Source organism: Heterocephalus glaber, unplaced genomic scaffold (assembly GCF_053883595.1).
Source record: "Heterocephalus glaber isolate CG9 unplaced genomic scaffold, H.glaber_assembly_v1.0 deba00001343, whole genome shotgun sequence".
NCBI lineage: Eukaryota > Metazoa > Chordata > Mammalia > Rodentia > Bathyergidae > Heterocephalus > Heterocephalus glaber.
Window position 1 is genome coordinate 1 of NW_028258263.1, and position 104,190 is coordinate 104,190.

Sequence of the window (104,190 nt, forward strand, 5' to 3'; positions counted from 1 at the left end):
GGACTGCTGAGCTAAATCCCCAGCCCTCTTACACTTTTTCATCAGTTATTTTGGCGTGCTTATCACTATGTAGTGTTGTTTTGTATAGGTATGTAATATTTCATATCCAGGGGAAATGTGACATTTACTTCATAAATTATGGTAAGAGGTATATCAGACGAAATCATATAAAATTTACATCTTATTTTCAGCTTAAAATATATAATATATATTCATTTCCAGTGTTTCATGTTGAGCAAATGTCATCTTTTGTGATGCTGAGAATTGTTATGTGTAACTGTATGCTTAATTATGTACAATCTAGTTTCCCAGTTTTGCTTCCCCTAAAGTGGAGTGAGAGTTGAAAGGTACTTTTAAAAAACTGATTCTGGGCTCTTTCTGTGATGTTCCCTAACATCTTGCAATTGTGTCACCTTTATCTAATGTAACATCTTTTTTTTTTTTTTTTTGGTACCGGGGATCAAAATCGGGTCCTTGTGCTTGCCGCTTGGGCAGCAGGCAGCAAAACCACTGAGCTAAATCCCCGGCCCTAGTGTACCACCTTTGAAAGGAATAACTTTTGAGTCATTCTACTTAGTTTACATTCAACTCTGGACTGCAGTCCATAGACTTAATGTAATTCATTTGTGTAAGAATAAAAAGTGGACTGGCCTAAACAGGTTTGGGAATAACAACTGACTTGTTTAGCATGTAATTCAGTTATACTGGGATCAGAAGTGTTTGATTATGGCTGGATGGAGTGGCCTATGCCTGTAATTCCAGCCTTTTGGGAGGCTGAGGCAGGAAGATTCCAGGTTCAGACCCAGCCTGAATAACTGAATGACTTGGCATGACCTTATCTCAAAATAAATAATTTTTAAAAGATTTGGAATGTAGCTCAGTGCTGAGGTGCTGGGTTCAGTTCCCAGCACTGAAAAAATTAAAAGTTCTTAATTGTAACAAAAATAGTTGAGAGTGGCTAGAATGCCATATCCACATTTATATTTAGTAAAGGGCTAAAACTATATTGGCTACGGTAGGACAGGTAAATGGAGATAGCTCAGTTAAGGGAGCTATTGTAGTTAATGTCTAACGTTGGGTATGCTAAAATAAGAGTATACATTTTATTCCCCCATTCAAAGAGAAATCACATTTTCTAATAGAATTTATTTTACTTTCCTTATAAAAGTAAAAGGTATACTTTGGATTTGTTACTATTTGTATCTCATTTATGTCATGCATTTAAGGAAAATCTTACAGAATTTTTCCATCATTTTTTATACATTTGATATATTCAAGTTTGAAAAGAGAAGCTTAGTTAGATATCAAGTTGGAAAAGCAGGAATTGTTTGGAAGCATTAAGCTATTATTCTTCATTCTAGGGACAATTTTAAATAAATATTTTGAACTTTAAAGCTCAATATTTACTTTGATGTGTGGTAGATTATAGTGTTTTGATATATATTTATCCAGTCTACTATTTTCAAAGTTTTTCTCTTGGGGCAAGGATTTAGCTCGGTGGTTCTGCTGCCTGCTTTGCAAGTGCAAGGTCCCAAGTTCGATCCCCGGTACCAAAAAACAAAACAAAAACAAAACAAAACAAACAAAAACAACAACGTTTTTCTCTTAAGATAAATCATTATTCATCGGGATAGAATAGTGGATGGAAATATAGTTTATGATCTTGAAGTGTCTTTCCACGGGTTCTTCCCTGCTCCCCTTCTTTTGCATATGTCAGGTACATATTAATTGTAGTAACTGACTCTTTGAAAATAATGTTGATGATTGATGTCAACAGGGGAGGGAAGTAAATATTATCTTTATCGTCTCCCAAGTAGCAGTATCCCTAGAGTACCATGGTCGTCTCTGTGGATTTAAATATAGTTATCCTATCTTGAAATATTGGCTGTAGTAATAATTCATGCCTTATTTGAAGAAAAGTGTTTTTTTGGTACCGGGTATCGAACTTGGGACCTTGCGCTTGTGAGGCAGGTGCCAGAACCACTGAGCTAAATCGCCAGCCCAAAGAAAAGTTTTAATAAACATTTTTGTTGCATCTGCGGGGTAGAGAGCACTATGTTACTTCATTGTAGATTTTTTGTGTGTGATAGTTACATTTGTATGCAGAACTTTCAGTTTGTTATATAGTTATAAGGAATGGGTAGAAAAGTGGGACTGTTTGAATACTTTGGAAGGAAAGATGGACAAGTGACTAGTGGGAATATATTAAAAACATTTATTTCTAGTAAAAAAAGAAAATCAGCCCGATTGTTTGGGTCACCTGCAGTTCAATTTGATGAAATCGAACTGACAAGGGACGTGGGAGACAGCGTTGAGGAGCTCAGGCCAGAGAGGGGGCGCGTGCCAGGGAAGGAGGAGGTGGGAACTTGCTCGTGGGAGGGGACGCACTCTGCCGTTGGGGTCCCCTCCCCCCTAACGGTGGCCCATAACGGTGGCGATGAGCAGGCAGGCAAGGCGTGAGGCTGCGCCCGGAAGTGACCCACAGCCTCCAAACAGGGTCTGGGAGGACATGGTAAAGGGCAGGAGTAAGAAGTGCAGAGAGGCGGAGTCGGGAGCCGCTCTTGACCTCCGCGCCTGGGTAGCCCTAGCTAGAGAAGCAGCCGCGCGAGCGTGGACGAGGCCTCCGGGAACCTGGCCGGCCTCGCGGGGGGCGTCAGGCTGGGCCTCTCAAGGGGGCGGGAGGGCGCCAGGCCTGCAGGGGCCGCTGCAGCCTGGACAGAGATGGGGTGGACTGGACCCAGTGAGCAGGCGGGAGCGCGCGGGGCCTGCAGGGGTTGCAGCCTGGACGGAGATGGGGCAGATGGGGACCCACGCTGAAGGGGCTTAGGCTGTGTCCAGGATCCGGGGCTCAGCGCTCAGCCCTGTGCCTGCAAAAGTTACCTTAGTGCTAACAGCCAGCTTCAGACTTTGTAAAAATGACTGGCTGCCTCTCGTGGACTGACATTAGGTTGCCCTGCGTTTAGAACAGACAGTATGCCCCTGGGGATTGATACCGGTTTACTTCCATCTTGCTGGAGAGTTTTAATATCTAAAATTGTAGGCTTTTAAAAATGTAAGCACTGGAAGGTTTTTCCTTCTCCATTTATAGCCCTTGTTTTCTGTAGCTTGACAGAAAATTGAAATGCTGCTGTCTTAGTGACACCAACGGTGAGTGAAGCCCTTGTTCAGGCGGCTCCTGATAGGAACGGGGATGTGGTTGGATGTCTCTCCGTGCAAGTTATTGCCACTACTTTCCACCCTTTGTTGTCTGGCTGGGGGGTTTGGTGGGAGAACCTGTCTGAAACGTGGTATGGAGATTTTAACAGCTGTGTTAAAATGACCACAGACACATCCGCAGCCAGAATCATCAGGACTTGGAAACTATTTCCCCAAATCCAAGCTCCAACCCGCTGGGGTCTGTCCCCCAGAAGACACCTGATGAGAGTTGCAGTGATGACTGACCGTGGCAGTGTTTCTGGAGCTCAGAAGAGGGAAATTGTACTTCAGGTTGGAAATGGGAAAGGAGATCAGCAAAGACTTTCAGGAAAAGGTAGGATTAGAACTGTAACAAGTAGTGCTAAGCTTTGGATGTGTGCGGCTGGTGCTGGAACTGCAGGGTGGTAGTCACCAGGGTCCCTCAGCAAGAGAATAGTCTGGCTGGAAGAGAGTTTCTGAAAGAGGAGGAAGTGGGAAGCAGGTTGGAAGATTGTTTGGCACCAGTCCTGGAGAGCCTGATTATGGTTGGGAGCAGGGCATTCATTCTGTAGGAAGGCACGAGTTGGTTCTTCTCTTTTAAAAATCATATGAGCCACTTTAAGTACAGTAGCATTTAGTACACTGAGTGATTTTTAAGCAGGAGAGCGACTTGATCAGAAGTGTAGTTCACAGTGAACACGACAGCAGTGCCTAGATGGATTGGACATTGACCGAGAAAGGAGAAGCATGGTTGTCAAAGCACTACTAGACTCCGGGCTGCGGTGGTGTAAAGGAGGGTTGCAACGGTAGGGATGGATAGGAGAGGACAGAGGTGAGAGTTGATGGAGAAAGACTGCAAAGACTAGATAGATGGCAAGATCCAAAAGATGGGAAGGGGAGAGAAAGGAAGAGAAAGGTCATCCAGGAATAAAGATTATGGATTGGAAAATTATCTTTGTAAAAGTGGAAGTGAAACTTGAAGATGTGGTGAGATTTTCAAGGGATATCATCATGGAGAGAAAAGGGCCGTAGGTAAATGTACTTTGGGAAAACTTTTAAATTTGAAGAGATAAAAGGAATTAAAAATCAGGTTAATGGTGTAATATGTGAGTATTTAGAAAAATAAAACCAGGAGAGTTGGTATGACAGAAGATTAGAAAAATACGAGTATCTGATCAAATACTGCAAAAAGATAGAAAAGCTTAAAAATTGAGGGAGGCCATTGATTTTGATAATGGAAACGTTGGTCAAGTAAGAGAATTATGGAAGCTTATAAGAAAAGTAGGTGGAAGTAGGAGGGGTAGGGGAAAGGAAAGAAGGGAATGGAATTAATATGAGAAAATGAACAAATAGAAACAAAGTCTTTGTAAATAGGGAGGGATGGAGGGGTTGAAGGGAGGGCAGGCAAGGGGAAAAAATAAGAACCAAGAGAGTATGTAAAGGTGCATATCTGCAATGATGAATGTCATTATATTGTACGCCTAAAATGTCCCAATAAAAGGATAAAAAAATGGAAGTAGGCCAAGAACCTTGTCACTGAATGGGAAGAGGGGGAAGGGCCGTTGGCTCATGGGAAGAGTTTTAGCTTCTAGGAGAAGGAAAGACTGAAGGGAAAGGTTCAGGGGAGGGAGTGAGATGGAGGATCCAAGAAAGGGAAGACTTGAAGGAGCAAAGTCTGGAATATTTGGCATGGGAACATGAAGGGCACAACTTGTGAAGCTAACTGTGGAAGGAGAAGAGCTGCTCTCTCTTCTGAGGTGGTGAATACAAGAGCAAGAATTATATAGAGAAGTGTTAGGGGGAATGTAAAAGTAGCTCTAAAAGAAGTTAAGAGAGCTTGTTCTCACTGGTTTTGTTTTAGTAAGGTAAGAAACTGGTTCACCTTCTTTGGTGAGCTGCTGGAAATGGGAGCAGGTTAGCTGGTGAGGAGCTGGAGGTGGGAGCAGGGATTCAGGGTGAGGAGCCTGAGATGGGGAAAGGGTGGAGAGTGTGGAGCTCAGAGTGGGAAAAAGGAATCCAGAGCAGTTGCTTCAGCACAGACGTTCTTGTGATAATTACTTTATGCATTTGGAATATTAGCATAATTTCTCTCTCTCTCTCTCTCTCTCTCTCTCTCTCTCTCTCTCTCTCTCTCTCTCTCTCATGAGTGGTTGTGAGAGTCAGAACAATTTTGAGGATCATTGAGAAGCTGGATGGATTTGTTAGCATGTTGATCTTTTCCATTGAAGTACCATATGTAAGAAGTTTGCCAGTATATATAATTTTCAAACAATACTGTGTACTAGCGTGGTTGAGCAACACAGTTTCTGGTACTGTATTTGTTACAGTTAATGAAGCCTTAGCAGAGACACATCTTTTTGGAGTTCAGTGAAGTTTTAACTTCAATTTCAGAGTGGTTCCAAGTGTAGTAGATAGAAAGTGTCATCCTGGGGCTGAGAACACTTGCCTGGCAGGCAGCAAGCCCTGAGGTCCCAGCACCACCACAAATAAAATATGTTTTTCTTTGAAGATCCAGTGAGTAAACCATTTAAGTTTGCAAGCCACATGCTCACTCTTCATCTTTTTAACATTTATTTTCACAATCTTTAAGAACAGTAGAGATCTTTTTTAGTTTCCAGCCAGTGAAATAACGGTCTGTGTACTATGGTTTGCCCATCCTAATATGAAATGAGTATATCTTTTCAGAAGTGTTTGAAAGGCGCCCAGGGTCAAAAGTTATATGGGGATAGATTTGGAGATGCCTGTCTGGGAATTTCAGCATTGCAATTTTTAATTGAATTTGAATTGATTTTGTTAGTGAAGGGAAATAATGTTTGAAATTTTTAAGATTAAAGTTGATGGTTTTAAAATGACTTGGGACAACCTGAAGAAATACTGTTACAAAGTCTTGGGAGGAGGCAGAAATTCTTGAATAGTTAAATAATTCATTTCTGCATGACAGTGAGGAGAGGATACTTGGAAAATTATCAAAATCAATACTTTCAAAACTAGAAATAAACCCAAAGCTTACAACAACCCAGTGAACATTAATTGAAGAAAAGAAACAGAACCTCCATAAGAACAGTGGTGTGTTTTTTTTGTTCTTTGATTGGTGCATTTTAGGTATACAATATGTTTACATTTATCATCAGGTGCTTGTACCCGTATATGATGTATCTTCCTTCTGATTTTTTTCCCCATTGCCTGTGCACTCTTCATCCCCTCCACCCTTCCGTATTTACATAAATTTTGTTTCCATTTTTTTTCTTTTCTCATACTTTTTCCTTTCCCTTCTTCCCTTTCCCCTTCCCCTCCCACCACCCCTACACCTTTGGACCTTTTTCTATTTCAAATTATCAATTATTCATTTTAATCTTTGTTTATACTTTCAATTTCTCACACTAGAGAAATTATTTGATATTTACACATATGTGTCCTACTTATTTCACTTAGGCGTATGGCCCAAGATGCATCCATTTAGCTATAAATGTCTCTAGTTTCTCTTTCTTCATGGCTGAGTAGTACTCCATTTTATAAAAACAACCACATCTTTATCCAGTCTCCAGTTGATGTTCATTTGGGCTGTTTCCAAGTTTTAGCTATTACAAACTGTGCCGCTATAAACATGGGTGCACATACATCGCTGTGGTATGATTCTTTTAATTCTTTGGGGAAGATCCCCAGCAGGGGAATAGCTGGGTCAAATGGGACCTCTAGCCCTAGTTCTTTGAGGTATCTCCATACTGATTTCCACAGTGGTTGCACCAGTCTGCCCTCCCAGCAACATTGGAGAAGGGTTCCTTTCCACACCCTCGCCAGCATTTGTTATTGGTTGATTTCATGATAGCAGCCATTCTTTCTGGGGTGAGGTGGAATCTCAGCGTTGTTTTCATTTGCATCTCTCGAATGACCAGTGATGTTGAACATTATTTCATATGTTTATTTGCTATTTCTACTTCTTTTTCTGAGAAATATCTGTTCATTTCAGATGCCCATGTTTGGATTGGGTCTGTCTTTAAATTTGGGAGGTCTGATTTTTTAAAGTTCTTTATAGATTCTAGATAGTAGACATTTGTCTGAGGAACAGCAGGTGAAAATTTTTTCCCACATTGTGGATTGTCTCTTCACCCTGCTGGTGGTTTCTCTTGCTGTGCAGAAGCTTTTCAGTAGGAAAAGATACCACATGTTGATTGTTGGTGTTAGTTCATGGGCAACAGAGGTTTTGTTCATAAAATCTTTTCCTACACCAGTGTCTTCAAGGGTTCTACCTAACCTCTGTTCCAGCTGGTTCAGCATTTCTGTTTTAATATTTAGACCTTTAATCCATTTGGATTTCAGTTTAGTGCATGGTGAGAGATATAGGTCTAGTTTTAATCTTTGGCAAGTTGAAACCCAGTTTTTCCAGCACCATTTGTTAAAGAGACTATCTTTCCTCCAGTGAGGGTGTTTGGCTCCTTCGTTGAAGATGAAGTGGCTGAGTGTGTCTGGAGTTGTTTCTGCATCTTCTAATCTGTTCCACTGGTCCTCAGCTCTGTTTCTTTGCCAGTGCCATGCTGATTTTATCACGGTGGCTTTCTAGTATAGTTTCAAGTTGGGGGTTGTGATATCCCCTGCCATGTCTCTGTTGTCTAGAATTGCTTTTGCTATTTTAGGTCTCTTCTTGTTCCAAATGAATTTTTGGATTGTTTTCTCAAGGTCCCTGAAGTATGCTGCTGGAATTTCCATTGGGATTGCATTGAATCTATATAGCAGTTTTGGAAGTATGGACATTTTCACTATGTTGAGCCTTCCTACTCAGGAGCAAACGATGTCTTTCCATTTTCTGTTATCGTCTTCAATCTCTCTTTTCAGAGTGCTGTAGTTTTCAGAGAAGAGGTCTTTGATTTCTTTTGTTAGGTTGATTCCTAGGCATTTCAGTTTTTTGGATGCTATTGTGAAAGGAATTGTTTGCCCTATTTCTGTCTCAGTGAGTTTGTTGTTCATATAGAGGGAAGCTATTGTTTTTTGGGTGTTGACCTTGTATCCAGCTACACTACTGAATTTCGTTCTTAAGTCTAGAAGACTTTGGGTGGAATTCTTGGGCTCTTCTGTATAGAGTATCATGTCATCTGCAAATAATGACAGTTTGACTTCTACATTTCCTGTCTTTATTCTTTTCATTTCTTTCTCTTGTCTAATTGCTGTGGCTAATGTTTCCAAAACTATATTGAACAGGAGTGGTGATAGTAGACATCCTTGTCTTGTTCCTGATTTGAGTGTGAAGGATTTCAGTTTTTGACTGTTTAGTATGATATTGGCTGTTGGTTTTTCATAGATGACTTTTATCAGATTGAGGTGGAGACCATCTATTCCAATTTTTTGTAGGGTTTTTATCATAAATGCATGTTGGATTTTGTCAAATGCTTTTTCTGTGTCTATGGAGATAATCATATGGTTTTTGTCCTTGGCTCTATTGATATAGTGTATTACATTGATTGATTTGTGTATGTTGAACCATCCTTGCATCCCTGGGATGAATCCCACTTGATCAGGGTGTATGATCTTCTTGATGATCTTCTGCATTCTGTTTGCCAGTATCTTATTAAGGATTTTTGCATCTATATTCATTAGTGAGATTGGCTTATAGTTCTCTTTTTAGGTTGGGTCTTTCTCTGCTTTGGGACTCAAGGTGATGCTTGCTTCCAGGAATGAATTTGGGAGTATTGATTCCCTTTCAATTTCATTGAAGAGTTTAAACAGTAGTGGCAGTAGTCCCTCTCTAAATGTCTTGTAGAATTCAACATTGAAGCCATCAGGACCTGGGCTTTTCTTAGTTGATAAGTTTTTAATTACATTTTCAATTTCATTGGTTAATATTGAGTGTTTTAGAATTTTTAGGTCATCGTTTAATTTTGGTAATTCATACATGTCTAAGAATCTGTCAATTTCTTCTGTGTTTTCCATTTTATTGGCGTATAGGTTCTGGAAGTAGGTATTGATGATCCTCTGGATTTCTGCTGGGTCTGTTGTCATTTCACCCCTTTCATTCCTACTTGCATGGATTTGGGCTTTTCCATTTTCTGACAAGGTTGGCTAAAGGTTTGTCAATTTTGTTTATTCTTTTGAAGAACCAACTCTTGGCTTCATTGATTTTTTTGTATCGTTCTCTTAGTCTCCATTCCACTGATTTCTGCTCTGATCTTTATAATTTCCTCCCTTGTATGAGGGAGGGTTTGTCCTGCTCTTTTTCTAGAAACTTGAGGTTCAGCATAAGGTTGTTTCACTGGGTTCGCTCTGTTTTCTTCATGTGAGTATTCACTCCTATGAATTTCCCTTATAAGATTGCTTTCATTGTGTCCCATAGATTGCTATATGTTGGATTGGCATTGTCATTTAATTGTAGGCACTGTCTGATTTCTTCTTTAATTTCCTCTGTGACCTATTGGTTATTCAGAAGTGTGTTGTTCAGTTTCCATGTGTTTATGAAATTCTTTTGGTTTCTTTTGCTATTGATCTCCAATTTCATCACACTTTGGTCTGATAATATACAGGGGATAACTTCAGTTCCTTTGGACTTAAACATGTACTATGCGCAAGTATGTGGTCTATTTTGGAGAATGTCCCATGTGCAGCTGAAAAGAATGTGCAGATTCTGTAGGGTGGAACACTCTGTAAACATGTGCTAAGTTCATTTGTTGAAGAGTTCGATTGAGTTCTAGTATTTTGGTGTTTATTTTTTGTCTAGTTGATCTATCTATTTGTGAGGGTGGGGTACTGAGGTTCCCCACTACTCTTGTATTAGTGCTTATGTGATTTTTCATGTCCGTTAATATTTGTTTTATATAGTTGGGCGCAGTAGTGTTTGGTGCATAGATATTAATGATTGTCATCTCTTCCCCTTGGATTGTTACCTTTACAAGGATGTAGTGTCCTTCTTTGTCTCTCTTAATCAGTATTGGTTTGAAATCCACTTGATCTGCAGAGAGGATAACAACACCTGCTTTTTTTCAGGTTCCTGTCTCATGGAGTATTGTTTTCCACCCTTTAACTTTCAGTCTGTGAATTTCTTTTTGAATTAAGTGTGTTTCTTCTATGCAGCATATTGTTGGATCTTGCTTCTTGACTCATTCTGCCAGTCTATATATTTTGATTGATGAATTGAGACCATTTACATTGATGGTTATAACTGATATGTAGTGACATCATTGCCATGAGTTTTTCTTTTTGTTGGATTCTCCCCCTTTGTGTTTAATTTCTTGTTGTGCCTGATGGATTCATTCTGCTGGGCTTCTTGGGGTTGTGATCCTCATTGTCTTTTCCTAGGATATTGTCTAAAACTTTTGGAAGTGCTGGTTTGGTGTTCATGAAGTTCCTAAGGTGCTCTTTGTCATGAAAGTATCTTATTTCTCCATCCATTTTGAAAGATAGTTTTGCAGGGTACATCAATCTGGGTTGGAAGCTGTTTTCCTTTAGGGCTTGGAATATGTCACTCCAAGCTCTTCTTGCCTTGAGGGTTTGCATTGAGAATTCTGCTGTCATTCTGATGGGCTTTCCTTTATACGTGATTTGTTTCTCTTCTCTAACTGCTTGTAGAATTCTGTTCTGTTGAGTTTCTAAAATCTTAACTATTATTTGCTTATGTGTAGATTTTTTTGATCAAGGGTATTTGGAGTCCTATATGCCTCACTTATCTGTATGTCAAGTTCTTTTCCCCTTCTTGGGAAGTTTTTTGCCATCCCTTTTGTGAACAGTTTTTTTATGTCATCTGCACTCTCTCCATGTTTCTGGATTGACTCTGATCAGTCTTATGTTATTCTTCTTTGTATGGTCTAGCAGCTGCTGGATTGATTTCTTGTGGTCCCTTACTATTTTAAGAAAATTTTTCTTTTCCCGGTCACTAATTGCAATGTTATCTTCTGTATCTAAAATTCTGTCCTCACATTGGCTCATTCTGCTGCATAGACTTTCGGTGGAGTTTTTCATCTCCTGTAAATCTATTTGCATCTGTTTTATGGAGTCCATTTGTTTCCTATGTTGGCATTCCATCATGTTCCTGAGCTCCTCTATTTTCTTAGTCTGTGTCTACTCTAGATTTCTTAATCATGTCTTGCACTATGGCCACAATCTCTGCTGTTATCTGAGAAATTATTTCTGATTTAATTTTTTCCAGATCCTCTTCTGTTGCCAGTTCAGGGAGGCCATGTGGTTGAGTATCGCATTGTTCCATCTCGTTTTACGTGATCTGTAAGTCTGTTTTTGAGACTTGTTTATGTGTCTTCTCATTTCAGTGGGGAAACGGGTTGCTGCTCACCTCCTTGGTGCTGGGTGGGGCTCTGCTCCTTTGCCCTGGGTCCGGTGGTATGGCAGCCCAAAAAGCTCAGCTGCTCGGCTCTGGGGACCTCTTCTCCTTTGCACTGGGGGCAGCAGTACAGTAGGCCAAAAGGCTCACCTCCTCAGCTCTGGACAGGGCTCTACTCCTCTGCGCTGGGTGTGGTACAGCAGCCTGAAATGAAGACATTCGAAATCCTCTCGAAAATTGAATCTAACTGCATATAAAATGATTGTATACCATACTCATGTGGGATTTATCCCAGAATTGTAAGGGTGATTCAAAATATGCAAATTGATAAGCATATTAAATTACAGAATAAAATATTAAAACCTATAGGATAATCTTAATAGAAAAACTATTCAGCAAAGACCAATATCCCTTCATGATTAAAAACAATCAACAATTACATAGAGAAAGAATCTACTGATAAGAAGACTAAAGCAAAAAAAAAAATGACGACCTGTAGCTTATGTCATTCTGAATAGGAAAAAGCTGAAGTCATTTTTTTCTAAGACCAGAACCAAGTCAAGAATGTCCACATATAACATTCTTATTTAATATAGTATTGAAAGTCTTAGCTCGAGTAATAAAATAAGAAATAGGAGATCCAAGTAGGAAAGGAGGTCAAATTATTCTTGATTACAGATAGCATGATTTTATATGCAGAAAAATCTGAGACTTCACCAAAAACAAAAAACAAGAAACAACATAAGAACAACAAAAAAAACCCTGTTGAAAGTGATGAATAAAGTCAACATACCAAAATTAGTAGCTGTTTCCCTGTGGCACTGGGGATATACAATAATGAAATTGCTGAGAAAAAAGACAATAAAGCAATCCTATTCAAAGAACTATAGTAATAAAAACCTTGAGAATAAATTTAACTTAGGAAGTAAATGATTTCTGCAATGCAGATTATAAAACACTGATGAAGAAATTTAAAACAGAAAAAAATAGACATCTCAAGGTCATGGATTGGAAGAATTAATGTTGTTAAAATATGCATACCACCCAAAGGAATCTACAGATTGAATGCAGTTCTTATTAAAATACCCATGACATTCATCACAGAAAAGAAAAGCTTTGTACAATTTGAACACAAAAAGACCTTGAGTAGCTTAAGGAATCCTGAGCCAAAAGAACAAAGCTAGAGTCATTATAATTCCTGACCCCAAGAATACTACAAGATGATAGTAATCAAAACAGCATGATGCATAAAAACATGATGCATATGCCAATGGAGCAGAATAGAGAAACCAGAAATTAGTCCATATATTCACAGCCAAATGGCTTTTGACAAAGTCAGCAAGATCATATATTGGACAATGGAAAATCTCTTCAAAAAATGGTGCTGAGAATGCTGGATATCCATATGCAGAAGAAAGAAACTAAATTCCTCTCACCACATTCAAAATTAAAAAAAAAATAAAGACTTAAATGTGTAAGTTCTGAGACTTTCAATGTACTGAAAAAAATATAGAGCAAAATGTTCAGGACAGTGGTCTGGATAAAAAAAATTTTGATAGCTTCAAAAGTCCAGGCAACATAAGCAAAAATTGACAAATGGGATTACTTGAAACAAAACATTTCTGTGTAGCAAAGGAAACAATCAACATGTGAAGAGACAACCTACAGAATGAGAGAAACTATGTGCAAACTATTCATCCAACAAGGGATTAATTTCCAAAATATATAAAGGACTCAACTATACAGAAAACAAATCTGACTAAAAAATACACAAATTATCTGAACTCATGTTTCTCAAAAGAGGCTACATAAATGACCAGCAAGTATATGAAAAAGTGCTAAACATCACTAATAATCAGCTCTCCTCTGCCGAAGCCCTTTCACCATGCTGTTCTGCTTTGGACCCTCCCAAGTATGGACTAAAACCTTAAACTGTGAGCTAAAATAAACTACTACTTTCAGTTTTGGGTGTTGGGTATTTTGTCCTAGCAGTGAGGAAAGGAAGCAAGATGCCAAGATATGGAGTCAATCTATTTGTTTAACAGCTGAATGGATAAGGAAATTATGTATGTACTGATATCTTTATAGCTTTTGTATTTTGGATGATTTAGCTTGTAACTTAAGTAGTTACAATTAGAGAAATACTGATTGTGTTTGTTCCAGAGGATTAGTGATAGAAGGAAAGCATTTAGAATGCCTCTAATTTGCAGTACCTGGTATCAAACTTAAGACCTTGCACTTACAAGGCAGGTGCAATGACACTGAGCTAAATTCCCAGCTCCAGTGCCTCTAATTTGTAGAGTATTTTACATTTATAAGGTGTTTCTACATATATTGCCAAAATTGGACTTTGCTATAGTTCCTTGCATATTTAATAGATAAGGAAATAGAAGTCAAAATTGGTAAATAGGCAGCATTCACAGCCAAGACTTGAATTTAAGCTTTTAACTCCTATGTCAGTGTTCTTTTTAGTGTATCGTGGAAATAAAACTAAAAGAGACATGATCGCTTCTGTACCCTGAGTGTATATTGCAGTGGTGGTGAAGGTGGTGAACTGCAGTGGGCTGTTGAATGTGCAGTACGCATGACTGCCCTAAAAGCCATCTGCGTAGGGACTTGTAAGCTGCTTTCACTGAGACCATCAACAGGAAGCGTTACTTGGACTTTTTTTTTCCAAAATCACTACCAAGCTTTTGTCTTATGTGAGTTATTACAGATGGAACAGGAAAGATATAAGAGCTGGTAAAATGCTGCAAATGATTGTATTGAGTTACAGTGATAGAGTTGGGCTGCATGTTATTATTATAAAAAGTCTCTAATACTTGCATATAATATTTCTGGAAAGAAATATTTCCAATTCTATATTTATTCTATTTATTATATGGTAAAGATATGTTTGATCCACAGAAACTTTTTTTGCTGAATTCTCCAACTCAGGGTGAGTTTCTAACACATTAAGCTTTGAAGTTCTCAAATAATAATAATAATACTGACATTTAAATTATGACTGAGCTAAATCATTCTATTTTTCTTTCTTTTTTTTTCTTTTTTTTGGGGGACCGGGGATCGAACTCGGGTCTTTGCGGTTGCGCAGTAGGCGGTGAAACCACTGAGCTAAATCCCCAGCCAATCATTCTATTTTTCAATGGGCAAGTTGATTAAAAATATTATAGAAGAAATATTTATCCAAATGTCTATCATGCCACATACATGCATAGATAATGTGTGTTAGTTATTTTTCTGTCAAATGCTTTTGACAGACTGATAGACGGTCCTTTTAAGGACATCATTTAATTTGCAGATTACCAATTTTTTTAGTATAAAATGTCATAAATCCTAGTGGTTACTTTAGTCATTTGGACCATAATAGAACGTAACCTTTATTTGACTATATAGCAGGTATGCAAATGTTACACATCACAAATATATTTCATTAAATCAGTCCCATTTTCTGAATCACAGTTGATATTTAGGACAGGATAGTTGTGGATATTGTGGCATTTAAACCCATGTCTAATTTCAGGTCCTGGAATACTGAGAATTGGGGCAGGCATGAATGGCCATGACAGATTTACAGGTGTGCTGCAGGACGTGAGGGCCTATGAACGGAAACTGACCCTGGAAGAAATTTATGAGTTTCATGCTATGCCTGCGAAGGATGATTTACACCCCATTTCTGGATATCTGGAGTTGAGGCAGGGAGAAACCAACAAATCATTTATTGTTTCTGCAAGAGATGACAATGAAGAGGAAGGAGAAGAATTATTCATTCTTAAACTAGTCTCTGTGTATGGAGGAGCTCACATTTCTGAAGACAATAGTACAGCAAGATTAGTAATACAAAAGAGTGACAATGCCAATGGCCTGTTGGGTTTCACAGGAGCTTGTATACCAGAGGTAAGTAGTAAGCTTAGAGATTTAGGGTTAGGAATTCATTTCAAGTGGGTCTGTTTGAGACTGAGCTTTCTTTCATTTGGTAAGATTGCTCAGGCAACTACACTAAATCCAGAAGTGTGCTAGAGCCAGTGTTTGCAAATATGAATTACAGTCCCTGCTCTTACGAGGTCACAGTTTAAATAAGCTTAATGCATTGACAAGAATTAATAACAAGTCAGCAAATAAATCTTAACAGCATTAAAGTTAATGCACGTTAAAAGAATGCATAATTATATGCTACATGCGATTTAGTTTTGGCTACTGTTTTGGATACCATATAAGTAAGTGAAATAGTATGTCTGATAGCTTCTATAAATAATTATAAAAGCAACTTTCTTCCAATGTGATTTTTCATTTGTGAAACAAAGAGTTACAGCATTCTTCCATGCTGGGTGTAAATGCCTTTTTTATCAGACTTCTTGGCCAGTGTAATTCATTAGATTGTTTTACCGTGGTTATCAATTCTTTGTAAGTTTTCAAAGATTCGTAATCATCTTGATTTCCTATATGGTAACTTGAGATCTCATGAAACTACTTCACAGGTGTTGTGTGTGACAGCAACAGGTTGATGTTCATAAAAGGCTGCCAAGAAACAAGAGAGCCTTTTCCTTTGCAAGTTGACTCTGGTATGTTTAGAAGGGTGTATATGTAAGTTGAAATGATTAAGAAAAGGGGGAATGGATGTGATTGTAATGTTACATAGTATAAATATGAAAATATCACAATGAAATCCAATATTTTATGCAGTTTATATGCATTAATAAAAATGGGAAAAAAACAGGGATGAGTAGAACTTGGAAAAAAATATAGATCACTTTTTATTTATATATTTTTATTTTTAAAAATTTTTTTGGTACTGGGGATTGAACTCAGGTCCTTGCACTTGCGAGGCAGGCGGCAGAACCACTGAGCTAAATCCCTGACCCCCCAAAAATATATAGATCACTTACACTGGCACACCTGGCTTTGTGGAATGTCACGTTGCCCCTTTACCCCTGGCAACAATCATGAGAGATCCTCAAAGGGTAGTCTTTTTTACATCAGAAGTAAAGTATTCTACACCAGGGACAAAAATATTATGTAAACCTACAGCTTAGAAAGGAAGTATGCTTGCCTGTGGTGATAATGCTTTGAAGTGGATATTCAGCCATCAGAAACCTTTTACAGATTAATTTTATTTGCCTTCCAGATAATCCATAGTATAAGTGCAAAACATACTGTTACTCTCCATATCTGAGGTTTGGAAGCCCAGGAAATAACTAATCTAAACTGTGTTAAATGAAACAAGATTGAGCCAGATGCCTGGTTCAGATCTTGATGGTTATTAGTGGTAATGAATCTTAATTTTCTATTTGCTTCTAAGATACAAAGGGAAGGATTAGAATTTGAACTCATGTCTTGTGACTCCTAACCTGTTGTCTTTTTGTCTATATGTTCAATGTTATTATCTCTATTCTTGAAAAGACAGATAGCTTTTGTCTGGTGCAAGAACCACCATAGTGTCATGTCAGGTGAGATTCCCTTCAAACCTAGTCCCTACCTGTGGCTCTGACCCATCTGGGGTTGTTCTGTCTCTTGGTCAGTGTATGTCAGTCTGACTTGTCTTGTTGAAGTTCCAGTCTCAAGGCAGCAGCCTTCAGTAGCCTCTCCACCTACATCATATTTGGAGTCTCATATTTTCTCTACATCATATTTGGAGTCTCAGCTTCAAAGACATTGCTGCAGTGAAAATTTTATTTAAAGTAAAGAATCATCTTTTCCCAGCTTGTTACGCTTCATCCATCCATAGTTGTAATTTTTCTGTAGCATTGATCACATTCTCAAATTCTTTGTTATTTGTAAGTCTACTTATTTACTGGCTACCCCTCTGTCATAAAAATGTAAGAGCAATGCATGTACTGAGCTTTTATTTGTCCATTATTGTATATTTAGTACCAAGACAAAGTGGAATATGTATTTTAATATTAAATCATGAAAAGGCATGTAACAGTTCAGATACTAGACACATTTAGATTTAGTTAAACTACATAAACAACCAAACTGAAAAAAAAAGTACCTAGAAAACTTTTTAAACCTTCCTAAAATAAGGAATGGTTTTTTAGTATTTCTCTGGTTTTCTGGAGCAATATAGTTAAGTTTTCAATGGTTGCTCGCCTTGCACATTCCATTGGTAGAAAGTTGGTGATGCTGGTCTAGTCATTAGTTATGCAAACTTGTCTGTCCCTGTTGGTCCATTCCTGAACTGGAACCAGACCTGTTAACCCTTTCATTGCTTGTCTTAGTCACTTTCCTCATGGCTAGGACAAAGTGCCTGCCACCAGTAATGTAAGGGAGGGGTGGTTTACTTGGACTCATGTGTTTAGTCCATAGTCTCCCAGTTGCAAGGCAGGAGGGCATGACAGAGAGGCAGTGGAGGAAAAGCTGCTCATGTCATGGCAGCCAGAAAGCAGCAAGTCAGGGGCAGGATATACTCTTCTAGGCCATGCCCCCAGTGACCTGTCCTCAACCTGACCCCACTTTCTCACAGCAAGTCAGCTGGATGCCCCTGTAATCCAGTCACCTCCCAGATACATGAGGCTTTATCTTTGAGCTTTGATTACCAAGAAGATTACAGGATTTTCATTCTTGAAAATGTTGAGAATAGAAACATATAACTCCTACTTTTATCTTGATGTGATTTGAAGACAAGAGTCTTTAATATTTTTATTATCATTATTACCACCAGTATTTGATTGCTTACTGAAGTCATTCTCAACCAGTATTTATTGATTGCTTACTGAAGTCATTCTCAGGGGCCTGAGGATCCCTGGCATTTGCCAAGATTCTTTCACAGGGGCCACAAAGTCAAACCCTATATATATATATATATATTTTATTTTTTTTTTTCTACCAGGGATTGAACTCTGGTCATTGCACTTGCTTGCACAGCAGGTGGCGAAACCACTGAGCTAAGTCCCCAGCCCTCGTTAATGATATTAAGATGTTTTCTTTTCTCATTTTATTGACATTTTGTATTGCTAAGAAATGGTGGTCAAGCCTGCTGGCTTCTGTTGCCTTTGCAGGACACAAGGTCTAGGTGCACATTATTCACCACCACACACCCATTGCTTAGGAAGTGCTAATTTCACTTGCAAATGTATTTCATGGAGCAATAAAAATATTAGTTTTTTAAAAATATTGACCCACAAATTTCTCTCTTGATTATTCCCTGTCATGGAATGAGAGACACAAATAAAGTACTTCTGCTCTGTTCTCCGAACATCATAGGTATCTTTTTTTCTTTTTTTCTTTGATTTTTTTGAGGCAGGGTCACCCTTTGTAGTTCAGGCTGGCCCTGAACTCACTATGTAGTCCAGGGTGGCTTTGAACTTGCGGCAATCCTCCTGCCTTAGCCTCCCTAGTGCTGGGCATTACAGGCATGCACCACCACACTCAGCCATCATGGGTATCTTAAGGCAAGTACTTTGTACAGATTTTGAGTCATGAGTTAAAGTAGTTGCTGTTTCCATGGAATGCCACATTTACTTGAAAAAAATGACAAATTTTGTTTTTTTCAGACTAGAGTATATGGCAGACATTTTCATGAAAATGAATGGAGTAAGCCATTCATTAATTGAAAAACAACTGAGAGAACTTATGGAAAATAAAAATTATCTTTCAAATGAAAATTTGAATTTTGTAATCTGCCAAAGTGAGCTTGTCTGTTTCTCAATACTTAAAAGACTTCAGATAAGATGGACAGTGATTATTTTGTATGATGACATGTGTCAACATTTAGAAAAACTGTATAACTCAGTAAAACAATATTTTCCAAATAATCTTTGCATATTATTATGTCATGCTTGGGAAAAGATTGATTCAAAGTACAAGGTAGGCCAGTAGACTTTCTTTTTCTTAAATTCTTTTATTGATACACTTTAGGTATACAGTATGTTTACATTTATCATTGGGTGCTTGTACCTGTGTATATGATGTATCTTCTTCTTTTTTCCACATTACCTGTGCACCCTTCACCCCCTCCACCCTTCCCTATTTACATAGACTTCATTTCCATTTTTTTTCTTTTCTCATAATTTTTCCTTTCCCTTCTCTCCTTTCCCCTTCCCCTCCCACCACCCCTACCCCTTTGGACCTTTTCTTCCTGTTTCAAATTATCAATTATTCATTTTCATCATTTTAACTCTTACTTGCACTTTCAGTTTCTCACACCAGAGAAACTATTCGGTATTTACACGTGTGTCCAATTTATTTCACTTAAGAGTATGGCCTCAGTGTGCATCCATTTAGCTATAAATGTCTCTAATTTCCCATTCTTTATGGCTGAGTAAGCACTCCATTTTATAAAAAACCCCACATCTTCTTTATCCCAGTTTCCAGTTGATGGGCACTTGGGCTGTTTCCAAGCTTTAGCTATTACAGACTGTGCTGCTATAAATATGGATGCACATGTGTCACTGTGGTATGATTCTTTTAATTGTTTTTTTTTCAATTTTAAGAAATATTTTAATAAATGATAATAAAGATGGTAAAGAGATGACAAGTAATAAAAGTGACAAGCAAATAATGGAAATTTAGGAAAATATCTGAACTTTAGATAATTCTGGATATTGTTATCTATTCATTAGGAGTTGGCTGAAGATGCTTCACCTATAATGACTATCAAATTCAAGTCTATTATTCCTTCTGGGTAGTTTTGAAGATCATACAATTTCTTGGTTTTTGATTTCAGATTTCATGGAGCTTACCAGGATAAAAGAAGAGATTTTGTGGTGGCTAGCTAATTTATCCTATCTTTTTAAAAATTTTTTTTGTATTAAATTCTTTTATTGGTACATTGTAGGTATACAACACAATTACATTTCTCATTGGGAATTGTACCTTTACATAATGCATCTTGGTTCTTCTTTTTTCCCCATTCCTAGCCCTCCCTTCACGCCCTCCACCCTTCCCTGTTTACAAAGACTTTATTTCCATTTTTTTCCATTTCTCATCATTTTTTCCTTTCCCTTCTTTCCTTTCCCCTGCCCCTCCCACTACCCCTACCCCTTTGGACCTTTTCTTCCTATTTTACATTATCGATTATTCATTCTAATAATTGGTACATTTTAGGTATACAATATAATGACATTCATCATTGGAAATTTGCACCTTTACATAGTCTCTCTTGGTTCTTGTTTTTCACTTTTGCCCAGCCCTCCCTTCAATCCCTCCAGCCCTCCCTGTTTACAAAGATTTTGTTCCTATTTTTCCATGTTCTCATATTAATCCCATTCCCTTCTATCCTTTCCCCTAGCCCTCCCACTTCCTTCCTCTTTGCCCCTTTTCTTCCTAGTTCACATTACCTATTATACATTTAGTCCTTATTTACACTTTCAGTTTCTCACACCAGAGAAACTATTTGGTATTTACACATGTGTGTCCTATTGATTTCACTTAAGAGTATTGCCTCAATGTGCATCCACTTAGCTATAAATGTCTCTAATTTGTCATTTTTTATGGCTGAGTACTACTCCATTTTATTAAAAAACCACATTTTCTTTATCCAGTCTCCAGTTGATGGGCATTTGGGCTGTTTCCAAGTTTTAGCTATTACAAACTGCACTGCTATGAACATGGGTGCACATATATCACTGTGGTATGATTCTTTTAATTCTTTGGGGAAGATCCCCAGCAGTGGAATAGCGGGGTCAAATGGGACTTCCAGTCCTAGTTCTTTGAGATATCTCCATACTGATTTCCACAGTGGTTGCACCAGTCGACACTCCCACCAGCAGTGGAGCAGGGTTCCTCTTTCCCCACAGCCCCGCCAGCATTTGTTATTGGTTGATTTCATGGTAGCAGCCATTCTTTCTGGGGTGAGGTGAAATCTCAGTGTTGTTTTCATCTGCATCTCTCGAATGACCAGCGATGTTGAACATTTTTTCATGTCTTTATTTGCTATTTCTACTTCTTTATCTGAGAAATGTCTTTTAATTTCAGCTACCCATTTTTGGATTGAGTCTTGAAATTTGGGAGGTCTGATCTTTTTATGTTCTTTATAGATTCAAGATAGTAGACCTTTGTCTGAGGAAGAGCAAGTGAAGATTTTTTCCCACATTGTGGATTGTCTCTTCACACTGCTGGTGGTTTCTCTTGCTCTGCAGAAGCTTTTTAATAAGAAGACATCCCATTTGTTGATTGTTTGTGCTAGTTCACGGGCAACTGAGGTTTTGTTCATAAAATCTTTTCCTACAGCAATGTCTTCAAGGGTTCTACCTAACCTCTGTTCCACCTGGTTCAGAGTTTCTATTTTAATATTTAGATCTTTAATCCATTTTGATTTTAGTTTAGTGCATGGTGAGAGATACAGGTCTAGTTTTAATCTTTGGCAAGTTGAAGCCCAATTTTTAAAGCACCATTTATTAAAGAGGCTATCTTTCCTCCAGTGAGGGTGTTTGGCTCCTTTGTCAAAGATGAGATGGCTAAGTGTGTCTGGCATTGTTTCTGCATCTTCTAATCTGTTCCACTGGTCCTCAAGTCTGTTTCTTTGCCAGTACCATGCTGTTTTTCTTACAGTAGCTTTGTAGTATAGTTGCAGGTTGGGGATTGTGATTGTCTCTGTTACCTAGAATTTCTTTTGCTATTCTGGGTCTCTTCTTGCTCCAAATGAATTTTTGGATTGTTTTCTCAAGGTCTATGAAGTATGCTACTGGGATCTCAATTGGAATTGCATTAAATCTATATAGCAGTTTTGGAAGTATGGCCATTTTCACTATATTAATCCTTCCTACCCAGGAGCAGGGGATGTCTGTCCATTTTCTGATATCATCTTCAATCTCTCTTTCAGAGTGTCACAGTTTTCAAAGAAGAGGTCTTTGATTTTGTTCGTTAGGATGATTCCTAGGTATCTCAGTTTTTTGGATGCTATTGTGAAAGGAGTTATTTGCCCTATTTCTCTCTCAGTGAGTCTGTCATTGGTGTAGAGGAAAGCTATTGAGTTTTGTGTGTTGACCTTGTAACCAGCTACTTGACTGAATTTGGTTATTAAGTCTAGAAGACTTTTGGTGGAGTTCTTGGGGTCTTCTATATAGAGTATCATGTCATCTGCAAATAATGACAATTTGACTTCTTCTTTCCTATCTTTATTCCTTTTATTTCTTTCTCTTGTCTGATTGCCGTGGCCAATGTTTCCAGAACTATATTGAACAAGAGTGGTGATAGTGGACATCCTTGTCTTGTTCCTGATTTGAGTGTGAAGGATTTCAGTTTTTGACCATTTAGTATGATATTGGCTGTTGGTTTTTCATAGATGGCTTCTATCAGTTTGAGGTAGAGACCATCTATTCCAAATTTCTGTAGGGTTTTAATCATGAATGGGTGATGGGTTTTGTCAAATGCCTTTTCTGCGTCTATTGAGATGATCATATGTTTTCTGTCCTTGACTCTATTAATATAGTGTATTACATTGATTGATTTTCATATATTGAACCATCCCTGCATCCCTGGGATGAATCCCACTTGATCAGGGTGTATGATCTTCTTGATGATCTTCTGCATTCTGTTTGCCATTATCTTATTAAGGATTTTTGAATCTGTGTTCATTAGTGAGATTGGCCTATAGTTCTCTTTTTGGGTTGGGTCTTTTCCTGGCTTTGGAATCAAGGTGACGCTTGCTTCCAGGAATGAATTTGCTTCCCTTTCAATTTCCTTGATGAGTTTAAAGAGTACTGGCATTAGTTCTTCTTTAAATGTCTTGTAGAATTCGGCAGTAAAGCCATCAGAGCCTGATCTTTTCTTTGTTGGTAAATTTTTTATTACATTCTCAATTTCACTCATTTTAATTGGGGTGTTTAGAATTTCTATATCTTATTCGTTTAACTTTGGCAATTTTTATGTATGTAGGAATCTGTCCATTTCTTCTGTGTTTTCCATTTTATTAGAGTATAGGTTCTTGAAGTATTGATGATCCTCTGGATTTCTGCTGGGTCTGTTGTGACTTCCCCTTTTTCGTTCGTAATTGCAGGATTTGAGCCTTCTCTTGCCTTTTTTTGATAAGGTTGGCTAAAGGTTTATCAATTTTATTTATTCTTTTGAGAAACCAACTCTTTGATTCATTGATTTTGTGTATCGTTCTCTTAGTCTCCATTGCATTGATTTCTGCTCTGATCTTTATAATTTCCTCTCTTGTATGAGCTTTGGGTATGCTGTGCTCTTCTTTTTCTAGGAGCTTGAAGTTCTGCATTAGGTTATTTATTTGAGTTCTCTCTTTTCCTAATATGGTCATTCACTGCTATGAATTTCCTATGTAGAACTGCTTTCATTGTGTCCCATAGATTCCTGTATGTTGTACTGGCATTATCATTTACTTGTAGAAACTGTCTAATTTCTTCTTTAATTTCCTCTGAGACCCATTGGTTATTCAGGAGGGTGTTATTCAGTTTCCATGTGTTTGTGGGGGTTTTGCGGTTTCTTATGTTATTGATCTCCAATTTTATTGCACTATGGTCTGATAATATACAGGGGGTAACTTCAGTTCTTTTACATTTAGTTAGACATGTCCTGTGAGCTAGCATGTGGTCTATTTTGGAGAATGACCCATGTGCAGCCAAAAAGAATGTGTATTCTGATTTTCTGGGGTCGAACACTCTGTAAACATCTGTTAAGACCATTTGTTCATGAGTTTGGTTCATTTCTAGAATTTTGTTGTTAATTTTTTGTCTAGATGATCTGTCTATTTGTGACAGTGGGGTATTGAAGTTTCCCACTTCAATTGTATTAGTGCTTATTTGGTTTTTCATGTCCATTAACATTTGTTTTGTATAGTTGAGTGCATTTGTATTTGGTGCATACATATTTATGATTGTCATCTCTTCCTCTTGGATTGTTCCCTTCACAAGTATGTGGTGACCATCTTTGTCTCTCTTAATTGGTTTTGGTTTGAAATCTACTTTGTCTGCAAATAAGATCGCTACCCCTGCTTTTTTCTGGGTTCCTGTCTCGTTGAGAACTGTTTTCCATCCTTTTACTTTCAGTCTATAGATTTCTTTTTGAGTTAGGTGTGTTTCTTCTATACAGCATATTGTTGGATTTTGCTTCTTAATCCATTCTGCCAGTCTATTTCTTTTGATTGGTGAATTGAGGCCATTGACATTGATGGTTATAATTGACAGATATTAACTCATCCTTGTCATGATGTTTTACTTTTGTTCGCTCTTTTCTTATTTTTCCCCCTTTCCCTTTAGTTTCTTACCTGGTAGCTTCCCTCTGCTGGGCCACATGGAGTTGTGACCTTCATTGATTTTTTTTTGTTTAGAATTGCTTGGAGTCTTGGTTTGGTGTTCATGGAATTTCTTAAGTGTTCTTTGTTGTGAAAGTATCTAATTTCCCCATCAATTTTGAAAGATAATTTTGCAGGATACAACAGTCTAGGTTGGACGTTATTTTCTTTTAAGTCTTGAAATACTTTACTCCAGGCTCTCCTTGACTTGAGAGTTTGTGTTGAGAAGTCTGCTGTTATTCTAATGGGTTTTCCTTTGTAGGTGATTTGTTTCTTTTCTCTAACTGCTTATAAGATTTTGTTCTTCTGTTGGGTTTCTGGGATCTTGACTATTGTATGTCTAGGTGTAGATTGCTTTTGATCGTGGCTTGTTGGAGTTCTGTATGCCTCACTTATCTGTATGTCTGTTTCTCTACATCTGTCTGGGAAGTTTTCAACTATTACTTCTGTGGACAGTTTTTTTATGTCAATTGTAGTTTCTCCTGTTTTTTTGTGGACTCTTATCAATCTTATGTTATTCATCTTTGCATCATCTAGCAGCTGCTGGATTGATTTCTCATGGTCCATCACTATTTTTTTGGTATGGGGGATCGAGCTCAGGTCCTTGCACCTGTGCAGCAGGTGGTGAAACCACTGAGCTAAATCCCCGGCCTCCATTACTAGTTTGAAGAAGTCTGTGTTTTCATGGTCCTTAACTGCAATCTTGTCTTCTATATCTGATATTCTATCTTCAGATTCCCTTAATTTGCTGTACATGGTTTCAATGGAGTTTTTAATCTCCTGAATATCTGAATATGTTTCATGGATTCCATTTCTTTCTTATGTTGGGCAATCATGGTTTCCATTTCTTTCTTATGCTGGTCATTCATAGCTTCCAGCATGTTTCTGAGCTCATCTATTTTTTACCTGTTTCTGTTCTAGAGCCTCTAATCATGTCTTTCACTCTGCTCACCATCTCTGTAGTTATCTGGGAGATTATTTCTGCTTTGAATTTTTCTGGAGCCTCATTCATCTGTTTTGTTACTTCCTGTGCTATCAGTTCAGGGTGTCCAGGTGGTTCATTAGACTTTTCCACCTTGTTTCCCCCAGAATTTACCCTTGGTGGGATGGAAGTCTGAGTTTGTGCCTTGCTTAAATGTCTTCTCATTTTTGTTTTTGGTACTGTCCTTGGTTTAATTCCTGGATTGATACTTCGAAATTGCTTATTGTAAGTATCTTTGTTGCTTGTAATTAGAACCCCTATGGAATGATATCTTCTCATAGGAATTTTCCAGATACAGCTTGTCATTAAGCTTTGAGTCTCTAATGACTCTGAGGCTATCTCATTTTCATTATATCAGGAAGGATCACTGACTAGATCAATCACAAGACCTTAGCCCAAGTGATACAATCAGCAACACCATAGCATCAAATACATCTTAGAAAATGACAATTTGTGAAAGTTATGAATCGGTCACCTTTAACTGTGTGAATTAAATCAGAATCAAGGACCAACCCAACATATGTTTATAGTGGATAAACTCTTCAGTATAGCAACTTTACCCTTTGGGATGGGGAGTTAGGAGTTGGGGAGGGAGGGATAGATAGGTACAAGGATAGGGGAAGGTTAGCAGTGAGGCCAGAGGACACAGGTGAGAGAAGGAAAAAGAGAATAAAAGAAAAATAAAAAAGAAATCCGAATTAGAGCCATAACAGGAACACAAAGTGAGATGAAGAACAGTGTGGGACAGCAAGAGTGTGTGAGAGAGAGAGAAAGGAAAGAGAAAAGAAAGAAAAAAAAGAGAATAATAAAAATTTAAAAAGAGTAGAAAAAAAATTAAAAATAAGAGCAAAAAACCCCCCAGTAATGATAATTTTGAAAATGAAAAATGAAAATGAAAATGAATTGCCTCCTTCAGGGTGTCTCTGCTATCACAATAAACAACTTGGGCAGCAGTGTGCAGATACAAGTCAGTGAGTCTCAGCAAGCCAGTTGCAGACCCATGAGATTCAGGCAGATTTCTGGTGGCAAGTCCCAGGTTAAGCTCCCTGTCCTCCTATAGGGTTGAACTCTGTAAGGTTGTACTGCAGGTTCCAGCTGCCCTTCCCCTGAACATAGTCCAGGTTCCGATGGCAGGTGATGATCCCTCCAACTTACCCAGTATGGTGGTCTGGTGTCCCCTGTGTCTTTGTAGTGTGGAACCAGGTAGCGGTATAGCCAGGAGGCCAGAGGTGGTGGGGGCAGGTGTCCTGTAGGCGCCTGTGCTAAGCAGATTGCTGCCGTGGGCATGCCCAGTGGTGAGGGGTCCTCACCTTCTGGCTGGTCCCCACAGGTGTACTTGGCACAGGCTGGATCACGGCTCCCAGCGGCGACCCAGTACATTTTTTTTTTTTTTGGTACCAGGGATCAAACTCTGGACCTTCTGCTTGTGAGGCAGGCAGCAGAACCACTGAGCTAAATCCCCGCCCCCCCCACTAGATTTTAATGTAAGAAAATATCCTTATACATTACAATGTAATTCGGAAATTGGTGCTTGAAAAATTTTGGTATAATATAGCAAAAAAATATTCACATTGATCTGAAAAAACTATTAAAAGTCTACCTTTTCCAGTTTACATATTTATATAAGGTCAATTTTCTTTATACTTGAAAATAACAGAGAAAAAACAAACTGATTGCAAAAAGGGATATAAGAATCTGTTTTCTTTTAAGTGAAACATTAAAGAGACTTGTAAAAATACAAAAGTATCCTCTATCACTATATTTTACTTTGAAAAATCAGATATTTCTCACAAAAATATGTCCCTTATGTTAGCATGTAACTTAAGGGTTTTTATTGGTATTTAAAATGAATTACTGATATTTAACTTTTTTCAGTTTTCATTTGTAATCTGGTAAATATTCACTTACATAGGGAAAAAGCCTCTTTGGGAACTCAGCAATTTTATGAGTGCTCAGTGTACTGGAAATGAGAAGATCTGAGAACAGATGGTTGACTCTATGTCTGGAATTATCTTCAGAGGTTACATTTTATGGACATTTATATTTGCTTTATGTTAAGAAATAAAAACTACTGTCATTTCCTTCTTTTCCATTTTGTTGTTGAAGTGGCATTGGAAACTCAACATTTTTGTTCTGACCCTCTCAAAATTTCTGAAGGCAAGAAAGATCTTTTAAGTATTCCTCCCTGAGTTATGTTATGCTTTTACATTTTCTATAAATTTTTATGAAATAGTGTAACATTAAAGTTAAAATGATAGCATAGTTACATCTTAAGTCAATAATGAACATATGTAGAATATGAGGTAGTTTCCTACTTGGTGTATTGAGAGAGATGTTTATTTTTTGATATGTTTGGTCCTTACCAGTTACAAGGCAGGTACTTAATAAATTAAAATGGAAAGGGTGAACAAAGTCTGTGTACTTTTGAGCCCTGAGAAGACATGTCACATAGTGCTTTGGATTTCAGATGGGATAGAACTCACTGTATTTTCATGTTGCCTCCCCATATTTTATTATTCTGTGTATATACTTATAAATTAATGAGATTGCTTTTCTCAGTGATTCTAGAAATTCTTATTTTGCTTTTTATAACTAACAATAAAGTTATATTTAAAAACTCATGATTTAAAAGTCAATTTAGAGACAGTTTGGGAAGATCTTTGAGTGAAGATAAGATTATTACTTTAATTTAGACTGTGTCTGATTTTAAGTGCCTGCCATATGTTATTTGAATAGATTTCTTTACATATAAGTGATGCTGATATAATCTGATATCACATCATCACCCAAGCATGACATGAAATTAAAAATTAATTGGCTTTGTAATTGTTTAGCTTTCATCTTCTATTTCAACAGTGAGGGCTAATTTATGGCTCAGAATACTCAATTGTTTTTCTGGGTAAATAGATTTTTAAAACGATTCTTACTGCTTACCTTTATTACTCTTCTGCTGATCAAAAGATTTGGCAAATTCCTGATTCAAAAGAGGGAACAGAATTAATATTGACTCTAGTGGAAGACTGAGAGAATTTTTTGTAGATTGTTATGGATATTGTTAGAGAAGAAATAGCACTATTTTTAGCACTTACTATATTAGTAGCCACCATGTGCATCACTGCTTGTTTAAGGTCCACCCACAGCCAGGAGACCTTAGGCTCATGCCTTTAAGAAGAGGCTGTAAGCTCGCAGTGAATGGTGGGAGGACTCCATGAGCTCCAAGCCATACTCTGCACCATGCATTTGCTCAGTACCATCCTGCCAGTAGGAAAGAGCCAGTGCAGAACCCTAAGTAGAAATTAAATTGGAGGTTGTTGAGCCCCTTGGTCCTTTTGCTGCTTCCTCCTTTTCTCTCTTATGTCTTAAGATTGCAGGATCTCACATACAGAATGGTGATTTCTGCAGGACCGGAGGGATGAGTCCTAAGAAGCTGCCACTGTGCTGTGCCAGATTATGTGGCAGGAAACACTGCAGTTATAGAAAAGATGAGCAAGGACAACACTCCTCAAAAACAGTGATGCTCAAAAGGAAAGAGACCTAATGAAATAAAAATAGGATCCTACTCGTTAAATGTTTAATGCTTACATACTATGTGTGGCATATTACCTTGAAAATGGTATGAAGTTTACTTGTAAAAGTGAGCGTCAGGAGTGTTTCTGTTTGTGCATGACCATGAAGTGATGGAAGGAAGGTTATCTAAACACAGAGAAAGAACTGTCACACTAGGAATGGAGAAGTGTGGCTGTGGTAGTAACACGTGTTCATCTGAGGAAGCTGGTAGATAGTGGAGGTGTGTCAGTATTTCTGTGTAGCTTTCTTTGAAACAAGTGTTACAGCAGAACTGAATGTACCTGGTGCTTTTCTCTCCATCTGTAATACTGTCCTTCATTGTCTCAACAAGCTTTGAGTATCATTTGCATGACTACATATTTAAATACCCTTTGTATATGGCTTCAGATGCCAGAATTTATATTACATACTGACTTCCACATTTATGTTGTCCTGTCCTCTTTTCTAAAACTCTGCCCTCATTTTTCAGCTGTCACCTTGACATAGCTCTTTATGGATATTTTAATAGATATTTCAAACTGGATGTATTTGAAACTAAACTTTTCAATCTTTACCCAAAACCTGTGGCAAACCTGTGATAGAGGAGGAATCTCTCAAGCCTGCCTCACAGATGACTCGGCTTGATATGCTGGTGCTTTTGAAAGAACGTTGCTGCCTCGCTCCCACCCCATTCAGGGTGTCTCTAAAGGACAGAGAGAAGAGCCAGAACCAGCGCACTCAGCTTTTCATCAAGTATGGAGGGAGAAATGGCCCAAAGTTGAAAGGCACACGCATTTCTCAACAGTGCAGTTGTGTAGCCTGTTGGCCCAGGATTGGACCAGGCTTGGGAGAGTCAAAACCAGACTAGAACCAAGGATGTTTGGGGAAGAGTCATGTGAAAAGGCCCTAGGAGTAAGCACTAAGTTTGAGGAGGTCTTTCTCAAGAGCTTGTCGGCCGCCAGGAAGTCATGATGAGGCTTCTTTGCCTACTGGCCAGATTCTCCACGCCATTGACAGTGTGATGGCAGGGATGGGGGTTATGCTCCCGAGTGAGATCGTGAACTGTTGCTGCTGCTTGTCCAAACAGTAGGCCACAGAGACCAAAGCTGAGCACTTTCCAGTGAACATTTAGTAGTAGGTTGATCCCTACCCCATTTTTCATTCCAGAGGAGGCAGCAATTCATTCCTACTGGATTTAGTACAGACTTTAGCTACTGGACTTGTCTTCCTAGTACTTCTGCCTGCACCGTTATCTGAAAGCTTACAGAATGCCTGCTTTAACCACTTGGGAACCTGTAACATCAGGCTTCAAAGGACTCATATTACGCAAAGGAGGCATGACAGTGGGTGCAGTCTTGGGTTTCCTGGCCTCACCGTATGCCATCTTGCCTGAAGCAGCTTGTCTGATGCAACTGAGTGGCCTGTTTGAGGCCCAGCCAAGTTGCCAGCTCAGCCAGCTTCTTGTAGGGCTGCTGTGTTGTGGATGTGCATTCAGGGGCTGGTTTCTCTCTCTGTGTCTCTGACAACTGGCACTCCAGGCTCAAGTAGCAAGCAGTGGAAGTGAGACTGCCCCCTCTGAACTGGTGTCCTGCTTCGGTGCTTTAGACTCCAGTGACTTAGAAGTTTGGCTTCTGGCTGTGGGGCTGGGAATGGAACATGTGCCAGGAGACACACTCGAGGCTCCAATGAATTATTACCTGGTTGTTTTGGACTTGTCACATCAAGAGACCAGCAGGCAGGTGAAGAAGTTACAGTGTTGCCAAGGACAGCTTGATCCTGTTTGCCATAGAGGCACCAGGGTTACTGGTGCTCACGGAAACCCAGGGAGTTACAACTAGGATTCCCACTCTTTGACAACAGATTTTGACTGTGACCTGTTGGTAGATGAAGTTCCAATCTGTTTTCTCCAGCCCTAATATCTGTACCAAACAGGCTTTATAGAACTGAAGATGTTTATGATTCATATGGAAAAGAGACAATGACATTCTGTATAGTAACATTTTGTTTTTAGCTCTGTCCAGTTTTAGTCCTTTTTTCTCTAACTTACGTAGTTGCTAATATAAATATAAAATTGAGAGCCTGAGAATTTGATAGCTTAAAGCTCCCTTTTAAAAGATTGCTACTTTTTTGCTCCATATAATTTTAAATCATTATCTTAAATTGTTTAGATCAAAATATTACTCTTTTGAAAAAATACACATATTAATGTTTGTATACCTGTATGTGTATATGAAAAATATTAAGAATATATTAAGCATGACATAAAATACCTTTTTTTGAGCTGACACTGTCCTCGTGTTGACATTCTCAAGGCTTTCCACTTGGTACTTTTTATACCCCCAACAATACCACACCAACTACGCCGTATTGGTTCTATGTCCATGCCTGGAATGTTCTTCCTGATGTCATTTCATTCTCTACCCATTACCACCATTCCTATTTGGTCTGTCTGTGCTGAAATCATCATTAAGTTGCAAGTTTGTCATCCTCTTCCAACTTTCACTTATCCAGAGAAAGGATTATGCATTATTTTGAGAAAAAGAAGCAACAACATTTGTAACTATCAAATTTAGCACTTTAGCTGGCACACAGGAAGTATAATGAATGAACTATATGTACAATTAAAAGATTATGATTCTTTTTGCTTTATTTATCCCTGTGAACAATTAGAGAAAGAAGACAATTGATTGTAAATTTGGTTTCTTAGCAGTCAAAATATGAGAGTGTGTTTGTGGCTGATTAATATCCTGAATCATCTCAAAACATAGAGCAACTTCTGTCACATAAAAATATTATGGTGTGTCCTTACCCACATTATCCACTGGATCTGGCACCATGTGACTTCTGGTTCTGCCCTAAATTCAAAATGAGCATGTAAGGGAAATGTTTTTGAATCTATTGAGAATGTAGACTTCCAGAACTGCTTCCGAAACTGGCAAGAATGATGGGTTAAATGTGTTCAAAGTGAGGAGGAGTGTTAGGAGGGAATCACTGGCAGTGTGACTCTAACTGTAATGCATTTTTTAAAAACTTTAAACATTCACCTATGGGAGACTCGGATGGGGATGTGGAGAACAACCCAAGCTCCTTAAACTTATTGTTAATATTATTGTTATTATTAGTGATAAAGTGAGGCAGGAAAAGGTGTCACCCTTTGAATCCCCTCTACTCCTTATACACGTACATACCTCTTGAAACCTTTCCCCAAGAATGTTTCTTTTATATAAATGGACTTCATTGAAATCTTTAAAAAAACTTTAAGCATTCATTGTATTTTTTGATTCCATTTATAGAGGCCTCCTACCCCCTTTTCAAGAGGTAGAAAGTTATAGAATTAAGTTTATAAATAATAGAAGAATTTCATGAAAGCATTGTGATTTTACCACTGACTTCAATAGGTATTTACTTATAATTAATTTATGTTCAATTTCAGATTGCAGAGGAGGGATCTACCATTTCGTGTGTGGTAGAGCGCACGAGAGGAGCCCTGGACTACGTGCATGTGTTTTACACCATCTCACAGATAGAATCTGATGGCATTAATTACCTTGTAGATGATTTTGCTAATGGCAGTGGCACTATCACCTTCCTTCCTTGGCAGAGATCTGAAGTGAACCCTACTTTCTTTGTTGCTTTGAACGCCTCCAGGAAGGGTTTCTGTGGTGTGTTTGTTCTTTAATGTCTTTGCAGCTTTTTGCCATTTAAGCAATTTGAAATATTAAGGAGACCAAGTATACATAATGGTATAAAATATTTTAGTTCACCATGCTGGAATATTCCTATCCATAATTTTTATATTAAAATGTAAATACCTTACAATAGCTTATCAGGAATACATAGCACATTTACTAAAAACTGGCAAATAATAAATGATCTAAGGAAAATTTTGAGGGTCTTACAAGTGAATTGAATGAAAAAATAAAGCTGAGGGGCAGTTTTAACTATGCTTAAAACTTAAAGAAATAAAGCTGGTGAAGAGTGATCAATTTGGGAGAAGAAAGGAATGAATTATATAGTTTATAGCGAAAAGCTCTCCAGCAGCATTCTGTAAATAAATCCATGATAAAGGTTTTACTAATCTTTGGTAAAAAAAGGACACCTAGTAAGTTTCTAAAACGCTAAAATTACTCAGTTTGTGGGCCAGTGATTTAGCTCAGTGGTTCTGCTGTCTGCCTTGCAAGTGCAAGGACCCGAGTTTGATCCCTGATACCAAAAAAAAAAAAAAAAAAAAAATGACTCAGTTTGCACAAGTATATTTTATTCTAGTGCTTTGTCTTTTCTTGTTTGTCCTTGAATTTAAAGTGCTCTTTATTAAATATGATAGTATGTGGTATATTTTTAATGTGCCTGCTTGACCAAACTATGAACTAGAAATATAACTGAGAACCCTTGCTTTATAACTTACATTAATATACAGTTTGGAAGAGATAATAGTAAATCAAATTTGGTTAGTAAAATGGTTATAAACATTTCAGTTGATAATTATTTAAAATATTAGCTTCTATAAGTTTTGAATGTCTTTTTCCCTCTAATTCAAAAATAATGATATTATTTGGTTATTATGTGTGCTTTTAATACTTTTTTGAGCACATTGGTCATGCTATATAGTACTTAAAATCATAATAGGACTAAAATGAACGTTACAAATAAAATTCATATTCTTCATCAGATCTACAAAGTCAAAATCTCTAGGAACATTTTTTAAGAGTAAGTCTTCGGGCTGAGGTCCAGTGGTCAGTATTTTGGAGACTGTGTGTAGGTTTAGTTTGTTTCCAGTTGCTACTCTTCTTTCTGGGAAGAATCAGGAAGTCACCCTTCTTTCCGCCCACCCCTCACTCGCCTTCATCTTCTACCTCCGCTTGGATCTCAAATCCATTCATTTTCCCTTATCTCTTTGGTTATTGGCTCAGAATTCCATCAGATGTAGTGAGTGATCCTCTTGCATGCTTTCTTGCTCTGTCCCCTCTGTTTGCATTCTGCCATGGTACCCTAAAACAGTTCTCATTTTGTCTGTCTCCTGCTTGTGATTCTTCAGGTTGTCCCTCCCCACTTTCTGTGGAATGAAGTCCTAATTCTTTATGAGAACATAAAAGATCCCTGTAACCTGACTCCTGATTATTCCCTTGCACTTTCCTCTGCTCCAGCCTTTGTGGCCTGATTACAGTTCCCTCCATGCCATATTCCTTCATGTACTTCTGCCTTTGGCCTATCTTGTGTTTTGCTTGGAGTACCATTCCCCATTATTATGTACACCTGTAATAGATCCCTTAGCAGGCCGGGGATTTAGCTCAGTGGTTCCACCACCAGCCTTGAAAGCACAAGTTCCCGAGTTTGATCCCTGGTACCAAAAACAAAAACAAAAACAGAACCCCTTAGGACTTATTCCAAACATGTCTATTCTAAAACCTTTGCCAAGTAGAGAAAGTTGTTTCTTCCTTGATGTACTTTGTACACAACTTTCTTACGACATTTTAACATTAATTTTTTGAATATTTGCCTGTATATATGTCTTCTACATAAATTGTAAGCGTCTCAGGGACTGGGGCCATGTCTAACTCCTGGACACTGTGTGTGACACACGTGTTTGATTAATAAAGGAAAGAGAAATTGTTTTTTCACTTTAAATTTTATAAAGCATTGCTGTGAGTCATGTCTACTTCTTTTCATAACTTTTTGGACTAATTGCTTCAGCCAGACTTCTAAAGCCCATTATAGAATCCACTTTCTCTAATATTGTTAGTAAGTCATATTTTTCTTAAAGAGGCAATGGACACACATATGTTGCTTTTTTCTTACCACCTGAATGTGCAATTCCTTAATTGGGAGCTCTCTATCCCGAGGTCAGTAATACTGGTATCTTTGGTACACAGAATATACATGATACTCATATAGGATATCAATATGTCATATATTGTTGAGAGCAATGCTACATAATTTTAGGGAAAAACCATTTGATTAGGCCTAGTTCTCCTGCCTACGGGCCAGCTATGGCATTTTGAGAAATAATTCCATTTTGGCCCCCGGTCACAACTGAGACCTCAATGATCTGGTGATGCTGTGATGCTCCAGGACAAGATTACACCAGCTGAAGACATCCTGGGAGGAACAAAATCTTCACCTACTCAGTTCCTCATTGTTCTTGGATTGTTACACTTTGTTTATCTGGATGTACTAAACTCTCTGCAAGTCATTTGTTACTTCTCCTGATGGGGGTTTCTTCTTTGTGGCCGAGAGCAGCACTGATCAGGCCCAAAGCTCAGCTTCTTCTCAAAGTCTCATTTTTCTACCTTTCCTGCATAATAAATTAATTCGCCTTGTGCTGCTGTGGCTCGCAGGAGACTAGGACTCACTGCAGAAGTTCTAGTAACGTCCCCTTTCCCTGTTCCCTACAATATATGATATTATAAATTATATTAATTTGTTTTACAAGAAAATCTTGTTTCTCAGCACCTGGCTTAGTCTGTTCAGATTGCCATAACAAAATACCTTAGGCTGAGGACTGTATAAACAACAGAATGCACTGCCTCTACCTGCTATAGAGCCTGGGAAGTCCAAGATGAAGATGCTGAAGATTAAGGGTCCAGTGCAGGCTCACCCTCTGCTGCATAGCTATGGCATCTTTTCACTGTGTTCTCCTGGGTGGAACTGGCACACAAGCTCCCCCAGGGCTCCTCTGTCAGTATGCTATTCCCATTACCCAGGGCTCCACCTTTAATATGTCATTATCTCTCAAAGGCTCCAGCTGATAATATTGTCACCTTGGAGGTTAGGTATTAGCAGATGAATTTTTAGAGAACACAAACATTCACATAATAGCAGTACCCATAATAGTTTAAGGAGTTAATTTCCTTAGATCACTTTTTCTCTATGTATGTATATGTACACGCACATATATATTCTTTAATGTGTAAATTTGTGTGGCAAAGTCATATTAAATAGTAATTTCAACTAAACGCCATCAATTAGCTTTTTATTTTCCTCTGGTAATTTCTGTATGCCTCATAGCATAATGCCTCTGGATTTTTACATCTATAGGTCCTGAATATATATGTTCTCGATGATGATATTCCTGAGCTTAATGGATATTTTCGGGTGACCCTGGTTTCTACAGTTCCGGGAGATGGGAAACTGGGTTCAACTCCCACCAGTGGCGCAAGCATAGATCCTGAGAAGGAAACCACAGATATCACCATCAAAGCTAGCGATCATCCCTACGGTAAGCCACCTGTTGTGAGGACGGGTCCCTCTCCTCGGTGCACTGGGTTTTAGACCTTCCTAAGAAGGGACTTTTTGCAAATGATTGAAGTAGAATGGAGACCGTCTCACTTCTAAGCCTCCATTTTGGGGAAGATTGCTTCTGAAAAAAGATACAAAGATCAATTTCTGAACATATATAATTTGGCAAGTTTTTTGCAGGATTATTTAAAATGAAAAAAGTACTTCCACTTATGGCTATCAGAATTCCTTCACTTGAAGATTCCTTTATGCATACAAGGCAAGATGAATGTTATTATGTAGCACAAATGTATACTAAAAAGCTAAAATGAATTACCTTATGCTGGCGTACTAATATCTAAGTAATTGAAGTACTTTGTAATTTATATTTTATTGGGCTTAAAGATGTGATCCCTGTCATTTACATTAATTTGTGCTTTATTCTTGAAAGTGATAATTTTCTCAATTGGGGAACTAAAATCATAGATGTCTGCTTGAGTAAATTCAGATTTTTTAAATTGAAAAGCATGTTTCTTGTGAAGGAATAAAGCAAGAACACTGTTAAAAAAAATGTATGGATAGGAAATCTGAAAAGCTCTCCATTCTGGTTTTTATAGTTAAATTTTTTTGAAAGTGTTGCAGATCCTTTAGGGTATCATTAATCCTGTTCTACAATAAGGATTGATTCTAAAGGATTAATTCCATAGATCCCACTTAAGTCTGAGTAAGTGTTTGAAAATAAATATTTTTAAAATGCAGTATTCCTTTAATTGATACCTCTTTAGGGGAAAAAAAGGCTTTCTTTGAGAAAAGACAAGGAAAATAACATTTTTACTTTTCCTCCTTTTTTTTTTTTTGGTACTAAGGCTCGAACTCGGGTCCTTGTGCTAGTGGGGCAGGTGGCGGAACCACTGAGCTAAATCCCCAGCAACATTTTTACTTCTAATATGAAAGCGTATACACATATTCCATATCAAGAGCATGTTAAGCAAATCTTTACTAAAATCTTTTTACACGAAAGCCTTCAGGGCTTTAGCCTGGTGATGAAAACTGGTGCAAGTCTGCTTGAGATGAGTAAGGAATCCTGCACAGAGCCTCAGGCCGGAGGATCCCAAGTTCAAGGGCCTGTATCAAAAAACACAAGCAAGCAGATTCCTGTAGGTGACCCAAGGTGCCCTGTCTCCCGTGCCCCAGGCTTGCTGCAGTTCTCCACAGAGCAGCCTCCCCAGCCAGAGGACGCCATGAGCTTGCCCGCCAGCAGCATGCAGCATGTCACCATGCAGGAGGAGGATGGAGAAGTCAAATTACTGGTCATCCGTGCACAGGGCCTCCTTGGGAGGGTGACTGCGCAATTCAGAACCGTGTCCTTGACAGCGTCCAGTCCCGAGGACTACCAGGTGGGTCCCTGTGCCCTTGGGAGCTGCATTTGTGCTGGTAAAGTGGGTGCAGCGCTTCTTATGGAGGATTGGAAGAGTCTCTCACTGAATCTAGACCCACTATTCAGGGAAAATAAGCACTGATGGTTTTTTGGCTTTTACATTTATGTGAATTAAGGTGCCTGATTGCATTGAAATCTGACGCTTAAATGGCTACCATTTTGCTTTTTTCTTATACTTTATACTTGCCACAGGCTTCTCTTATGTTGTTACAGGTTTTATATTAATGCTACAGATTTGGATTGCCTATATTTAAAGTTGAGTTTCTCAACTAACTCAAATTCTTTTACCTAGATCCATCAGACAAAGCCAAAATTGCAAAGAGGTGATCCATGTCTTTCCTATTTCAGTTATTTCTTCTTTAAGTGATAAGTAGCATGGATATTGAATGTGGCATTCAAAAGCAGGGGATTTAGAACTGGACAGAACTGGGGTTTGCCTGGACCTCAGAATGTGACCTGTTCCATACATGCCCGAATGTAGCAACACCAAGGGCCACTCCCTCTTCTCATTGGCTCTGGTACTCTTTGTGAGTGCTCCTGATTTTTTCTAGACAGTCCTTCCCAGGAAGAATTTTATATCCTTCAATATTTTTGTTTTCCTAAATAATCTTTTTCTTTGAATTTAATTTTATTCTTCCTGTTTTTCACTTTCTTTCTAGAAAGACCCACACAATCACACAATAGTGTAACATTAAATAATTTATACTCACTTTCCCTCTGAACCCCCAGAAACCTTGGATGGCCAAATTCAATTAATCTTAACTGTCTTCGCTAAATTGTCTTGGATCTCTCCTTTTGCAACCTTTTTCATAGACAAGTTATATATTTTTGACCTTGACATTTATTCTCTTTAAGATGATATATAACATATTCCATAAGACATCAGTTTGGTTTAATGTTGTGTTCTCTGTATTCTCTTAAAGCAATACTTTAGTCTTCCCATTGATAATCTTCAATTTCTAATTAAACCAAGTATCTCGAGCTTCCGGTTGTATTATCATTTTCTTTACTAAGTAAAACAAAACAGAAGATCCTCCTGGCCTCCCTTCACCGTTACTGACACATCCTGGTTGTTGTATGTCACCGCCTTGAACTGATGCCTTTGCTTATCTCTGACAGCCTGATGGCTTTTGCCATCAGCCTTCCTTTGATGCTTCACCTCTCTTTGCCTGCATTAGCATAAAAGCAAGATTTCTTAGGTGCCATATGTGAGAGTGTGTTAAGGGGAAGAAGGAGAGGAGTGAGGAGGAGTGTGTAAAGAAGTGGAAGTAATTGAATTGCAGATGTCACTGTTCTTAACCTTATTCTCATAGAAGTTCTCAGTGATCCGCAGCCTCAGGTTGCTTCCATCCCAGCTGGGTGGATGACATTGAATAGCTAGTTAGTTACTCAATGAGACTTTGGGGTGGGGAGTGCTCAGGGCCTGTGATCTGAGAGAGGTGGGTGTTGGAGCCCTAGGCTGGGTACTCAGGGAAAGCTTCCTGGCTTCAGGCTGAGCTCTGAAGTGGAAGGAGGGGAACAGTGCATAAAGGGGGGAAGAGAACTGCTTGAGACTGGTAAATGGCTGGAGAGGAGTCAGTGAAGGAAGGGCACCGGCTGTAGGAGGCCTGCAGGTGGCGAGGGTTTCCACAGCGTGGAAAGCAAAGTGTGGCAAGAGAGAAGCTCTGCGTGGACTGGATCACTCAAGGCCTTAGAGATCTTGCTGCACGTTTGGATCTTTTAACGAGAAGTGATTGAAAGGGGTTGCGTATTCACAAAAGGTCACGAGGCTGAATTGTGAGAACAGATTAGAATCTGATACGCAAAGACAAGTAAGCAGACAGACAGTGGTGCAAGGCAAGACGTGGTGGTGTCTTGAGCCAGGCTGGTGACAGTGGAGGTGAAAAGGGCTCTGTGGGCTCAAATATTTTTGAATTAGACGGCGGGATTTGAGGGTTATTTGGTGTGAAGGATAAGGCAGAAAAGGGCTACTAGAATGTGTCCCCAGGGCCTGGCACCTCACTGATCCACAAGTTAACTATGTGGGAAGGATTTGATAAGATATGGTTTGTAAGGAAAGATCATAAATTTGACATTGTGGTGGAACTTATAGGTAAAATTTCAAATAAGTATTAAGATTTAAGTCTATCAGAGGCTGGAGATGCAAATTTGAGGTGAGAACACACGCATAGTATGAAAGGCTCCCAGCTCCTGCTCAGGGAACCAAAGATGCCACACCGAGGGGACAAGCACCGCTGATCGGCCGTCCAGGCAGACCCCCGGGCCGGTAAACTCAGCCCCAGTCAAAAGTTAGAAGGACGAAGTTTAACGAAGGGAGACTCTCTACGTGGAAAGATGAAAAGTGGAAAGCAGAAGACAGAGAGATAGCTGCCCTGACAAGGAATCAGGGCAGGGGGTCTGGAAAGATGGGGGACCCAGGGCCTTTTGTTCCCAGCTACTTTTATAGGGGGTTGAACGGCCCTTCCCCTCCAGCTGGAACTCGCTGGAACTGGACTGGGTTCTGGGCACCTCTGCCTAGCGTCATTTCTTCTGGTGGTCTATGTGCAGCTTCTTCCCGGCTGTTTGCTTGGCCCTGGCCTACCTTTTAAGGCCTTGTCTTTGCAGTGGGTGCTGATTGGCAAGGTAGTGCCTTATTCTTATTCATGGTTAGCTCAGAGTTAGTAAGGGGTGGGTGGTATCTGTTGTACTCTATAATGACCCCAGAGTGAACAAAAAAGTGACTCTAGGGTGAGTACACACGTGTATAAGTGTGTATTAGTGCATAGTGTGTGTACACACTGCCTCCTGGCTTCCCCTGTGTTTTATTGGGAGGTGCAGCTTATTGTTTGTGCTCTTGGCTTTCTCTCTGTGTCCTGCCTGTCAGCTGTTTTTCTGATCTGTTGGTGCCTTTCTTTATCTCCTTTCTCTTCCCCTCCCCCTCCCTGTCTCCCCCCCCGCCCCACCCCCATCCTTGACTTGTTTCCCAGGGGAGCTTCTCTAGTAAAATTTGTTTTTAACTCCTTCTGGTTAGGATTAGCTAAAAGACCTAAGGAGGCCCCTATTTTATTTTCTTGTCTGCAGACCCCTGTCCCTACAAGGTGGTAGATACAGTGTCTAGAAAGAATCTGATGAGCAGTTTTTAGAGATTGGAAGGAAAGTGTTAAAATTGGCAATGCATAGTGAAAAGGATGAGGTAGCATGGTAGAAAGAAAAAGTGAGAGTGTATGATACCATGGAATACCAAAGAACATGTTCCAGAAGAACAGATAGCAATTGTGTAAAAGATGGCTGAGTTCAAATAAGAAAGTTTCCTGTGAAAGTTAAATGTCACTTCTGTTGTTAAAACTTGTAGGATTACTCCAGTGGCTACTAAAATCTGGGTAAAGTTAATTACTTCTCACTGAGCTGTGTACCTTTTATAAAAATTATTTCAATCATTTTAATCAATGGTTAACATTTTTTTCTGGAATGTTCTTCACAGAGTCAAAATTTTGTCTTGGCTGCTTTTGTATTGCAAGCATCAAAAATGTTTCCCTGCACATACAGCGTGTTTGACACCACTGAAAAGGCAAATAAATGAGGGAAAGTGAATTGGCACTTGGGTTCCTCCACTTAGATTTGGAATCATTAGTAGCTCCATGAGGTGAAGTAGAGCAGCTCACCCAAACTTGACACTAGAAAATTTTAAACAACTTGAAAGCATTCTCATACCTTCAGAGGAAAATGCTTATATGAAATAGTGGAGGAAAAGGAACCTTCAGACTGATTTGGAGTAACTCTTTGTTTTTCTTAAGTATGTGAACTTTTCTGAAGGGAGATCTATATTATGAATTCTAACCTCAAGTATAATAAAGGAAAGATTACTGCCAAATGGAATGATAGGTGTTATTGCTTAGACCCTCAGAATGAAAATGCCATCATTATTATGCCCTGAGTATTTAAATGTCTCAATTATATTGGGGCTGGAGATTTAGCTCAGCGGTTCCGGTGCCTGCCTTGCAAGCTCAAGGTCCCGAGTTCAATCCCCTGTACCAAAACAAAAAACAAAACAAACTTCTCCATTATATAATTTTAATAGCCCTAAATGTGGTTGGTTGGAGAATTCCGTGTATTGTACTGAAATAGCTCTTCAGGCATTTGTGGTTGTCACTTATTAAGATTTTTCTTTTGCCTTGACTACTGTTCTGATGAATAGGCAAATAAAGTTCAAATCCATCTATCTCCTTTATTTAGTTTAAGGCTGTGTAACTAGAATAGTGAGCACTATTCATATCCACTGAAGTGGTTTTAATTTTGTACAATATTTTACTTAAGTTCTTCTGTTTCAGTATTTATAACAATTTGGTAGATCACAAACATTCTCATTTTGCAATTTCAGATACTGAATAATTATAATCTAATGAATAAACCTTTCATTTATATTTCAGAGTGTTGCTGGCACATTAGAGTTTCAACCAGGAGAAAGATATAAATATGTTTTTGTCAACATCACTGATAATTCTATCCCTGAACTGGAAAAATCTTTTAAAGTTGAGTTGTTAAACTTGGAGGGAGGAGGTAAGTAAGACTGGTGATTCAGAAATACGCAGTATTTACCTGTCTGCCTACCATGATGACGGTAGATTCTGTTCATTAAAGAGTCCTTTTAATTAGAAAAAAGTACTGTTAACACAGTAATTATACAAATTTGTGGGATTCAGTGGACACTTCCTTACATGCATACATAGTGCTTTGATCATGTCCAGCCTCCCTTTTACCCTCTCTTTCCCCCTTCTTCCTCTCTCTCTCCCAGTCCCTTTTCCCTGCCCTCATAGGACCTCTTCCACTTTCAGGTCATCCTTTTCATTGTTTGTTTTTTGTTTCCACATATGAGAGATAATATGTGATGCTTGTCTATGCCTGGCTTATTTTGTTTAACACAATGTTCTCCAGGTCCATCATTTCAAATGACATGATTCCATCCTTTATTGTTGTGTAATATTCCATTCCATATAGATCGTATTTCCTTCATCCATTCATCTATTGTTGGGCACCGAGGCTGGCTCCCTATCTTGACTAGAAGTCAAGTTCGAGCATAGTGCCATAGTAAACATGGGTGTGCAGGTGTCTCTCTTTATACTAACTTCCTGTCCTTCAGATAAATACCCAGGAGTGATATAGTTAGGTCATATGATGGTTCTATCTTTAGTATTTTGGGAAACCTTCATATTGTTTTCCATAGTGGCTGTTCTAATTTACATTCCCACCCACAGTGTGTAATTCTTCTTTTTCTCTATTACCTCTCCAGCACTTATTAATACTATTTTTATAGTAGCAATCCTGGCTTACATATTTAGTGAGTGTATTACTAGATTTTGGAGAGTTTAGCCTGAAAGCTAGTATTTCCTTCAGGGTTATGGTAAACATGCTTTCTTGGTAAAAGGAATATTCCTATCTCTCTACATAAATTTTGAGTATTAGTTTTACAAATTTATATTCAACTCAATTTTCTGTGAGGTTTGGTGAATTTTCAGGAATATCTCCTTTTATTATATGAATATTGCCTATTGGGTTATTTCCCTTTTATTACCCATTGCTATTTTCCCAAAGTAAATGTGCTTTCAGAAGGAAATGATACAATTATCCGCAATCACTGAATTACAATTGTCATTTATACCAGGTATTCCTAAAACCACCTCTGTGTGTACCTCCTTTTTTTCTTTCAGCTGTTTATTTGCCCATGTTTGCAGTGCATGTTTGTTTTGCATCTGCTGTGTGCAGTTGGTGCATATCCATGACCCATCTTAATCCCTTTTTCCTCCCTCCCTCCACCACCCCTCCATTCTGTGGTCCCCTTCCCATTTGAGAAAGACCCATCTTCCTACGTCCTGTTGTCTGTCTTTTACTTTGCTCTTTAATCATGATTTGGGTTTCTCATGTAAGAGAAACCATGCGATATTGAAGCTTGTGTGTCTGATTTATTTCACTTAACATTATGGCCTCAAGGTGCATCCATTTTCCTACAGATGACTAAGGTTTATCCTTCTTTATGGCAGAGTAGTACTCCATTATGTGTAAACACATTTTCTTTATCCATTCATCTGAATTTTCACTGTAGATCCTTTAAAGATACATCAAGGTAACACAAGTAAAAACCAATCCTTTTAGGTAGTCTGTGTGAAATTATTATCACTAAAAGAGTTCAATAATACCTTATCCTCAATTTTAATATTTAGAAAGCTCTAATTATCAAAGATGTTTGGAGGTAAAACTCATGACATGGCATCTGTATTGAATGAAGTTATTTATATTTACCTTGTATAGATGAGCTATTTATATATGCCTCTTTGCAGAAGTACTGATGTGTTTGATTACCAAGTGTTTACTGGGAGTGTTTCAGAATCCAAGTGCCATGCCCTGTGTTACTTTTGTAATTATAGGAAATGGAAAGTTGGCATGGTATTCTTCAGGACAGTCCCTTTTGCTATAAAATTATTATATATTACTATCTATGTTATTTTGATTCACAAACAGTCATAGTATATAAGCCAGATAAAGAGAGGTTCAGTAGGACACATATATTAAAATTGTCTTTGTGTATGAAGTGGTCCTTTGGGTGAAGTCTGCAGATTTCCCTTTCCTGTGTGCCCACCTGGGAGAAGGCAAAGCAGACCAAGCTCGTGCTTGGGAGCGGGGGTTTGATTAAACAAGCGGTGTCACGGTTTGGTGAGCGCTCGGCACAGGAGATATGTGCTGGGTGACCTCACCAGCTGGTGGCGTGCAAAGACCCCGGCTCTGCTTGTCCCCTGGAGAGGAGCCCCACACCTTGAAATCATCATCCCATGACAGGACTTGCATTAGTCAAAAAGCTACTGTAAAATATTTGCAAAGCTGCCCTTTGTATCACAGCCAAAATTTCTTATTTAATAGAAAGCCGAAATGTTAACACCGACTTATTACGGAGCCCCAAATATCCGTGTTGCCCCTTTCTCTCCCACTGGAGCTTGTACCCAGGGCCTTGCTCATGCTATGTGGCACTTTACCACTCGACTGCGCACAGACTCTGAGCATCAAATATTCCTGAGATGATATGTGTGAACAAAGTGATACTTGTGATTTTATGGAGAAACTTTCCCCCATCTATAGAAAATGCATTGCTGTCTACTAAATGAGCATAAATACACATTTGCAAGTGAATTCTGGAGTTTCTTTTTAAGCAGTAGTGACAGAGTCAGTTTTTCTCGGTAAGTGGGCATTGGAAGAAAGGAAATGTTGCCAGTGGTCTCCACTCCCACACTCGTACCTAGACTCTGCCTCATTGTGGGACAACTTGGAGAGCTACAATCTCCTGACGATCCAGGGAACATTCCCTATCCCTTACTGTCTTGTCCTCAAAGCTGTTCTGATCTGCTGCTGGCCACAGCCTGAGGAGAGGTTTTGTGCTAGCCAAAGTATGGATAGTGGTAAACGTCACATCTCCTCCCCATGACTTCTAGGTAGTTTGGGAGCAGTACTGCAGAGTCACTGGAAATCTGCTTGTCTGTTAGGTCTTTCACGTGATTTTAGGTCCTGGGTGACTCAGTTGGGGATATCTGGAATATCTGGTCCTATGGAGGGGGAAAAACGGCAGGACAGGTGTTAAGCCAGTGCCTTAATCAGGGAGGGAAATGGGTAAAAGTGCATATGTACGGGTTGGCTTTGCTTTTCTTACCTGCTTTTCATAATTCTTATTACTGCCCTCCTTTCTTGTTTGCAAACATTTGGCCAAATAATGGTTGGAGTATAAGGATTGAGGGTGTTACTACTTTGCCTGTATTGTAGTCTTTATGTATTACCAAGGCATTTTATATTTTCACCATATTATTTTCCATTGTTTTATTTTTTCTTTACAACATTTCTATGAAAGGCAACACCATGTAGGTGAGAAAGATGAGGTAGCAGAAGTGTCTTACTGCAGGTCTTCCAGCTGGTGTGTCTCCCAATCAGGCCTAGTCTTGCTTATCCCAGTGTTGATGGCAAGGTTGAGAATGGTAAATGCTGTGGGGGTTTGACTATGTGGAGGGGGGAAATGTTCTGTGGATTTCTCTAATTTTGAAATTTTTTTTAGCACTAAGGTCACTGTAGCAGATATATAGGCCTAAGTGTATTACTGATATTATATACCACGTGGGTATTTTTTAAATGTCAGAAAACAATTTACACTGCCGTAAATAGAAGAAGGCTTAAAGATAAAATGATGAAATAGTTGGAAATGTGAACTACCAACCACAATTGACATGGACTCTTTCCTGAAACAATGAATGACGTTGTTACTTAGTAGCTTGACTGGTGTTATGATGCGGTAATGTTCTGCAGTGGTCTGCTTTCTATGGAAGAATGTGTGTCACTGGTGAATATGATTGCGTTCTCCTCTTGCTGTGTTTGAAGAGCTCTTAGCTTTCTCGTTGTGTCAGTGCGTGTTGTGCAGGCTGTGTCTCCGCCTGTCCCTGGTGCAGTGGCTGAGATCTTTAGGGTTGATGGCAGTGGTCGTGGTGATGGGGACATGGAACGCTTCCTCCTGACTCTCCACAGACGTGGTAAGCAGCTGCCCCTCGGTCCTTTCCTAGTGCGTTTTTATTTTAATGTCTCTTTGCAGAGGCAGCAGTACTAACCCCTACTGATGCCTAGAATGTGTTGGTCCTTTACATATTTTGTCTCACTAACCATCACTGCAACTTGGTAAAGTGCCATTTGCTCCACGTTTGTCACCTGCTAGAAAGTGGCGGAGTCTGAGTCACTTCCCTGTCTGTCCTAAGCCGAGGCTCTGGTCTCTCTGGGCCTCTAATGCAGCTCCTTGAGTCTGACCAGACAGGAATTGTGCTTGCATGGCGTTTGTAAAAGTAGTTGTTGAAAAATATTTTATATAGCTTTGAATATCGAAAAGGAGATAAATGGAACATTTATATTTTCATGTTAAATGCACCATACTTATTTACTGTACAAAAAGAACCGTGAGTTTCTATGTGTAGCATTTACTCAAAACAAATGGGAAAAGAAATGAGGAATAAAATAGATGGGGAGATTTCAGTTGCCAGTTGGTAGGGGGAATATTGAAAAGAAGATGGCTTCCGAAATGGATTCACAAATGTGACTCTGCTTTTTGCTTTGCGTATTTTTTCATATGTGAAGAGAATATTTAGAATACTAGATGGCTGAAAGAGAGCACTTTTACTTCTCAGAGGTTCCTTTCCCAATGCCAGGTTGCTAATTGGAGTGTCAGAACTCACGTTTCCACCCCTGCATTCCTAACTTCCATCAGTGCCTCATTGGTTTCTCTCTCTTTAATTGCTACCTAGAGAGGTTTTCTTTTTCTTTTCTTTTTTTGGTCTCAGTAATACAAAATAAAAACTGAATGTACTTGTTAGGAAAATAGAAGCTTCTTTAGATCTTAGCATCTTTTTAGTTATAGGATTGGACTGTTTGGGATCAAATTGATAGTAAGAGAAAGTGAAAGTAGGCCTTGAATTGATGCACATTGGAGGCCAGGAATTTATTCAGCTAGATTGACTAAAATCATGGGGAAACTACTGTTTCATTAAAGTAAACGTCAGTCTGGCTCAAGTTCTGTTGAGGTCAGTGGGGGTCGTGGGAGACCTTCCTCCTGTATTCTCTGAAGAATGTTCTTTTTCACAGAGAAGAAAAAGAAAAACAAGTTTTCTTCATTCATCTCCAAGTACCTCTGCAGCATGTGTGTACCAAGTTGGTGCCAGTGTAGAGAGAGGTCATAAAAACATGAGTATATGTGGCAACCATTTGTGTCTGCCTTTCTTTCTAAAACAAATGAGAATGTACTCTGTGAATGGAATGGCTCTTTTCAAAAGTTGCTCTTGGCTTTTTCTGTGGTTTGTAAATTACTGATTAACATTTTCCTGCTACTTGTTGGAACTTGTCCCTCAGCCAGCCTAGGAGTGGCTTCCCAGATCCTGGTGACCGTGGCAGCCCCTGACCACGTGCATGGCGTGTTCGAGTTTAGCCCAGAGTCGCTCCTTGTGAGTGGAACTGAACCAGAAGATGGGCACAGCACTGTGTTGCTAAATGTGAGTACTTTTTCCCTGTGTTCCTACTCTGTGTTCTTTAAAATAAATGTTTTATTGTATTATGAAGATTTGTTTTCTGGGGTTTTTTTCCTGTAGGTGGAAAGGAATGAGCCCATTGGCACAGACATTACAAATTGATAATTGACTAGTGATTTGGCATTTGTCTGAGTTTAATTGTGCATATAAATTCATTTTATTATTCTGAAGTCTAGATTTCTGACCCTTTAAGGAGAAATACAATGAAGCTGTACTATGAGTATTTATGTTATGTAGATTTTTCTTTGAGATCAGACTGTGGAAACAGACATCTCTAAAATACCAGTGTCTAAGCACAACAGAAATTTGTTTTTCACTCACGGTATTCATCCAACCTAACTGATCACTGGTCATCTGTTCACTTTAGAGACCAGGAATTACGGAGCCTGCTGCTCAGCAGGAGTTTCTATCTTAACTTCTTTCCTTCTTCTTACTTTTGTTCTCCCTTCTTCTTTTTGTGGCACTGAGGATTGAGCCTAGGGCCTCCTGTAAGCTCAGCAAGTACTGTTCCCTCAGCTGCATCCCTCGTCCCTTTCTGCCTTATTTTGAGACAGGGTCTCACTAAGTTGCCCAGTGCTCCCAGCTTATCTGATTTTGAGACCAAGTCTCGCTGAATTGCCCAGTAGCTGCTGGGACTACAGGTGTACTCCTCCGTACCTGTTTCCCCCAGTTCTTTCTGAACCTGATTTTCATTCTTTATACTTGGATTTCCATGGTCACAGCAAGTCACATGGCCATGCCTAATGTGGAGGGTGAAGTACAGTCCTGTTCTGCTATTTCCCAGAAGGGAAAAGAATTCCAAAACATTTGTGAACAGAAGTGTTAAGAATAACTCTATATGGTTGTGTGTGTGGTTGTGTATCTCTGTGTGTGTGCACATGTGTGCGTGTGTGTGTGTCTGTGTTTTCATTCTGCTTGGTGCCAGCAGAAATTCATAAGGATTCTATTGTTTAGTGACCCAGGCAAGATAGAAGTTTTCTTAGTGCTTTTATACAGATAATGAAGAAAATCTCCCAGACATGTTCTTCTGTATTACTAGGGGAGATCTTCAATAAACTGTTGTGGAATTAATTGACCAACTTTAGAAAGAATAGCTACTTAGAAAAGAGAACAAAGAATTAGGGAGAAAGATCACATTTTAATAAAATTATTATCTATAATTTTATTTTGAACTAGCAATCATTTGAAGTACAAATAAAAATTATTTTTGAGGATAAGAAATTGGGAGTTATTTTTGAATATGTCTAAGCTGTTCACTCTTCTTAATGTATTAAAAAAAACTTCTTCCTTTTTAAATGCATTTTATTATACCTTGGGCCAAATATGGAGTTGTTTTTGGATGGTTGGTTGTATTATATCAAGGATAAAAGGAAATATTATATATATGTTTCAAAAATGAGTTTTATGGCTAGTGTCAGAAAAGTGCAACATATCTATTCCTTACAATCAAGTAAATACCATTTTTGTAGTAAATGCAAATTTTTTATAAATGTGCGTAAGAGTAATAAATTGTTAGTCACATTTGATTCATTTTTAATGTATATTATAATTACTTATAAGGTACACCTATAATTTAGAAACTAAAATTTTTCATTAATATGTGTTTAACCACTCCATTTATACAATCCCCGAGGGTCTCAGGGGTGGGTGGTATATTTCCCCTGCCTTCAGTAATCTTACAATCTTGAGAACTGATATAGTAAAATTAAATTTACAACTCTGCTATCATTATGTGCTCACAGCCTGTGAGTCAGTGGGTTCAACCTCTTTGAAACAGTTTACTCTTGGCTATTTTGTAGGTGATGAGGAGTCACGGAACTCTGTCCTGGGTGACTTTGCATTGGAGCACAGCCTCAGATCCTGATGGCGATCTTGCTTTCACCTCCGGCAATGTCACCTTCGAGGTCGGCCAGACACACGCCCACATCGTGTTGGAAATCCTGCCGGATGAAAACCCGGAGCTAGACAAGGCGTTCTCGGTGTTGATCCTCAGTGTCTCCAGCAGTTCCTTGGGAGTTCACACCAATGCCACGTTAATAGTTTTGGCCAGTGATGATCCTTATGGGGTATTCATTTTTTCTGAGGAAAATGGACCTATTAACAGTTGAGGAAGCGACCCAGAATGTTACATTATCAATAGTCAGGTTGAGAGGCCTCCTGGGGAAAGTCAGAGTCTCCTATGCAACAGCAGATAATACGGAAAAACCACCTTATTTTCCACCTAATTTAGCCAGAGCAACTCAAGGAAGAGACTATGTATCAGCTTCTGGATTTGCTCTTTTCATGGCTAATCAGAGTGAAGCAACAATAACTATCTCAGTTTTGGATGATGATGAACCAGAAAGGTCGGAGTCTGTGTTTATTGAGCTACTCAGTCCAGTTTTAGTGGAGAAAGTACAGAATTGCCCAAGTAAGTATCCATTAATGTGTTATTATGAGAAATAAGAATCTTAAAACATCAAATGTAGACTTCAGTAAAAGAAAAACTTCTATAAAAATACTAAGGTATAACTGAAAGCATCATCTCACACAAGCTTATCTGTAAGACAGTGGGAAATGAACATATTTTCTCCTTCAAAATCATATTTTTAATGTCAGTTATGTTCTCAGAGTAAATTTCAGAAGCTTCTGTGGAATCCATGTGTAACTGATCCTCTAGCACTATTGTACTATATACTATAGCTTTAGATATTCTGGAACCAATCTACAGAGTCCAGGGGTATTGCTAGATTTATTTCTGAAGATTCCCTAACCACCCAGTGTTCTTTGTACAGTGTTGGTAACAAATGTGCATCCATGCACAATTGAATATTATTCAGCTTTAGCAAAGAATGAAATCCTGTTATTTGTGGCAAAATGGATGGGACTAGAGGACATTACTGTAAGTGATTTAAGCCAGGCACAGAAAGATAAATATTGCATGTTATTATGCGTATGTGGAAGCTAAAATGGTTGCTCTTAAGAAAGAGAATAGAACAGTGATTATTAAAGAGTAGGAAAGACAGGAAGAAGGACAGGATCCTTGGTTACAAATACTATTAGATAGGAGGAACAAGTTCTAGTGTTCATAGTAGGTTGACTGTAGTTTGTAGCTGGCCTTGGAGCTCAAGGAACTAAATTACTTTTCTACTCAGTTTTGTAAATGGAATGCTTTTTTATTTTAATTGGCATGGTGGTGAACTAATTAGAAGATCATAATTCTGTAGCTTCATTATTATCTATTGCAACATTATGTAAATTGACAATTAATTATACTTGAATGATTTTCCTCTTTGATAAATTTCCAACTTATGAAACTATTCCTGCAGGGTAACTGTTTCTTTGCTGCAATTTTAAAATAAAATTATCCATAGACTATAAGCTTCAGGAAAGCAGGGACTTGTGATTTATTTTTGTATCTCCAGTGCGTAGATTAATTCTAGTACATATATGTTTTCTTTTTTTCTTTTCCTTTCTTTTTTTTTTTTTAGTACCGGGGATCAAACTCAGGACCTTGTGCTTGCTAGGCAGGCACTACGCCACTGAGCTAAATCCCCAGCTGTATGAATTTGAATCTTTTAAAATATAAAGAGCAGAGAGGAACATCAAATGAGGATCTCATTTGGCTGATGGAATCTTACTGAGGCCTCTTGATTTTCAGGCAGTTCTTAGAATCCTGATATATTAGCTTTTTTTCTACCTTTCAGTTCCAAACTGACCTCGCCTTGGTGTTCAGGTAGAAACTGTAGCCCATCTAACTATCCTGGCCAATGATGATCCCTTTGGAACTCTTCAGCTCTCGACACCAGTTGTTCGAATGGCAGAAAATCATGTCGGACCCATCATCAATGTGACTAGAACAGGAGGAGCCTTTGCAGATGTTTCTGTGAAGTTTAAAGCAGTACCAATAACTGTGATTGCTGGTAAGAAGAGACATCTAAGAAGAGTGAACTCTTAGAAGGACTCATATCCTTGATTAACAAAGCTACCCAAAGATATAATTGCAAAGCTCAGCTAGAAAGCAGTATTATTCTTGCATCTTTTTAGACACAAATTTAGAGCTTTAATATATCTCTGACCTCAGTTTGTGAAAACTGATAGCAAATTGCACATACATTCAAAAACTATGGTTATCAAAATACGCACAACCTAATGAAAAGTAAGCTACAGAAGTCCTTGGCTTTCTTTCTCTTTGTGTACATTTTCACTTTTTGAAAAGGATTCATATGTAAATGGATACTGAAGACCACAGAAAAAAACAAGTAGCTGTTGCTTTCGGTCCTTCAACCAGCCCTGTCTGTGACCCCTTTATCCTGCTTGTTTATTGATGAGGAATACCAAAGAGGCAGTGGCTCGCATTAACCACTTTAAGTAGGCAAAATGATTTAGTTGTCAAATGCAGGCATTCTCTGCAGTCAAGTTCCAGCATTTAGAGAGATTTGTCTAAGAGCAATTAGATTAGAATCTTTCCAGGGTTCACTCAAGGAAATGAGTGCAAATGAATGACATTGTGCCTGATTTGTAGAAGGAAATCATGTGGACATGATCCTTGCTTGAGAAGATACTAAATCAGGTGCCCCCAGTACTGCATGGTATGCATGCATATTTTCAGGTGGGCAGCTCCTCAGAGTGCCCGGGGGCCTCCAGGCAGACTCACAGTGGGACAGGTGGTGGGTGTGATGAGTCTGTGTCCTGAGACCTTAGCTTGGAGGTTCCAGTGGGATGTGCTCTACCCACTGTGGGATCAGAAACAAAGCTCAAAGCAACCTGCATGATACTGAGCAGTAGCTTTGAATGCAACTTCACAGGAAAGTCTGTCGTTTTGGGCCATACCATTAACAATGGTAATGTGCCACATCTGTGCAAGAAAATAATTTATCTCCTCATGAGACTAGAATTCCAGTTCTGAGGGCCGGGGATTTAGCTCAGTGGTTCTGCCGCCTGCCTAGAATTTCAGTTCTGTTCTTTGTTCTACAAAAAAGTAATATGCATCTCTTTTTCCATAGATAGGAGACATTTCATGGTAATGAATGACTCTGTCTCTCTAATACACACACAAATGCACACCCAACTAAGTACACATATTTCTGAAAGTGAAGGAATGTACATGAACAGCCTTAGGAAGTCCTTTCTATTGTTTGGTGATATTGAAAAAGAAACATATTCTTGTTTAGAAAAATGTAGTTAATATCTTCAAACAGTCTGCTCAGGTACATCCATAAATTTTGTTTTTGTTTCCCCAGTATGGAATGTTTGTCCTATTTTGGAGTAAGCCTTTTGTCTTTTGTAGGTGAAGATTATAGTGTAGCTTCGTCAGATGTGGTCTTGCTGGAAGGGGAAACCAGTAAAGCTGTGCCAATATATATCATTAATGACATCTACCCTGAGCTGGAGGAATCTTTTCTCCTACAACTGCTGAATGAAACAACAGGAGGAGCTGCGGTCGGGGCGTTAACAGAGGCGATCATTATTATTGAGTCTTCTGATGACCCCTATGGATTATTTGGTAATCAGGTTGCCTTGTGTCTTTTACTTGCCCATATGAGATATAGATAATGGCCTCTTCTTTATTTTTAGAGACTCATATTGATTTATTTAAGAGTTCTTTTTTAACCTGTGAATACTGGTATATTGGATCCCCATGTAGAGTAACTGGCACTGGTTAGTAGTTATTTAAAGAAAAAAGAAACAAGGAAAGAAAATCACTTCTTAACACAGAGATGGAAACTGCAGCTTATTGGCTTTTAGATCAGATCTGTGTCCTACAAGTGTCTTCTGAATCTTAGCTAATTCTTTAGAAAACTTATTTAAAGAAATTCCCATTCATATTTAGATTTCTGAGCTTTCTTGCTAAATAGAAAAATCTAGAAACATCAAGTCCCTTTTCCTGTGTAGATTCACTGGTGAAGCAAAATAGCACCTACTTCTATAGACCACACTCTCCCTGTGTGCCCAGCTGTAGCCCTCAGGGGTTTTATTTCACACGTGTCTGGTGTTCTGTGAGCCCTGTGGACATCTGAGTTCATGATTTCTGCTTTTATCACAATGAAAACTAGTTTGGCAGAGCTGACCGAGTGTTATCTCAGCATGTTACTGAGATTCTGTGGGGTATAGTTACAAAGACTTAAGGGGAGAAAGGATCCACTATGTTAGTTTTATGTTGATTCCGTTTTCCTTGTACTTGAAATCAACTTTTCTCTGTCCTTCAGGTTTTCAGATTAATAAACTTACTGTAGAGGAACCTGAGTTTAACTCAGTGAAGGTAACCTGCCAATAATTCGAAATTCTGGGACACTCGGCAATGTTACTGTTCAGTGGGTAGCCACCATTAATGGACAGCTTGCTACTGGCGACCTTCGAGTTGTCTCAGGTAATGTGACCTTTGCCCCTGGGGAAACCATTCAAACCTTGTTGTTAGAGGTCCTGGCTGATGACGTTCCGGAGCTCGAAGAGGTGAGAGTCATCGCTAGTATAGAATGACACTGTAAATTATGCTTTGTATTGCAGTAACTAGAACAGGTGGCTGTTGCTGTGACATTTTAGGAAGAATGTTACATCAGGTAAGATATATGTGTATCAAATAAGTTATACCTGCAAAAAAAATGTCCAAAATGTGGTAGTTTGAAAGTGATCTTTATCTATAACAAAAACAGGAATATTCTAGAAATAGATTATATATGCATGCCAATTTACCAGAACAAGAATTTTTTGTGTGTGCAGTTACATTTCATTTTTCAACATTTTGGTTACATGATTAAATGTATATATGTATCTGTAATAATTCTTGCTATATTTGCTTTGTATAAACTCTTAATTTGTGTCCATGTTCTCTTTTGGCTTGAGTGTGAGCCAGTCTTAATTATTTTCTTGTTTTTCTACTAATTTATTCATCTCAACTATTATTGAGAATTTACTGAATGACAAATATACTAGATACATGTTCTCCTGATACATATTTTTCACGAAGATGAAGCAATATGATAAACTCTAAGTTTAGATGACATTAAAATATGGTGCTTTATCTTTTAAGCTTTGCTAGATAATTTCTATTTAAGGCCAGGTAGGAAATAAAGCACAGTGGATTAACTTTCCATCAAAATGTATATGCAGTGTTTACCTTAGATTTAAAAGGTATAGGATATAAAGTTCATATTATTGAAATGATGACCATAAACAGGGATCTTAAAATTGATTTATATGATTATATAATTGGACATTAAGGAATTTAAACAGCCTGTATTTCTCATGCATAAGCCATGCTCTATTATGAAACGCTGATGGTGGATTATTCTGTTACATGCTGGGTTTGTAAATGTAATTGGGGGAGATTTTTGAGTCTATTTATATTTTGTTCCATTTTGTTCTTGTTCATGTATGGATATGTTTGATTAGTTTCCTGCATGATTCTTACTCTGATTTCAGAACTGGGATGCTGTTAAGGAAGTTTTCACTGTATTTTTAGGTTATTCAAGTGCAGCTAACTGATGCCTCAGGTGGAGGTACTGTTGGGTTAGATCGAGTGGCAAGTATTATTATCCCTGCCAGTGACTAGCCTTACGGTATGGTAGCCTTTGTCCAGTTGGTTTATCGTGTCCAAGAGCCCTTGGAGAGAAGTTCCTGTGCTAACATAACTGTCAGGCGAAGGTACATGAGACAGCTGTGCGTACCTGTGGGAGTGGGGGGAATTGTGGGTGGTAGCAAGAATCCTTCTACTACTGCATGATTTAGATTTGGTGGTTTTTCTATATCATAACTTATTTTGTGTGTTAGTACAGTGTATTGAGTTACATTTATTCATGGAAAAGCCAATCACATGTGCCAGGCCCATTGCTACTGAAATGGCTAACAGGTTACACATCATTAGGCTTCCTCACTCCAAAAGTTTACTGCTTCGATCTGCAGTCTGTTAGAATCTAAATACCTCTGGCATCTAAGTTAAGGAACACTCACTTGTCACATGACAAGGTTCATTTTCCAGGTTCGCTTTATCTTGTGAGCCACCGTAGCGCTCACTGAGCTCCTTCAGAAACAGAAAATACAGAGGTTGAGGGATCTTGTGGCAAGTAACTCCACTTCCTATAAATGTACTCATGATATGGTCGATACTGCTTTGTTTCCATGAAACTTAGCAATAAAATTATTTTTGAAATTCTGTTTGGAAGTTCTGGAATGGATGCCATTTACATACCTTGCAGGATGTTTTCTTAGCTTGATTAAAAATAAGCATTATTTGATTGAAAACTGACAAGATTCCTTTACCTGAGAAAAAGATACAATGTTAAGAACCAGAGGTAATTAAGCAACATGGTTGTGGTTTACTAGTACTTCAACCGCAGTCAGCACTGCTCTGCTCTGCACGAAATCCACGCATGGCTTTGAGTGCTTAACTGTGTTTTAATTCCCTCCACCTTTAGCGGAGGGCACTTTGGCCAGCTGCTCTTGCTCTACAGTACTTCTGACATTGACGCAGGGGGCCTCGCAGTGGAGGAAGGTCAGGATGTACTGTCCTACTATGAGTTGCCAGTTCGAGGGCTTCCTGACCCACTTTGGAGGACTTGGGTGAACGTCTCGGCTGTCGGAGAGCCCCAGTATACCTGTGCCACTTTGTGCCTCCGACAGGAGGCCTGCTCGGCCTTTTCCTTTTTCAGCACTGCCGAGGGTCCACAGTGCTTTTGGATGACATCATGGATCAGCACAACTGTCAACAGTTCAGACTTCTGGACCTACAGGAAAAACATGACCGGGGTGGTGTCTCTGTTTAGTGGTCAGGCTGTGGCCGGCAGCGACGATGAGCCCGTGACAAGACAGTGGGCCATGATGCTGGAAGGTGATGAGGTTGCAAATCTCACAGTTTCTGTTCTTCCTGATGATTTTCCAGAAATGGATGAGAGTTTCCTCATTTCTCTCCTCGAAGTTCACCTCATGAACATCACTGCCAGTTTTAAAAATCAGCCAACCATAGGCCAGCCAAACACTTCCACAGTTGTCATAGCACTCAATGGCGATGCCTTTGGTGTGTTTGTGATCTACAGCATTGGCCGCAACACCTCAGAAGACGGCTCATTCGTGGAAGTTCAGGAACAGCCACAAACCCTGGTGGAGCTGATGATCCACAGGACAGGAGGCAGCTTAGGTCAGGTGACTGTGGAATGGCGAGTTGCTGGTGGAACAGCCACTGAGGGTTTGGATTTTATAGGTGCTGGAGACATTCTGACTTTTGCTGAAGGTGAGCCTTGGTTCTAAGTGGATTTTAGTTTTCCCCAATAGTCATCATAGTCAATTTTTATGTTGGTGCTCATAAGAAGTCTTACTGACAGTGTATTTTTGCTCGTGTGTAGAGGTATACCACAGCTTTAGAGAAAGTAGTAGTTGGCCTATTGATGACTAACATACACAGGCTCATGTGACCTACATATGCATCTTTTTTGTTCATTAAAAAGAAAAGATTTTCAGGGAATATGTGAATTTTATTTTTTATGCATGTGAACAACGCCTTTAAGGAAACACAGAGGCAAATATAATTCAGGTTCTAATTTGTAAAGGAAGTTATGGGATTGAACAGTGTACCCACAGTCAGCATGTGGGTGAGAATCGGTAGTATCTGTGAGTAACAAGGAGAGTATCACCTGGAGGCATTTTCCTAAGCCCTGGATATGTCAGGATAAATCTTCAGTGGAAATGATTTATAAGTAAAATACTATAAACTTTGGTGATTGTATTCATAGAAAGTTTATCTTAGTGCCTAACTGATAATACAGTAGTCTTCTTGGACTTCTTTTGAAGACAGTAGTCTTCTTGTGTAGGATCATAATTATATTGTCTATGAAAATGTTCATAGACAATATAATTGTGTATTATATGGCCTATAAACTAGAATTAGGGTCAGATTCACTGATTGTTTTTCAGGACTAGTTGAATCATGTGATATATGGGGAAAGTTTAAATTTTTAAAATAGCTCAACTGTATGTGGGAAAGTTATCTTCACTGAAATCATTGTTTAAATCCTGATTTAGGCAATAATAAATTCTGATTAACATGATGTTTTTCTGACTGGAAAGTAGTGCATACTTAAAAGAACACCAGAATATACAGTAAAATGGAGGAAATAGACATTATTCACAATTCCATATCATAGAGCTATCTATTGTATCTGTTCTTTAACTTTTTATTTTATTTTTTATTTTATTTTGGTACTGGGAATCGAACTCAGGACCTTGTGCTTGCCAAGTTCTTTCACTTTTTAATGCACATATTTTTTAAGGAAACTAATTCAGGATCACGGTATAGTTGGGGTTACTTTTGAAAATATCGAATATCCATGATGTTTTAGAATAAGTTTTAAAAATAGTAGAAAATATTTGTATAATAGTCATTTCCTAGTAAATGATTTTGGGGAAATACTGTATTTCTACTTACCTTTTTGAAATAGAAGTTATTTTGGGCTTTCTGAGTTCTGTATGTTGATGATTTTGTTTCTTTGACTTTTAATTCCATTAATGTCTTTTATAGGAGAAACCAAAAAGACAGCCATTCTAACCATTTTGGATGATGCCGAGCCAGAAGGTGATGAGAGCATCATAGTTAGTTTGGTGAACACTGAAGGTGGAAGTTAGGATTTTGCCCAGCTCCGATACTGTTAGAGTGAACATTTTAGCCAGTGACAACATGGCAGGAATTGTTAACTTTCAGATGGCTTCCAGGTCTGTCATAGGTCATCAAGGTGGGTTCCTTTTCTTCTTGAGCACATGCATTCTCTTTTCTGTGGATGTTATTTTTTGTCTATTCTTTTAAAGCCTCTGCTTTCTTTTTCTTTCATTATTTTGTTGAGCTGTTTGCTTTTGTGTGTGTAGAATTACTTGGGAGTGAATGGCTTAACTAGATGAGGCAGGCTTGCAAAATGTCTGTGGTCTGACCTGCCACTCCCAGGGTGATTTTAAGTCAAGGCCGGGAGAAGGCTCAGCTTTCTCATGTGTTAAGTGACAGAATATTACTCACTCTATAGGTTTCATTATGAGGATTAAGTGAGCCAATAAATGTAAAGTGCTAAGCGTATTTCTTGGCAGTAAAGTATGTCTTCATTGGTAGCTATTGTTATTCAACAGTGAAACGTTGGCTCCCTATTAACAATAAGTAATAGGGCAGGGGATTTAGCTCAGTGGTTCTGCTGCCTCACAAGCACAAGGTCCTGAGAGTTTGATCACCAGTACCAAAAAAAAAAAAGAATAGATTTTATACATTTACAGGTTTAATACATTTTATATTGTATCTATATGTTTATGAACAGAGTGCCAAACTGGAAAACTATACAATGTCCATCTCTTTCTTAAAAAAATAATTTTCTTGAACTCTTATTTAATATTTTGTATCATGTATAGGCTAAGTTTTGTTTGTTTCAAACATTGTAATAGTGGTTTTTTTGTTTTTGAATAAGCCTGTTTTATTAAAAATGTACTTACAGATTGCATTTCACCACATAGTTTGTATTTGGAATTTAAAAAGTAATTTTACCTTAAAGACTTAAGGAATGGGAAGAATATGGATTATGTATCTGGATCTCTAATGATGAGAAAACAAAACTGAGACAAAGACATTAGATGACTCGACAAAGCAAGCAGTCAGTGAGCGGCTGTGCTGGAAACTAAATGCATTTCAGTGGCACTGTTGGTCCTCTTGCTGTGTACTACCAATTTACAAGTTTCTGAATGTTCCTATGTAAATGTTTGAGCCATTTTCTGAAACTATACTTTTGTTAATGATTTAGAATTGCTGGTTGTCATCGCAATAATGAGTAAGAGTGACTAACAAATTCCCACAAATCCAGTCTAAAGACAAATCACTAACAAAAATTATTTGTAACATAATACAAGGAAAAGTCACTGCAGGAGTAATTAACTTTAATAACAATGACAATAATGAGAACATTTGTGGAGCATTTTCTTTGTGTTAGTTACTGCACAACCATTATTTAATTAATTTCAGCAGCAGTCGATGAAGTGGGTATAATAGGATACACTAAGGCAACCGATTATGAAGCCAGCCGGTGCTAGAACTGAAATCAAGCTATGTTGGAATCAAAGCTTATTCTACAGGGCACCTTGTGAGGAGAATCTTTGTTTCATTTGAACAACAGAGGTTCTATATCTGCTACAGAACCTGAAAATGCAGGAAGTTTTGGCAGATATTTGAAGTGATGTGAATTGAAAGACTAATGAATTTGAGTAGTAACGTCTATGTGAGAGAAGGAAATTGGTGAGAGAACCTAAGCATCTCCGGTTAGAAATGAAAGTTGGATTTTCAGAGACAGTGGTTAAAATCAGGAAATACCATCTTTGTGGACAGAGGAAAAAAGCAAGTTACTAATTACAGAACCACATGGAACATGAACCTAAGATGCCGGGGAAGGAAGAAGACCCTAGAGGAGAAAGAGGTGTCAGAAAAGACCAAGGAGAAAGTGTCTTTTTATCAGTTACCAGAGGAAGAAAGTTATCTGTGGGTTTCATGCTAAGATGGCCAACAAGTCCGAAGAGATTTCCAAGTGAACTAGTGAAAACAGCTTGTGGAGAGGGACTTTGAGGGATCTGGGGATGGTGAGCAAACATCTGAGAAAGACTAAAGGCCTCAGTAGCCTGTGGGGTGTGATGTTCAAGTGTGGTCCTCAGATCAGTTCCTGTCCAGTAAGTGTTTGCTGTTGGTATATGGTGGGATAAGATTAGAAACATTTGGAACAATTTGTCTTTGCCGTGATAGCCAAAGGTGTTATCTGTGGACTTGTATTCTCTGTGTGTGTTCTTTTTCTATTTCTTAGTCATCCAATTTATTGTATTTTATGAAAGTGTCACTCTGTACTGGATTAAGGCAAACAAAACAAACAAGCCCTTATCCTTCATGGCGTAAAGTTTTGAGAAGCAGTGTTCCTCAGCCATGAGAGCAAGGAAAGGAGAAACATTGGAGAGAATAGATTGAAGAGGAGTATTTTGGATTTGTTTTTGTTTTGTTGAAAAAAAATACAATGAAGAACAATAAGGTATAAGAAGGAAATCTATCAAAATGCTGATGATGTGGAAGGTATAAATAAGGTCAGGGACCAGGAAGGGTAAATGAGGTTTAAGAAAGGACTTAGAGGGCTGGGGATTTAGCTCAGTGGTTCCGCTGCCTGCCTCACAAGTGCAAGGTCCCAAGTTTGATCCCTGGTACCAAAAAAAAAAAGAGAAAGGACTTAGTGCTAGGCATACGTTTTTCAGCATTGTGATGAAATTTTCTTCTTAAAGAATTCAAAACTGTCAGGTTAAAGGGCCAAAGACCAAGACCAGACCAGGACACAACAAGCCTTTATTAGGGGAATAGATCTGCCGGGCTGTCTCTGAACAAAGGAGAGACAAAAGCAATATGGCTGGGGCAGGGAGAGTCTTTTATAGAGAATGGGGTGGGGTTTGTAGGGGCTGAGGTGGGGTTGAGTGAGGTAGTGACTAGGGAATGGAGGAGCCCGTGATGTCACTAGGTGGTAGGAGGTGAGCGAGTATTAGGTTACTCTCTAGGTGGGAACGGGGGCATGCTGGGAAGAAGGGTTTGTTCTTTGGTGGGAGCAACCATCTTGGCATGACGTCACACAGGGGAAGGGGCAAGGCACCATAGGAAGAGGGCAGCTACTATACATAATAGCTGCTGAGGTGGTGGGAGACCTATCACTTTTTTCTTTATTTCTGGCTGTAAGATCATATCTCTGTACTCTGAATCTGGTAAAGAGGTCCTGAAGTACTATTTAATATACCCTTGATCCTGCCCTGAGACAGCCCTGAAAATTTAAATGAATGGTGTTTGGGGATTTCGGTTCAGTCCCCAGTAAATGTCCACATCACAAAACCACAACACTTAATTGTAGGTGATTGATTATCTCTGCTTAAACTCAGACTTGAGTCAGCCAGAGGAGTTTATTACCCTTCATTCCTGTGAAGGTGGTCCCGCCAGGTCAAAGTCAAGGTCAATAATAGGGCAGGAAGGTACTGGCTTTGCCTGTAATCGGACCTCCTCTCCACCAGAACAAAGAGATGTTTGCACAGACAGTTGTAGTGTCCATTAATACTGAACTGCTACACTGAACGTAAATATCATATTTGATCAAGAGAAAATCTTTTCTTTATCAAGGATTTATTTCTTACTGTGAAAAGCAATATGTTCAAATTGTTTGTCTTACTGAATGTTCTGCAAATATTAGAATCACAGGAATTGAACATTAATTAAAATATCTACCTAAAATTTAAATTGAAAGTATTTTGTACAGTAACTTTTAAAAGAAAGACTTCAATGATCTTTAAATTTTTTAATAATAGACTTTCACATTTAAACTTGTACGGTAACACATGGTAAAACACTTCATGAATTGGATCATTTTTACAAAAAGAATTATGTATGTATATTTACAATTCAGATTCAAATCATCTATACATTTCTAACAGTCACATTTTAAAGTAGAGCCAAATGCTATTCATTGTAGAGGATTTATTATTTTACAGTTGCAGCAAAATAAGAGCCCATTATCACCAACATATATAATTACTTTATGTGACTATAATGGAAAATTATGACAAAAGAAATATTGATTAGAATAGTAACATCCAAAATCAGACACTACACTTGATCTTAGCCAAAAGGCTGAGAAGAGATCAAAATCAGACACTAAAATATACATAGCAAATTATCTGAAACTATAAATTTGGCTTTAAATATTAGTAATTTAAAAAAAAGAAACTTTCACAATAAATATCCCATTAAATTATAAAGACTGAGTGCTAAATGCTTCAGTGTATTTTTGGAGTCAGTCATTTTTTAAATAAATCAAACTGGATGATAATGAGGACAATAACAGACCTAAATAGATAGGGTAATGTTTTAGTGGTTAGCCAAATAGGTCTTTATTTAAACATTATTGTTATCTTTCATTAGAAAGTGATTTGGAGAAATTGTTCATCCTGGAAACATGGAGTTATGTGTTGTAATAGAGGGAGGATGAGCAATGATTTCTACTATATGGTTTTGTTATAAATAATCAAATTATTTCATTTATGTAGAAACATATAGTCTTCAGTTTTTTTCAATAGTTTCTATTTCAATATAAAACACAAACAAATATGACTTTAAACAAAAAGACCCAAAGACTATAAATTAAAACTGTGTGATTGTTTTTCAAGTTTATAATCTTATTTAAAAATTTAATAATTTTAATTTTCTACAATATTTCAGCTCCTAGGTAACATGTAATTGAGTGGATATAATTTTAATCTGGGCCATTAATTCATTTAAAAATTTTTTAATAACATATTGTATAATGGCAATAGAAATTCCCTTTTGCTGTCATGATATGAGGTAGTATGAACATGTCCAGGTACATAAAATAAGTGACTCCACGAAAGTCTTCTCAGTTTTAGTTAACATCTTAAGAGTCAGTAAGACTGGCAAAGAAATAGGGAGGCTGAAATTTTGGAGATGGAAGAAACATCATGGGAAGCGGGTATGGGAGAGAAGGAAGAGGGTAAAGCTATGAAAACTGATGATAGATAGATAAATTGATTGATTTCCCCAAATGAATGTAAATATGATGCATACAAACACTTTTTCAAAAGAAACCTATGAATAGTATTTTGAATAGTCATATTGGTTTGAAAAGAAAATGTTACTTTCTTCCAAAGTCTATTTAAATATTTAACTTCATTAGATATCAAAAGTTTTTTTCTCTAGTTTTACATTTCTAAACATAAAATTAAATTATGCTTGTAATAATAAAAGTTTAAACACATTACAGAAACACATAAAATAAAAAGTGAGAATCCCATGAATGCCAATTCTTTCTTAGATAAACATACCATGTATTTAATATTTATCCTTCAGTTTTATGTGTAATACAATACATACTCATATATTTTGAACAAAAAATATGTTTGTGTGCTTCTATATGTACGTGGCTATGTATTGTATTACAGATCCTTAAATATTCGGGACTATTTAATGTAAGGCTAAGACTCTAAATTGAAATCCACATGTCGCCTTGTGATTTTGGAAAGTCACTCAGATCTTCTGTATGACAGTTTATATATCATTATGATGGACTGATCCTGAGAAATATCCTAGAATATTTGTATAGTGTCTAACACAGTGTGAATGCTTAGTAATATCAGTTATTGTTATTCCATGTCAGAATGTGTTTTTATTATTTTTGTTTTGTTTTATTTTGTTTTGGTACCGGGGATTGAACTCAGGTCCTTGCGCTTGCGCAGCAGGTGGCGAAACAACTGAACTAAATCCCTGGCCCAATTTTTATTATTTTTAAGCTGTGTAGCCCTGAATAGATGTACCATATTTATGTGACGAATTTCCTATTGATGGGCTTTAACATTATCTTCACTTTTTTGTTATTATAAACACAGCAGTCATCATGTAGGAGAGGCAACCCTGGTTTTCTTACATCTACATATTTCCGTTTCAAGTGTTTGTCATCTTGTCCGTTTGGATGGATTATGTCCTTCTTCCTTCTGTTCTGTTAAATTTTATTCATTATTGAGATCATAACTTAAATACTCTTTCTTTTACCATCCAACAATGCTCTTTTATTATTTTACATCCTACTATTTCCATGTTCTTTTTATTAGTACACGTTTTGAGGTGTTTTTTTTTTGAGGATTCTTTGAGGATTCTTGACCCGTATCTGCCCCTGCTATTTTTTGTTGGCAGAGACTATGATTGCTGTGCTTCACACTTGAATCCTCATAATCTATCACTGTACTTGACATTTACTGAGCCTATTGTACACATAGGCTAATATAAATATTATAAGTAAACATAAATGACAAGAATGAATAAATAAGTCTTCCCCAAGAGTTTACTCACTAATTTGAAAGTCAAATCTAAGGTCAAGAGTCAATTCTTGGGTAAAGCCTTTGTGACTTCCTCTTCTTCCTCAGACTCTTGGATGCTTCCATTTTGAATTTGATTTGATTTGGTTTCATTTCATTTCATTTAAGCTGTGTGAGACAGGATCTTGCTATGCAGTTCAAGCTGGGCTTGAACTCACTTGTGTAGCCCACACTGACCTTGAACTCATGTTGATCCTAGTGCCTCAGGCTCCCAAAGTGCTGGGATTCCAAGGAAGTGACACCACAATGGGCTTGGATAGCTCTTTTTCTGGGCTTATTTGGTGTTCTCCATTCTGATATTATATTTTGTACTTGATTTTCACCAGTTGTTTATCCTTTTTCTCTTTTTCCATGAGAGAAGAGCTCTCTCACATTTTATCCCCAGTGATTGGAGGAGGGGTTGCTATTATAAATTTATGAATTAAATAAAATGAATTTAAGCCATTCTGCCATAAACTTGTTGTAAAACCTTGGAAATTAACTTCCCTGTATTTCAGTTTGATCACTTATAAAATGAAAGGAGGTGGGGGGAACCTTTTGGAGGAAGATAGTCTATATTTGATTGCATGCATGGTGGTTACCTAATGGTAAAAGATGGACCAAATCATGAAATGACAGTTACATTTTTATTTGTGTAAATTGTGACTCTATGACGTTAAAGAATAAACAAAGGTATAGTATTAAATCATGAAACAGCTGTCTAATCAATATAGTAGGTTTGGGATGAGAGTGGCTCTTTATTTTCACAACTGATTTTACATCTGAACACTCCAAACCCCACCACTCACTTCCATCACCCGCAGCCACATCTCTGATTAGGACAGACTGGATTGTCTCAGGTTTACTCAGCTCTCAGACTTGAAGCTCTTTATTTCCAAACTTGAATCTCTTTGGGGACTAAAAGTTATAATCCTGCTTTCACAAAAAGTAGGTGATAATCAAATGTTATTGCTGAATGCAGTAACCTAAAGGTTGATGTGAATCCTTTATTTTTTGAACTGAGGGACTTTAGTAAGGATTGTTTGTGTTTAGTCACTGTAGTCCAAGAACGATTTGTAATAAATTTATTTTAAAATTTAGCTGCATCTTCATAGTGTCTTTATACATTATAAGAAGATCATTAAGATTCCTTGCCTGTGATGATTAAAGAACAATATCATATTAGAACAAGAATATCTCATGAAAATATATTTTTATTCTTAACACAATTCAACATCTATTTTCAAGTCATATGCATCATTCAACATAATAAATTATTTCATATCTAATATGCTATTTGATAAGTGCCATTATTTAAAACTCAGGAGACACCTGTCTGGGTTTGCGGGTGGGTTATTTTTAATTGTATTATGCCAGGAAATTGTTTTTCCTTCCCACGTGTTTGTGCTCTTATCACTCATCCCATCTCACACTTCCAAATCCATCCTGACTCTGATAGGCTGAGATGATTAATCATTATAGAAGCCGACATGTAGAGCACTGAGCAATAAAGGAAAAAGGAAACAAAGGGAGACTGAGTGTTGCACAGCCACCTTTGATAAACACAAGATTCCTCACATTTTCAATTACAAAAGAATAATTTTGTTGTAATCTTATCAAAGGACATGTTCCCCCTTATTTATCTCTTCATGGAAAAGCATCCCCCACAGTCTAAAATATCTGGATGAAAACAAATTGCATTCATTATATATTTTTAAAATATTATATATTTTTAAATATTAATAAAATTGGTTAATCATATTTCCATTCATAGAAAAACAGTAATTTATTTTGTTAATAATATAAAATATTCACTTCATATTAAAGATAGATTATTTTTCAGTTTTACTAAGGGTAATATAAAAATTGAATTTATCTCATAAATTGTCATGAAATATTTTCCTAAGTTACTGATGTTAAGCAAAAAAACAATACAGGCTTTCTCTTAACTGTCCATAGATTCAATTCTCAGTATCAAAGATAAATGTTACCCTAGTCTATTCAATAACAGGTAAGATCACTTCTGAGTAGCTTTATGTTACTGTTCTGGAAAAATGCGAATACTGTGCTGCTCTCTCTGTGAGTATCCTATTTGCTTCTTATTCTGTTTTTCAGATGGAGTACAAGCTAAAACCATAATGTTCTTCAACCTGACAGCATACCAGAATCAGATGGGAAGTTATGAAGAATGTATATTTCTGGGTTCTCTCAGACTCACAGTCAGTATTTTAATGCAGTAACACTTTTGTAATAAGCCCAGGATGTGATAATGATGTATCTTAACTTCAAACTAAAACTTACAAACCCTTTAATATTTTGAGATACTAAAAAATATAAAGGTCTGTTCTTGATCATCAAATTTTAAAGATGTCAACACTCAAATGTAGAGGAGAGATAAAATGATGATATTTAGGCAACCAAAATTTAAATTGTTTGTGTAGAGACAAGGATACTTTATAGTAGCTATTTTCAAATGAGTACACTTAATTCACATGGCTGTTTTGCACTCAGTGATGATAATCTGTTATGTAGTGGGCACCAGTAAAAAGCCATTACCAAATCCATCTTTGTTCCTAATGATTCACATAAATTTGTTGTCATTTTTTTCTTTCTATTTTTGTGTATGATAAGGACACTTGGACTGAACCTTATTGATCATGACAATTTTCAGTATGGTTAGTTAACTTATTCAACAAATACTTATTGAGTATTTACTAATTGTCAGGAGCTCTGTAAAGTACTTGGATAAGTTATGAAGTTATGAAGAGCAAAGGATCAGTTCCTGCCCTCCTATGAAAGTAAACTCAACAGTACATAGTGCTAGTAATCCAAAAGGCTTTTGCCAGATAGTACACATTCTAGAACTTTCATTGAGTTGTGTATTTTTTCAAGGTTTAAAATAATACTCTATCATTCAAACCACAAGTCATAGATATACACTGTCCTAGTCTATACAAGAAAACTGTGTTTCATACAATCTCATATTACAAAAAGATATTAATTATTGTCTAAGAGAAATCACAGGATAAAATCATATAATGTGAATGTGAGCATTCAGAGAAAAATTAAACTATAGAGAGGGAAAGCACAAATATAGGATTCAGTGTAGTATTTCTCCTTGGGACACAAGGGCTGTAAGTGGGAAGTTTATGAAATCCTAAGGATTGAGTCATTTACTGACAAGGAATAAATTCTCCTAATGCTGCAACTTACATTGAAACACTTGTATAACTCATTTTCTATGACACTGAACACTCTTAATTTTGGGTCCTAATAAAAGCATAGTGTGTACTGAACATGCTTCGTTCTTTAAATTCTTTGAGCAATGGAGATTATTATCTTCATTTTAGAGATGTGGAAACTGAAATTCAATTATACAATAATTTGCCCAAGTCAGGTAGCTAGGAGCCATCACAGCTGAAATTCAAACTGATATCTGAGTTCATAGTCTGAGTTCATTCTCTTACATTAACCCCTTTCTGATCAAATGAATCAAAAAGGTAAGATGTTGATGAACATCCTTAGATACTGAGGGTTTGTATTTCATGCTCACGTGGCATCATAGTGCTACATATAGCTGGTGATCAATACTTAACAAGTTGTATGTCTGTGAAATTGCTTGGTAAGTTTAACAGAACTATTTGTCATCTGTCATTTAAATGGCTTATTAAATTATTAAAACTAAATTCCAAGTATTCCAAATAAATGATGATGTATCAAATAATTGTGTGTTTAAGCAAAATCAGGTCAATAATGCTATTATCTGTTTATTATTATTGTTTTATGTGTGCTGATAACATTGTCTCACATAAATTTAAACATTGCTTAGAAAAGTTTAAGGGAAAAAAGCTTTCAAATATTTCACACATTTAGCTTTTGATTTCAAAATTTCAAAATCCCATTTCTAGTGGGCCAGGACTATTATCTTGTGAAACAAATTATAGATCATCTCTTAGATATAAAATCTTTTGTATTGCTAAGCCAGTGTTAATTTTGGCCTCAGAAAATAAGACTAAATATCAAAACATTAATCAATATTTGATATTTGTCAGTAAATACCAAAATATTTACTAACTTTAATACAATAGTTATCTTTCTGAATCAATTCATAGACAAAATTACTCAGATGAGGAAGTATTATCACAGAGTTATATAAGAGGGTTGAACTGTAATGAAGATCACCTTCTGTGCCTTCAGCCTTTGAAATGAAGAACAAACAAATGTTTGATAGTCTTTGTGATACAGTCTCTCTTTTGAAAAGGAATTCCAGCAAACATATAAGAATCATGTTTACAAAGTTAATTTTTAATCCAAGTATTTAGGAATGTATTTCACCCATAATTAACCAAGTGCCAGTGTCTTTCTTAGATTTGTTAACATCATTTTGTTGAGTTTTTTTCAAAATTATTTTAATGATAGCCAACATGGGAGAATTTATGAACTGAATTTTTGCATTTCAAAGTCAATATGAAAGGCTGAGGATGCATCTCATTAGGTAGAATGGATGCCTAAGAAGCATGAGAACCTGAGTTTAATCACCAGGATCACACAAAACAAAAAGAAAGCCAATATGAAATCTGTGTAAAATTATATGATTAGCTTCTATTTTCTGTTTTGCAAAACTGTATTTTAGGATAAGACTTTGATTCTGGTCTTGTTGCAAGACTTAAGTACCCCTAGATTTTACTAGTGGGATTTAACTTAATAAACTCTGGTTGCTAGAAAGCATAAATAAATTATCTTTGCTGTATTCGGTATTAAAAGACAGATCTTGATAACTTGTTATGCTATGTATTAAATACATCTTGGAATGTGGCTTAAACTTCCTGAAGAAATGGTTTTAAGAATAAAGGTTTTAAATAATATAGCTTTAATTCTTTTGTCTCATCTGTTCTTTGCTTTAGTATCTAAAATACCTCATGCAGGGAGAGAAGTAAATTTCATTCAAATCATTTGTAGATTATAGTTGAATAACATAATAGTGGAGATGGGAGGAGGGAGAAATCTAAAATTTTATGGTCAGGCAAAACTTTCAGAAGAGGTGACATATATGTAGGCAGAGGGTGGGAGAGCAAACCATTGGTTTGAAATAAGTTCTGACAATCATTAGTTTAATAATTTCACATTTAATGTTTGATACATACAAAGTTGCAGGTTTTTCTTTCTTTAAAGGGGTAATGTATTTTCATTTTTCTGTGTTTTACAAAGACTACAGGAGAAGTCCGTGTGTCCTTATAGGAATGTCTGTCTTTTCCATCTCCTATAAATAGTTTCAGTGCTTTTGATCTTTTGTAGATTTTTAATATTACAACTAGATTGTTTGCTAGTTACAGTTTACCTAGAGCATCCATTCCTCACAGACTCACCACTTTCTTCTATTCTGGAAAATTCGTAGCCATTTTCACTTTGAATAGTTTCTTACATGCATTTTCTTCTATAAGAAATTGTATTTTATGTTTACAACTTATTTTTAGATCTCAAATTCTTTTGGAGACAATAAGATTTCCCAATTCATTTTTCCAATAGTGGGAGAAGCTTTCATTTTTTTCCTAGAATGAAGATCATTTCAAGGCCTCAGAAGTTGTGGCTTCCACTTATAACTTTCCCATATTTACATCTGTGTCCATTTTTTCTTATTCTGTGTGGTCCCCAGAACCCGAGATTTTTGACCCAAACTCTGGGCCTTTATCTAATCCAGTCTGAAGCTGCTTCTGTAGTTTCAGTCTTCTCTTTACTATTCTGGCTCTTTTTCCCCTTTGTATTTAATATCAGTATCTTTTCAGGTTTTCTTTAGAATTCAGAAATGTAAATCTTTTTTATTATATTTTATCCAGGATCTCTGTATGCCTGTGCGTGCGTGTGTGTGTGTGTGTGTGTGTGTGTGTGTGTGTGTGATGGCCCATTTATACCAGCTCAGTCCATCATGATGATGGAAAGCATCTCAAATATTTAGAAAGATTGGGAATATTTTTAGATGAAAATTAGACTGTAGATCTACAGAAGGTAGGAGAATATTTTATATTGCAGTTATTTCTTTATTACCTACACATAGAAACTTGATGTTTTTCTACTTTTAAGAACTTATAATCAGAGGTACTTAATAGTTTTTCATTGAATAATTTATGAATGAAGATATCTAAAATAGTTTATACAACTGGATGAAGTAATTGTGTTCAGAGGTTTACCATTTTTATTTATGTTGGAACAATTACTTTCATTCTTTATTCAAACAAATAATTATGTTAAATTATTGCAATTTGTCAAAAGTATCCCTAAATTCACAAGTTTTCAATCTATTGCAATTTTTATTTGTGTGAATATGTTTGTTGACAAATAATTCCATTAATATGATGCATACATTCTAAAAGTCAAAGGTTTAGTAACAGTCATTATGGAAATGAAGAATAAAAATATCCTTACCTTATCAGAGAACATTAATGAAGACTTCTTATAGGCTATTACATTTGTAGTGAGAATAGATAAATAGAATTCTGATGTCAGGGTGACAAGTAACAAGGGAAAAATATTTCAGCTAAAGAAACAACAGCTAATGCAAATGCAAAAGAGGATTAAATGAGGAAAAAATAAGTAAACACTAGTGGAAACTTGCTTTATTATTAGTAGTAGTATCATTTATTTATTTATTTATTTATTTATTGCTGTGGAATCGATCCTAAGAAGGCATCCTGGGAGGTTAATGTAGAAATATTGGCAGAGCAAGATCATGAAGCTTGTGTTATGTCATCCTAAAATGTTTGTCTTTTATTGTGTAGGAGACACAGTGTCCTTAAGGGATTTTAATAGGGAAATTATATTATCAAATTAGGGATTTAGATGGCATGTTCTTGGAGCAATAAGGAAATGGTTTGCAAGTGAAAAAGACCACTTAAGTGCCTGTCAAGAAACTGTTAGGCCCTCACCTGAGGCAGTATAAGAAGACTAGTCTGAAGGTGAGAGATTACAGAAATAAGTAGGAGGTCAAATCTACATGGTTTTGTAAATCCTGGAGTATGTGAATGGATTGAAAATAGTGCTTCCAGCAACAGAAAGTAGAAGCTGATTATTCATTCTGAATAGGATGTAAAGATTAGAATTTTTTATTCTCTAACGAGAAGGATTTAAACTATTCCTCCAAGATCTAAGAAATAAATTAGGTCTACAGGCAATATTCATTGTTTGTAAATGACCTGAAAATGGTTCTGAAATTTTAAAGTAAAAGTCTGCATTGCTAAGTTTGTAAGCACCCAACAGAGTTCCCTTCTACTATATGTCGTTTTAAAATCCGAATCCAAATGTGGATTGTAAACATACTTGCTTTCACCAAATTCAGGCAACCTCATTAACAGTCACATCATCTGCAGACAATGTTTAATTGCTTCTTCTTCTTAATCTAATCAAAACTAGCAGGTATAATGTTTTTCAAGGAATAAAAACCTCCCAAAGAGTCAAAAGCAAGACATAGAATTTTAAAGTGAAACTTTTGTAGTAACATTTTGAGCAATTTCTAGCAGTTGAAAAATGCTGATTGGTTGCCTAGAGGGTTATGCTAAGGAAAACAAGACAGAAATCCAAGCTGTAGAATTCATGAAAACCTTTGCCATGGCAAACAATAGTGAAACCCAACATTGCCTGGAAGGGGAAATTTGAGTCTGCAATCTGTTAGACTTTATGCACTGATAAGTGATAAGGTTCTGTGCTGCATTTTGAAAAGAATACAGTAAACACGATTCTAGACAGACCTGCCTCAGCACACTTAAGTGCTCTGAAGGCAAAAAGAAAGACAATTCGGGACACATTGCAAACTACTTTTATTTTCTAGCATTAAAGCTAGAACATCAAGTAATATTTATGAACAATAAATAAGTCCTCTGTCCTGTGTTTCATCTAATCTATATACACTTTAATCTGAAGGGAAAAAGTATTTAGACTTTAAATAAGAAGGATATATGTGAGTGTTTGAAAATTGTATCATGATGCTTTTTAGTTTTTTAATGTTACCATTCCAAAATTGATCAAGGCAATTGTAGTAGAATAAGTAAATAGTCCCAAATAAGTCATAGTTGAAATTCATTTCTAAAGTGGAAAAATAGTAACTATTATGTGATTACCAGCTTTTATGACTATACATCTTTGGAACATAGGAGATCCCAAGACAGAAGAGATAAGCAATAACATTGTCTTTTATTATATTGGGCCCAGCATTTCATGACCTAACATAGAAATTAGCAGTTTCCAGAAACAAAGCATTCTACCAGTATCTTCAAAGTAGTGTTAAGACCGAGGGCCTTACCAAACACTCCAAGGAGCTGACTATAGCAAAGCACACCCAGGGATCCCAGCAGTGCCTCCAGAATGTAAGGCCAAGGGCCTTACCAAATGCTCCAAGGAGCTGAAGTGGAGCACACCCAGGAATCCCAGCAGTGCCTCCAGAATGTAAGACCAAGGCCTTACCAAATGCTCCAAGGAGCTGGCTACAGCGAAGACCACCCAGGAAGGAACACACCAGCCAAGTTGGGAAACAGACCTTTATTAGTCTGGCCAGAAGGCACTCTGGAAGCAAAATAGCTTAGAGAGGCAACTGGCTCAGAATCGGAGGCTGTTTTTATAGGGGGTTGAGGGGGAGGTTAACATATCAAAGAAAAGGGGACAAAGGTTAGTGGTCCACTGTCACATATTGATGGTGAGCAGACATCTGCAGCTTGTTCTAACAATTGTGGTGCCTGGAGTATCAGTTCTGGATAAACAAAGAGTTGAGTAGTTTACTCTGGGACCCTAGGTCGGTTACAGATCCCTATCTAGGGTCTCTAGACTAACAAACATCTCCATCCATTAACTCACATTTTAATCACAATGGGGCTGGAGGATCTAGCGTCCTTAGACTAACAAGCATCTCCATCTATTAACTCACATTTTAATCACAATGGGGCTGGAGAAAAAGGGGCAAAGGTTATGCAGTCCCACAGTAGGATATTCTATGCAACTCTACATGATGACACTTACTTAAAAATGAAATGAAATAGACTGTTTTATGGACATGTACTAAAATATTCTTCACTATAATATGAAATAAATACAATTTCTTATAAAATTATGGAGGATTTGGTGTTGGAAAACAAAATTAATTGTATAATTTGATACAAATGTACTTTTCCTAACAATCCTAATATATGAGATTACCTATACAATTTACTATTACATGTATACAATGTCAATAACATGAAGAGAAGTGTGTGAACTATGTGTTGCATTGACAAAACATAGAATTAAAATGTTTCCTCTTATTTTTAATTATGTAAGTTTTAACTTACTTTTCTACTAGCTATAATAGCACATTTCCTAATTATTAAAGGACTTAAATTTTGTTTTTTGGCATCTTCAAAGTAAGACTTAGAAATATATGATAAAATCTTTACAAAAGAGATTGTAAAGGTCTACACAATTATTAAAAGTTATTATTGGGGTTTCTTTTAATTCAACAACTTTCTAAATACTTTATAATTTAGTCTAATTACAAGTGACTAAACTTTTAACATCAAGGCAATACATCTATGATTTCCCTAAAAACAAAACCAGAATTTAAAATTTTCATTATTTTATCAAAGTTTAGAGCAGAAATTTCCCTTATAGTATTCTAAGAAAAACTGTGGGGCATATTTGACGTTAAAAAAGACTTGGGAATAAATCTGAATTCTACTACCAATGGCTTTATGGCCTTGAGAAAATTAATCAATATTTTATAAATGAAAATTTTCACTAATCTCATTTTTCTAAAGTATAAAATGAAAAATGTTAATTTTGAAATGAGTAATTAGAAACAAGAATAATATTGGAAAATTCTTTTCTTCCCTAGAGATAATACATATAAAGTAATTATCAAAGTACTCAATATTCAGTAGATTTTTAATAAAAAATGTAGGATGAGTAGAAGTAATAATTAGTAGTGATATTACCATAACTTAGAGAAATGCAAAATAGTTATATTTAAAATTCTAAGTCAACAGAGTTACTTTAATGGGAAAGATTGGTTTTTTGGGGGGAGAGATTGTTTTAATAAAAAGCAACATTTAAACTACACTTTTCTAAATTCCAACTTGACAACATACCCATCCTTCATGGTAGTTTATCACTCGTGAAAAATATTATGTCAAATTTTATTCATAATCAAGAAATACTGTGTTATGGCTTATATCTAGATGTCCTCCAAAAGCCTCATGCACTCATAGGTTTTGAGGCTTTGGGGAGTGATGGAATCATAGGTCTATGATACTAGATTAGTCTCCTGATTGGTTTACCATAGTTCTGGGTGTGGACAACGGATTTAGTAAAAGCAGGAAGACCCCCCTGGGTGTGAGCAGAACCAACCAATAGGATGTTAACCTGGACAGAATAATAAGGAAAAGAAAGAAGGTGCTGCTTGCTGCTTGTCATGCCACCCTGCCTTGGAGCCAGCTAAGGACTGAAAACTCTGTAAACTGTAAACTAAAAGAAATCTTTCCTCTTTTAACTTGTGGGTATTGGGTATTTTGTCCCAGCAACAGAAAAGTAACTAAGACATACTGCTTCAGATGTCATCCAAAGTCATAGACATATAAAAGTAAAAAAAGCCTTTCCTACAAAAAATCAAAAACAAAACCAAGGCACTGTAGATAGTATTAAGGAAATGAACATGCATATAAATAAGTACTGAAATATTGAAAATGCCAATGAGAGTGGGGAAAGATCAAGGATTGAGAGGAAATCTATGTCAAATACTGGAGGGATTATTCAGTTCTTTAGGCAGAAATTAGCAGATGGAACTAGAATTTAAAGAAGAGTAAAAGTAAAATAGATAATAAAGTGTCTTTCATGACAAAGCCAAAGTCTATTAATTATCTGGTTTTTTGAAGAAATTTGCTTAATGTGATATTGTAATATTTGTTAAGAATGAAGATGTTATGCAGAAGAGGTCTAGAAGAATCATAAAGCCAGACCTGCTTTATAGTGCTAGGAATTTGAGATGATTTTTCTTTGATGGTGATGGAACAGGAAGGAATAGCATAGCCAAATTTCCACTTGAGAAAAAAGAAATGGAAGTTTATTTTGAAGTATGAAAGACAAATCTAAGGATATGAGTTGCAGAATAAATAAAACAATTAATTTTATATATGAAAATGTTAGGGGCCTAATTTTATTTAGACAAGAGCTAAGGTCATAAGTTGCAGACTTATGACTTGAACATTAGAGGTCTATTTTTAAGTAAGGGACATGGTAGTCACCATAAAGACCTACAAATTAACTTAAGAGAGTTTTTTCAATGTCAATATTGTAAGATCTTGATTATCTGTTAGATATAATGTCTTCATAATTGAAGAGAAAATACTATACATGTTTGAAATAGACTTTATTTTATTCAACTTAATCAAAATGTTAGTACTTGATATAATTTGGTTAATTCACCACTACTTAGTTAATTTTCTTTTGGTTTGTAAGTTTCTAATTAGAAAATGAATTTTTTGGAAATATTTAATGTCAATTAAAGTAAGTCAAATAAAGAAATTCAAAACCCATAATTACTTCATCTTAATAAATGACCACTGTTTTTGACTTGAAATTTTTCAACGTGTATTTGGTTCACAGATGTGTACAGATTTGTGTTTCTGGAGCATACATTGTTTAAACAATCTGGATTTGTTGCATTAAAATTCATTTTCATGTTTTGAAAATTTTCACAAAAACATACTGAACATTCCTGTGTAAAATCACTGGAAACATCTTGAATAAATTCTTGATGATAAATTGTACATCAATGGGCAAAGCCATTTTCAAGACTCAGTAGAAATGAAGCTGCCCTAAGGAAAGGCTGTGTCAAGTTCATCGCTCATTTTTATCATTCATGCTGAGCATCATCAAGTTTTTCTTCTGATTTAATAGAAAGCAACCATTTTGTCATTATTATTTTATTTATATCCCTTTAATTAATAATATTGGTGAAAATGCTTTCTCTTAAAATTTGGAGAAAGGTCTTCCTCATTCAACTTTCGTAATTCATATGTATCTAGGGATCTGTCCATTTATTCTGTGTTTTCTATATTAATGGTGTATAGGTTCTCAAAGTAGGTATTGAGGATCCTCTGGATTTCTGCTGGGTCTGTTGTAATTTCACCCTTTTCATTCCTAATTGCATGGATTTGGGCCTTGTCTTTCCTTTTTCTGATAAGTTTGGCTAAGGGTTTGTCAATTTTGTCGATTCTTTTGAAGAACCACCTCTTGGCTTCGTTGATTTTTTTTGTATCATTCTCTTAGTCTCCATTGCATGGATTTCTGCCCTGACCTTTAAAATTTCCTCTCTTGTATGGGCTTTAGGTTTGTCCTGCTTTTCTTTTTCTAGAAGCTTGAGGCTCAGTGTCAGGTTGTTTAATTGGGCTCGTTCTGTTTTCCTAATATGAGTATTCACTGCTATGAATTTCCCTGTAAGACTGCTTTCATTGTGTCCCATAGATTCTGATATGTTGTATGGTCATTGTCATTTAATTGTAGGAGCTATCTGATTTCTTCTTTAATTTCCTCTGTGACTCATTGGTTATTCAGAACTGTGTTGTTCAGTTTCCATATTTTTTTGAAATTCTTGCGGTTTCTTTTGCTATTGATCTCCAATTTCATCACACTGTGGTCTGATAATATACAGGGGATAGCTTTAATTCCTTTTCACTTAAACATGTTCTATGAGCGAGTATGTGATCTATTTTGGAGAACAACCCTTGTCCAGCTGAAAAGAATGTGTATTAAAACAGAAAGGCTGAACCAGCTGGAACAGAGGTTAGGTCGAACTCTTGAAGACATTGGGTTAGGAAAAGATTTTATGAACAAAACCCCAGTTGCCCATGAACTAGCACAAACAGTCAACAAGTGGGATCTCTTCTTATTGAAAAACTTCTGCACAGCAAGAGAAAGCATCAACAGTGTGAGAGACAACACAAATGTGGGAAAAAATTTTCACCAGCTGTTCCTCAGACAAAGATCTACTATCTAGAATATATAAAGAACTTAAAAAACTCAGACCTCCCAAATTTAAAGACCCAATCCAAAAATGGACATCTGAAATGAACAGACATTTCTCAGACAAAGAAGTAGAAATAGCAAATAACCATATGAAAAAATGTTCGACATCACTGTTCATTGGAGAGATGTAAATGATAACAATGCTGAAATTCCACCTCACCCCAGAAAGAATGGCTGCTATCAAGAAATCAACCAATAACAAATGCTGGAGGGGCTGTGGGGAAAGAGGAACCCTGCTCCACTGATGGTGGGAGTGTCCACTGGTGCAACCACTTTGGATATCTGTATGGCGATACCTCAAAGAACTAGGACTGGAAGTCCCATTTGACCCAGCTATTCCCTTGCTGGGTATCTTTCCCAAAGAATTAAAAGAATCATACCACAGTGATACATGTGCACCCATATTCATAGCAGCACAATTTGTAAGAGCTAAAATTTGGAAGCAGCCCAAATGACCATCAACTGGAGACTGTATAAAGAAAATGTGTTTTTTTATAATATGGAGTACTACTCAGCAATAAAAAATGAGAATTTAGAGACATTTATAGCTAAATGGAAGCACATTGAGGTGATCCTCTTAAGTGAAATAAATAGGACACACCTGTACAAACACTGAACAGTTTCTCTGGTGTGATAAACTGAAAGTGTAAATGAAGATCAAAATGTACAATAGATAATGTGAAATAGGAAGCAAAGGGGCAAAGGGGAAGGAGAAGTGAGAGGAGTAAGGGAAAGAAGGGAATGTAATTAATATGAGAAAATGAAAAAAATGGAAACAAAATGTTTGTAAATAGGGAGGGGTGGAGTGGTTGAAGAGAGGGCAGGGGAATGGGGAAAAAATAAGAACCATGAGACATTATGCAAAGGTGCAAATTTCCAGTGATGAATGAGATTATATTGTATATCTAAAATGTGCCAATAAAATTAATTAAAAATTTTTTTTGAGAAATGAGAATTTATTATTTTTTAAAACTTGTACATAAGCAATATAATTTCTTCCATCTGCACAAAACAACAAAATAAAACATTGCCAATACACATACAGAATTATGAAGCACACATTTTTCCTCCTTCCATGTATTAAAATTCAAATATATATACTTATTTTTTAATTTAAAAAATTGTATTTACTTAGAAGCATTCAGAATGTCAATAAAACAGCTGCAACATTTTTTTTGCAATTACAGAGTGGTATTCAGTTAACAGAACAACATTTCGTATAAGCTCCATCAGAGACAACTGAAGATGAAAAACTACCATCCCCATATATAACTAATTTGTGCTGTGCACCAACAAGAACCTGCTTGAAATTTCCATGCCAATTTACAACCCTCATACTGTACCAGGCAAGGTTAGTGGTTACTGAAATACCACCAGGACAGGGCTATCTAAAGACACATTCAGTAGTGTGTTAACTATACAAAAAAAGAGATACTGTTAAAAACAAATCTTACACAGCCTTACATTTCAATTTTTTTTTCTTTAAAAGGAGTGAGTTGCGTACAGGGGGTTTAAATGCTTTATAGACAAGAAAAAAAAACTGCACTAGAACCAAATTATTCATCATCATTATCTTCTTCTTCTTCTTCCTCTTCCTCTTCCTCTTCCTCTTCCTCTTCCTCTTCTTCTTCTTCTTCTTCTTCATCCTCTTCAGCGCTGGGGCAAGTGAGAGCCGGATGGGCACTGGACGACTCTGTGCCTTGCTGAGGACAACAAGTAAACATGGGCAAAGGAGATCCTAAGAAGCCGAGAGGCAAAATGTCATCATATGCATTCTTTGTGCAAACTTGCCGAGAGGAGCACAAGAAGAAGCACCCAGATGCTTCCATTAACTTCTCAGAGTTTTCTAAGAAGTGCTCAGAAAGGTGGAAGACCATTTCTGCTAAGAGAAAGGAAAATTTGAAGACATGGCAAAGGCAGACAATGCCCGTTATGAAAGAGAAATGAAAACCTATATTCCTCCTAAAGGAGAAACAAAAAAGAAGTTCAAGGATCCCAATGCACCCAAGAGGCCTCCTTCAGCCTTCTTCTTCTTCTGTTCTGAGTATCGCCCAAAAATCAAAGGAGAACATCCTGGCCTTTCCATTGGTGATGTTGCAAAGAAACTGGGAGAAATGTGGAATAATACTGCAGCAGATGACAAGCAGCCTTATGAGAAGAAGGCTGCCAAGCCGAAGGAAAAGTATGAAAAGGACATCGCTGCCTACTGGGCTAAAGGAAAACCTGATGCAGCAAAAAGGGAGTTGTCAAGGCTGAAAAAAGCACAAAGAAAAAGGAAGAGGGAGAAGATGGGGAAGATGCAGAGGATGAAGATGAACAAATATATATTTATATATATTTAGAGATACATCCTTTTAAAATCGTAGAATTAAAAACAGGAGGATTATTATCTAAGTACAGTCACCACTTATAAGAACAAGAGACAGACTTTTGGAACTAGAAAGAAACCAAGAAGGCAGTGTTACATATACTTCGTCTATTCTTAATAAACAGGATTGTGAGGAAACTTCTAATACAGACATTATTAAGAAATAGAAGTAGCTATTTATCATAGATCTAATATTTAAGTTGCTATGACCCAGCTTAAAAAGCACTATGAGAGGAATATGCTTACTCGATTAATTATCCATCATACTGTGTGTCCAGACACACTTAGACTACACGCTAACCTCAAGAAATTAAAATATAAAATTTCCATTTTACAAATTGGCTTGAGATATCATGCTTGTCTGTATTTTGTCAATAAGATTATGGTAAGGTAATAATAACATTTAGATTCCAAAGACAGAGGAAGTAGAGAGTAAAAATTAAGTGCCAAGGAAAATTGTTGACAAACTTAGTGTCATTACATCAACTATCTGAAGATTCACAAAGTCCTGAAGATGTTATAATTTAAAAATGTCAAATGTGACATTCATTAATGGCAAATGAGGATGTATCAAAGAATTACAGTACAGTTAGAGCCATTTTCATGTCAATAAGCTTTCTGAAACTATGCACTTAATCTGTATGTATCAGTGGAACAAAAGAGCAGCAATCCATTCCTTCGTGGTTCCTGCCATCAAATGTAGAAATGATAGAATTAACTAATTTTTCACAATTTCTGACTCTGAAGAAGTTTACATTTAAATATACTGTCTTTCACTTAAAAGCTGTTCAGGAAATATTTTTGAACGGAATTAAATTTAAAGGCTTATTATTTTTTTCTAAAAGTCTAAGCTTGCATTTTCTGCTGTGCAAGAGGGAAAATTTAGGGTTCATTTAGTAGCATATTTCCAACATTTAGATTAACTCCTAGGGTATCCAATTAGTATTAAAGAGATTATATTATTGTTCTACCCTAGCAAATTTTCATATAAAATATAATTTTTTAAAAAACTGAATCAAACAATAATTGCTACCATCTATATGTTAGACTTAATTGGAATATAATTGAAAAAATGAATTACCAGGCTTGTTAACTAGCAAAATTCATAAATCGCTTGTCTTAATGCAACCTTAATGTAGTTCTTAGACTGAAGTGCATACACACACACACACACACTCCTCACACACAAATAGAAGCTTCAGGGAATTTTTAAACTGTCCTGGTTATCAGCTTATCCTTGTAAGCTTCTGCTTATCTTATCAACATAAGGCATCACTGTTGCTTCCTTCTGCTAATAAGGTCTGGAGAGAGCTTTCCTCTAGCAAGCTTAGTAATTCTTTTTGCAGACAGAAGTGTTCAGTCTGTTGCCTTTCTCCTCACTCATCTCACTACTTAGGTTTTTTTCAGGACAACCAAAGATTCAAATGCATTTTTCCTCATTGCTAGAATTTTACAATTTAAAGCAAAAATTCTTTTCTCCTTCATAACATTGATTCCAAGGAGATCTCATTTTCTTTTTCTTTTTTTTAAATGTCTAAACTATTATACAGAAATGTAGATTCTGGGGTGAGTCGTGAATCATGCTTGAGGCAAACAAGAGTCATGTTTCTGGCACTTTTACACAAGACAATGGGCAAATTACTTAGTTCTCATTTCCTCTTTTTGCAACCTAGTGGTGCAAATGAGAAATTCACAGGGTAATATCAAAAATTAATGAGTTAATATAATCATTACATATCTGCAAGGTTCATTTTTACTACTACTATTAATACTAATGAAATAATCTATTATAGAGGGTCTGATGTGATTGCTATGTAAGTTCATTATATTGTCACTTATGTTCACTATTCTAATTAAAGAGCAGTTGTTATCAACTTACAAACAGCAGCCTTTGAAGATAGATTTTAATTTTAATGTTGCTTCAGTAAATATGAATGACAGATATAAACAAATCATAGCTTCATTGGGATAAAACACTTGAAGAGAATGGAAGCAAAAGAAGAAGGGATTCATTGCTGAGATTTGGGAGTCATGGAAAAAATATCAGTGTGCAAGTAGAAATCAAATACAGCGAAAGTAGCAAGTAAGCATTACAGTTTGAAAGACAAAGTTAATGCTATGGAACAAAATAAAGGACACAGTTTGTAAGAACTATGAGGTAATCTTCTCAATGAACAGCTAACTTGTCAAATCCTTCCTGGAATTCTGCAGCTTGTCAAAGACTTCCAATCTTAAGAAGAATGTGAAAACTTGTAGAGAGTTCAGAGGACAGGCACAAAGATAATGAATTGGTTGTAAAGTAAGACCTACAAGAGAAGGTGAAAAGATCTGGAATTATTCAACTTGGAGCCATGAGCAGAGAAGTTATTTAAATTCTCATGGCAAAAATATATGGTGCCCATCTCCTGATTCTCCATGAATTAAAAGGAGGAAATCACTTTAAATCTTGGGATAGAAAATTTATGGAATTTAAACAATAATTTAACAAGTTCATTACACATCATTAAGGGCTCTGGAGCATGGTTTACAAAATGTACATGGTCCTTTAAGTTGTATAATTTATTTAGATATTTTACTTAGCTGTGAGGGTGCAGACTTTGATGAAGAAGAGAAATGGCCTAGATGACCTAGCAGGGTCTTTGCAACCCTAAATTTCACTGAAATCCAGAGTTAAGTATTAATAGTCCACTAAATCTTTGCCACATTTTGAGTCTTGCCTCTCACTCATTTGCTTCAGGATTGTAGGAGTGGTAGGAAGCTGAGGTGATTTGAACCAAGATGAGTCTGGGAGAAGGGATGGGTTTGGGCATAAAGAGGAGGCAAGATAGTAGCACACTTGAGAAAAACTGAAGAGAGAAACAGCTTTTCTAAGGCATAAAAGTTTGAAAGGTAGAATAGGACTCATTCAGGCTATATAATGTATTTAAGTGTGGTTGACATGTATTGTAGTTGGAGAGAATAGGAGCTGATGGAAGATACTGGAAAGATTGCTGGCATCACAAATGAGGTGTTTTAGTTTCAAAATAAAGCTAGTCTTCAACTCAGGTGTGAAGTCTGGAAGTGTGTTTAAGAGAGGAATGCTCTGGTCAGATTTCTTTTTTCAGGAAAATCACAATGACAATAATGTGAATGACAGATTACAGGCATGGGGACATGGTCAGTCCATATACGGCTAGTTCATCTGAGAAATAGCAAGGATCCAAAGTAAGTCCTAATAGGTATAGGGAAGAGGAACAAAAGTTAGGCTACTAGGAAGTGTGGGGTTCCAGATAATATCTAGTTTGATATTTCTCATAGCTAGAAGAAAAATGTAATTCATCAGCAGGATCCTCAATGACACAGAGATTATATTGAGTCATTTTTTCTTAGAAAATTTTAAGCAAAGGAGTGATTTTTAAATGGGATTAGATATTTGATAGGTCTCCCACCACCTCAGCAGCTATTAAGTACAGTAGCTGCCCTCTTCCTATGGTGCCTTGCCCCCTCCCCTGTGTGACATCATGCCAAGATGGTTGCTCCCACCAAAGAACAAACCCTTCTTCCCAGCATGCCCCCGTTCCAACCTAGACAGTAACCTAATACTTGCTCACCTCCTACCACCTAGTGACATCACCGGCTCCTCCATTCCCTAGTCACTACCTCAGTCAACCCCGCCTCAGCCCCTACAAGCCCCACCCCAGTCTCTATAAAAGACTCTCCCTGCCCCAGCCATATTGCTTTTGTCTCTCCTTTGTTCAGAGACAGCCCGGCAGATCTATTCCCCTAATAAAGGCTTGTTGTGGCCTGGTCTGGTCTTGGTCTTCGGCCCTTTTACCTGACAATATTGTATTAGGTAGTAACAAATACCAGGATGTTTCTTAGTGTCTCAGTGTGGAGACATATAGCTTGATTTTCTTGAGACAATCCTGGCTTACACTTGCTATCCTTTGATGGAGGAATGAATAAGCAAAATGAGTATAAATACATACAATGGAATATTAGCATTAAAAATGAGGGAAATGACACATACTACAACATAGATGTATGATTTCACTCTCATGAGATATTTAGAGGAGTCATCCTATGGAGATAGAAAGAAGAAACATGGTTGCCAAGAAGCAAGGGGGAGAAAGAAATAGGGAATTGTTGATGGGTACAGAGTTTTAGTTTTTTAATGTTGAAAAGTTCTGGATATTGACTGAATAACAATGTGAATGTACTTAACACTATTGAACTATACCCTTTAAAATGGAAAGAGTGGCTAAATTTTATATGAATTTCACCACAATTATTTTTTTAAAGCTCATGATTAAGGCTGTTGCATTTAGTAATGACATGAAATCCTTTTTAAATGTTTGAGATGAAAACAATGAATGAATGATTCTGTGCATATCGAAGATTCCATGTACTTTGCTACAGTGTTTGGGGTTAATAGTGGGAAGTTATTTGATGTTCTAATAAGCTGTAATGTCCTAAGGGATTCAGAAGTTGTTTTCTCTTGTTGTCATTTTCTGAAATCAGGTCTCTGTGCTAAGAAGGAATTTCTTTCCTTTTTGAGGATGAGGACAGCAAATACAAACCAGAACTGTCCCAAGAAAATCAGGTCACATGTCATTTATCTTTGGAAAAAGCCACCTGAGACTCACAATCGTAAACTTAAGAAAAGCACATTAAATCTCCACAATGCTTGGTCATATATGTCTGTTAACCAATAACATCAAGGAGGACAGTTAGTCTCAGTGTTACGATTAGCCAGAATTAAGACTCTATGGGGATAGTTTATGAATTCCTATTAGGCTAGATCTAATGGTCATGAACACTAATAGCAAAGCGTTTGGACTAAAGTTTCTCAGATAATTTTGACAGTTTCAAGAGAGAGAATTTTAATGAGCCATTCATTCTACTTTAGGTAGAATGAATGTTGAGGTAATGAACCTTCTGGTTAACACAGTTCCTTAGGTACTCTTCTATCATAGAACATAGTCTTCTCTAAGTTGAAAATATAAGGGATAAAGCATCTTTTCATTATCAGATGAGTTTTATTTTTACAGAGCTTAGAGAAAGACTAGAAGGAGCAAGAACAGACAATGAGAAAGTAGAAAATGGTAACATATCTCTGACCATAACAAAGGGAGAGCTGGAATAAGCATTATTTCTAGATAATCTAATAAAACAAAATTTTAACTTATATGTTTATCTCAATTTTAAATTTTCTTAGGATTGTGGCCTTAAGTTACATAAAATAGACTCTTGGGGGCAATCTCATTAAAATTTTTCTGAAAAAATCCATTTAAGATAGTTATGAACCTTCCCTATCCACAGTGAGTTATAGCATATAACATTTTCATACACTCTGATGGACAAATTATATTAGTACCACCAGAAATCTTCTGGGTAAAACAAAAAATGTGATTTGAACATAGTTATTTCCTCACCGAATTCCCAGAGTTGGCTGTCTGATGCTGGCATTGAGGGAAGACTTGTCGACAGCAGTAAAATTTAGTTTTGACTTTTCATTTTTGAACTCATTGGAGAATCTATTGTTTTATAAAGTAGCACAGTTTGTATTTTAATTTGCTAAGATAATATTTTTTGATTGTCCAGTGTGCTTTTTAGTATGTGATTTAATCTTCATATAACTAATTCCTTAATTCAGTCTAAATAATATAATATAACTTAGTATAATTATATCCAAAAAGCAAGAAATTTAGCTGGGTTTTGATATGGTTGTTATGCTTACCAGTAGCACCACTTCCAGTCAAAACTCTATGTTGCTGGGGAGAGGGATTTAGCAGTGTTTCCACCGCTTGCCTGGCAAGCGCAAGATCCCAAATTCAATCCCCAGTACAAGAAAAAAAAAAAAAAAAAAAAAAAGCTATGTTGTTTCCAAAACACCAAAAATCATTAAGGAGCAAAATAACTATTTAAACAGATATTTCTTTTCCTATCTGTGCCTACTTGACAGTGCTTAGTAACCGGAGCACTAATTAGACATGAAATGTTCTGGGTTTTGCCATTGTGTGTAATCCTCTTATTTTGTGAAGAACAATTTTAACCAAACATTTCCATCATCTGGCAAAGGTTTATTTTATTTCTGTCTGTATTTTATCTTTCAAACTAATGCAGAACAATTGTTCTTTTTATATCCATTGCCCATAATAACAGGTATGTGTTTTGTTGCTTCTGTTATTAATTAATTTATTTTTTCTTTCCAAAAGTAATTGTAGATAAGTACTTGTCCTTAGATTTATCTAAGGGGTTAATCTGGAGGATTTTTTTTGGTCAAAGTATCTTCAAAATGCTCAGAAGAACATTGTGGAGAAGGAAGTTTATCATCTTAGAACCTTTGTAGTTCTTATTAAGTCTACCATCTCAAATTTATGACAATCAACAATTAAGTTGAGTTGAACAGTAGTAATATATTCTCCCTTATTGGACCAGGATAATTTATGAAAGTGTTAGTGAGATAGTCTCTAAGAGTAAGACATTCTTTTCCTTTGTATGCAGAAAGTATTTTTCTATTTTTATAATCTTTTTACAGCTCTCTTTGGACACATTTTGCTTCAATGTCATTGCATTGATAATCAATTCACTCCCATTTTTCCAACCAAGTTTTAGCATCCTTTGCTCCTAAGAAGACATTTCTGGAACAAATTTACCAATTTACTTGTGAGGATTAGGAAAGCTTTTTTAATTAGATAAAACAAACCTAATGTTGACTAAGGCAGAAAGTCAGCAAGGCTAGTCATTTTCTCCAAATAGGTTGTAAAACACTGAAAAATTCCTACTCAACAGGACTGTATATGGGAAAGATTGGTGTAGACATAGGAAGAGAGTCTGGAGAAGGGGCACAATAGTAAGAAACTACAAAAAACAAGGGTACTAGGTAGGAGGTGGGACTCAGAGTACAGGAGAAGCCAGGAGAGCCAGGGTAAAGTTGCATCTTGAGTTGTGTCTGAAGGAGGTACAGGTGAAGTGTGAACGTTAGATCCTCCGCATAATGGATATACCTCTTTCTTTTCTCAGGGTAGCAATTTTAGAATTTTCTCAATGTGTAAGGTCCTTTTTTACCAATCAAAATATATATTTTATCAAGTTATTCTGTTAGAATCCTTTGATTCCCAAGATGTTACAGAGGTAAATTATTTTATTCATATCCAACCTCTCCAGATAGGCTCCTGAATCCTACCTGGCCTTTACTAAAATATTACAAAACTTGCAGGTATTTGGATCCTTTGTTTCTCTAACACTTCTACATAGAACTCAAACAGTGATCCCCCAGGCTTTTTAAATAAATGATGATTATTTTCAAATGATGAAAACAGGAAGCACATTATAATCTCAAGAACCACTGCATCTGTAAGAACCTTGAGTAGTGAAACAAACCCATCTCAACCTCTTGTGAATAGAAATTAAAAGTAAAACAGTGTGTGATTGATGCTCAGTATAAAGCTGAGAGCAGGGCCTAGATGTGCAGAGTTTGGGAGTCTCAGAAGTTGAGACATCAGTGGCCTCCTGCAAACTCTGTTCTTGTTAAAGCAGCCTGTTCCCAGAATCACAAGGGGCCATACTCATTTACCAGACAATTTTGTTTTTAGAAGGTACAAAGTTCAGTTTCTGAATATAGGTTCTATACTCTTTTATTAACCCATATTAATTATGTGGAATAATGGGTTTCATTGTGAAATTTTTATACTTTGATAATACCTGTATCCCTTTTGATAATATCTGTATCCCCTTTACCCTCACATTGGCTCCCTCTCTGCTCCCTTGATCCCTTTCTTTAATAATGTTCTGTCTACTTTTGTGTCATTGTTTTCTCTTGTTTCCACATATAAACAAAAACCATGAGATATTTGTCTTTTGAGCCTGACTCATTTTGCTTAATATGTTCATTTCAAGTTCCATCCATTTTCCTGCAAGGGACATGAATTTGCTCTTCTTTATGATTGACTAATATTCTATCCTGTGTATAGACCACATTTTCTTCACTTAGTAATCCATTGACAGGCACTTAGGCTGGCCCCATAACTTGACTATTATGACTGGTGTGGTGATAAGCATGGATGTGCAGGGACTTCTAGAGTATACTGACCTTCATTCCTGTAGGTATACAAGGAGTGGTGCAACTGTATCCAATGGTAGCTCTATGTTTAGAAAAATCTCTGTACGGTATCTAGAATGGCTGCACTAATTTACACTACCACCAACAGTGTAGAAAGGCTACTTTTTCTCTCATTGACTATTGCACTTATTGTTTTTTGTGTTCTTGATGATAGCCATTCTGACTAGGGTGAGGTAGAATCTCAGTGTAGTTTTGATTTACATTTCTCTGATGGTTAAAGATGTTGAACATATTTTCATATAGCTATTGGCCATTTGCACTTATTCTTTTGAGAAGTGTCTATTCCATTCATTTGTTGATTAGATTATTTGATTTTTTGGAATGTTAAGTTCTTTAAGTTCTACAAGTATTCTGGATAATAATCCTCTGTCAGAAGAGTAGCTGGCAAAGATTTACTGCCATTTTGCAGGTTGTCTCTCCATTTTTAAAAAATTACTTCTTTTGCAGTGCAGAAGTTTTAAAACTTTGATTCAATTGTAATTGACAAATCTAGCATCTATACACTTTTAAATATAGGTACATTTTATTTGTTCATCAAACATAAAACATAAATGTAGGCTATTTAAATTTTTCTATCATTGGTTTACAAATGATGAGTTCAAAGCTGCCTAAATGAAAGAAGACAGAATCTCACCATTCCTTTATTTAAAAGGCAGCATCAGAAGAATATGGCAGCTAATGACACCTAATAATCGTTAGCTCTTGTCTTAGGTTCTCTTTTAAATATAGGTAAAAAAGAAAATTTGTCCACTGGGATAATAGAAAGGAACATAGTTTAGAATATATATGCCTTAAGACTTTTGCTTTCAGAAGAATAGTTAAGTGACATTATTCCATTTCATGATTCTTATATAAACAACTAAAATGTTAAATTTTACATTAGTTTGTTCTATGATATTAACTTCATAGTATAAATTAAAAGTGAATGTCAATAAAATAAATTTTAATATATATTTTAAAATTTCAAGAAATCTTTATGAGCAATAGGATTATAACAAAATTTTAAAGGAGAAAATTTGATATTGATATTTTTCAAAAACATCCTATTAATAAATTGAAAAATCTGATCTGTGATATGAAAAGATAATATAAAATAATGCTTCATAAGCATGTCTACATTTATTATACACTCATCTAAAAAAATCTGAAAGGAAATAATTTAATGTCTTTTTTTCCTTGAATTGGGAAAGAATATATTTTAACTGTAAAAGAAAAGAAAACGCATTAGTTTCTTTTTGCTTTTATTTCCTATCAAACATTATAGTCACCATAAAAAACTATAATGTACTGTGGATTAAAAAACCAGAAGAAAATGCCTTGAATGTTTTATCCAGAAAGAAATGATCAGTGATTCAGATCTGAGTCAGAAAGCCAGAATTGTCTGACACTATCAAATATTACACAGAAAAACAAAGTTCTTTGCTAAATAGCAGATAATATGGTTTAGCTCCTTATGGGGAAAAAAACCTTAAAGAAGTTCTGGTAGCAAAAAATAATGTAGCCAATATCCTTCACAACAGAAAGAATCCTCAGGCAGTTTTCTTTATTAATTACCTGTAGCACACATATTCATAATCTATTGTTAATTTTTCAATGGCCGAATTAACTTGGCTGTGACATATTCCTTAGTACTTCCCTCGCAGTAGGATGAATTACTTACTCTGTTCATGCTGTGTCAAAGAACTACTAAAGTATTTATATACATACTGCATGCAACACCTGTCTTAAACACACATTGTTTTCCTTTTTATTTTCATCCACAGTGGAAAGTATAAAATTTCTGATTATAAGAACATGAAAGGAATAAAAACATACAGATAGGTAATTTCTAATAGTGATAAAGATTACAATGTTTTGGAGAAGCACAGTCTCCAACATAAAAACCATAACATTAAAAAAGCAATTTCTTTTCTTCATCCACTATTTTTCTGTATTTCCAAGACTTACTTGGCTAGAAATTTCCATTAGTTTTTCTTCCAGTGTTTTGCCTCAATCTGTGCCTTGATGTAAAAATAAAACTAATATAGTATTTATATACATATAAGTAAATAGATTCTGGATTTTTAATGTATAAAGTAATTGACACTCAGGAATGATCCCAAAGAATGTATGATTATAATGAGGCTTTAATAATATTTCAAACATTATTTTCCTAAGAATAAAAACACCACTCATATATATGATCTAAATTTATTTGCATTAGTTTGAACTTTAAAGTAATTTGAAAATAAATTTTAATTCAACTTGAAATATGTTTATATGAAAAAAGGCATTTATACTCTATATTTTTTGAAAGACAAACATCGGCTGCAAAAAAGCTAAAACTTTACTTGTACTAATTGTGTTTAAGTTGCCATTCATTTTCTTGCAATTTAATAGTTTATGATGAAAGTTATAACAAACACATTCCTTAAAGTGTTACAAAGATAATTAGGATTTGATAAATGTCAGTGCGTTTTCCATCTGAACAAGGTTATACTGAAGCTTAAAATAAATTGTACATTTATGAATTAAACTGTGTAAAACTAAGTAGGTAAGAAATTCTTTAAAATAAAGAACGAATGCATAAATAAATTGTTTTTATTTGATATCTTGATATATATATGAGACAAGTTGGAGATTGAGACAAAATGATACATTTACACAGGGACGTACATGTGCTACACTTCATTGCAGGCGTATGCTTCTGGGTCAGAGCTTGGCCCAGAATAAGGGTTAAAGGGCTGCCAGATGGAGCCTAAAGTACTGCAGAGCAGGGTTTCAATTGTAAGTGCTACCATGGGGCTCATAGTAACCTTCATTGTTGAAAAGTCACCAGCTGGATCAAGATTTGTAACCACATTAGAAGCAAGTTTTCTAGTTGTCAGTGCTTGAGGCAAAAGATTGTAAGAAGTGAACATCTGCCTCCTTAGAGAAAAGAGATCAGCTCTGGAGAATTCGGTGACAAATCTGTCCCTGACGGGAGGGTTGATAAGGGTCACACTGAGGAGGATCTTACAATGTAGCATTAAAGTCAAAGCAAAAATGAAACTAAATTTTGAATATTGCAAGGGTTATATGTTTGAAGGCAACTAATATAAAAATAATTCTTATAGCATGTGTTTAAGAAAAGGTACAGTTTTGTCACTATTAGTTTAGGCAGAATGCAAGATATTGTTAGGTACATCTAGGTATGTTTCTAGTATGTTCAAATATCACTTTAAATAATTAATTTATCATTTCTGGCCTAAAAATTCAACTCAATATTCTTTGTGCTGTGTCAAAAATGTTTGTTTTTCTACTTAATGGAAGGACAAGATTCTAAAGGCAAAACTTTTTAAAGTATATGTTACATGTACTATGCTATTCTCAGAGGCGTTCCCTCATCCATAAACACCTGAAAGAGTAGTCATTAGTTTGGCATGGGGGTCAACAAACACACAGCATTTTAGGGCAACTAACCTCATGCAGATCACACAAGTTTTTCTTTATGTATTGCCAAATTCATGCCCTAAAAGAAGAGCATGAAAATGTATATTCAAGTGAGAATAAAGTGTAAGAGTTCCTATGGAGCAAGTCAGAAATAATATGCAAAGTCAGAGCAGAGAGGGGGACATATGTTGGTTAATGAAACTGAGAAATGCTAAAAGCTAAAATTAATGAAAGACGGAACAACTGCTACCACACGCTTGGTCGGTTTTATTCTATGAGACACTGATTAACAGTAAAGAGTGTGCTAAAGGGACCTTGCTGAACACTTTTTTTGTCAAGAACACTATATTCCACCTACATTAAGCAGAAGTTATTTTTGTGACAAAATGTTCCATCAGCACTGATGAGGTGCTGAGTGTCTATATTGATGGTATCCAATAAATGCTTAATAATAGTAATGATATAGATAACATGTAGTTTAAGGAATAAAATTGGCCTTCGTGTATTTGTCTCTTCTCTAAAGAATAAAATGTCTTCCTTGGCTTGTTTTCATATGATATGTGAACATTTTCTCATTAATGTGAGGGTAGCCCTACTTTGATAAATGCTTCTGGTGAACTTAGGAAGACAATAAATAGACTAGGCCATAATCACTTCAGTTGCACTCATGGAAAGAAACACAGGATCCTCAAACATTTTATCGTCATGTCTAATGTACTTAGTTGGTTTTTATGGACATTCTTTTAGTCCTTGGTGCTAGATGAAATATTTGCTACCCTGAATCATGAGGCTAATTTCAGATTATAAGAGAGAGCAGTGGAATAGAACAGATTATATGTAGTAGTATTACTGCTTTGATAAACACATTTTAAAATAAAGATATGACAATAATCTGTAAAATAGTGAAATGATGTCAATTAGGCACCTGAGAAGTTGAACATATTACATGTAAATGTAGAAGGTAGTGATAAAATTAAGAAATTAAGTGCACGTATATAATAAACATTTTACACTTTCAAAAAGTACACATGAAAATTATATACATACAAACAAACTGGTTAAATGATATATATTCATTTTGGATACTTAAAAGTTTGCTAAATTATGTGTATTATCAAGTGTATAATTATGAAATCAATTGACATTCTGTAAAGTTCTGTCAAATTTTTTCACAGTCTTGTAAGAAAATTTAAGCTAAAGCTATTAGTAGTGTCAAACTGACTTCTTCAAGGGTCTAGTACATTCTTATCAGATGTACTTGAGTCTATTTTATTTCTGTCTTACAGTTCTTTAACTTTCTTTATTACTTGTGACGGACCAGCCGTCACCAGTTGAAAGGTTCCTGAATGGGGGAAAGGAGGACTGAGAAAAATCAAGAGAAGAGACAGAGTCGGGGGGGGGGCTCCCAAGACCGAGCAAGCAAGTTTATTTTCACCTCTCTTTTATACACTCAGTGAGTTAGGTCATTAATCATGACCTTTATCCAAAACACCTGCTTCGTTGTTTGCTAGTTTTCTAGACACTCCTCGCCCTCATGGGCTACTTTGTTTCCTGGGGTTACAGAAGGTTCACCTTGTTTCTAGGGCAAACTCTAAAGGGAAACATCGGAGTTAGTGGAGACACGGTTCCCCATTACATAGTCTCCTGGCTAGTTATAACAAAGGGTAAAATTAAAAGGAAGCTTTTTGGCTGACACCGCTCCCCACAATTGCTTGCTTGATTCCCATCTTCAAGTGTCCAAGTAACCTAGTGGCATTAAAATACCATGATGAAAGATGGTGGTTGATTAAAGAAAAGGCTCCTCCCTTTTTGTGGTACTCAGTGATTTATTACATTGGTAAGTAAACTACAACTTACTGCAGGCCCAAACTGAGAATTTCCTATTTTGTACATAAATTTTTATTTTGATTTTTTGGTTTAATTTTTAAATTTTATTATTATATGTTTGCAATACATGCATTTTACAGTCATCTTAGGGAGTTGGTACACATACATAATGCAGTTTGTTTCTTTTGTTTTAATCCCTTCCTCTCTTTTCTCTTTCCCTCCTTCTGTAATTCCCTTTTCCTTTTGTGCCATTCTTGTTGATATTATTAATCTTAGTTCATTTTTAATTGCAGTACATAGTTTACTTGTAGATAAAATGTTAAGGAAACATAGCCACACTCATTCATTTACACATTGTTAGTTTAGGTTGTTTTCTTACTGTAAAGGCAGAATTTTGCCCTGGGCCCAGAGACCTTAGGGCTCTCAAAGCCACAAGTATCTATCTACTCTCTGATCCTTTATAGAAGTTTCATGCTTCCTGATTCATTTTAATGATGTACCTAAGTTGTCTTAGATTCTATTGTCAACATCCCTTCCAATTTTTTATCATTTCCTTCCTCTAGAAAATATCTAAATCCAACTCCCTTCCTACTATTCAGCAACTGACTAGATGGACTTTAAAAGAGTTTACATTTAAACATTTTTCTTAAATGCCTAAAGTAAAGTTTCCATTTGAATGACTTTTGGAGATAGCCAACAAATTGAAAGACCAATTAATTTAAGTAATATTTTAAACAATTATATAATAAAATAAAAAGTGCAAATCTGTAAACAGCAATCAAGTACAAATCTTAATTGTGAATATATTGCTCGTTACCTTATTAACAAAGAATTTGAATAATTTATCTAAAGTAACAGAGCTAATAGGAGGCAGAAATAAAATTGTAACCAGGACCAACTGCATAATGGACTTTATGGCATAGTGTATATCTATTGGCCAATGAATGGCCTTTACCTTTTATTGTATGTCACTCCCTTGAAATGTTGCTGTCTTTTTCTCACATATTAGTATAAAGTTTAATGTGAGCAAAGGAAGACATACAATTCAATAGCGATATTCATCCTATTATGGAGATACATTTTCATCCTATATATGGAGATATCTCTTGTCTCTTATCCTCTAAAGCTTAGCAGTCTGGCGGAAATCTTAGATATGGAGAACAGCGGTAATTCTTTAGAATTTAAGTAGCATTAAACTGAAACTAAAAATATGGTTAAATATTTTCCAAATAGTGCGGAATTGCTTTATGAGGAATTGCTTTATGGGGCATCTCTAATTCTTTTATCACAAATCTTTCTTTAAAATGTTACAAGGAAAATAATTTCACTATAATGTGATTTTTCAGATGAGATACAGAAACTTAGCAGGAATATGGTACTAAATAATGTAGATAAAATTACTTCACTTATGGCCAACAGAAACAAATAAGAAATAACAAATGTGTTCAACAACAGAAAATAAACAATCACTGAAAAACTCCTAAATGTTAAAATAAAATACATTATTGAGACACAGTATTGATTAATCAGCACAATGATTAGATACATTTGGAAAAAGCTCTAATTTCAGAGTAATTTACCATGAGTACTTATAAGTAAATCACAAATTAATTTAAGTAAAGTAGCTGAGAAAATAGTACAGAAGATTTTAATATCAGTAGATATTTTCAGTATTTTCAAGTTTATAAATTTTTCTTTCTTTAAGCACGAATATACTTAAATTATTCCACATATAAAAAAATCACCTCATCTTTCACCTAATTAAATTTATTTTTAAAATTTTAAGTTTTTATTAGTATATGTTTGCAGTATATAATGATGACATTCATCATGGGAAATTAACTTTATGAACTTCCTGTCATAATCCATTGAGAATTTCTTTTAGACTATCACAATAAATTAAACATTACAACTAAATATTTCTAGGAAATTATCTAATGAACCTTCTGTAAAACAAGAATAAATGTTTCTTAAGCATAAATTCTAAGAGGCACTGAACTACTATTGTCTAATAGGGCTGTTGCTCAAATAATTTTATCTTATATTATTGCACAATCATATGAAATTGAGAAATGTTATTGATTGAGAACACTGTATTTATATTTAATGAAAAATATTGCCTACTTAGGTCAACCTTGAAACACAATAAATTTTGAGGAATTATAATTTTATTACAAGAACTGTTTTTATAGTACACGTTAAAAAATACTTGAACATTTTCATCTAATGGAAGAATAAATCTGTTCAAAGCAGTTTAAAGTACAAGCACTCATAACTAAGCTGGCCTTTATCAACAGGCACTTGACATCTGAATGGGTCTATTCTCTGTGTTTTGAGGGGTCAACAAAATAAAATAGCTGTCATCAAATCATGGTGGTTTTGGAGAATACTACCAAAATACTGGTTAGGTGTTTTGACACTGGTCAGTGGAGAGGTCACTTTCACCTGAGTGACCCATGAACCCTCAAAGTCAAGAAGACACGAAGAAAGGTAACAAGCCCAGAGACTGTAAATACTGAAGCAGTCCTTCCTTGGTCAGTTCTTTGTATGTAACTGAAATCTTCTATGGGAGCATTGTTAGACCTGTTTCAGAACTATAGAAAGAATGTGAGCTTGATACTTTGGATGGATGGCAATTTTCTGTTCCAGTCCATCCTGATTCAACCACAGAAAATCTATAATGTTTATCATTTTTATTATTACTATTCTTATTTAAATTGGGCCTTATGAATGAGTTCTACTGGAGAAAGGGATCAACCACTTAACAAAGCCACTATAATAACAAAATAAATTCATTTTGAGATGTTTCTCAATAGTTCTATGTTAAATAAATTTCTTACAAGGCAGTTTCATACAACAGGATTACTTTCAAACTAAAATATATCTTCAAAAGTTTGCTTCAAAAATTAGGCAAAGTATAATACAAGCCAAGTGAAATTTTAGAATTATATAGTTATTACATTCTAAAATGATATAGTTATTTAGATTTAATTTTGCTATAAATATTTCATTCATTATTACTCTAGATAAGAAAAATGTGTACTCTTGACACAAAAATATTAAAGGTCATCTCTAATGTAAAACGTGTAGAATAAGATTTAATAATAAAAGCTTCTTTGAATATGTCCCAATGGATGTGTCCTATGACTTAATAGTAAAAATAAACATTGTCCTGCTTTACCCAAAAAGGATCAGATTTATCAGTAGACTCATCAAGACTGGTTTGGAAATAACTGAAAATATATTTTTAAAATTTCAATCCTATATAGATCAAATTCATGATCACTTAGAAATCAAGACAGTTTCAGCCAGGAGAGATAACATCATATATTTTCTGTCATCCCTTCATACAGTACTTTAAGCATGAAGAATCTTCATGTGAATGAATGCCAGACATTTAACACTACTTCTGCCTCTCCTTCAGTTCACCTTGTTTGGCTTCTGACTCAAAATGGTTTACTTTCATTCTTAAATTCAGTTCCACCCATTATTGTAAAAATAATATCTCTCTTCACTGATTTGATCCTATACAACCTTCACTGGCTTGGGTATAAGAGCAGAATCTTCAGGTAATGTTTTAAAATTTATATATTTATTTAATTTTTTTTTTAAACCGGGGATCAAACTCATGACCTTGCGCTTGTGAGGCAGGCATTGTGCCACTGAGCTAAATCCCCAGCTAAAATTTGTTTTTTAAATTTCTAAAACAAGTAGTCTAAACTTGACTATCAAGAGTCCAGTTTTTCAGAGTAATTTGGACACAATAAATCTTGTATTTACCAGGTGCTTAATTTCCTGGTGAGTCTGGTGGATTAAATGTAATTTACTGGAAGTGTTCAGAGAAAATAAATGAAAGGTAAAGCAAAAGTTCTAGCAGTAAGGTGTAGACTCCGTAATTGTGCTAATGGTAGTTTTGATAGATGTTAGATTGATATTTGTTACAATATATCATATTCATTGTTTATGTTCCTGTTTTTTTGTTTCAGTAGACAGTCATTGATTCATAGGTCTTCACATACTTGATCTGTCCAAGAAGAGTGCTGGAACTCAGTGTCAAAGTGGGGAACATGCCAAGCACAGCCCCTTCCTCATGGAGTTTATAGTTCTAAAGTCTTTTAAGGGTTAGGTCTTATTAATGTAAATACATTGCCAACACATAAAATATATATTTAATAAATATTTATAAATATTGATTAAAAATATGTGATATAAATAGATCACATTTAAACTATTATACAGTAGTAGAGATATAGTCAATATATTAAATAAGAGAATGTAGATTTAAAAGATTTTTTAAAAAGTCTGCACTTTTTAATTTTATATTCTAATAAATAAGAATAAATTTGTAGAGAAGCTATACACTGAGGGTGATATCATACTAATGAAGGTTACTATGAAAACAGTTTAATGAGTTTAGTTTATTTTCAGCTCCTTTGCATAATTTAATTTCTGAAACAGTGAATAAAATTTGAGGTAGAATAACAGTATTCACATGAAAGATGAATATGCTCTCACCTGCTAGAGTTCAGTCTTTCATTCCAAATCCCCATTGTAAGAGAAGCTCAAGGAAATTGTAGTTGAAGATATTAATGTTGATTATGACTCATGAACAGAGTCAGAATAAGAAAGCAAGCTTTAAACACAAAAAATTGTCAAGTGGAACATGAATTATGCATATTTTGTAAGACTTCAAATGGAAGAAAATTATAAAGAATTAGACTCTTGTTTGTTTTTTTTTTGGTACCGGAGATCGAACTCGGGACCTTGTGCTTGCGAGGCAGGCACCGGAACCACTGAGCTAAATCCCCAGCCCAAGAATTAGACTCTTGAATCCTAAGATCAGAAACAGGAAAAGAGAAAGTTTTTAAAATGTAAGGGCACACTTTACTCTGGAAGGCTTCAAGAGAAGATAAGAAAACTTTGAAGGCCAGCTATGGATGTCTTTACCTCACTCAAAGCTAAGGGTTCAGTACCTCATGTCAACAGGAGTGAAGAAGGTTGTAATAGGGAGATAAAGTTATAGATTAGGAACTGAGAAGTAGGGCATCCAAGTGCTAAAGTTGGAATAATATAAACATGGGAGTGTAGTAGAAATGGAGACTATGCCAAAAGTACACTGCCAGAGAATGTGTAAAAAGAGGGCCACTGTAGGAAAATCTTGTAGCTGCCATTTTCCAATCATGTTATTCCTTTTATGTGAGTTTGTAAACTACATTTGTGCAGCATGTCTGGGTTCTAAAAACAACATGATTCCTGGAGATACTAAAGCATAATTCCATTTCAGTACAACAGTCTCTCATTAACATCAGGGCAGTTAATTCCCTGATACCATGGGTGTCATTGCATCCTATATCCAAGCCTGGTGATATCTTGAGAGTTAATCTGATCATCATGACTCTTGACAGGCAAGTAGCATTACAGTGTGGATATGCTGCACAATGAGAAGATTTCTGTTCCAGGGATGACAGAATAGCATGAAATGAGTTTCTTCCCATTACTCAGAATGATGGCAATGCAAAATTTATATATTTATTTCTGGAATTTTCCATTTAAGATTTTCAGAGCATAGTTGATTATGTCCTATTGTTAAAAATTTCTGAGTTGGGTATATCTCTGAATTCCCCATGATGTGAGAGTTTTTCTTAACAATTGTGCTAGAAAAATTATTTATTTCACATACTACCCTTTACATGTGGAGTCTGATGGGAACCACAAAGCAAGGAATGCATTTTATTTCAAGTGTCTGGGGTTAAGATATCATTAGTCCATCTACCCATAAATGTCGCCTGCAAATTGCTGTGACCCTTGAGTATCTGGTTGTATGGATAAAAAATCCAATCCCTTCATTTAGTATGGTGGTTGAAGTGCCTATATACATTAATTAAATATGACTAGGCATCAAAGATATCTTAAAATAATGTAGACTTCAGTAGAATGACATAGTATATAGGTTTTGATACTATGAGACAATATTTTAAAACCTAGTTAACATCAATAGAAAAGTTCTGCTAACCAACCTCCTAAATGAATTCAAAGATCCAATCCCTATCTAATCCCTGTCTAAATGTAAGTCTTATATGTGGAGCTTAGCCATCCCTTTAAGTAAAAACAAAATAGGTATCTGACAACCATGTGATAACCATCAAGATTGCTAAATTTTGGTGGTCCTAGTCAGTAAAGTTTTTCTAAACTACCTTGTGGGGTTTTCTTTCCTTCTTTCTTTCTTTCCTTTCTTTCTTTCTTTCTTTCTTTCTTTCTTTCTTTCCTTCTTTCTTTCTTTCTTTCTTTCTTTCTTTCTTTCTTTTCTTTCTTTCTTTCTTTCTTTTTTCTTCCTTTTCTGTTGCTACTTTTTGTTTGGCTCAGACTTTTTTCTCTCTTCCCCCAAGAGAAAGGTAGAGTGATAGGAGAGCTAGAAATTCTCCTGGTTACAGGATAATTCCCGCTTGGCTGCATGTGACTGCCTCATTTAGCAGCTGGTAATACTGTGAAGCAATGCTCAGCACTCGCTCTTGCGGTCTTTTAGGTAATATAATAGTATTTTTTAAATTGATAGTAATTTTTTAGCACTTTGGGGGCTGCTGGTGGTCTCTTTTTCAGGCTAAATAGACCAACTGCTGCTGCTAAAAGAGTTTATTCGACCACCCACGCTAGGAAGCACAACCCCCTTCTCCCCGTGTTTCCCTGAAGTAGCAGTCAGCAAGGACTGTGCAGTAATAACTGGAGCAGCGTTTGGGCTTGGAAAAATGTCACAGCTTGATCCCTAGAGCCTCCAGCGCCCCCATTCAGTCAGTGCTCAGCTGCATGATGCACCCTGAAACTTAAAATGAAAGCCCTGGATTCATGGCCAAAAATACAAACTCCCTACAGGCTTCTTCTGTGGGAGTTATTGAAGTTCTTGCTTAGCTCTTTGGCGGGTACCCACACTCTCTTTCTCTCCCAGAGAGCAAAGAAAAAAGGCACAGCCATAACAGGGTCTACACAAAGGCCTCGACTGGGACGCAGAGAGACTTAAAAACAGCATGTCTATAAGTTTTCAAACAATATTTTGACAGATAAAGTCAAGTGATGAAACACAGGGAACTTATAATTACTTCTGCTGTTGGAAGCAACAGAGGACAGTTCAGAAATGTGTGTGATGAATAGTCAGATTTAGTCTTAAATTGCTCTGGAATAACAGAAGTTGAGTGTATATGCATGTGTGCGTGTGTGTGCATGCCCATGTGTGTTTGGGTGCACAATTCTAGTAAGCAGGTGATCATTTTCTAGTCCAGGTAAATACGTGAGAATGAGGAAAGTGGTAATATTAAAATTTTGTTGTATTTCCACCCAACTCCAAAGCAAAAGACATATCTGGTTTCCCAGGAAGATCACATACAAAATATCAAGCAATCAACCTGTAGCTGCATTAGAAAAACCAGACAAAAAGTGGACCAAGAGCTTTCAGCTGTAGAAGATAGGATAATAAACTCATAGAGACTACATCAATATCAGTAATTATTTGACCATCTTTTTGATGATTTAAACATCCTAATTCTACTGCCACCTGAGAGGCCTTTAATATTCGGAGTTTGTTTTCCCAATAACATATTATTTTCCACATTTTCAAACTTTGCTGTTACTCTGATACAAGAATTCTGACAGGAATAAATCATTTCTATTACTTGCTGCCACATTTTAGAATTATATATTTATTTTTTCTTAGCAGGAAAGAGCAAATTTAATACAAGTGGCATCCAAACAGAGCCATATTACATATCTTTGCACACATACTAACTCCTGACTCACAATATTCATATTTTCATAGAACTTCAGAGACCAATGCCTGCTCTTTATTCAATAAATTGTAAGGCTCACTCACAGAAGCACATTGCAGGTTCCATTAATGTTAGATTCAGGCTCACACTCGTTTTCACAGATTGTCATCACTTTCACCAATAATTCAAGCCAGTTTATTATAGCTGAGTTTATTTTCATCTCTTTAAATTTTCTAGTTCACTATGTTTTTGAAAACTATGGCATATTTCTGGATGAGAGAAATTTAACAGAAATTTAGTGATTCAAGATAGACCAAATATATTTGTTCATCTTGGCTGAGGAAAAAGGCATGCAGACAAGTGAAGGAGTGAGCTCCCCCCACCACAGGATCTTTCCTCAAATAATTGAGAAGTGATGAGTGTGTAATGAATCCTAACAATGTAATCCCTCATACTGATTTAAATGCAAATAGCCACAGAATGGAATTTAAGTTGTTTTAGTTCTCTTAACCTTATACAGTTGGGGGGTGATTATTTCTCACTTTCTTGATGCAAACAAAAAATGATATAAGGAGATATCAACAAAGAAGCACATGAAGGTAACACCTAGATTTTTAATGAGATTTGTAGCATAAGCTTTGATATAGCTTTAATTTGGGCTATTTCTGTCTTCTTTTTAGTGTCATGAAGGACTGTGTATCCCAAAACAATAAGGAGCAGCAGCACAAGAAGCATTACCAAGTACAGATGCTCTTTTAACAAAATTTTATAATAAATTGGTAATTTTTCTCATAGGTTTAAGTTACAGAGCTATAGAAGATAATAAAATAAAATGCTATGTGTATAATATGAATATTCTCCAAACAATCTGTTAAATTTGCACATATCATCACCATAAATCTGTCACATATGTGACCCAATATTATGTACATATAGTATAAATTCAAATATAATGCCATGAGGTAGGTACTGATATTACTCTCATCCCCATTTTAATCCAAGGGTGATAGAGGTGAGTGATCATCCAGTATTAGTCAGAAACAAAGTAGGAGAGCCAGGAATCTAAAGCAGGCATATTGTTCCTGTATGGATATTGTTTATGACCATACAGTTTTCTGTAGTTTTCAAATTTAAATAAATGGGAAAATTGCTCCTTGCCACACTTTAGGGGTGAAGCAGTAGGTTTTTCCACCTTCTGTCCTCTTTAAATTCAGCACAGTTGTGGTTCTTTGAATGAGAGTGCCAGTGTGGCCAAAGTCTGATTTCTTCTCACTTTGTATATGCTTATGAAGAAAGAGTGGAGAATTCTAACATCTGGTAGAAGTGACTCTAATGTCCATTTTGCACTTTCATAAAGTAGGCTAAGCAAATTCATAGGGTTGATGATTTAAAATAATAAACCCACCGCATTTTAATTTATCTTTGAGGCAGCACAATCTAACAGTTTTTGTTTTGTTTTTGTTTTGTTGTTTTTGTTTTTTGATGAGTAGACTGGAGATGGAATCCCTTTCTGGTCACTTACTATCCTCATGTTCTTGGGTATGCTTTTACACTTCTGTAGGGGAAAATCTTTCTTTTATAGACTGAGGATGCTAATAACATCATCCTGCCACGGTGAAGGAAAGGGCAAAGTGATGTTGAGGGCATTGCCCTTAATTGCCCTGCCAAATGCTCAGGAGGTCTTAGACATTCTCATCTATATCAAATGTTTCTTAGGGCATTGCTGCTCAGCTTGGCTGCAAGTCTTTTGTGGAGATTCTAAATGGCGAATGGCTGTCCCCTAAGCAGGATGATTTAGACTGTCAGGTAAGGATTGGAAACATTTGCTTTATATAAATGCCCAACTTTCACTAGCTCTGATGAGACCTCATAGTACAGTGGCTCTCCACTGAAGTACTCTCAACAAACTTTCCCCTGAAGAGAAAAGATGAGTGCTGCAAGATGGGGTTTAAATATTCCTCTGAGGATCAGCATTGCTGTGTTGTCCTCTCTGACTCTGGCATCAAGTTTAGAGATGGAGCAATGCAGCTTAGTTACAGCTGCCTGGAGAAGACCAGATGTTCTATAAATACAGAGATTGTTCTTTAAACTATATATTTCACATCACTGCAGTGTCTGATACATATTATTACTTTCAGAGTCTGCTTCCGAATATTCTTTCATTTTTCTGTATAAGAATTATTCATATCAAGTATACAAATATTAAGTAAAGCATATATATGTGTGTATATATATATTTATTTATTTACTACCACCTAGATCAAAATCTAAAAAATTGTAGCACTCATAAGGCCCTTCATGTCATTTCCTGACATTCCATACTCTATTATACAGATTAGTTTTGCTGGTTTTTGAATTCGTGCAAATGATTTAGTTAGTCATCTAATGTACTGTCTTTCATTCAAAATTTTTCTGTAAGACTCATTCATCTAGTAATTGGTATCAGCAAATTTGTTTTTCCTAGTGCTGTGTGATAGTCCCTTGTGTAATTTCATGTATATTCTATCATTTATGCCCTCCTTATTTGCACCTAACTTTGTCTATGATGAGTAAAACATCTATGAACTTTTTATGCATGACTTCTCATAGATGTAAACTAATAGACTAATAAAGAAGATGTGCTTTTTAAATAAAATGGCATACTACTCAGCCATAAAGAATGATAAACTAGAGACATTTATAGCTAAATGGATGCACACTGAGGCCATAATCTTGGGTGAAATAAATAGGACACACATGTGTAAATACAAATAGTTTCTCTGTGTGAGAAACTGAAAGCATAAATAAGGACTGAAAGTGTAAATAAGGATCAAAAGTGTAAAACAGATCATGTGAAATAGGAAGAAAAGTCCAAAGGGAAAGGGAAAGGGGAGGGGGGAAGCAAAGAAGGGAAAGCAATAAATATGAAAAAGAAAAAAATTCCAATATTCAGAAGTGGAATAAAATTTTGC

General features: G+C 36.5%; 1 protein-coding gene and 2 pseudogenes across 14 annotated transcripts; 2 read left to right on the forward strand and 1 right to left on the reverse strand.

Annotated features, from left to right (window-relative positions):
- Positions 1 to 15,142: 15,142 nt before the first annotated feature.
- On the forward strand, positions 15,143 to 79,123 carry LOC147828087 (adhesion G protein-coupled receptor V1-like). Of its 14 annotated transcripts, none has more exons than XM_087211155.1 (13): positions 15,143 to 15,328; positions 15,910 to 15,993; positions 36,263 to 36,367; positions 37,561 to 37,763; positions 42,211 to 42,340; positions 46,216 to 46,338; positions 47,699 to 47,838; positions 49,674 to 50,284; positions 51,561 to 51,776; positions 53,144 to 53,359; positions 54,063 to 54,223; positions 66,853 to 66,956; positions 78,963 to 79,123. In XM_087211155.1, exons 2-8 carry the CDS (start codon positions 15,936 to 15,938, stop codon positions 49,980 to 49,982), a joined length of 1,068 nt encoding a protein of 355 aa, XP_087067281.1. In that variant the 5' UTR covers positions 15,143 to 15,328; positions 15,910 to 15,935; the 3' UTR covers positions 49,983 to 50,284; positions 51,561 to 51,776; positions 53,144 to 53,359; positions 54,063 to 54,223; positions 66,853 to 66,956; positions 78,963 to 79,123. The 14 variants fall into 14 exon arrangements, with proteins under 14 accessions (XP_087067281.1, XP_087067280.1, XP_087067278.1 ...); XM_087211154.1 differs by lacking the exons at positions 66,853 to 66,956; positions 78,963 to 79,123 and adding exons at positions 54,361 to 54,413; positions 56,268 to 56,439; XM_087211152.1 differs by lacking the exon at positions 78,963 to 79,123 and having other exon boundaries at positions 66,853 to 69,604.
- Positions 62,340 to 62,515, reverse strand: LOC147828088 (U2 spliceosomal RNA; annotated as a pseudogene).
- Positions 79,124 to 79,351: 228 nt separating the features above from the next.
- Positions 79,352 to 82,442, forward strand: LOC147828089 (high mobility group protein B1 pseudogene; annotated as a pseudogene).
- Positions 82,443 to 104,190: the final 21,748 nt, after the last annotated feature.

Bases quoted from the DNA above. Each gene is read 5' to 3' on its own strand.
- LOC147828087 (XM_087211155.1), top strand. From the start codon at position 15,936: ATGTTCATAAAAGGCTGCCAAGAAACAAGAGAGCCTTTTCCTTTGCAA. The intron at 36,368-37,560 runs GTAAGCCACCTG...CCCGTGCCCCAG, and splicing joins AGCTAGCGATCATCCCTACG to GCTTGCTGCAGTTCTCCACA. The intron at 42,341-46,215 runs GTAAGTAAGACT...TCGTTGTGTCAG, and splicing joins GTTAAACTTGGAGGGAGGAG to TGCGTGTTGTGCAGGCTGTG.